The 133069-nt window shown below is 42.6% G+C and overlaps 1 protein-coding gene across 2 annotated transcripts; it reads left to right on the top strand.

Moving 5' to 3' along the window:
• The first annotated feature begins 52535 nt into the window (after positions 1-52535).
• Positions 52536-121998, top strand: LOC148100766 (protein NLRC3-like). 2 transcript variants are annotated; one of them, XM_087846971.1, is made up of 13 exons: positions 52536-52624; positions 78661-78780; positions 78865-78984; positions 79315-79431; positions 83162-83240; positions 83392-83596; positions 83693-85511; positions 96653-96826; positions 99768-99941; positions 100349-100522; positions 102491-102664; positions 120226-120275; positions 120451-121998. In XM_087846971.1, the coding sequence occupies exons 2-13, from the start codon at positions 78704-78706 to the stop codon at positions 120993-120995; spliced, it is 3708 nt and encodes a 1235-aa protein (XP_087703097.1). In that variant the 5' UTR covers positions 52536-52624; positions 78661-78703; the 3' UTR covers positions 120996-121998. The 2 variants fall into 2 exon arrangements, with proteins under 2 accessions (XP_087703097.1, XP_087703098.1); XM_087846972.1 differs by lacking the exons at positions 102491-102664; positions 120226-120275; positions 120451-121998 and having other exon boundaries at positions 100349-100535.
• Positions 121999-133069: the final 11071 nt, after the last annotated feature.

Genomic DNA, 133069 nt, shown 5'->3' with positions numbered 1-133069 from the left:
AGTCCATTTACCATAAGAAAGCCCTCCGCAAAGCCAGAACAGCTTACTACTCATCACTGATTGAAGAAAATAAGAACAACCCCAGGTTTCTCTTCAGCACTGTAGCCAGGCTGACAAAAAGTCAGAGCTCTTTTGAGCCAACCATCCCTTTAACGTTAACTAGTGATGACTTCATGAACTTCTTCACAAATAAAATTTTTATCATTAGAGAAAAAATTACCAATAATCATCCCACAGATGTAATATTATCTACAGCTACTCTTAGTTCCATTGATGTTAAGTTAGACTCTTTTCTCCAATCGATCTTTCTGAGTTAACTTCAATAATTACTTCCTCCAAACCATCAACGTGTCTTTTAGACCCCATTCCTACAAAACTGCTCAAAGAAGTCCTGCCATTGATTAATTCTTCGATCTTATATATGATCAACCTATCTCTAATAATCGGCTATGTACCACAGGCCTTCAAGGTGGCTGCAGTTAAACCTTTACTCAAAAAGCCATCTCTAGACCCAGCAGTCTTAGCTAATTATAGGCCAATCTCCAACCTTCCTTTCATATCAAAAATCCTTGAAAGAGTAGTTGTCAAACAGCTAACAGATCATCTGCAGAGGAATGGTTTATTTGAAGAGTTTCAGTCAGGTTTCAGAGTTCATCACAGCACAGAAACAGCTTTAGTGAAGGTTACAAATGATCTTCTTATGGCCTCTGACAGTGGACTCATCTCTGTGCTTGTCCTTCTTGACCTTAGTGCAGCATTCGATACTGTTGACCATAATATCCTGTTAGAGCGATTAGAACATGCTGTAGGTATTACAGGTATTGCACTGCAGTGGTTTGTATCATATCTATCTAATAGACTCCAATTTGTGCATGTAAATGGAGAGTCCTCTTCACACACTGAGGTTAATTATGGAGTTCCACAGGGTTCAGTGCTAGGACCAATTCTGTTTACATTATACATGCTTCCCCTAGGCAGCATCATTAGAAGACATAGCATACATTTTCACTGCTATGCAGATGACACCCAGCTCTATCTGTCCATGAAGCCAGATAACACACACCAATGAGTTAAACTGCAGGAATGTCTTAAAGACATAAAGACTTGGATGGCCACTAACTTTCTGCTTCTCAACTCAGATAAAACTGAGGTCATTGTACTCGGCGCTGAAAAGCTTAGAAATATGGTATCTAACCAGATTCTTACTCTGGATGGCATTACCTTGGCCTCCAGTAACACTGTGAGGAACCTTGGAGTCATTTTTGACCAGGATATGTCCTTCAACGCACATATTAAACAAATATGTAAGACTGCGTTCTTCCATTTGCGCAACATCTCTAAAATTAGAAATATCCTGTCTCAGAGTGACGCTGAAAAACTAGTTCATGCATTTATTACTTCCAGGTTGGACTACTGCAATTCATTATTATCAGGATGTCCAAAAAACTCCCTGAAAAGCCTTCAGTTAATCCAAAATGCTGCAGCAAGAGTACTGACAGGGACTAGAAAGAGAGAGCATATTTCTCCTGTTTTGGCTTCCCTTCATTGGCTTCCTGTTAAATCCAGAATTGAATTCAAAATCCTGCTCCTCACATACAAGGTCTTAAATAATCAGGCCCCATCTTATCTTAATGACCTTGTAGTACCATATTACCCTATTAGAGCACTTCGCTCCCACTCTGCAGGCCTACTTGTTGTTCCTAGAGTATTTAAAAGTAGAATGGGAGGGAGAGCCTTCAGTTTTCAGGCCCCTCTTCTGTGGAACCAGCTTCCAGTTTGGATTCGGGAGACAGACACTATCTCTACTTTTAAGATTAGGCTTAAAACTTTCCTTTTTGCTAAAGCATATAGTTAGGGCTGGACCAGGTGACCCTGAATCCTCCCTTAGTTATGCTGCAATAGATGTAGGCTGCCGGGGGATTCCCATGATGCATTGAGTTTTTCCTTTCCAGTCACCTTTCTCACTCACTATGTGTTAATAGACCTCTCTGTATTGAATCATATCTGTTATTAATCTTTGTCTCTCTTCCACAGCATGTCTTTTATCCTGTCTTCCTTCTCTCACCCCAACCGGTCGCAGCAGATGGCCGCCCCTCCCTGAGCCTGGTTCTGCCGGAGGTTTCTTCCTGTTAAAAGGGAGTTTTTCCTTCCCACTGTCGCCAAAGTGCTTGCTCATAGGGGGTCATATGATTGTTGGGCTTTTCTCTGTATCTATGAAGCGCCTTGAGGCGACATTTGTTGTGATTTGGCGCTATATAAATAAAATTGAATTGAATTGAATTGAATATATATATAAATATCGAATCTGATGAAACACCTGGCGACGTATAGCATTTTGTTAAAAGCCGAGAAATGCGCCGTATTTGATAGCTTGCTGCGAGACCTCACACCGAGCCCATTTACTGTGGGTGTGGTGCCTGTTATCGACCCGCAGTTAGCAACATCCCCCAAAAACCCGAAGAGAAGAGTCCTGGCCCCTAGCCCTGCCAGTGTAGCAGAAATGATGACGGATGATGATGGCAGCAGCAGCCGTTCAGTAGCTTGAGTAGCTTAATGTTGTTCGTGTGTAATTTACGTTGAGTAGGCTAACCACGTTATTACATTAATGCATGTAAGGTGAACTAGCAAACACCGTCGTAGTTACATGCAGCTGTCTTCTTGTTTGATGGCAGATACTCCCTTCACCCTGGCCAAAAAGGCTGAAATAACCAAAGAAAAAGTGGAAAACAGCTAAACATGAGAGGTTTTTGGACAAAGTTTGTGTTTTTTCCATTGATTAAGCACTGCTTCCATCCAAGACTGATGCCATAAATCCCCTATAGCTGAAGAAAAGGCTAACATTGTTATCTTTTTACAAAAAAACAGCTGAACATGAGAGGTTTTCGGACCAATTTTGTGTTTCTTAAAATTCTTTAAGCACCGGTTTGAGCACCATTTAAGCACCTGCACCGTTTCAAAAGTACCGGTTTGGTACTGGTATCGGATAAAACCTAAACGATACCCGTCCCTATCCAGGATCAGTCCAAATCATTAGCAGTTTGATCCACGTATGGATTGAAGGGTATCTGTGAAAATGTTGGACTGTTCCTTTATCAGTGTGTAACAGTCTGTGTATGAGAGCCATGTAATGTCCATGTGTGCATGCTGAAAGAGACTGTGCTGGTCTGACACCCCCCCCCCCCCCCCCTCCTCCTTTCAGGGTGGAGCCTGCTGGAGTCCGATGGTTGAGACCAGGTCTGAGGAAGTGTAAGTGTGTTTTTAATGGGATTCATGAAAACAAAGCAGCACACATTCAACCATCTTCAAACTGTCACAACACTCATTCACATCTCTTATGTCAGGAATCATCATCACAGTGTCAATCAATGAACAGATGATGGATCAATAACTGCAGATGGATTGTGTTTGTTCTCTCCATCAGATTCCTGTCAACTCACAATCGACACAAACACAGTACATACAAACCTCAAACTGTCTGACAACAACAGGAAGGTGACACATGTGGAGGAGATTCAGTCATATCATGATCATCCAGACAGATTTGATGTTTGTTCTCAGCTGCTGTGTACAAATGGTCTGACTGGTCGCTGTTACTGGGAGGTCGAGTGGAGACAAGACGTTTTTATATCAGTGAGTTACAGAAGAATCAGAAGGAAAGGAGGCAGTGATGACAGTGTGTTTGGATACAATGATCAGTCCTGGAGTCTGTGGTGCTCCAATTATAGTCCTTTTTGTGTCTGGCACAATAACAGAAAAACATCCATCTCCTTCTCTTCCTCCTCCTCCTCCTCCTCCTCCTCCTCCTCCTGCTCCTCTGTCCCTAGCAGAGTAGCAGTGTATGTGGACTGTCCTGCTGGCACTCTGTCCTTCTACAGAGTCTACTCTGACACTCTGATCCACCTCCACACCTTCAACACCACATTCACTCAAACTCTTTATCCTGGGTTTAGGTTGATGTCTCCTGCTTCCTCAGTGTCCCTGTGCTGAGTGAGGTGTAAAGAGTGTCTCCTGTTACAGAAACACTCTGACTGTTGAACAGATAGTTCAGTCTGTACATGTCTGTCTCTTTCACTCACAAACACGTTTTCAGATTCATGGATTCAATCAGTTGATGTTTGAAACTGTTCTAAATGATTCCTTGTAAACTTCTTCCTCTTCAGTCATTTAAAGATGGAAGCTCCCATTATTCCAGGACCCACACGTTGTTTTTCTGTCTTTTTCCACTCAAAGCTTCACATTGAATATCAGTATGTTGTGTTTCTCTGAAGCTCAGTTCACAACCAGCTCCTCTGCATTTTCAACAAGTCTGAGCTCATTAAAATGAATCCAAATGTTTGATTTCTCTTTCTTAATGGGATGTTTCCAAACTCTCCACATGCTCTTACTGTTTCAGTCATTGTTGGAAGCTCATCATTTGAAAGTTTTTCACCCATAGAAGCTGAAAATATTGGCTCAATAGTTTTGAATGCAGTTCTAACCAGAATCTGATTGTATTGAGGGATCATAATGCATGTGGCTGATCTAATAAACAGCAGACGCTGCATTAATTATTTGAAACTAGTCTTGTGTTTCTCACAGAGACATTTCCAACAGTAATATTTTGCAGTATGTTGGTAACAGCTTTGTTTGAATGTTCTTAGAAATGTGTAAACATTCCTATATAGGAATGTTCTATATGTTCTGTATCACATTGTTTGGTTAAAGAGTTTGTTCACTGTCCTGAATCGATGAGCTAAATAATGAACATCAGCTTTTATGAATCATTTATTTTCTTTGTGTTTGTCATCTTTGATGTTAAATAAAGTTGGTTGCTTTCTCACAGTGTTGTGTTCACATGTTACACAATTATTGCACACACTTGCTTTTTTTTGTATTTTTTATATGGCTGGGTTTCATGCTGTAATCTTGGCAGTGAACCTCTGACAGTCTGTCCTGATATGAGTGTTGGTGAAGTGACTAAAACAACTAATTGTGTTAGGAGTTGGGTTCTGGTTATGTGGTGTTTTTGTCTGTATGTGTTTTTTGGTGCCTCCCTTTTTGTATAGGTAGGCGGGGCAGTGAGTCACTGAACCTGGCACACCTGTTACTCATTAGATGCATTCTTCAGAAGTGTTCTTTAGGAGCTACCTGACAGAAGACTAGTGTCGGAGTATTCACATTTTTGGAGAGTCTGTAATTCTGCCCCTGCCTGCTGGAGCCGTTGGATTATTTCTGGTGACTGTAAGGAGTTTTGTTTCCTCCCCAGGATTTCGCCTCATCTGGTTTGTTTTCCGTCTGGAGGTTTTGGCAATAAACAGTACCAAATCGAGTGCATTACCTGTGTGTGTTTCCGTCACCTGCACGTCCTGGCTCCGCTTCCCCATTCATGCGCTGTTGTATATACTTTGTCCTTGTAAATACCTCCCCATCACTGTAAATAAACTGTCTTCACTGCAACTCTGCCTCTGTGCGTTCTGCTCCCTGGGTCCATATGCATTTGCCATAACAGAATACTCCGACCAACATATTTATGGACCCAGCAGAACATAAGGACGCCGCTTCCGGCGATTTGCTTTCAAAACACGAGAAGTCACTGTCCAAGTTAACTAGACAGTTTCAGCAATCTGAACAGTGGGCGGGTCGGGTTAACGACACATTGACCGCCATTCAGGCGACACTCGCTCGATTAGCTCCCCCGGCTGCTCGCAGTGAGCCATCCTCTCCTCCCACTCCACCCAGTCAGCCAGCTGTGGGTTCGGTTTGCGATCCTGCTCCCCCGGCTCTGACTCCGTTCTCAGGAGAGCTGGGTCGGTGTGGAGGGTTTTTGATCCAGGTCTCCTTTTTGTTTCGATGTTTCCCTCAGGCATATACTGATGATGCCTCTAAAATATCTTATGTTATAGGCTCTCTCCGGGATCGTGCTCTGAGTTGGGCCGAATCGTACCTCACTCTCCATCCACTCGAGACAATTTCCTATGCTCAATTTATACGTGATCTTAAGGCCGTTTTTCACCATCCCCTGTGCGCCGACGAAGCCGCGTGGCAGCTGTTAAAGCCGCTGAGACAGGTTGGGTTAATAATGCGCTGCGCAGGGCATTTGTGAACTGCTTAACTGAACGCATGAAGGATGAGCTTGCAACTCGCGATGAACCCAAAGATTTGGACCCAGCAGAACATAAGGACGCCGCTTCCAGCGATTTGCTTTCAAAACACGAGAAGTCACTGTCCAAGTTAACTAGACAGTTTCAGCAATCTGAACAGTGGGCGGGTCGGGTTAACGACACATTGACCGCCATTCAGGCGACACTCACTCGATTAGCTCCCCCGGCTGCTCGCAGTGAGCCATGCTCTCCTCCCACTCCACCCAGTCAGCCAGCTGTGGCAGCTGTTAAAGCCGTGGCAGCTGTTAAAGCCGCTGAGACAGGTTGGGTTAATAATGCGCTGCGCAGGGCATTTGTGAACTGCTTAACTGAACGCATGAAGGATGAGCTTGCAACTCGCGATGAACCCAAAGATTTTGAGGCTCTTGTGGACTTGGCTATTCGCATCGATAATCGGCTGCGCGAAAGAGAAAGGGAGAAAGACAGGGGAGGCCGAACCCGTGGTAACCAGGGAGGGAATGTGCCCGTGCGCACTGAGTTTCTAGCTTCTCATCCTCCTCACTGTCCGGCTCGTGCTGACAATCTAGAGGAGCCCATGCAGTCGGGTCGCGCTAAACTTACTCCGGTCGAGCGTCGTAGGAGGTTTGAGGGACGGATATGCCTGTATTGTGGCTGTTCGGGCCATTTTGTCACCTTTTGTCCGGCTTTGTCAAAAGGCAGTGCCCATCAGTAACTCTGGGGGTACTGATGGGTGACATTTCCTCTCCCTCCCAGGCCCCCCGCATGCTACTCTCTGCTGTTAATCACATGCCCACCAGATCTCATTCCACTCAGGCGCTTTTAGATTCCGGTACAGAACAAAATCTGATTGATCGTGACCTTGTGCGCCTTCTCGGCATTCGTATGCATCCGCTAGACATTCCCGTGTTCATCACTGCCCTTAATGGGCAATCGCTTCCTTCGGTCACTCACCAGACTGAAACCCTGTCACTAATCCTTTCTGGTAATTACCACGAGCGTCTCCATTTTTTTGTTTTCTCCTCCCCCGAGTCGCCTGTTGTTCTCGGTTTCCCTTGGTTCGAGCGCCATAACCCGCACATTAACTGGGCAGCCCGCCGCGTAGAGAGTTGGAGTAGCCACTGCTTGTTGCACTGTTTGCGCTCTGCCTTGCCGTCTCTGCCGGCTACTGCTACTGAGCCGGCGGCGGAGGTTATTGGTCTCTCTGCTGTTCCCAAGGAGTATTACGACCTGAAGCTCGTTTTTAGTAAACAGCGTGCTGGCTCTCTGCCTCCTCATTGCCCTTATGACTGTGCGATTGAACTGCTACCGGGGGTTCCGTTACCTCCCCGTCGGCTGTATAACATCAACCCTTCGGAAAGGGCGGCCTTGGAGAAGTACATCTCGGAGTTGCTGGAGGCAGGTTTAATTCGTCCTTCCTCTTCGCCTCTGGCGGCCGGATTTTTTTTTGTTGGGAAAAAAGACGGCATTGACTATCAGGGCCTCAATGACATTACTGTGAAAAACAAGTATCCCCTGCCTTTGATTTCCTCTGCTTTTGAAACCCTTCAGGAGGCCACCGTGTTTACAAAGCTGGACCTACGGAGTGCTTATCATTTGGTGCGCATTCGGCAGGGTGATGAATGGAAGACTGCTTTCAACACTCCGAGAGGACATTATGAGTACTTGGTAATGCCTTTTGGTCTGACTAATGCGCCTGCTGTGTTTCAGAGTCTTATCAATGACATGTTGTGGGACTTTTTGAATAGTTTTGTGTTTGTCTATCTTGATGACATTCTTATTTTTTCCCGATCGGTGGAGGAACATGTCAGTCATGTCCGCGCAGTGTTGCAGCAGCTGCTAGAAAATAGACTTTTTGTTAAAGCTGAGAAATGTGACTTTCATGCGGACTCAGTTTCTTTTCTGGGCTATGTGTTGGAGAAGGGGCAGATCAGGCCGGATCCCCGCAAGATTCAGGTTATTGCTGAGTTGCCGACCCCTGCGTCGCGCAAGGATTTGCAAAAGTTCCTTGGCTTTGCTAATTTTTATCGGCGGTTCGTCAAGAACTACAGTCGTGGGACCAATTCTGTTTACATTATACATGCTTCCCCTAGGCAGCATCATTAGAAGACATAGCATACATTTTCACTGCTATGCAGATGACACCCAGCTCTATCTGTCCATGAAGCCAGATAACACACACCAATTAGTTAAACTGCAGGAATGTCTTAAAGACATAAAGACTTGGATGGCCACTAACTTTCTGCTTCTCAACTCAGATAAAACTGAGGTCATTGTACTCGGCGCTGAAAAGCTTAGAAATTTGGTATCTAACCAGATTCTTACTCTGGATGGCATTACCTTGGCCTCCAGTAACACTGTGAGGAACCTTGGAGTCATTTTTGACCAGGATATGTCCTTCAACGCACATATTAAACAAATATGTAAGACTGCGTTCTTCCATTTGCGCAACATCTCTAAAATTAGAAATATCCTGTCTCAGAGTGACGCTGAAAAACTAGTTCATGCATTTATTACTTCCAGGCTGGACTACTGCAATTCATTATTATCAGGATGTCCAAAAAACTCACTGAAAAGCCTTCAGTTAATCCAAAATGCTGCAGCAAGAGTACTGACAGGGACTAGAAAGAGAGAGCATATTTCTCCTGTTTTGGCTTCCCTTCATTGGCTTCCTGTTAAATCCAGAATTGAATTCAAAATCCTGCTCCTCACATACAAGGTCTTAAATAATCAGGCCCCATCTTATCTTAATGACCTTGTAGTACCATATCACCCTATTAGAGCACTTCGCTCTCGCTCTGCAGGCCTACTTGTTGTTCCTAGAGTATTTAAAAGTAGAATGGGAGGGAGAGCCTTCAGTTTTCAGGCCCCTCTTCTGTGGAACCAGCTTCCAGTTTGGATTTGGGAGACAGACACTATCTCTACTTTTAAGATTAGGCTTAAAACTTTCCTTTTTGCTAAAGCATATAGTTAGGGCTGGACCAGGTGACCCTGAATCCTCCCTTAGTTATGCTGCAATAGATGTAGGCTGCCGGGGGATTCCCATGATGCATTGAGTTTTTCCTTTCCAGTCACCTTTCTCACTCACTATGTATTAACAGACCTCTCTGTATTGAATCGTATCTGTTATTAATCTCTGTCTCTCTTCCACAGCATGTCTTTATCCTGTCTTCCTTCTCTCACCCCAACCGGTCGCAGCAGATGGCCGCCCCTCCCTGAGCCTGGTTCTGCCGGAGGTTTCTTCCTGTTAAAAGGGAGTTTTTCCTTCCCACTGTCGCCAAAGTGCTTGCTCATAGGGGGTCATATGATTGTTGGGCTTTTCTCTGTATCTATGAAGCGCCTTGAGGCGACATTTGTTGTGATTTGGCGCTATATAAATAAAATTGAATTGAATTGAATTGAATTGAATTGAATCGTGTCGTGCTCCCTCTCACTAGCCTTACCTCCACGGCGCGGGCTTTTGTGTGGTTGCCCGAAGCTGAATGTTTGTTTTCTGCGTTGAAGGAACTGTTCTGCTCCGCGCCCGTCCTCGTTCACCCTGATGTCTCCCGACAGTTTGTCGTGGAGGTTGACGCGTCTGACTCGGGGGCGGTGTTGTCTCAGCGCTCGCCCGGAGATGGGCGACTTCATCCATGCGCGTTTTTTTCGCCTAAGTTTAGCCCTGCGGAGAGGAATTACGATGTTGGTAATCGTGAGTTGTTGGCGATTGAGTTTGGCTCTGGAGGAGCGGCGCCACTGGTTGGAGGGGGCTGAACATCGGTTTTTGGTTTTGACAGACCATAAGAACCTCTCCTATATTCGGCGCGCTAAGCGACTTAATCCCAGGCAGGCCAGGTGGCAGTTGTTTTTTGTCCGGTTCAATTTTACCATCTCTTTCCGACCCGGCTCTCGTAACACCAAGGCTGACGCTTTGTCTCGCTTGTTTTCATCTGGCTCCGTGGCCACTGACGCTCCCACAATTTTTCCTGGTTCCTGCGTGTTGAGGGCTGTCACGTGGGAGATTGAGTTCCAGATTCGTCGTGCCCAACGTCATGACCCTGACCCGGGTTTGGGCCCGCCCGGCAAGTTGTATGTTCCATCCTCTGTGTGTGCGCGCCTCTTGCACTGGCTCCACACGGCCCGTTTTGCCTGTCACCCTGGCGTTCAATGTATGGTTTCTCTATTGCGGCGCTCTTTTTGGTGGCCCTCTCTACAGACTGATGCCCGTGATTATGTGCTCGCTTGCGAGACCTGTGCGTGCAATAAGTGCCGCCACCAGGCCTGTTCCGGGCGGTTGCATCCCCTGCCCGTCCCCGGGCAACCCTGGTCGCACATTGCCGTGGATTTTGTTACCGGTCTGCCGCGCTCCGCCTCTCACTCGGTCGTTTTGACCATTGTAGATAGGTTCTCCAAGGCTGTGCATTTTGTGTCCTTGCCTAAGCTCCCCTCGACCCTGGAGACCACCCGTTGGCTTGTTGATCATGTTTTTCGGTTGCACGGAATCCCACTGGACATTGTAGGAGCGAGCCTTTCTTCGGGCTATCATCCTCAATCTAATGGTCAGACTGAAAGGACTAACCAACAACTGGAAGCTTCCCTTCGCTGTGCCATTTCTTCTGATCCTGCTTCTTGGAGTTCCCACCTCTCCTGGATTGAATACGCCTACAACTCGCTCACGTTGGCAGCCACTGGATTTTCGCCTTTTGAGATTTGCCTTGGATATCAACCGCCGCTGTTTCCCTCTCAAGAGGGGGAGATTGCCGATCCTGCGGTGCAGGATCACTTGTAGTGCAGTAGGAGGATTTGGCGTGAGGCCAGGGCAGCGCTTCTCCAAACCACAACACGGATCGGAAGAGGACACTGGCACCCCAATATGCCGTAGGACAGCGGGTGTAGTTATCCTCTGCAAACATTCCACTCAAGTCCATGTCCAGGAAATTGACCCCTCGCTTTTTGGGTCCCTTCGCCGTTCACCGCATCATCAATCCTGTGTCAGTGCGGCTGCAGCTGCCTGCGTCGATGAAGGTTCATCCCACGTTTCACATCTCCCAGCTTAAACCGGTGTCCAGTAGACCCCCTCCGCCTGCCAAGGTGGTGAATGATGCTCCTGCCTTTTTGGTTTGCCAACTGTTGGACGTGCGTCGTCGGGGTCGTGGCTACCAGTTCTTGGTTGACTGGGAGGGGTACGGCCCGGAGGAACGCGCCTAGATCCCTGGCTCTCTTGTTTTGGACCCTGGTTTTATAGCAGACTTTTATAGGAGGCATTCTGACAAGCCTGGAAGGCCGCCAGGAGGCGTCCCTTGAGGGGGGGGAGTACTGTTAGGAGTTGGTTCTGGTTATGTGGTGTTTTTGTTTGTATGTGTTTTTTGGTGCCTCCCTTTTTGTATAGGTAGGCGGGGCAGTGAGTCACTGAACCTGGCACACCTGTTACTCATCAGATGCATTCTTCAGAAGTGTTCTTTAGGAGCTACCTGACAGAAGACTAGTGTCGGAGTATTCACATTTTTGGAGAGTCTGTAATTCTGCCCCTGCCTGCTGGAGCCGTTGGATTATTTCTGGTGACTGTAAGGAGTTTTGTTTCCTCCCCAGGATTTCGCCTCGTCTGGTTTGTTTTCCGTCTGGAGGTTTTGGCAATGAACAGTACCAAATCTAGTGCACTACCTGTGTGTGTTTCCGTCACCTGCACGTCCTGGCTCCGCGTCCCCATTCATGCGCTGTTGTATATACTTTGTCCTTGTAAATACCTCCCCATCACTGTAAATAAACTGTCTTCACCGCAACTCTGCCTCTGTGCGTTCTGCTCCCTGGGTCCATCTGCATTTGTGATAACAAATTGTTCAGACATTAGTTCCTGATGCTTGGAGAAACTCCATCTTTATCACAGCTCTGATAGAGCTAGAGTTCACTTTCACACTAATCAAGCTCTCTGTTTCAATTCAATGATTCGTATTTAAAAACCTCTGCCTGCTAAACCTCCTGCTTCTTTTTCTATTACACCAACTCGACTGTGCAACAAGTGTTTTCATAGATTTGTTTTAACAGCTGAGTCGAGCTGGTAAATTGCTGTGAGTGTTCCCTTACATTTTCTCTGTTTGTGTCCAAACAATGAATGGACCATAAGTGGTGCTCCATAAGGGAGTACACTTCTCCAGTTTATTGAAGCTTGACGAATGACATGACATGAGCCCACACACTGAGACAAGTCTGCCCCTGTGAGGGCGGAGCTTGTGCAGCACAAACAAAATCCATCCTACAGTTTGATCCTACAGGATCATCTTTCCTGTGGCTTTTGGCTCCTATATAATGCATCATTACATTGCTAACATGCTTGTCTTTAACTACTGTAGCTTCTATTATTGTGTTTCTGTCAAACCTGTTCAATGTAGGGATGCACCGATACCGATACTGGTATCGGGTATCGGCCTCGATACCACATTTTCTAAAGTACTCGTACTCGTTAAAAGTCCCCCGATACCGGGGACCGATACCATGGTCTGAGACCTGTCTATGTTTGAGCGGCATGTAAGGGGTTAATCACAGGCGCCGAGTGCCCGCCCCCAGGCCCCGAGTGCCCGCCCCCAGGCCCCGGCTGCATCTCAGAGCTGGGAGAAGGCGAGACAAGTCAGCCGTGTGGAACTATTTCAAAGTGAACGAAGACGCAAAAACAAAGGCAGACTGCAAATTGTGCTCAGCGAAATTGTCCAGAGGAGGCTCAAAAGGTAGCGCATTTAACACAAGTAATTTAATCAAGCACCAAAATCCCAACACGACAACAAGTACAAAGAGTTTACCCACGCTTATTTGCCCACGCTTATTAGCACAGAGGAGCATAGCTGATGCTATAGCAGTGGGACGGAAAATAGTTGGGCATTTTAAATATTCCACCTTAGCCTACTCCCGCCTCGAGGACATTCAGCGACAGCTCAACCAGCCAATAAAGAGACTGCAGCAGGACGTACAGACGCGCTGGAACAGCACGTATTACATGCTCCAGTCCCTCATTGAGCAAAAGCGAGTGCTGGGCGTGTATGTGTCCGAGCACGAACTCCCTGACTGCCGCTCACCAATGGGCTCTTATGGAGATGACTGTTGCCCCTTTAAGGAACTAACTAAAAAAGTGAGCAGCTACGACGCACTAGCCTCTGATGTCATCCCAGCTGTGACTGTGCTAGTGAGACTTCTAAACAGAGAAACAGACGAACAAATTTAAAATTTAATTTTTTTTTTTTATAATTATTTATTCTGTAATATGTTGCATACAACATGCTTTTCATTTTAAATAAATGTTCTTAATTCCAAACTAGTCCCTTGTTGTTGTTGTTTTGGTTAAATTATAGGACTAAAGCTGTTACCTGTAAATTTAAATCATGTTTTTATTAAGTACTCGGTATTGGTATCGGCGAGTACTGAAATGCAAGTACTCGTACTCGTACTCGTTTCCAAAAAGGTGGTATCGGTGCATCCCTAGTTCAATGTTTTGTTTTTCAGCTGAGTTTAACAGAATGATGAAGCAGTTAGAATCATTCACAAGCCCAAGTTTTGAAGCATTTTCAAAAATGCTGATATCCTCAATGGCATGTCACAGACTTGATTTGTGTCTGTAATACTTGGTGTTAATGATTTAATTTAATGCGTGAGGTAAGCAGATACCTTCTTTTCAGTTTAAGGCTTTGGGCAAACTCCAAAACACATGCAAACTCTAAAACACATGCAAATTCCAAAACACAACGGAAGTGCTCCAGGACACTAGGGGCAGTGTTGAGCTCAATTTGCAAAATAAACGGCAACTTTGTTGCAAACACATGGAGTTGGATACTGGCGGAAAACACCTGCAATGATACAACAACCACACTCATATATATTCAAATAATTTAAAAAAGTTTTCATTTACCTGGGAGTTTGTACGTGCTTTCTCTCTAGGGGCCACCGAAGATAAGAGGTGTACTCACATGTGGCTGTCATACTCTACGTCCTTCTGACAGCGCTAAATAAATGCTGATTAGTGCATCCGATAGCAAAGCAACTATCTGGCATTTTGGTTCAGTTAAACTCAAAGACATTCAAAGGATGGCTGGAAGGCAAAGGACCACAGTTCTGTTTTCCCCTTCAAGTGGGCATGTCCCACTAGCTCTTTGTTTTTGAGGCTACACGCCAAAGGCCAGCGTCCCCACAGTGAGGCACAGTGGTGGCAGTAGTTCTGACATTACGTTAAAACCATGGATATCAGCAAGTCTGAGGTTGGGGGTGGGTTGCACACAATACTTGGGGAGTAGGCAGGAGTGATAGAGATGAAGAGTGAGAATGGGTAGTAATGGTGAGAAATTCAGCTGGAGTGGGATTTAACAACAGTGGAGACAGGGGGCGTAGGAACAGGAAAAGTGTAAACTTCATCCTACTGCTTTTCGAGTGAAAACATTCTGTAGACATAGAATCATGTATAATTTAACTTTATGTTTTTTAATAAATTTGCATGTTCGAAATGAAAATAAGTCTATCTATCTAACATGTCTGTGAAGGTTCTCAGTCATCCAGGTCATCGTAGTCAAAGGAGCTTGCAAAGGAAAGCGTCTGGACTTCTTTAAGTTACTTGAAGACGTTTCACCTCTCATCCGAGAAGCTTCTTCAGTTCTAAGGTCAAATGGTGGAGAGTCCCAGATATAAACCTAGTGGGAGTACCCCCCACAGAGGGACAAAAGGACCCCCTGATGATCCTCTAATCGCCTGAGCCAAGGTGTGAAACTGGGTGTGGGTCCCAATCAGCCAGAGTTTCGGGTGAGTTCATTGTGAAACCTGGCCCCACCTTATCAAGCAAATTCCTGAGGTCAGATGGCCCAGAATGTGAGTGGGCGTTAAGGCGTCTGGGAAGGGATCTCAAAACTGGATTATAGATGGCAGAGAGTTGGTGTCATAAACCACCGCCTCTGTTCAAAGATGGTCGCTCACAGTGGACATAGATGGCTTCTTTCACTCCTCTTTCAAACCATCTGTCCTCTCTGTCCAAAATGTGAACATTGGCATCCTCGAAAGAGTGACCTTTGACCTTTAGATGCAGATGAACTGCTGAGTCTTGTCCTGTGGAGGTGGCTCTTCTGTGTTGTGCCATGCGCTTGTGAAGTGGCTGTTTGGTCTCTCCAATGTAGAGGTCTGGGCATTCCTCGCTGCACTGTACAGCATACACTACATTGTTGAGTCTGTGTTTTGGAGTTTTGTCTTTCGGGTGAACCAGTTTTTGTCTGAGCGTGTTGCTGGGTCTGAAATGCACCGGGATGTCATGCTTGGAGAAAACCCTCCTGAGTTTTTCTGATACACCAGCTACATAGGGGATGACAATGTTGTTGCGTCTGTCCTTCTTATCCTCCCTCGCTGGTGTCTGATCTTCTTTTCTGTGCCTCTTTGCTGACTTTAAGAACGCCCATTTAGGATAGCCGCACGTTTTGAGTGCTTCCTTAACATGTGTGTGTTCCTTCTTTTTTCCTTCAGGCTTAGAGGGAACATGTTCTGCCCAGTGGTGTAGGGTCCTAATTACTCCAAGTTTGTGTTCCAGAGGGTGATGGGAGTCAAACAGGAGGTATTGGTCCGTGTGTGTGGGCTTCTGGTAAACTTCGATGTTGAGGTTGCCATTCTCTTCAATGTGCACAGCGCAGTCCAGGAAAGGCAAACAGTCGTCCTTTGTGTCTTCCCTGGTGAACTTGATGTTTTTATCCACAGCGTTGATGTGCGCAGTGAAGGATTCCACTCCTTGTGTCTTGGTTTTGACCCAGGTGTCGTCTACATATCTGTACCAGTGGCTGGGTACTCTTCCTTTGAAAGAGCCAAGAGCCTTCCTTTCCACTTCCTCCATGTAAAGGTTGGCTACAATAGGTGACACGGGGGAGCCCATGGCACAGCCATGTTTTTGTCTGTAAAAGCCTTCGTTGTATTTGAAATATGTAGTGATGAGGCAGAGGTCTAACAGTGTGCAAATCTGATCGGGGTGAAGTTGGTCTTCCAAGGAGCTGTCTTCTTGTAGTCGTTTTCTGACAGTCTCCACTGCCTCCATGGTGGGTATGCACGTGAAGAGAGAGACTACATCAAAGGACACCATGGTTTCATCTGGATCCAGGGTAAGTTTCTGAACCTTGTCAGTGAAGTCGGTGGAGTTCTTGATGTGGTGTGGGGTGTTCCCCACGAGAGGAGCAAGGATGGTAGCAAGGTGTTTTGCAATGTTATAAGTGGCTGAGTTTATGCTACTGACTATGGGTCTGAGTGGGACAGCTTCCTTGTGGATTTTAGGAAGTCCGTAAATGCAGGGTATGGCATCCCCTGGGTAAAGGCGGTGATATGTAAGGCGGTCAATGATTTTGTCCTTTTCAAAGTCTTGAAGGCAAGCTATAACTTTCTTTTTGTAGCTGCTTGTGGGGTCTCGCTTTAAGGCTTCGTAGGTATTGTTGTCACTGAGGAGAGTAGTGATCTTTGTATGGTAATCTGTAGTGTTTAGGACCACGGTGCATCTTCCCTTATCAGCTGGTAAAACAGTGATGTTGTGGTCTTTGCTCAGGGAAGCGACGGCCTTCTTTTCCTGTATTGTGAGGTTGGACGGAGGGACTTTGGCACTGGAGAGGGTGGCTGAGACTTTCATCCTGATTTGCTCTGCTTCTGTCTGTGATAATTTATTAATCCGTATGGCAGATTCTGTGGCTGTGATGAGGTCCACTATGGGCAACTGTTGTGGAGAAATGGCAAAATTGAGTCCTTTGGCTAATACTCTCTTTTCAGGTTCAGTGAGATTCCTGTCTGAAAAGTTCTTAACCCATTTCTCCTGACTGTCTTCAGGTGTGTTTTCTTCTCTGGGTTGTGTAGGTTCAGAATGAGGAGTGTGTGTTTTTGAAAGCAAGGTGTGAAATTTCCTGCGTTGTCTTTCTTTTCCTTTAGAGTGTTGGGCCCGCTGAGCCTTGTCCACAAACTTGTAAACCTCTTCTAAGATTGGAGAGGGTAGAAGGGTTTCCAGTTCCTGCAGAGTCTGGCTGATCTTGATCTGGAGGGCATCTATAGTGAAATGGACCTGTCTTATCCTTTCACTTAAAAGGTGATTTTGTGCTCTCTGTAGAATCAAGTCTGCTCTGTATCCCCTGACAGTGGATCCAAGGCGCAGGCTCTTAGGAACAACTCTGCTTTGTCTACATCTTAGGTTGAAACGGAGATTGTTCCTATAATCCGCTAGTTTCCTTGATTCCCTTTCATACTCCCGCACCAGTTGAAGGGTTTTCCTCCCAAAATGTACGGCAATATGTCTGTGAAGGTTCTCAGTCATCCAGGTCATCGTAGTCAAAGGAGCTTGCACCTTTGACTACGATGATAAGGTGGGGCCAGGTTTCACAAAGGGAAGCCCTGAAATCTGCATCCAACAAGGAAGGACAAGTGTTGGCTCACCAGTGATCCCAGCAGAGGCCACTGGTTTGGCTCCAGTTGTTATAGATTCAATGATGTTGTTCCTACAGATAAATGTTAGCATCTTTATTTTAGTAAAGTCTTGTAATGTGAAGATAGAAACAAGGCAGAAAACAGCTCCATGATCTGATCTTAATGATGTTGTTTTTATTTTTGTCTTTCAGAACTGGATTGGAAACTATCAAAGGTCTAAAAACAGCCTCAACCCTCCCAAAGAGCAAACTTTACACACGTCATCTTTCAGCTACAATCTTTGTTGAAGGGATCTTCTGCCAAACAAGGCTGAGAGAAGATTTCTTACAGCTGTCATGTTGATGCTGTTTCAATCTTTGGGCAAACACACTCATATATTAGGGCTGATATCAGGGCTGCACAAGTTCTTTGTGTTTGTGATCATGAATAATAGAAGTGTGCCTGTTGAAGATCATGTTTGCTACATTATTATATGTCCTGTTATTGTTCTGTATTATATTCAGCTTTTACCATCCTTTCCCAGCCCCCTGTTACACCGTCCATACAAAGCCAATCTGACTGTGAGCCAATGTTTTTGATAGTTTGTGTTGGATAAATAGATTTGACAGACTTGGTTCTCATCCAGAGGGAAACAGTCCAAATTCAGATCTAATGAAATGATGGAGGCTGTTTCCTACCACGGTGCTAATGTGTGACTAACAAGGCTCATGGTCTCCAGCAGACAAGCGCCTGGAATGAGGTGACCTGAGTGTTGCTTTGGTGGGTCTGCAATAGTTCATATCTCTGTTCTTTAGCCTTCATCACAAAGCTGTGAAGTAAAAACAATCCAAACATCTAACAGGATTTGATGGATACAAAGTCCACTGAGTCATTTAGAAACTTGTCCAACCAACAAGAGCACAGATGAAAAACACAGTGACAGTTAAAGGATTTTGCCATATATGAGCATAGATTACTTTAATATAGATTTTCAATGCAGGCTTTTGATGAGCCACTGGGTTCTGTCTAATAATCATCTCAGCATTTTACAATAGAACAGCTCTTTATTAGCTTTTCATTTATTGTTATTGGACATTAAATAAGGAAGCTGTGTTTCTCATTTGATGTTAGTTTCATGTTAATCATGATCATTTTCTAAAGAGCTGATATTTAGACCATTTACTGCACTGGATGCACATTCTGTCTACATTTCTCTGTATGTACTGTGTTTGTCTTTTCATATTTCTCCATATTTACACAAACAGTGAACAGCAGTAGATCTACTCTTCATCTGTTTGTAGGCCCAGTGAAAGATATGAAGCAGAAATGGTGTCATTAGGAGAAGAACAGAAGAACAAGTCCGGCGAGGAGGCAGCAGCTCTTAAAGATGAAACACAGCAACTTAGCCCTGAGCTCAGAGAACTTCACATGAAAAAGCTCCTCAAGCAGATCATGTCAGAGGTTTGTCATCAATAGGAGGAACTGTTAATATCATAGAATGAAGGATGCTTGTCAGCTGGATGAAGAAGGCTGGTTATTTAATGGCAAACGTTCACATTGAAGTCAAATTGTTGTCGTGTTGAACAGATTCAGGTACTGATTGTCTCCAGAATGTTAGAAGAGCTTCAATGAATCATTAGAAACAACTTACAGCTGCACAGTTGTGTCAAACCAATCTTTGTGTCATTGTGGGATTGTTGTGTTTCTACATGTGACACACGTCTAAAACATGCACACAATCTGAACACAAACAGGGACTCATTTGTTACCACAGCCAGATGCTGAGAGCCATTTACTTGTCGTCCTGTGTCTATATATATGTACCATTAGATGTTATTGGAATGATTGTCAGCGTTGATAGTTTCATGTATGTTTAGCTGGTCGGCTGTTTGATCCTCTACATGTTTAAAGGTGTCCAGTCCTGAGACACTGGGGGTGGAAACAGCTGTGATGTCATTGGACTGTCACAAAGACAGAAGTGCATGAAGTGAGCAGCCAAGGAGCCGCTGATGTTTTGGATTCAACAGTTTAGCATTTGAAAGGTTGACACAGACACATTTGCACATAGAAAGCTGAATTTGTCATATGCCACAGTGAACTCACTGTTCAGTGTTTTTCAGGAAGCTTCTTAACTGCCTCTGCTGCCAAACAAGCAGCTGATGTCCTTGAGAAGAAGCTGAAGAAATCTTCAACAACAAATACAGGAAGTGGACTTTCAAATACTAGATTCACTTTAGACTCACACAAGAAATGACTCAACTTGCTGTGTTTGATTGACTCCTTTGACTATATGAAAGCTCAGTGTGTGTCTGTACACAGACTGTTGTGTTGGACTATTATTCAGTTGTCTGCTGAATCTTTTCAAATGTCTGCATCTCAGTGTAGATGAGGCTGGGGGTCATGGGAGGCCACCATAGCAGTCTCTTCAAAATCATGACATCATCATAAATGCTACTGGACTGTCTGATGGGCTGACGGTGAAAAAGCCCTCGGCCTCTGGAAGGAAACAGAAGACATTTCAGTGGCTGCAGGCAGATTTCTTTGATTTGGGGCCTTTTTCAGCTTTATTGGACAGAGCAGTGAAGATAAGTGACAGCAAAGCAGAGGGAGAGAGAAAGGGGGCGTGGTCAGAATCAAAGCCAGGCCAGCTGCTCTCCACCTCGTGGCACATGGTCACCTGCTCATCCTAGTGAGCTCCACCAGCAGCCCTTTCACACAGTTTACACTGTCAAACACTGTGTGTGGACCTCAGCTAACAACAGGCTACATTTAAGTCTGGACTACATGCTTTTATATTGAGGGAGATTTTTCACTGTTTTTATTCCATCAGCACTGGATCCAACATTGTGGATGTGTTGATGTTGGAGCCATTAAGATTCTCTGGCCACACTGTAGGATTTCCCTTTGATTCACTGCGGGGGCATTTTGGAGTCTGTCAATAAAACTCTTCATATTTGTGTTTGACACCAGTTTATAGAAACAGAGAAATGTGTCATGCTTTTGTTCGGCCTCCACAAATATACACATTTGTTCATTGGTTGGACTTTTTGGAAGGAGACACATTGAAAACCATGTTAATAAGATCTTGTTGTTTCCTGTGGATCCGACACAGAGAGTGGACTTCAGACAGAAACCGTGAAAGAGATTTTAGAGGCCGTGTGTGGCAAAAGGAAGTTTCTGTATGTTTGCTGATCTTACATGTGGAAAACAACACGTGATGTTTGTGAAGTTCTACAATGATCATTGTTCTAACAGCATTTTGAGTGGGAACAGTTCAAAATGAGAGTAGTGGGAGTTATTTACTGATTGAAACAAGCTGAATGTTTCTGTGCACGATGAAGAAGAAGATCAGCAGCAGCAGCTCAGCTGATCAATGAATTGACATCTATCAGTCATTTCATGAGATGAAGTCATCAGCAGACATTTGTTCTAACTGTGAGATAAATGTCAGAACGTCAGGGCTCTGCTTTAGTCACTACTTGATGATCATTGGCTCATTGTTGAATCCAGTGGCCCAGTCTGACCTCTGACCCTTTGCTGCAGGTCTTCTGTGTTATCTCCACTTTCATGTCTGATTTTCTGCTGCATCGTCCAAAATAAACATCTGAATCATTTCCAACACTTCAGCAGATCTTTAGTTTGGGCAGTACAGTACAAAATAACACATATTGTACTGTACTGCCCACTTCCTGATCTTATTGGATCTGTGTGTGAGGTTGGTGAAGGAAACACATGTTTACTGAGTGAATCGCTGCCATTAGGAACTAGTTTTTCACATCACAACCTAGAAATCACACAGGACCATTTCTGCAAGTGAAAAGTCGTAATTGGAGGAAAATAATTGTATAGTTTGTGCAACTGTTGTTTGTAAATGAAGAATTGTCCCAACTACGTGTGCTGCTGACCTTTGACCTTTTCTTTAGGTGCACAGAGGAGTCTGTGGAAACATCCAGAACTGAGGCAGTGCTACAGGTGTCTTCAAATAAAGCGGTGTATTATCCATGTTTTCTATGGATCACATCCAATATCCTGATCTAACAAGCCCTCTTTTTGTGGATTTTAGAGGCCTCTTACTTTTGCTGCGTCTGCGTCTCATTTCAAGCACAAGAGCAAGAACTGGATGAAGAAATGGGGCGAGTGGGGTCAGTGTAGTGCATGTCAGCTGTGCTCACACATGCTTTCACAAAGAACATGTGAAAACAAACATGTCAAAAACCATTGCTATTCTCTATAAAACAAAGCATGTCCTGAATAAAAAAAATCATTATACACACTTTATTGTACTCTGTTGCTTCCATATATGACTACAAATACAAATACTCTTCCTATTTTCAAGTTACAAAAACAAGCTATAAGAATTATAAACCAATCAAACTATATAGAACCAACTAACATTCTGTTTATTAATCTGAATACCCTGAAATTTTATGATTTAGTTGAATATAAAATGGCACAGATAATGTATTAAGCACAAAATAACTTGCTTTGCCCCAGTACTCAGAAGCTGTTCAAAGTCAGAGAGAGTCAATATGACTTAAGGGGAACAGATTTCTTTAAAAAAAACAAGATAAGGACAAACATAAAGCAGATATGTGTTTCTGTTAGAGGAGTTAACCTGTGGAATAGTTATGACAGTGATTTAAAAAGGTGTAGTTCATTTTCCTTATTTAAAAACATGTTTAAAAATAGAGTATTAGAAAAATATATATATATCAAGAATGAAAAGAGCAAAAAAAAAAACCCAAAACAAACTCTTGATTCTTTTGCTTTGATGTAGTTACTTATCTAAGGTGGAAAGTTTATTTTGTTTGTTTGTTTATTTGTTTGTTTTGTTTTTGCTTTGTTTTATTATTTGCTTCGAGCCCTGTGTACAGGAGCTGCATGCAAAAAGATCTTTTGTTAAAAGGGTTGGCGTAATAAGCAAATGCTTCAGCCAATACCTTTTGATTAGCCTTGTCTCATGCTTTCTTGCTTTGTGGTAATCTTTATTCTGTCTTCACTGAGATATTTGAATGCTAATCAATAAAATCAAATCAAAATCAAAAATCAAATCAAAACGTGTATTCTTTGGCAGCATTAAGGTGCACTTTAGTATTCATAATAATAAAGTATTCTGACTTTATTCTTCTGAATCCTCACAGTCATGTTGCAGCTCTGCTTTGCTTTAAGAAAATGTTCTACCAGGATGTTACTTTCCTAAACGTGTTCTCCAAATGTTCCCAAAGACTTTGTTCTAAGTAGTTCTACATTATGAAACATTCACACTAAGTTTAAGAAGGACACACAAACACCATCTGTCCTTTCATCATGTGTACAAACATGTTCAGACCTGATGTCAAATGTACCGTGAATGGATGCAAATGTGGGTCGTTCCAATAAAATGAGACAGTTTTGTAAGTGGATCACAGTTTGAAGTTGATTTTAACCTATAAGAATTGTAGATAACCTGCTGTTAGTTTGGTATTTTGTCCTAATCCGTCCTAAACCTCCGTGTAGGTCTGTGTATGTTTTGAGTGGTATAGGCGGCATTCCATTATTGAATCCAAGCATGTAAGTTCTCTGCTGCTCTGCTGGTTAATAAAACCACATGACAGGGGATTTCTAAGAATCACCCCGTAGTTCTTCAGCTTGAGACACCTGAGTTAGAAAACACAAACACTGCAGTTGTCTTTCACTCGCGAGGGCAGTCATGGACGCACGACTTGCGTCTCATCACTGTCTGCGTGCTTTATTTATACTTGTCTCTGTGTGTGTGTGTGTGTGTGCGTGTGTGCAAAGGTAACAAAGTGATTCTAAGAACTCAGAGCTGAGGTTCCCCTTTTTCTAAATCTGTATGTGTCATGGTCCTGAGCCTGCCGACTCAGTGTTTTGTGTTTCCTTATGCTTTTGTTCATTCTGAGTATGTATTCTGTTGTGATTTGCCATTTGTTAGGTTTCTGTTCTTTGCCTGCCTGCTCCCACTTCTCTGTGTTCCCTCCGTCTGTCCATGGTGTCACACTGTCTGCTTGTGAATCTGTCTGTTTAGTTCTGTGTCTTGTCTGGTTCTGTGTCTGTGAGTTTCCTGTTTTATTGTGAAGGTCTCCGTCTGATGTGAGTGTGTTCAGTTTACGTTTCCCCTGTCCCGTCAGCTCTGATTTCTCCCAGCTGTGTTGCCCTCCTGTCTCTCATCCCCTGATTACTGGTGTGTGTATTAAAGCCCCGTGTGTTCTCCTGCCTGTTGCCGGTTTGTCTGCGTTACTCCGTGTCCCTCAGTGTCCCTCAGTGTCCCTCAGTGTCCCTCAGTGTCCCTCAGTGTCCCTCAGTGTCCCTCAGTGTCCCTCAGTGTCCTACTCTTCGTCTGCCTCTCATCCCTTTGTCGTATGCTCCCAGGTCTGTTATTTTAGTTCTCCCAGTTTATTTACATCTGCAAATGCTGTGAGTTAGAAACTTATCATTTGTGAAATATCAGCTCTTTAACAAGGAATAACACAAATAAAGAAAACAAAATAAAACCAGGAAAACTCCAACGCCGATCAACAGTCTCTTTAGAATCTGAAGCCATGTTTAAAGAATGTACATTATCTGGTATGTAGGTGCAGCATGTGGTGTTGAATAAGACACACAATCCTCCTTTCTCAGCCAGGATCATGTCCAGTGCTACACGATGTTGCATTACAGCAATTCTGAGAGCGTCTATTTCTTGGTTCTTGTCCCTCGTTGACCTTGCAGGATGCATTGAGGAACAAGCCGAATCTATAGTCCAGTGTCTCAACTCCGAGAGCATGTTTTCCAACTCCTGCCAACGGGAAGAGTGAGTTGAGTACCTTTTGTCCAGTTGTCCAGAGTTTGAATTCTTCAGGTACGTTGGTTCCCCAGATTGAGTCATGTGGTCTGACTGTTGAAGTTGAGCGTTTCTTCCTGGATGAAGATGTTGATGTTGATGTGCAGTTTACACAAGTCATTCTAAAGGTGTGATCAGAGATCAGAATTGGTGCACATGTTCCAGTGTGTTTCCCATATATGGTTGGGTGTGTTGATGTGCTCGGCATGTGCGAGCAGACTTAACAGTCTTTCTCTGTGGTTCTGTTAAACACGTATCTGTGTCAGGCATTTTTCATCCAAGGATGGATGTGGTCTTGTGTCATGTCCATTAGGTGGAAGTTGTCGTGCGTCCATCTTCTCAGTCTGCCTCGTGGCTCAGCTGCTGTTGGCATCAGCTGGGGTCCTGTAAGGGTGAGCTTTGCAGTTAAGGTAACCAGGAGGGCTCCCCTTCCCATGGTTGCACATAGGTCCATCACACCCGCACCTGGCTGCCCTTAAAGTTGATCGGATGGAGATTGGAGTGCGGGCTTATCCTACTTCCCCCCTCACCCCCGAAGCAACCAAGCGTGGGTGAGACTTCCCTAATGTGCTTCCTCTTTGGTGTCGGGGCTTCCCGGGACCTCAACCTTTTTGCAGTGGCTCTGATGTATCCAGGAGGGTCTCTCTGTAATTTTACAGGCTGTGGGTGTGGTCAATAACACTTGGTATGGGCCCTCCCAGCGAGGCAAGCTCCAATTTTTCCTCTGGAGCACCCGTATTAGGACCCAATCGCCTGGTTTCAACCTGCAAGAGACTGGAGAAGAGTCGTACGGCAGTTTATTGTTCAAAACAAGTAGAGTTTTGCCATCCATTCTGCCAGAGTTGTTTCTCTGACAGATTTGTCTAAAGGTTCACTTGTCACTGGTAGTGGAAAAGGCCTACCATGAACAACCTCAAATGGTGTAAGTTTTTGAGAGCCTTGTGTTGATCTCATCCACATTTTTACTAGGCCTATGCATTCAGGCTATGGTCTTCCTGTTTCTTCCATGCATTTTCTGAGTCTCTGTTTTATGGTGCCGTTAGTTCTCTCCACTAACCCTGCACTTTGTGGGTGATAAGCACAATGGTTTCTTATGCTGAATCCTAGTGCTTCAGAGACTTTACTGATCACATCATTGACAAAATGTGTCCCATTATCTGATCTTATCAGAGTAGGGATGCCATATGTTGGAATGAAATGATTACATAGACATTTTGCAACTGAGATTGCATCTGCTCTTTTCACTGGATAAATCTCTGGCCATTTTGAGAATACGTCTATAATCACTAGAGCGTATTTTGAGCCTTGACTTTCACTTAATTCAATAAAGTCCATGTGAATGGTGTGAAATGGATGAGGTGGTGTGGGGAAATGTCCTCTTTCTGGCCTTAGATTTCCCTGTGAGTTGTGTTTCTGGCAAATCATGCATGTTCTCACAAATTCTTTTGCTGAAGTTTCGAAATTTAGAGTGTAAAAGTGTGTATTAATGACCTGGATCATTCCCCCTGATGACACATGGGTCACCCCATGGGTCACTAATGCCGCTGTTCTTTGTAGAGACTTAGGGAGTACTGGTTTTCCCTCACAAGTCATTAGATCATCATTTAGCTGTGCTCCACACTTTAACCATTTCTTCTGTTCTGTGGTTGGTGCCCCTTTCTGTTCATCCTTAAGTACGTCAAGTGGTATTTGCATAGTGGATGCAGACATTAATGTGTCTACAGTTTGTTGTGCGGCTAACTGAGCTGCTTGGTCTGCAAAGTTATTGCCTTTAGTTATTTCTGATTTATCTTTCTGATGTGCAGCACATTTGCATAATGCTAAATGTTTTGGCAATATTATTACATCTAATAGTGTTTTCAGAAGATTTCCATGTTGTACTGGGTGTCCAGTAGATGTAATCATTCCTCTGTTCTGCCAAATTTTTGCAAAGTGATGTACTGCTGAAAAAACATACTGACTGTCTGTGTATATATTTATATCTTGGCCTGCGTGCAATTCACATGCACGTATTACTGCTTTGAGTTCTGCACTTTGAGCCGAGTATGAGGATGTGAGCGGTTTCGCTTCTATGACTCTGTCTGCTGTAGTTACTGCATAACCTACACAGTTTTGTCCTAGGCAAAAATGTCAGCAAAACCGGGTTGTGGTGTGCTGTGAATGTCAGCACGTGGCTTTGTTTCCTCGTCTAATTTTTTCATACAGCAGTGTGGATGACCTTCTTCGGGTGAGGCCAAAAGTGTGCTTGGGTCCGGCTGACCACACTTCTCAATTTTAATGTGTGATTGCGACAGTAAGATTCCAACATATGAGAGTTGTCTCGCATGTATCAGGTAAGACAAATTGGCTTAGATTAAAATTGAAGTCACTGCATGGGGTACTCTGATGATCAAAGTGTGCCCTAAAACAATGTCAGCTGACTTTTTTACTGCTTCTGCTGCGGTTGCACAGGTTTGCACACATCTAGGCAGCCCTGATGCAACAGAGTCTAATTTGCACGAGTAAAATGCAAGCGGGCGTTGTTTTTCTCCAAATGCCTGTGTTAAAACTGCTTTCATGTAACCTGCTCCTCCATCTACATGTAAGTAGAAAAGCTAGTTTCAAGTTACTGAATGCTTCTTCTGTGTTATTTCTTTGTAGATGCAACACTACATTTTTACGTAAGGCATTTTAGATAATTTCTATTTTTTCAAAGAATTCACACGTCTCACACATCTTACATATTTCAAACTTTTAAGTTAGGATTTTTAAAAAAAACTTTGCATTGCTCACACCTCATAGCTCATAGCTCTAAAACTAGGCATCAGTAAATCATATGCCTAATCATTATGTGTCACTGCGATCCACAAGTATGATCACAAATTTGTTTACAAACCAACAAAATAATCAAACAAAAACAAAAAACAAATTGCTGATGGTATGAACGCTTTACACACATGAGTCAGGACACAAAAAGAAAAAAGCTGCTGTCAAAAACAAAGCAGAAGTGTGAGGAAAAAAACTGAGCTCACAGACAGCTGCATGTGTGAGCTTAGCATGCAGCTTCTGCTCTAAAAAACAAATTTAAAAAAATGTGTAACATGCTCATCAGCTTAGTAGTGTCCACATATTTAATTCAGCTTCTCAATCTTGTAACTTTAGCTGTTGTATACAGGGTTTAGCTTATTAGTTGTTATTATAGGTGTGCTCTATATCTCAGCAAAGTCTCATCTAGGATGATAGGTTTTCAAGCAGGTCAAATGCCTCTATGCACTTAATTAGTTTAGATATTTTCTTCTTCATCTCATATATATATATATATCATTGTACTGCGTTTGAGCAAACCTTAAGCTTGATGCAGACTACTTCTATCAATTGTCCACCTCACATCATAACTGACTAAGGTGCCTCTTCATATTAATATTATGTCATTACTAATGTTATCATCTTTTTTTTAATATAACAGCACTAGTATATTACAATATTTATTAGTGTATACCACTATACTACTAATATACAACAACTTGTTATAATATTTCATTTATATTTTATTATGTATCCACCAAGGGCTGCGGGTGATCTGCAGTTTCACCCTTTCCCAAGCTGGAGACATTTTCCTTCTCACACACTTTCCTTGGCTGAACAATGACACAGCCTTAACATACCTTATGCATCTCTCTATTTTATTTAATATGTTTTCGTGTGAATTATCTGCTTTCATTCATTCCATACATTCTGGGCATGGTCGTCATCCCAACTATGTTTCATTATTAAAACCAGCTTACAGGTTGTTATCCCTCTTATTATTAGTTTGAATACATTACAGATTTCTAGAGTTCTAGAGTTCTAATGTAATTTAGCCTTTTGTTTATTTTATTTTGTTCTTCTTGTATTTATATCTATTCAGTCGGGTCTGCTTCCAACCCTTTTTAAACTACTACTTTCACTTGATGAGGGATTATTATGTTCTTCCTGATATGGGAGAGTGTATAATGGGTGGTGCTGCAGCTGCGGCTGCAGGAACGGGTGGTGGATTAATAAAAGGATTGCGAGGACTGCACAGTGTCTCGTCTTCTGGTTTTACTAAACTGGCAGTTAAGTTCTGTTTTTCTGACTGTTTATCTTTTTTCTCTTGTTTTTTCTTTTTGTTTTCGTCTCGCCTAACTGCTTCTTTTAAAGAGCCTCCTTTAGATGTGTTAACGCTGAAGGACTACTTTTTATTTTCTTAGGATTTCTCCATCTACAAGCACTGATTTGTCCGGTGCCTGGACATTTCTTTTCTAGCCACTGCTCGTCAGCAGTGAGTTTGGTGGGCTGATTCCCCATTTACACAGAACTGCAGAGCCTTTTCTGGTACTAGACTCAGGGGTGGTGGCTGACACGCCCTTCTACTCCGCGCTATTCACGGAGCGGTGTCAGTTTTATGAGGCGAAACTCAAACTTTCCCCTTTGTCACCAGTACTTGGGCTTTTGCAGGAACACAAAGATGGAAGTAGTTCAGCAGCGTGTTGTGCTGTAAAATCAACTTAACTCCCAAACATACATATACATACACACAGATAGACATTTGCGCGCTAATTTGTCACGAAGTATTTCATGGTTACCTCTAAAACCAGTCTAAACACAGTTCCTTGTGGCGAACTTAAACCTTATTTCACGCGTTTATTTCGGACCCTTGCGGCGGGTTAGACCTACTGCGCAAAACGTAGACCCTTGCGGTGGGTTAGACCTAAACAGTGTTTTCTCACCCTCAGTCGTCTTTTGCTGGTTGTTCAGGTCGTCTGGCTGGATCCCAGCATCGTGGACCAGAAAAGTTCACCGGCCTGGACCCGAATTAACGTCCCAGGTCTTTCACCTCTACCTGGAGAGGGCTGTCAACAGACTTCAGTGCTGGCTTCCCACGACGTCAGGATACAGCAGTCAGACCTTGGATTTGGAGTCACAGAAACGTGTCTGTTGTTTCCATCACTGAGCTCGAAGGACCAATTTAAATGACAGGGGATTTCTAAGACTCACCCCGCAGTTCTTCAGCTTGAGACACCTGAGTTAGAAAACACAAACACTGCAGTTGTCTTTCACTCGCGAGGGCAGTCATGGACGCACGACCTGCGTTTCATCACTGTCTGCGTGCTTTATTTATACTTGTCTGTGTGTGTGTGTGTGTGTGTGCAAAGGTAACAAAGTGATTCTAAGAACTCAGAGCTGAGGTTCCCCTTTTTCTAAATCTGTATGTTCTTACAGAAAGAGGAAGCTGTTAGTTGTTTATCACAAAAGAGTTCATGTCAAAAGTCACGTAGACATTTGCTTGCTTAGTGATCCTAAAAAAGCACATTTCATGAAGCTGATCACATTATATAAAAACAATTTTCCTTTGACACCACGTTAACTGAGTTTACTGCTTCATCATTATCATACTGGTGAACATACAACATGGTGTCAGAAGTGACGGAACACGTACTTCGTAGTTGACGGTATTTTTTTTTTTTTTTCGTCTCAAGTCTATTTTGTGGGTGCATTTTTTGTATCCGGACTGCAGACGACATGGCGGAAGGATTCAGGAGGCCTGACCCGCTTGTTTTCGATGGTAATGTTGCTGAAAATTGGTGCATTTGTGAGCAAGAGTATGACATTTTTATAGCGGCGGAACACTCTGACAAGCCAGCGCACACACAAGCCTACATATTGCTCAACTTAGCAGGTCCTGAAGCTATAGAACGGGAGTGGTCTTTTGTTTATGCGCCAGAAGTGAGAGAGCCGATGAAGGATGAGTCCTCATTCCTGCAGAATCAAAGGAGGATCCTGAGTGCCTCAAAAGGAAATTCAGAGAAATGTGCAGCCCACAAACCAACGTCACGATGGAAAGACACAAGTTCAACACGCGGAATCAGAGGACTGGCGAGACTGTTGAATCCTATGTAAGTGATTTACGGATTAAAGCAAAAAGCTGCAGATTTGGTGATCTGAGTGAAGAACTAATAAGAGACAGACTAGTTTGTGGCATCAACAATGACAATTTAAGGAAAGTGCTACTGCGTGACAGTGATTTAACGCTAGCAAAAGCCATATCTGTCTGCCAGATTCATGAAATGACTGAAGAGCATAATAAAACACTTGCTTTTCCTCAACAATCTGCATCAAATGTTGATGTGCTCCAGCCCAAATTTACAAGAAAGCACAGAGGAGATAAAATGAAAATACAAGGAGACAGGTCTGAAACTCAGCATATCACTAACTGTACTAACTGTACAGTTAGTGAGACTAACTGGGGGCGCTCTTGCTGCAAAAAAGAATAAATGTCAGGCTTTTGGGCAGCAGTGTCATGCATGTAAAAAGTGGAATCATTTTAAGAAATGGTGCAGAGCCGTTCAGCCTACCCAAAACGTAGCAAGACACACAAAGTCAGTTCATCATGTGGAACCAGACCAAGCTGATGACAGCAGAGATAACACATTCTACGTTGATGGAATAAACCTGCAATATGCAATCCATGCGACTGATGTGCATGTGGGACACAAAGAGGAAGTTTTTGTCACTGTGCAGATTAATGGGATTCCTGTTGAGATGAAAGTGGACACAGGTGCTAAATGTAATGTGCTTCCCAAGAAAACGGTTAACATTATAAGAGCAGATAAACAAATGAAAGCACACCCCAAGTCCGTTAACCTAGTAGCATTTGGAGGCAGCAAGATTCAAACCTCAGGTGTAATTAAGCTGCAGTGTTTTCTGCATGGACAGTGTGCTATCATTCTTTGTTATTAATGAAGATGTTCAGCCAATATTTGGACTATGTGCGTACAGAGAAAAAGTATCATTCAGTCTTGTATGTCAGTCTTGCTAATATTTTTATTAGCAAGACTGCTAAGGCCGGATGTGCGAGGCTTGTGAAATGGGATGGTCTAGCCTCCGTTGCGCTGCCCAGGTTGCCTAGCAACCATGATACTAACAGCTGGAAACGTTTCATACAGCTTTGTTTGACAGAAATGAAGGAGAAAATCTTTTGTTCATTTGTTTGTTTGTTTCTACATGAGCTTTGATCATTCTCTGTAAGATTAAGGTCAGCTATTGACCGGCGTATATTTTAAAGTAAAGGCTTTAAAACCAAGTTAGTACAAACGTCACTAATGTCACATAAGTTTGCCGACATGTGGCCAACAGGAATGTTTTAATGTTCTGTGTTATTAAACATTTGCACATAAATAAGTGAATAATATTCAGTACTTACTTAAAGTTTACTCTTCGGGCGCCCCTCATCCGGCATTTTTTTTTCGGCAAAATTATCCACACCCACCGCCGCGCTATGCATTCTGGGATATGTTGGGCCACGAAGTCTACACCGCCATGTCCTTAAAATTCAGGGAAATGAAGGATGCATTTGAGGGCCGCATTTCGAGCAGCCTTCGAATTGGGACAGCCTTCATCGTGTCGCTGTGACGTAATCGGCCTTAAAATGCGTCCTTTAAGGCTGCAGGCCCTGAATTGGGATACAGCCATAGCGTAAGGCGAATCACTCACTCACTTGCTGTGTCCCAATTCGGGGTATGCACGCTTGAAGTACGCACACTACGCGTACTACGTACGGTGCGTACTATAAGTACGAGAAGTGCGGAAGTGAGAGGCTTGTGAAATGGGATGGTATATGCTTCGTCGCGCTGTTCAGGTTGCCTAGCAACCATGATACTAACCGCGAGACACGCTACATACAGCTTTGTTTGACAGAAATGAAGGAGAAAATTGTTTTGTTGGTCAATCATTTTTGTCATGACATCACTTTGATTAGACCACAGGACTGTAAAACATGATTCAAGGGCTTCATTTCTGTACTGAACAGTCATTTAAGATTAGCTAGTAAATAATAATTAGTTAATGTTGTTCATGAGACTAAAGTCATCTCACTATGGTAATGTAAATATAATATGGCCAATATTATAATATTGTCAGATTATTATGATATATATATATATATATATATATCACTGACTGTCAGCTTGTTGTGTTTGTGGATATATGACTGACTTTAATTATCCATAAAATCATCAGATTCTCTGTAAGATTAAGGTCGACTATATGTATATTTAGAAGTAGAGGCTTTAAAACCAAGTTAATGCTGAAAGTACAAACATCACTAGTGTCACATAACTTTGCCGACATGTGGCCAACAGCAATGTTTTAATGTTCTTCGTTATTAAACATTCGCACATGAATAAGTGACGTCATATTCAGTACTTACTTTTGACAGTTCACTTTTCGGCCGCTCCCTTCTGCCGTATTTTGCGGCAAAATTATCCACACCCACCGCCGCGCTATGAATTGTGGGATATATGGGACCACGAAGCGTGCACCGGACCACGCTTGATATTTGGGGAAATCGACGGCGCATTTGGAGTATGCATTTCAAGTACACTTCGAATTGGGACAGCCGTCGTCGCGTGGCGGTGACGTAACCGCACTTAAAATGCGTACTTCAAGCGTGCATACCCCGAATTGGGACACAGCAACTCACTCACCCCCTCCCTCCTGGCTCACAGCTTCTTCTTCTTCTTCTTCTTGGTTGGCAACCAATGTTAAGGCTCTTTACCGCCCCCTGGCTCACAGCTCAGTGGACATTTAGATGAGAAAATATATATTTGACACATTTAAGGAAAATACCAATAAAATAAAATAAAAATAAATAAATGTTCCATTTAGAATTTGTTTGCTCTTTTTTGCTCTAAAGAAAATAGTTGTTTTCTTTTACAATCATTCATCTTAGCAGTAGGATTTACATTAAAAGAGAAACAAATTTAGTTTGAGTGAAAATATACATTTTTGCACTCTCTGGTCAACTGACTCAGTGACTCAAATGACTCAAGAAATCCGATTCACTTTGGTGAGTGACTCATTAAGATGGTTAAACGTTTTTTTTAAAGTAATGCAATAGTTACTTTTTGAGTAATTAATTACTTTCTTGCTTATATCTCCCTAAAGCTTCCTAAACTTCCAGACTTCTAACTTAATTCATAGGGAGGAGATCACTCCACTGCACTGCAGACAGATTTCAGACTTTCATGAATTCCTTCTAAGGCCTGATGTGGCTTTGCTTCCTGCTACATGACAAATTTATTCACACCTTATGAACCAATCAGAAGCCTCCTACTTGTTCCCACAGCCGCCTCATTAATAAAAGGAAGTCAGTGTTTCTGTGAGCTGACGAGCTGAACTCAGACTTTTCACTTATACCACGTCTTATTTCTTTCTTTATTGTATTTATGTATTTGACCTGCACAGTGATTTTATTTCTATATGTAGATATTTGATATTCTGTAACTGAAGCTGTGTCCACGTTTGATTTTTACCTCAAAGTGACACATGGACTCTGTCTGTGTCCTCAGTTTCCCAGCATGCCTCAGCTGTGGAGTTGTATGAGGGAGAGCTGTTTGTCTTGCTGTCCTGTGACTTTCCCACTTTTGAACTGGACCACCCCACAGTGGTGTGGAGTTGCTCCGACCTCAGTCCTCCAACCGTCCACCAGCGTCAGCTTCAAGGAGACGAACTGAAAGATCCAAACCAGCGCTCTGGAAACTGGAGACCTCAGCCTGAACCTGACCAACCTCCACCTGTCTGACAGCGCCACCTACACCTGCTCCGTCAGATCATTTAGACTGAGAGATGTCCCACTGCAGGTCAAAGGTCAACATCAAACCAAAACCCTGCTGTAGACGATCACAATCACTCAAACTGAACTTTTAATATTGTCACAATAAGCATGCTTGCTTAACCATTTTAAATCTAAGCATATTCTTTAATTCATAACATTCAGTCAAAGGTCACCTGCCAATTTGTGTTTTTCTACAGAACCATTTCCATCCTGGGCCACAGCTCTGCTGGTTCTCCTGGTTCTCCTGGTCCTCCTGGTTCTCTTCTTGTTCTCATCGTCTCTGGAGGTCTTTAATTTCTAGCACTATTTTAAGTCAGGTGAATGTCTCCTACTGCATTACCCATAATGCCGATGGTTAGCAGGTAGGGGTGGGTTTTGATTAGTAATTGAAATCCATTCTAGCTTGGATAACGTCATATTGATTCATTAAAATCCTGAATCAATTTTTAAATATAAATGTATTTTACCCAAAACGCCTGAATCTCAGGTTAAAGCTCACACAGTTTCAACAACCATCAAACAGCTAAAACAGTAAATGAGAGCAGGAACATGGATTCTGCACAAAGACGCATCAGAATCTGTTTCCCATCTAAAAATCTCTGTTTTCTGCATTATTGGCTTGTTATTACCCACCAGTCTACCGTTGTTGACAGCGCTGTCGGCAGCTGGGTTTGTTGTTGTTTTTACTTAGTCTCATTTCTGCTGTTCAAAACTGAACAAATGTAAACTTTGTAAAACGATGCAAAATTGCAAAACTCTCAGCTGTGTCTGTAATCAAACCTGTGTAACTTTGCTCTGCTTCACTTCAGCAGCATCAGGTCATGTTCACATGTTTTTGTTCTACTGCAGAATATTTTTAAGGTCATCTGCTATAAAAAGCCAGGCCAGGAAAATCTGCTTCATGTTTTTCTGTGTTTTATCCTCAGTTACTTTGACACAAAGGCCTCTGCTGTGATGCTCACACCTCTGATGAAGTCTCACAGTGTCAGCTTTCTTTTTATAGATATAAAAATATGGAAATGTACTGATAATATTTCTGACTGTCTGAGGCAAACTTCACCAATTAAAAGTGAATGGGATGGATTGTAGAAATCAGTGACGATACCCAGCCCTGTTAGCAGGTGTCCTCTGGTGGCTCCTTGACTGTCACACAATCATGTGCTGACAGGAAATGTTGCAGCAGCTTCAGTAAATGTTCCTCCCTGAGTTGTGCTCAGTCATGTGGTGGACAGCACAATTTGCAATCCACAGCAGGGCAGGGGTGTCCCTCTGCCTGCATCTGGCGGTGCTACGACGGAGGCCGTGTTCAGGTGTGGAGTGGGGCGGGATTGTGCGGTGACGCGCTGTCAGGAGGAGACAGGTCTGCAACAGGAGCCCTGCCCCCTTGTTCTTCTGGCCGGCGTGGTTTCCATCCCGGAAGAGAAATTCCTCTCCTGTTTCAGATAAGGAACATTTGCCCGCGTGTGGCTGGACTGTGGGATTATGGGAATTTTAGCATATGGAAACATTTGTTTAGCCTTTGTGTTGACAGTGTAGAATTATTTCTGCAGCAGGGTTTATAGAGTGTTGAGACTCTTTCTATTGTATAGGGGGATTTTAAACTGTAATTCTGGTTGTGTCTGTTTCCATGGAAATAAATGGTGTGTTTAAGGCCTTAAGGCTTAGTGTCTGTGCCCTGAGCGCTGACCCACTCACTCCCCTTGTACTTGTATGCGAACGGACTTTGAGGTGCAGATTTAAATCCACCACTTTTAGCGGCTACACTAACACTGAAGCCTCACACAGAAAGTCATTTCCATGTGCCGTTTATTTGCTTTCCGGCTCTTTGAAACTTCACTACCAAATGTGGAGGAAAAGTTTTATCTGGAGCTATCTGCAGCATGTATAAACTGATATTAATCTTTAATAGGGCTGTCAAAATTGAGAGCAAACTAAAGAACTGCTGTATAATGCCGTCCACCCACTTAGTTTAATTGGTCACATGACTGCATCATATGACTAAAATGCGTCATTGTTTTCAAAGGGCTCAGTTTTTGCAGTCCAGATTGCAACATCAAAACTGCCTTTTCAAAAAGCTCAGTTTTCCTTGACCAAACACGCCGTCTCAGTGTGGAGGCCAAAACGGAGAAAAAAAGAAGCTTTTAGAAGGAAAACGTATTAGTGTGCACATGGCCTCCGTCCTCTGCTCTGATCGGCTTCAGCTTTCTCTACACCTCTGAAACCTGCTGCTGTCTGTACACCTCATGCTGTGTTTGCTGTTCTCTCAGAGTGTCAGGTGGAGGTGGAGGAGGGGGCGGAGTCTGTCCGGCTGCCCTTCAAAACCACAGCTCAGCTGCCTGAGGACACTCAGGTGGAGTGGTGGCACCGTCCTGAGAAGCCTGACAAACAGGAGCAGCATCACAGAGACCGAGTGAAAGAAAGACGAGCGTGTGAAAAGCGGACAGTTCAGCCTGACCCTTAAACGCCCCACAGAGAGAGACAGATACAGCTGTGTGGCCTGGAGCCAGGGAAACATCATCGGATGGAGAGTCGTGCTGCTCACAGTTACAGGTGTTTGTTCACTTTCACTTGGTTCTCTCTGCTTTCACTTATTATTTTATTATATTTCTGTGTGAAGCTGTCATGTCTCTGTAACCAATACATCTACTCACCAAAGAATGAGTGAAGCAATATGGATAACAGCAGAGGACAATTTATTTAGGGTCTGATGGCAATTTACCATCGGTGTCCAGCACTTTAAAGGATTGATGGACTGGAGCACATCTGTCCTTAACATACCCTCTTAAACATCAGCTTGACACTGATACATCAAAGGAAACTTAACCGACTCTAAGTGCAAATGTTTCAGCCTGAACAACTTAAAACTTCCCTGGAATACAATGTAAACAAAGACAAGAAGAAGAAAAAAAGAAAAAAAATATTTTCATCAATAGCCACTTCTCCTAACCAGGAGACAAGTGAATATATTGTGTAAAGAGTCTTTTTCCTCAGTCCTGGGGTTGTAACACCACAACCTCCTCAGTCTGTAATCAGAGAGTGTCTATTTGACAATAACCAAAATGTCCTTGGATAGTCTTTGTGAATGCAAAAAAAACCAAACAATGGTGTTAGCTGGCCAACAAAATAAAGAGAGTGTATGGCACTGAGTGCGGGCGTGTGTGTGAGTACTTCGGTCCAAATAATCGAGGTCCGGGTGGATGATCCGATGATCGGATGCCGCCGATCCTTTAATGGCACCAGCGAGACAGCACAGCAACGAGACAGCACAGCAGTAAGGCAGCACAGCAGCGAGGCGTGAAACAGATTTTCACCTGGCAGGAGAACGGACAATAGTCTTGTTTTAAGGCTACTGCAGAAGGAGATATTCCCCGCTAGCTCACCCAAGCTTGCTCTCTGGCACAGCTACAAGCCATGTGAGCTCATAGCCCCTCCCACTAGGATGTACTACCACAGTTGACTGTCATAAAGCAGCCGCAAACCAATAGCGATAAAAAAAACCTCAAAATCATTGAAGAACATTTTATAACTGAACACCCAATATAGATATATACATATATACTGAATATCACACAATATCAGATAACCAAATTAACACTGGGTTACATCTCCTCTGCGGGGACGGTTCAGGTCCAGGATCAAACATCAGGAACAGAAGCAGCTCCACTGATCCGACTCCTCTGATGGCTGATCAATCAGTTTGATCTGTGTGTTCTTTGATTATTGATCAGTGATGTCAGAGTGGAGCCAGTGTGATGTTGTTGTTGTGTGTTTGAGACTTTTAGTGTCCATGAAGGTCTCTGCTGCCGTAGATCATCTGAACTGTGACAGAGGTCTCACTCTGGAGGAAACTCTCAGCACTTTCCAGCAGCTCCTCCATCATGGAGGACGTTCCCTCACTGTAACAGGTGGAGGAGAGGAAGCACAGGTGGATCCTCTGAGGAAGAGGAGCGTTCCTACAAACCACATGATCACATGACCAGAGGGGCGTGGCCTTCAGTGGTAGTAATAAAGGAACAGTCCACATGGGACACTTTGAAGGCTCCAACAAAGCAGACCTGTGATCACTTTAACTCAGTATGATGGATTGTTTGGATTTGTCTTTGTTTCTCTGGCTTTTCTTGTGTGTCTGTGTGTCTTTGTATGTTGGATAGAGTCATGTGACCTGCCCAGGTACAACACATGAGCAGTTCAGCTCAAATCTGGCAGGTTTACATCTTCTGTTTTTATCCAGATGTCCATGAACATTAACTCTGTCCCTGTCAAATAAATCCAGATAAAAACAGCCGGTTACATTAAATCTGATCCAGTGTTGTTCTTCTTCTGTGGTGTTTGTGATGGAGCAGTTGCTCCTGATGTGTGTGAAGATGAAACCTGGGCTTCTGCAGCTTTCTTTGCTACAGAAAGTTACATTTAAGATGTTTAATGTCACATACAATGAAGTTTAGGACTCATTTAAACCAGCATGAACTAACAGTTGTATAAGGAAAGGGAAATAAATGAGATGTGAACACCAAGAAATAAGTCAAATGATGATGAAGAATGCAGAACTATAATTTAACCAAAACTAGATCCCCCAGAAACATCCTCAGAAATCCAAACCTTGTCTCTAAGACCCAGAAGTAACACAGTCTACAGTAGACTGTGGAAGCCACCACAGCCCTGCAGGACTGTTTGGACAATATGGTCTGGAGTGTATTCGCAGAAGGAACAGACTTGGAGGGCCACACATCTGCTGTACTCTCATACATCAACTTCTGCACTGAGAGTGTAACAACAACAAAGACTGTTAAAGTGTTCCCAAAGCAGAAGCCATGACTCAACAGTGAGGTGCAAGCTCTACTGAGAGCAGCGCCTTCAGATCAGGAGACCAACAAACCTACAAAGAGGCGTCTAATCTAAAGGCATAAAGGAATCCAAACGCAGATTCAAACAGCGCATCGAGGAACACTTTAACACAAACCACTCCAGAAACATGTGGCAGGGGATCAAGACACTCACTGGCTACAAGGACACTCGCACACAAACAAACTCCCCGCACATCACCTTACCTGAAACCATGAACCAGTTCTTCGTCCGCTTTGACCAACAAAACAGTGACACCAACACCTATCCTGCGTTACAGAGAGGGACGACGCCCCCATCCAGCTGGAGCAGCATCAGGTCAGAGCCACACTGCACAGAGTCTATGCGAGGAAAGCAGCTGGTCCTGACGGTGCAGCCGGTGGAGTGCTTAAAGCATGTGCAGACCAACTAGCAGAGGTTTTCACCACCATCTTCAACCTCTCACTGCTACAGTCTGTAGAGGGCAAACAGGTGGACAGACGACGCCATAATTACAGCTCTTCACACAACCCTCACACATCTGGACAGTAGTAAACACGTACGTGAGAATGCTGTTTGTGGACTTTACCTCTGCCTTCAGTACAGTTCAAGCCCACAAACTGGTTAATAAACTCAGCAACTTAGGACCCAGCAGCTCACTGTGCAGATGGAAACTGGACTTCCTGAGCAACAAACCCCAGAATGTCAGGATGGGAGCGCACACCTCCTCCATCCTCACTCTGAACGTGTGTCCTCAGTCCCCTCTTATACTCACTTTTCACCCATGACTGTTCTCCAATCCACACCAGTAACAATTCAATTCAATTTTATTTATATAGTGCCAAATCACAACAAAAGTTGCCTCAAGGCGCTTCATAGATACAGAGAAAAACCCAACAATCATATGACCCCCTATGAGCAAGCACTTTGGCGACAGTGGGAAGGAAAAACTCCCTTTTAACAGGAAGAAACTTCCGGCAGAACCAGGCTCAGGGAGGGGCGGCCATTTGCTGCGACCGGTTGGGGTGACCATCACCATTATAAATGTGCAGATGACACCACCATCATAGGACTGATGGACAACAACGATGATTCAGCCTACAGAGAGGAGGTTCAGCATCTGAAGCAATGGTGTGACGACAACAACCTGCATCTGAACACAGCCAAGACCAAGGACATGATAATCGACCTCAGCAGAACAAAGCCATCTGAGCACTCCACCCTCTACATTGATGGAGGAGGTAGAAAGGGTGGAGAGCTTCAAGTTCCTTGGAGTCCACATCTCGGCCAACCTTACCTGGTCCACAAACCTCTCCCACCAGGTAGGGAAAGCACAACAAAGGCTGCACTTCCTCAGGAAGCAATGTCAAGTCCCAAAGCCTGCTAAATAATTTCTACTGCTCCACCATCGAGAGCCTTCTGACCTACTGCCGACTCTGCTTCAACTGCTGGACTGTGGAGGACAAGAGGAAACTGCAGCACATGGTGAGGGCAGCAGAGTGGGCAATCGGCACTTCACTAACCTCCCTCAGAGACATCTATACTGGCAGACTTCAGCAAGAAGCCAGCATCATCATCACACCCTGGACACTCACTTTCCCACCTTCCCTCTGGTAAACTCTACAGGTCCAACAGGTCAAAGACAAACAGACTCAGTAGAAGTTTCTACCTCCACCCTGATTGAAGGTTAACTGTGCTGTTAACACTCATGGACACTTGCACTATATTTATTTATAACCAGTATTCATTACAGTATAATTCCTACCTCTATTTATAGAACTGTATTCTTTTACAGCAGCAACCAGCATTCCTACCGCTTACTCAATGTGCAATACTACCAATCACTGACATCCCTCTGCAGCAGTGTGTGTGTGTGTGCGCGTGTGCATGTGTGTGTAGGTGTGTGTAGGTGTGTGTGTGTGTGTGTAGGTGTGTGTGTGTGTGTGTTATGGGCTTTCAATAATGACTTTTACTGCTACCTTTCATTACATAATTACCAACAAGAATAAACTGTTAATTACCACCAAAGAACAGCTCACTTCCAGATGTTAGCTGCCAAAAGATTTTGTCAAATATTTATTATCAACTTATTTTTTATTTTTCAACCTAAATATCACCTGCTTTAAAGTAGCCTGGTTGTCTAGCAGTACTAGTTTCTGTCACTAGATGGCAGTGTAGGCTTTGGTATGTGTTTGATCACTTTGTGTTTTTCTGTTTCTGGTGTGATCACAGCTGAGACGTGTTTGGTTCTGTGGGCCTTTCAGTTTCATCTAAAACCTCCTGAAAGTCTGAATAATTGTCACCTTCGTTGAGATCAGACAAAAGCACTAACTAACAATAACGACTAGTAAGTGCCTCAGTTACCAGAAATTACAGTCAGAGATAAGTATTTATGAAACCTCAGAGAAATCAAAATTCATAACATTTATAGAACTAGAATTATCCTGTAAGTTAATCATCTGAAACATTATTATTATCTAAATACTTCATTAATCATTTTCTAAGAAATAAACCTATAATTTACAACCATAACAGCTCCTAAATAACTGGTTTGTCTGTGATGTAATACTTTAGACATATAAAATTGCTGTCACTGATGATGTTCTGAAGTTATTGATCCAGATCTTTTAAATCTGTTTCTTTGACCTTTCATTGTCAGACACAACGTAGGAACACACCGGTTACATTAAGACAAAGACTTCCAAGTCATTAACTTGCTCGCTCCAGCTCCTACAACCAAATGCAAACAGCAGGGAAAAGGGTTAGCTCCACCCACCACAACTTCCAAGCTAGCAAGAATAATCTATTCATGCTAGCATAGACTGTGCCTGTAACACATTTGTGGCACACACGTACTACACATTTACAGCATCTAGCAAAGACAGGCACAATGATAATAATAACTGACCTAAAAACACAATCAGAAACATCAGGGTGGCTAAATATACATTATATGTGTGTTGTACAGTGTTGGGAAAGAAATGACACCGACCTCTCCCACAGGGGAATTGTAGAAAAGGGGAGGGGCCAAAGGGGTACTCCAAAATTTACAGGGTCACACCGAAGAAGAAGAATGAGGAGGGGCTCCAACTGATAATAAACATAAGTGCAGACTTGGAGGTCCTGAAATTCAGGTATAAAAGGAACAGTTTGGTAAATGGTAAATGGCCTGTATTTGTATAACGCTTTTACTAGTCCCGCCTAGGGACCCCAAAGCGCTTTTACACGTCCAGTCATCCACCCATTCACTCTCACATTCACACACTGGTGGAGGCAAGCTACAGTTGTAGCCACAGCTGCCCTGGGGCAGACTGACAGAAGCGAGGCTGCCATATCGCGCCATCGGCCCTTCTGGCCAAGACCAGTAGGCGGTAGGTGAAGTGTCTTGCCCAAGGACACAACAACCGAGACTGTCCGAGCTGGGGCTCGAACCGGCAACCTTCCGATTACAAGGCGAACTCCCAACTCATGAGCCACGATCGCCACGATCATGAGTTTGGGGTCTGGTTACATTAATAAACGTCTGAGCAACAACAGGAAGGTGCTGTGGACTTTTGGAAAAAACAGAAAGTTAATGTTGATGTCACAGCTCATTGCTCGCCCAGATCTTTGCACATCTGTAGAACTTTGCTGCAGAATGCAAAGCACACGTGGCTACAGGAAGAGTTTTAGCTCAAACTCTGTTGGTTCGGAGACTGAACATGAGAAATCCTCAACACAAACACAAACACACAAAGCCCCGGGTCCACTCCACAAACTGTACGTGTCTCATTAAAACACAACGTGACCAAACAACTATGTTAATAAGGTGAAAGCTGGTCTGAAGTCATTAGTGACCATCACCTCCTCTGTCTCCACCCCGGCCTGCAGGCCTTCACCTCCTCATTTATCCACAGTCTGCCTCCCTCTGCTCCATCAGCTGACGTCCTCTGTACAACTACCTGCTGTGTGCACATTTTGATTTCTTCTTCTTTTTATCCTGCAAAGCTCAAAATTCACTATAATACAAAGACATTTCAGAAACGCTGCACTGAGTGAAAGATAACAGCAGTGACCTAAATGAGTCTCCAGCGTATTAAAATAGATTTTCTGTGAAGCATTAAAATAAAATATTTCCTTTTGTTTCTCATCCTTTCAGTTTTGTGCTCGTGCTGTTAGTCTGAGAAGCTCCTTGTCTGAAGTCAGCTCAGGATCATAAAGACTTCAAATCTATTTGATGCCTGAGTAACTTACATACGGAGAAACATCTGGATCAAATCCACACTGAATGTTTATGTGACACATTTAAAATAAGTCTGTGTTGTTCACAGTCGTGCTTGTACAGAGTGCTGACAGCTGACAGGACCTAACAGAAATAATGTGTCTGTGCTAGGGATGGGTATCGTTTAAGTTTTATCCGATACCAGTACCAAACCGGTGCTTAAAGAATGGAGAACACAAAATTGGTCCAAAATCCTCTCATGTTCAGCTGTTTCTTTGTAAAAAGATAACAATGTTAGCCTTTTCTGCAGCTAGAGGGCATATATGGTATCACTCTTGGCTGGAAGCAGTGCTTAAACAATGGAAAAAAACACAAACTTTGTCCAGAAACCTCTCATGTAGGGCTGGGTATCGTCACTGATTTCTAGAATCGATTCAATTCCGATTCACAAGGTCCCGAATTGATTCAATTCGATTTAATTTGATTCAATTTGATTAAATTCAATTCAATTCTATTTAATTCGATTCGATTTGATTCAATTCGATTTGAATCTGGGAAATTTTGACAGTCAGAAATATTATAATTCAGATCAGTACATTTACATATTTTTGTATCTATAAAAAGGAAGCTGACACACGCAAGACTTTATCAAAGGTGTAAGCATCACAGCAGATGCCTTTGTGTCAAAGCAGCTGAAGATAAAACACAGAAAAACATGAAGGTGGTTTTCCTGGCCTGGGATTTTATAAAAATATCCTGCAGTACATCAAAAACAAAAGAAAACCATTAATCAACATATGAACACTACCTCTGAAGTTACAGCGGTTTTATTAGAGACACGGCTAAGCGTTTTGCATTTTGCATAATTTTAAAAAGTTTAAATTTGTTCAGTATTGAATGGCAGAAATTAGGTTTTCTTTTCGGAAGTATATATATAAAAAAAAAAAAAAAAAACGTCGGCCGACAGCCTGTAAACAACGGTAGACTTGTGCGTAACAAGCAAGCGAATAATGAAGAAAACAGATTTTTAGACTGGAAACTGTTCTTGAAGTACAGAGAGAGAGAGAGAGAGAGAGAGAGAGAGAAAGAGAGAGAGAGAGCTGTGCATCGTGGTCGAAGCAAAACAGCAAAAGTCAGAGTGAATACATGACGATGTTTATGTGAAGCGTAGTTTGGATCTTCTTTTGCTGCTGGTTCGGTCAATATTGTTTGGAGAGACATCAAACTAACAGCTTTAGAATCAGCGCATAAAGGGCGTGAACACAAAGCGCAGACCCGCCGACAGATCAGAATCAACGAGCTGTCGGCTTTCAGCCCCAACTGTGAGAAAGGCGACATCTAACTGTTTCTGATCCGCGGGTTTTGTCTTTGTGCAGAATCCGTGTTCCTGCTCTCATTTACTGTCTTAGCTGTTTGGTGGTTGTTGAAATTTTGTGAGATTTCACCAGAGATTCTGGCATTTCGGGCAAAATAAATTTATATTAAAAAATCGATTCAGGATTTTAATGAATCGATTTTACGTTATCCAAGCCAGAATTGATTTTAATCGATAAATCGATTATAAAAACTCACCCCTACCTGTGATGTCCAGACGGCGTTCCTCTGGTGTTCTGCTGTGAAAACTTCGGGATTTAGGGATTAACATAGTTGCCATGGTTTCCTTTCTTCTCTTATTTGTTGTGTGTGATCAGGACAATTCTGGAGAAGACGGGACTTCAGGGGAAAGTCACCCGCTTGCAGGCCAGAAGACATGAGATAACTTTAAAGAATACAAAGTACGTATGTGTGTTATCAAGAAGATAATTCTTAGGAACACAGGTTAATAAATGTGCAATTACTAAGAGTTGTTGTGGTGTTTTTATTTGCCTGCTGTCATTTTTATTTCCTCTGCCTTTAGGAGTGCAAGTATCCAGGCTCAAGAGAGGGGGTCAGTGGGAAGCCCACTGCTGCTACTTGGCCCTGGTTTGCCCTCATGGATGAGGTGATAGGACAGAGACCTTCCATTAAGCCTCTGTCCTGATGTCCTCTCTCCCTGAGGGCACTCCAGGGCCAAGCACAGCAGTGGGTGACCAAAACGACAGCGATGACGAAGCAGCTCAGCCACCTACGACAGGGAGAAAGAGGAAAAGATGATGAGCTGCTAGACCTCATCAGAGAGGACATGAGGCAGCAAAGAGAGGCTGAGGAGAGGAGAGCAGGGAGAGGATGGACAGACTGTTTTCACTTCTAGAAAGATTAGTTCCCAAATGAGTTATGTATTGAGAAATGTATTTATTTGAATATATTTGTTACATTGTTATATGTGTTGCATTAGTTTAAAGGTTTTATGTTATTAATAAATTGATTCAAACAAACAGTAATTGTCACTGAACTCAGTTTGATTTACAGGCATTTTTAACATGTATGAACATAACGCTAACGTTGAACAATATTACATGGATATTTATTTGATAGCAATAAATAAATAACAATAACAATTAAACAAGAATATTTCAAATACACAGTATGTAAAGATGGAAAAACAATATTTTCAGTTGTTCACACAGGATTAACCTGAGTGAGCTGTTACTGGACCGTTTCTTGAACAACTGTAATAGATTACAGTAAGTCTACAGTCAGTCTCTGGCAGTGTTGCTGAATCTGCCGGAGCAAGATCAGACGTGGATGGGGTGCTGCAACTGAGACCTGCGGTTTGTCTTTTCTGGTCAGCGAGTGGAGAATCACACAGGGTGGTCTGCAAAAGGCTTTAGGATGCTTCCTCCCACTGTCCACTGCATTGTCCATCCACGGGGTTTGCAGGGCTCACTTGTGGCTGCCACACCACTAAGATGTTTTCAGAAATATGCAAGCAGAAGATGGTGGATGCTATATTATACTTGTAACTCTGTAGCAGACAACAGTTTGATAAAGTGCTATGTAAAAACAAACAAACAAAAGATTAGATTCTATACGTTTCAAAGATATTTAGTTTATATATTTTATATGATACAGTACATGTGTGAGAATGACCGATGTTGTGCCAAAAACTGATTTCTGGTTTTTGCCCAAAACTGATTGCTTGTATTTAACCTGCTGTAATTAACTTGTTGGTCTATAATACGTGAAACATGTCAAATGTTTCCCTCATTAATGATATCAAGTCACTTTGAGCCACCAGCAACATTCCTGTAACAGGTAGAAGCTGCAATCAGTTTTTGGCAGTGACTTTTATCCTTTATTTATCCAGTTCAAAAACAATCTTGTTGACATTAAAAATTTATTTTTTAAGAGTAATCTGGTCAAGAGGACAGCAGACAGCGCAACAAATATATACCTACATTATAACCAGTTATAAAGATACTTGAAGAACAGGTAATTATTGTATATATAAAACACCTTTGTAAACCATGTTCACCGAAGTTTATTTACCAACATACATAAAGATATTACACATATTACACACGGAAACATTTGAAATCAGTTTTGGCACTTTTTTGGCACAACGCTGGCAATAATTCAATTATCCGTGTAATTAGCTAAGTAATTCCTAAATGCGTGTAGATTAAAGGAAATTATTTTACCTGGATATGATTGTCTCTGATGAGCCCAATGTACAAAACGTGCGGGCGACGACGATAAGGTTTTTCTAGCTCCTCGAGAATTAAAATTAAAACGGAGCGACATTTCTGGGTCCATTTTGAAGTTTTCGCGCTGTGGCGCTAGCGACTGGAAAAAAAAACGCAAGTAAGGGTGGAGTTGAAGGCTAGGTGGCTGTCAACAACCCATCTGTTATGTTGGATACTCATTGTTTGTTCAATAAAGTTTCTATGGAGAAAAAAAAGGGGGCTGTCCACAGCCGCTCGCTTCCTGACTACCCGTCCATCTAAGGACACTACCTTGTGACGTAGGTAGGTAGTGTCCTTATGAGCATCCTTCCCCTGAATTCGGACACAGCCGTTGTTATGGTTTGCAGTGTAGGGCTATTTGTTCACACCTTTGGTTTGTTAGGTCTCATGTGCAGCTGGAATATTAGCAAAAGTTGTTCCAAGTCCTATCTGGGAATCAATGGGAAAATGTATGTTTCATTGATGGGATGAATAAATTATTAATCTATTTCTTTCAAATGTTATTCTACACCCTAATGCTCAGTTACATGTACTTAGAGAATTAAAAGCACACTGCTTGCTTGATCAGCAGCTCATTCTCTAAACTCCATTTATAACTCAAACATATTTCAGATAAAAACTGAACTAGGTTGGTGGACTGAATCAATGCTTTTTCCACAAATCCTACAGATGCTAATATGAAAACATGTTCAGCAGCTCTGTTTTCTCTGATATAGAGAACACACTTCAAGATCCAACATGTGTTAAATCTGATTTAAGCTTTCAGATAAAAACTAACAGATGTGATCTGTTTATGGATCTCGGAGCTGAGCCTCACATGTTTCTGGGATTTAAGCACAACAAAGCAAAACTGTGTTGGAAGATGAGGAATCACATGCAGACATTAGATACAGAAGGACTGAGACCATAAAGATAGCTGCTTATTGAGGGGAACCCAAGAAAGTAGGACACAAAGACGAACACAAGCAGCTCATATTTCTGAGAAACAAAGCTGCCTTAAATGATGTTTGGTGTTTTCAGCAAAGGAAAGATTCTTTAAGGAAGTTCAAACTAGAAAAACTAGTAACTGCATGCAGCATAGCTTTAGTTTGCAGCACACCTGATCTTTGTGAAGCATCAACAGTAACAACTTGTTATTTAATACAGCTGTAAAACAATATCACATATCATTACACTCCAATTCAAATCATACACCTGATTTGTTTAATGCTACGTAAATAAAAATGTCTCACTTCACATTCTGGCCCTAAAGTTCCTAAAGACAAACTGTTAAAGAAGGAAACAAAGCAAACTTACAGTTTCTTCACACACGCCAACAACAAGCTCCACTCCACACCTGGACACTAAACACGGACACAGAGGTGAGCTGCTTCCTGGAAGGAGGCGGGACTCCACCTGAAACTCAGCACAGGTGGGAGGGGGGAGGAAGCAGATTTTCACATTAAGAGCACTTTGTTTTTGAATGAATGTGATTTCACTCTGTCTTTTCTGTGTAATTTTGTCAGAAACCATCAGAAACTTATCATTTCACCATTTCTCTTTCTGAGCAGATTCAGGTATCATTAAAATAATAAAGTGATTTTTTTTTATCAGCGATAATTATCAACAAAATTATTAAGGTGTTTATCATTTGTACAGGACTGTGATGGGGTAGAAATAAAGTTTTTACAGCTGAAAGAAACATTTAGAGGATTTTAAAAGAATCAAATTCAGTTCAGTTCATATATTTTTAGACAGTGAAGCATTTTTTGCTGTTTTCTTCTCCCACCTATCACAGCTGTTTCACTGATAGATGTAGGACACTCTTCTTTATATAAATGAAGCTCATAAAGAGGCGTGGAGATGATTTAAAGCAGCGGTCCCCAACCTTTTTTGCGCCACAGACCGGTTTATGTTCGATAATGTGAACCCCGGGCACGTAGATTCTACATCCTGCCAAAAATTCAGGATCCACAAAAATGGACAATGCATTTTGAAATTCCTCCGGGTAGACCCGTCGTCTCAGATTGTGGAAGCAAGACGTATCACACAGCTAAATATATTGAATACTTCCTGTATCCATTATCAATGAAGCATTCGGCATGCGTTAAGGATACCTACTGTTGCTGTTCCTTGCTGTCAGGGCTGGGTGAGCCAGTTGCATGAACAGCAGTCTAATCAGACTTCTGCAGAGTCTCAAAGTTTTTTGGAGTATGCTTCTTGTGTCCAACGGAAGAATTCTGTCCATAAACAAAGGATTTTAAAATCTACCATTTCTTTTTTTTTTCTTTTTACTTTTGTAAAGTTACCTAAAATTATTATTGCCTCAATGGGATTTATACTCTGAGCTATGGGTTTTTTGTTTTTAAATGTTGTTCTAAGCAGCCAACAAATTGTTAATGCATGATTCAAATGAATAGTTCATTTATCGTTTCTGGTTTTACTATAAACAGACTGGGCACGCTTGTGTTTTCTTTCTTCCTCAAATGATCACATAAGACTTGATTAAAAGAAATAATGTTAAGGATACGTATTATTTTATTAGCATAATTATTGGGTTAAAATCTCCAGTGGAGTCCTTTTTCTTTACTATAGACATAGACAGTCTATATACGAATATGGACATAAGGGCAGGATTGTCTACTGTCGAAAACATTTTTCTAGTATCCCGATTCAAACAGACTGGATACAGAATTGTTACAGCTTCTGGAAATTAACGTGACCAAAAACGATTTTGAGTTTAATTGAGCGTATTTCCTACAAATCAAGGGCACGGCCATGGGCAAAACGTTTGCCCCAGCCTACGCTAACATCTTTATGGGGTATCTTTAAAAGTGTATTTTAAAGATACAGATACACATGCATTGTTCTTTAAAGCCAGTTTCCATCCTAAACACATCTATAGAGGCTTGGTGAAATCACAATTGGTAAGATTTAAATATTTGCTGTTACAGCTTCTCGAAAGTGACTTTCGAGAAGCTGTAACAATCCTTTTACGGGCTCTGTCTCAAAAAGAAAAAAAATGAATGCCCAGATCTTTAATTAAGGGAAAGGTTGGCATTTAGAAATATTAATATCACACTCAACTGACTGTGTTTTATCTTCCCATTGCACTGATAAGTGGACAATTCTCAGGTGACTGTGCAGGTTGTTTGTGGAACTGGCTCTTTATGATATCCTTTTCTTGCAGACTCTACACTCTGCCTTTGCATTGTCAATAAAATTGAAATGGTTCCAGATTTTGCTTCTTTTCTTGGTGTCACTCATTTTCTTTACCATACCTTACTATTCTGACGATGTTGTCTCTTGTTGTTGCTTCCAGCACTCTTTCTCTCTCTCCCTCATGCTCTTTTCGTGTGCTACTGCTGTTGCGAGTGTAACTACCTTCTCTGCTCAACACACACACAAGGCTGATGTGCAGCGTAAAGCAGAAAAAAGTGACAGAGAGAGGGCAAGAGAAAAAAAAAACCCCCACGGCTCCCAATAAGGAGCCGGCTCGCATCGTTCACTTCAAAGAGCCGGCTCTAAGAGCCATTTCGTTCGCAACCGACCCATCACTACCTCAGTCCATTTCAAAGCAGATCAGTGCTAACAGTAAGCCACTTTTTTCTTTGTTGTGTGCCTAGGCCTGAAGAAGACCTTCACAGGTCGAAACGTTGCCACACTGGCACACATATTTTTTGATAAATAATTAATTTGGCCTTTATTTTATTTTATTTTAATTTAAAACCAAAACTTTTTATTTTAAAAAACCCTGGCTCTGAAGCCTGTTCTAACTCTAACCTTTGTTTGACCCCATACAGAGACTGATTCCAGCCCTAAACCTAAGCTTTTGACCCCCTTCGGCGGCCAGGCTCCCAACTTTGTCTCCCTCTAACCATAGTGATGTCTACTTTTCATCCCCTAAACCCCCACCCAGATGGGGAACCCTTATGTTTGATAAGTTGCAACAATTACTAAAACACCTTAAAAAACCCAAGAAAAAAAGTATGACATATTTTTAAAAACAACAAAAATATTTTAAAAAATTCCAGTTTATGCTTGTTAAAATTAATTAAAAGTAGTTCTAAATTGTTAAAAAGAGTAGTTACAAACACTGTTTATGCTTCTTGTTGTTTAAAACATTGTTTATGTTTAAAACATGTAAGGTTCATACTTAAAAACATGATTAAAAACAACTGAAACATCAATAAAAACACAATTTTTTTAAACATTTCATAAAACACAAAAAGCTATTTAAAAATAAGTTTTATTATGGTTAAAAACTGTTAAAAACCCAAGAAACAATTTATTTAGACTTAATAGTATTCACATTTCATGGGTTTGCATTTTTTTTTATTGTGATAGGTTTTGCTGTATTTAAAACCTAAAAAAAATAAGTACAATGCAAGCTGCATTTTTCAGTTCATTTAACATAGACTCTATAAGGGGAGGAGTCCTTAGCAACCTCATTCTTGCCCTGACAGCCGAATGAGCAGCATCTCTGCATTGTCCACAGCAGCCTCTTTTTTTCTTTTTCCTTTGAGCCACGTGGCCTGAAGAAGACCCTAATGGTTGAAACGCTGTCCTGGGCACACTACTAATTGGCCTTTTCGAATTAATTAAAAATGAATCAATTTTTTTTTAAATTAAAAACAAGTATTCTTCATTTTCCAATTTTCCTCCCTTTTGTTTTGCACATCAATTACATTACATTCATTCATTCATACTAAAATGAATAAATAGTACACAAACACATTATAAATAACTAAGGCCTCATCAGACAAAAGACAGGGCTGGACTACTATACGGTACCGGGGAGGGTGCCTAGTCCCTGGTGGCCATAACAGGCAATGGAGTAGCGGGAGGGCCAAAGGGAAGGACCGTGCACCTCCGCATTCCTTCAGGGACCGGAACACCTTCTTACTCCCTAAGCCCCCCAACCCTAACTTACCAAACAAAAGAAGGAAGACATTGAACAAGACTCCAATTATGTTGGTCTAGGGGTGTGGTTCTTGCTTTGGTTGTGAGAAACAATTCCCCAGTTGAGTCCCCAGTTGTCTTATGGCCTGTCTAGGGATGGCCAGACCACAACATAAGGGTGATTCATCCTCGCCAGACCTCAAGCAGCCACATCTCACAATAGTTACAGTTTGACAATGGTTTGTTTACACTATGCTAAATCATTAAGTTTTTTTAAACTAAAAAGGATCTGGTTACAACTTCGGGGTGGACTTAGTGCCAAAACAACAGACAAAAGGAGCCTATCTCGAGGATTGACCAAACCTACCTGATCAAAAGAATCAAACCAAATGACAGCAACTCATCTCCTTAATGAAGAAAAACTGGTGAAAACTATAATCAAACAAAAAGCCCGTCTACCCCTACAAACTCCTGTATATAACTAACAGCAGTGGGCAGGTTTGCAAAGGTCTGCTGGTTGTGATAAGCCGAGGATGAATGAATGGCAGCCCATCATATAAGTCATCTCCAGCCAGCTAGCCAATCTGTGTGGTCCATTCTCTGGATCCACCAATTACGGAGAGGTACCTGCACACTGAGATTTGAATATTAAACAATCCTACGACAGTAGTCGTAACATTTTATTATACTAAAAAGAATATGAGGTCTGTGACAATTGTTTAAAATAAATGCTGTTTAATGAAGTCTTTTGCAATTCTTTCATAATTGAAAAAAGCTTTTTTGAAGAGCAGGACAGGTGTCATCCAGCCACGTTCAGTTTAAGAACAGGTGTGCATGTGTTTACATGTGTTTTCAAACAGTTCTGAGAGCACAGGGATCCAGCTGCACGATGGAAAATGTTCAGATTTTCTGCAGTACTGACGGACTTCGCCATGACCTCTGTGACCCTCCAAGCTTTTGTCCCTCTGTCTTTCAGTGTTTTAAACCAGTTATCTGTGTGAGTTTCCCACTTCAGGAAAACAGATCAAGGAGATCAAACCAGTTTGTTCCAAGAAGTCAACATTCAGGTTTTAGAAGATGAGGTGGAGCCTGCTGTGCTTGACAGGACATCCTGACACTCAGTGTGTCAGTGCTTGCAGGTGAGGTGATCCAGCTCAGGTGAACTTTTCAGCTCTGATCTGTGGACTCTTGGATCTGTGAGGAGAACCAGGACTCAGTGTCACTGCTGTAAGTCTCTCTGACCATTAAGCTTTCATATGTGTTGAAAAATGTTTCTGTTCAACAGGCAGCAAACATTTTCTCCTCTTTTCTCCTTTTTATGTAACCCTCTGACATCAGCTCCAATCTTTGGTTATGGTGTTGTGTCTTATAATATATATATATATATATATGCACATGATGATCCAAATGTTTGTAATCATAAAGCAGTGATTCTGTATTGTAACTGTAACTGAATAATAATGTGTTATAAGATTAGCTATATGAACTGTAAGGGTTGTTTGGTATATAGTCTGTGTACAGAGTAGACTGTACAATGTGTGTGTTTGAATTTTAGAAGCAGATACAGTTGGAAAGAATTATTTTGTATAAGAGAATTATTATGAAATGGAAATATTTTTAAACTTTGTAGTTGCTTCGTCTCCTGAAGAACTGTGGACTATAAATCCTAGCACTAGAAGCACTGGACTTGAATTTCTGGTTTAAATTTGCAGATATTTCATCATGCACTGCTGTGAAGAGTATTTCCTCCTTCCTGGTTTCTTATTTTAATTTCATATTTGTCACACCTACATGTTTCAGATCATTTTTTACATCATAAACATACATTTATTTATTTTATTTGCTAGGTTATAATCAGAAAGCTACGCAATTTGTACTCCGGGCACAAAACCTTTTACTTGTGGCCATTTTAAAATACATGCTGTCAGTGTGAGATGTGCGCTTATATTTCATTATATAAAATTAAATTAAAGGCAATGACCCAACAACAATCATATTACTCCCTATGAGCAAGCATGTAAGTAGGAAGAAAACACTCCCACAACAGTAAAAAAAACCTCCAGCAAAATCGGGATTTTAAATTCAGCTCTGGATTTAACAGGGAGCCAAGAGTCAGTACTCTTGCTGCAGCATTTTGGATTAGCTGAAGACTTTTCAGGGAGTTTTTAGGACATCCTGATAATAATGAATTACAGTCGTCCAGCCTGGAAGTAATAAATGCATGAACTAGTTTTTCAGCGTCACTCTGAGACAGGATATTTCTAATTTTAGAGATGATGCACAAATGGAAGAACGCAGTCTTACATATTTGTTTAATATGTGCGTTGAAGGACATGTCCCGGTAAAAAATGACTCCAAGGTTCCTCACAGTGTTACTGGAGGCCAAGGTAATGCCATCCAGAGTAAGAATCTGGTTAGATACCATATTTCTAAGATTTTCAGAATACAATAATCTCAGTTTTATCTGAATTAAGAAGCAGAAAGTTAGCGGCCATCCAGGTCTTTATGTCTTTAAGACATTGCCTCGACCAAAGATGGCGCTAGTGTTTGCGGCAAGCCGTCTCCTCGAGTTTTGTCTACTGTCTGCTATCCTATTTTCTCTGTGTTATCCTGACGCCTTTGCGCTTCTTACCTATGATCGTCAAACTCTTCTGAATCTCCAGCCATTGACTCACCAAACGCCTGGTTTCAAGTGGCAATCAGGGAACTTTTTCTCAACTTCGACGGATATCTCTGATCATTTACGCCGCTTTCCAGCTACCCTTCCACCTAGGAAACGTCATAGGCGACGGGGTAAACGGAGCGGTATTCGTGTTCGCCTCAAGGCTTACTTAAACTCACTTGATGCGACCAGCTACCACGTATTTGTAAACACTCTATCTTCTTCTCATGCTCTCTGGGGCCGCTTCTGCTATAGATTGCCCTGCCATCGCTGGATAAGTCCTGTTGAACACTACGCTCACCTATACTCCCTGACCGAGTGCCCACCGGTTCGGAGCTGGGTGCGGCTTTCCAGAGGTGGTGTGAACTACAGCAATCTTCGCCTGCTGAGATCTGTTCCAACTAACAACAACCCGACTACACTTCGGATGGCTTTGCTAAATGTTAGATCACTGGCAAACAAGACTTTTATTTTAAACGACCTTTTCGTCTCAACTGGGCTGGATTTTCTTTATCTGACGGAAACCTGGCTTCGTCCTGAGGAATCTTCTGCTTTTTCAGAACTTCTTCCCCCAGATTGTGCCTTTGCTAGCTCTCCTAGGATCTCTGGCAGAGGTGGAGGATTGGCTTCGATTTTTAAACACAAATTTCGATGCCGGGAACTACCACCCGTCTCTTTCACCAGCTTCGAGGTGCAGCTACTGGAACTGAACAGTGCTCCCCCAATTCTTTGTGCTGTGGTGTATCGACCCCCGAAATCTGTTAAGGACTTTATTTTTCAGTTTTCTGAACTACTAGGGAGCCTGTTTTTACGCTACGATCGTGTTTTAATTGTTGGCGATTTTAATATACATGTCTGTTGTGAGGCAAGCACACTAACAAAGGATTTCCTTGCCCTTCTTGACACTTTTAATCTTACGCAATGGGTAAGTGAACCAACGCATTTAAAAGGTCATTCGCTTGACCTAGTTTTGTCCTACGGTCTGGATATTTGTATAACGGATATCAAGGACTCTGGGATCTCTGATCATTCCGTGGTTATGTTTAATGTTGTGCTACGACATATGGAGCTTAACAGCCAGGGTCCATTCCGTCAGATGCGCTCGATTAATTCTGAAACCATTACCAACTTCTCTACTCTTTTCGCCAACTCTGCGCTCCCCGACTCCGTCTGTCTTGTGGATTTATCGACTGACGAGCTTACCAACCTTTTTAATTCCACATGTTCTTCTATTCTGGACACTGTGGCTCCACATAAGACTAAGCGTACTAAGTTGTCATGCCAACCCTGGCTGAATGATACTACCCGTGCTCTCAGGCGCGAATGTCGTCGTGCTGAGAGGAAGTATAAAAAGGATAAGCTCGTAGTGTCAGCGGAAATCTTCCATAATTGTCTGTCAAAATATCAGAAGACCGTCAAAGCTGCTAAATCTGCCTATTTATCAGGTCTTATTTCGACCAATTGTCACAAGCCCCACGCTCTTTTTAAGATTTTTAACTCCGTGATTAATCCTCGTGCTACAGCACACAAGGAAGTTTCTCCGGCTCTTTGTGAAAGTTTTTTAAGGTATTTTATTGAAAAAATCACTATTTTAAGAACCCCGTTTTTATCGGTAGTTCCACATCAAGTTTCAGTTTCTAAATGCTCTGCTGTCTTTCAGCAGTTTGAGCCTGTGACTCTTTCTGATGTAAAGGAAATAATTGACCACTTAACAATCTCTAATTCCCCGCATGATATTCTCCCTGCCCGTATTTTTAAGGAAGCGTTGAATACTATTGGGTCTTGTATTTTATTAATTTTGAATGCATCATTGTCTTCGGGCTGTGTACCGTCTGCCTTCAAGCATGCTGTTGTTCAACCCGTTATTAAGAAGACTAATCTCGACCCCAGTGTTCTTTCAAATTATAGACCAATTTCTAAGCTTCCCTTTATGTCAAAGATCCTGGAAAAAGTGGTCTGTAAACAACTTCAGACCTTCCTAGATTCCAATGGTATCTCTGAAAAATTCCAGTCGGGCTTCAAGCCTCGACATAGTACTGAGACAGCTTTGCTAAGAGGTTTTAATGATCTCCTTTTAACCACTGACTCAGGTTGCTCTGTGGTTCTAGTCTTACTGGATCTGACTTCTGCGTTTGACACAGTAGATCATAACATTTTATTATCAAGGTTAGAGCAAGTAGTTGGCCTTAAGGGCACAGCCTTATCATGGTTTAAATCTTATCTTTCAGAGAGGTCGCTCTCTATCACTATGGGGCAATATTCCTCCTCCTCGGCTCCTTTTCTCTGTGGTGTGCCCCAGGGGTCTGTTTTGGGCCCTATGCTATTCTCTCTGTACATGTTGCCCTTGGGATCTATTTTCCAAAGATATAATATTTCTTTCCATTGTTATGCCGATGACATTCAAATTTATTTCCCTTTGAGTTTGAATGTCACAGATCCATTGCATACATTGTTTAATTGTCTTCATGATGTGAGAACCTGGCTATCTCAAAACTCTCTAATATTGAATGACAGTAAAACTGAGGTTATTGTCTTTGACAGCCATATTCCATTGAACCGACTAACTGTTACCCTTGGCCCACTTGCTAGCTACCTCTCCAACGTTGTAAGAGACCTTGGGGTACTCCTGGATAGCTCTTTCAAATTAGAGAAACAAGTATCTACTGTGGTTAAATCCGGTTTCTATCAGTTACGTCAAATTTCTAAAGTTAAGCCTTTCCTCTCCCCCAAGGACCTTGAAAAGCTTATTCATGCATTCATTACCTCTAGACTGGACTATTGTAACTCCCTCTATTTAGGCCTCCCCCACTCCTCTCTTCACCGGTTGCAATTAGTACAGAACGCTGCTGCACGTCTTTTATCGGGTGCCAGAATGCATGACCATATGACTCCAGTTTTAGCCAAGTTACACTGGCTCCCTGTGAAATTTCGCATTGATTTTAAAATTCTTTTATTCACTTATAAAATCTTAAATAACACTGCCCCTAGCTATCTAATAGATCTTCTTCATCTGTATAACCCTGTAAAAGCACTAAGATCTTCTAATCAGATGCTCTTAATGCAACCTAAGTCTAGGTTGAAAACCAGAGGCGACCGTGCCTTTGCTATTGCAGCTCCTAGATTGTGGAACAGCCTCCCTATTGTCATTCGCTCTTCTGAAACTGTTCAGTCTTTTAAATCTCGTTTAAAGACCCATCTTTTTACTCTGGCTTTGACGTAAGATAGTTTGATTATCATTTGGTTGGTTTCTGTTTGTCTCGTCTTGCGTTGTATTTGTCTTATTTTATTTTATTTTTATTTATTTATTCTTTTTTTTTTTTTTTTTTTTTTTTTTTTTTTAGTTGTGAAGCACTTTGATCAAAACTGTTGTTTTTAAATGTGCTATATAAATAAATTTTGATTTGATTTGATTTGATTCCTGCAGTTTAACTAATTGGTGTGTGTTATCTGGCTTCATGGACAGATAGAGCTGGGTGTCATCAGCATAGCAGTGAGAATGTATGCTATGTCTTCTAATGATGCTGCCTAAGGGAAGCATGTATAATTTATACAGAATTGATACAAGAACTGAAACCTGTGGAACACCATAATTTACCTTAGTGTGTAAAGAGGGCTCTCTATTTACATGAACAAATTGGATAGTGGCTATTACATATTGAATAAAGCCAGTTGAGTCTAATAATAGATTCAATGCTGTATTGAGGCTGTCATTTTTCTTATCAACTGTGGATGTTAAAATCACTCACAATAATTATTTTATTGGAGCTGAAGATTTAATTTAATTTAATTTAATTTAATTTAATTTAATTTAATTTAATTTAATTTAATTTAATTTAATCAACAGCCTGAAAAAGCAGATAGAAGCTCAGAATAAGGCCCTGGTGTATGAAAGATAACAACAATTATACTTTTTGAGTTTTCCCGGGTGGAAAAGGCAAAGCATCAGGGTTTCAAACTCTCTGAGTCTATGGTTGATTAATAAACTGTAGTGGAAAAATGCTGCCACTCCGCCTTCTTGGCCTGAATGGTGCTGATACTGCTCATTGATTGGGTGGTTGTTTAAGCTCTATTCTCGGTGTTTATGTATAGTGAATGTAGAAAGTGTGACTGGATCTAGTAGATTGTAAACAGAGAAATAGATTCTTGAACATTTGAAGCTTTGCATTAGAAATGTTCATATTCTAAATAAAGCAAACAGACATAGCTGAGCTGTGATCAGTTTATTCCCAATGGCAGCTACAACTAGGTTTCATGTCTTTACACATCAGCATGTAAACTTTACTTTGACTTAGACTCAGCCTGAGCCGTTAGACAGCATATTTTCAAATCAGAACATGAAGGTGTGGCCTTCTCACACTCTTCAGGTGGAGCCCTGGCTCCTTCCTAGAAGCAGCTCACCTGTGTGTCCATGTTTAATGTCCAGATGTGGAGTAGAACTTCATCTTCATCTGCTCTGTTTGAAGAAACTAAGCTTGCTTTGTTTCCTCCTTTAACCATTTTACAGTTTGTTTCTGCTCTGTACTGTTGGACCAGATGTTCAGCTCTTATTTAGGCCAAACTTTACATCACTCTTGTGTTTGAAGACAAATAATCCACATGATTATAGATTATTAATTGACTGGAATCAAGTCTCAGCAGTTTCAGCTTCTGCTCACTAATCTGATAACAGGGAGAAGTTAGTTCCACGCTGACGGGCACAGACGGGAAGATGCTCGTCTTTGCACATCGGCCTCATCTGTCATGTGACTGTGTTTCTTTTTGGACTCAAACTGATGCGAGGGTTCTAGCTGCAGGGCAGGTGTAATGCAGCCTCATTGTTCAGTTTTGAGTCAGGCTATGTGAGAGAGAAACTGACGTGTTTGTTTATCTCACATGAACATGAACACGGTGAAGCTGGACACAGACAGCCTGATGCTGTAGATCCTTCCAGGATTTCAGCGTTTCTCCAAAAACTCGTTAGTCTGACTGTGAAAGCACAAAGTTGGTGTCCATGTGCAGAATTACAGAAGCGCACTGGCGTGATGCTGTGCAGCTTTCTGAAGTGAGATAATAAAATATTTAAAATTTATATCTGGTTCCTTCATCTTTGTAGGCTTCAGAAGCTTCAGTCAGGATCCACTGAGCCTTTGAGTCACACGGGGAATCATTTGTTCTCCAGTCTGTAATTGGCTATTCAGACAGGTGGAGGTGATGCTGGAGATGCAGTCTGACCTCTGATTGGTCAGTTATGGTGAACTTAAGGATGTCAGCTTGTCACCATAATAACAATGTTTAAATAAGTGTAGAAGGGTTGTTGTGCTCTGATGTTAAATCATCCAATCAGTGCTTTAAAGAGACCATGCCAAGCCTCCATCACTGTGGAGCACATATGTATTCAGATGGAGGGAAAGTTGTTAGTAGATTTCTTGTGAATTGTCTTCATTAGAGGGAGGGTTAATCCTAACCCTAACCTTCTTTAAGTTGCTTGAAGATGTTTCACCTCTCATCCGAGAAGCTTCTTTAGTTCTGAAGAACAGAACTGAAGTTTCTTCTGTTCTGTTCTTCAGAACTCCAGAAACTGAATAAGCTTCTCGGATGAGAGGTGAAACGTCTTCAAGCAACTTAAAGAAGTCCAGACACTTTTCTTTCCAAGCTCCTTAGACTACGATGTCCTGGATGACTGAGAACCTTCACAGACACCAAACCCTAACCCTTTATTTCTGCTTCAGCTGAAGACACTTTGGTTCTTTGTGCATTTGATGGACTCCTCTCTTCTGATTGGTTCTTTTTAAACTCAGTCTGTTTTTATTCATGATGAGTTAGGAGTGAAGTGTCTTGATCCATGCTCAATAATAAGTATATCCCAAAAGGCAACAAACTTTGATCAATGGTATTGATCAATGGGCTTTGATCAGTGGTTGTTGATCAATGGTCATGACAATTTGCATATTAATGATCAAGGAACTCACCTCACAGCCCATTGTTCATTCAGTGGGCTGGTTTCAGGCATTTGCAAAGGTACTGTTCATACAGTTGGGGAAACCTGCTGTCAGCTAAGAGTGAAGAAGTCACATGGACCCTAACCCTAACCCATGACGAAACATTTCTCCTGAACAGAATCAACCTTTTGGTAGTTAGGAGTGTGAAGCAGTGCTGGCCAGCACTCCCAGCTCTCTGCTCAGTTTGTCTTTACTCTGTCCTTTGCAGCTGGTTAATCCAAACCTTAGTACAATTTTCCAGTAAACATAAAATATGTCAGACACGCAGTGAAGTCAGTCTGTTTTCAGTCTGTTGGAAATGTTCAGGTGTGAAGATCTGAACAACATTAACAAGAAGATCAAGGACTCTGATTTACTCATGAAACGCAGAAGAATGTGTTAAAAATAGAAGGAACAGAGTAGAATAAAGATTTAATAACCTGGTTAATGTTCTTACACAAACACACACATAGCGTGATAAACAGCAGCTGGGGAAAGAGGGCGGCTGGGTGACGGTGAAGAGGAAGCATAGTCTTAAACGGAAGCCCCAGGTACACCACCAATCTGTTCATGTGTCTAACCGTTTTTCCCCACTCGGCGACACACCCGCCGGGGATCAAACTCTGGTAATTGGTGATTCTGTTCTCAGACATTTGAAGCTAGAGACACCGGCAACCATAGTCAATTGTCTTCCAGGGGCCAGAGCAGGCGACATTGAAGAACATTTAAAACTCCTGGCTAAGGGTAAATGTAAATTCAGTAAAATCATAATTCACGTCGGCAGTAATGACACCCGGTTACAATATTGAATCGGTGTGCAACTTTGCCAAAACAATGTCGGACTCTGTAGTTTTCTCTGGTAACCCCTCCCCAATCAGACCAGGAGTGACATGTTTAGCCGCATGTTCTCCTTAAATTGCTGGCTGTCTGAGTGGTGTCCCAGAAACGATGTGGGCTTCATAGATAATTGGCAAACCTTCTGGAGGAAACCTGGTCTTGTTAGGAGACACGGCATCCATCCCACTTTGGATGGAGCAGCTCTCATTTCTAGAAATAGGGACAAATTTATCAAACCCCCCAAAATATGACTATCCAGAGTTTGGACCAGGAAGCAGAGTTGCAGTCTTACACGCCTCTCTGCAGCTTCTCTCCTCCTGCTACCCCCCCCCCCCCCCCCCCCCCCCAAGAACCCATCTCCATAGAGACTGTGTCAGCTTCCAAAAAGACAAAAAACAAACTAAAAACCAGCAACAAACAACTTAAACATAAACAATCACAAAGAAAGAACAATACAGTATCCACATCTGAACCAAAGAGTAAAACAGTGTAATGTGGATTATTAAATATTAGGTCTCTCTCCTCCAAGTCTCTGTTAGTGCATGACTTAATAATTGATCAAAAAATTGATTTACTCTGCCTTACAGAAACCTGGTTGCAGCAGGATGATTATGTTAGTTTAAATGAATCAACACCCCCGAGTCATTCTAACTACCGGAAATCTCGAAGCACAGGCCGAGGGGGAGGTGTGGCAGCAATTTTTCACACCAGTCTATTAATTAATGAAAGACCAAGACAGACTTTTAATTCATTTGAAAGCCTGATGCTTAACATTGTCAGTCTTACTTGTTATCATCTATCGTCCACCTGGGCCTTACACAGAGTTTCTGTCTGATTTCTCAGACTTTATATCTAATTTAGTTCTGAGCTCAGATAAAATAATTATTGTGGGTGATTTTAACATCCATGTAGATGCTAAAAATGACAGCCTCAACATGGCATTTAATCTGTTATTAGACTCAATTGGTTTCTCTCAAAATGTAAAAGAACCCACCCACCACTTTAATCACACTCTAGATCTTGTTTTAACATATGGCATAGAAACTGAACATTTAACAGTGTTTCCTGAAAACCCACTCCTGTCTGATCATTTCCTGATAACATTTACATTTACAAAAATTGATTACACAGCAGTGGAGAGTAGACTTTATAAAAGTAGATGTCTTTATGAAAGTGCTGTAACTAAGTTTAAGAATATAATCCACCCACTGTCATCATCGTCAATGCCCTGCACCAACACAGAGCAGAGCAGCTATCTGAACGCTACCCCAACAGAGGTCGATTATCTTGTTAATAATTTCACCTCCTCACTACGTACGACTCTGGATACTGTAGCTCCAGTGAAAACTAAGGTCTCTAATCAGAAGTACCTGACTCCGTGGTATAATTCTCAAACACGTACCCTAAAGCAGATGACTCGTAATCTGGAGAGGAAATGCCGTGTCACAAATTTAGAGGATCATCATTTAGCCTGGAGAAATAGTTTGTTGCTTTATAAGAAAGCCCTCCACAAAGCCAGAACATCTTACTATTCGTCACTGATTGAAGAAAATAAGAACAAACCCAGGTTTCTCTTCAGCACTGTAGCCAGGCTGACAAAAATCAGAGCTCTTTTGAGCCAACCATCCCTTTAACGTTAACTAGTAATGACTTCATGAACTTCTTCACAAATAAAATTTTTATCATTAGAGAAAAAATTACCAATAATCATCCCACAGATGTAATATTATCTACAACTACTCGTAGTACCACTGATGTTAAGTAAGACTCTTTTTCTCCAATTGATCTTTTTGAGTTAACTTCAAAAATTACTTCCTCCAACGTGTCTTTTAGACCACATTCCTACAAAACTGCTTAAAGAAGTCCTGCCATTAATTAATTCTTCAATCTTAAATATGATCAACCTAACTCCAGTGTTGGGGAGTAATGGAATACATGTACCGCCGTTACATATTTAAAATACAAAATATGAGTGACTGTATTCCGTTACAGTTACCGTTTAAAAAGGTGGTATTTAGAATACAGTTACTTTGTTGAAATAAATGGATTACACGGCGGTACTTCCCTGTTTCATATTGTGGCGGGTCAGGACTGTTTGGGTTTTGTTTGACAGCTACGTGCTGTTGTTCCAGGCGCCAGCGTTACGGTTGCCATGGTTACAGGGTGCCGCTCTCTCTCTGCGTGTTTCCTGGGTGAGAGAGGCCTTTTTGTTGTTGTTGTGCTAAGCTAATAGGCAGAATGCTACAGGTATAGCTCTAAAGAATGTAGCATCATAGGCAGTGTAGTCCGTGCTGCAGGGAGAATGGACTGCCGTACCCGTTATGTGTCTGTGAGCGAGGGAAAGTACGAGCTGTCATCGAGCAGAAACGGGAGCTGGAAGCATGTAAATATAATAATAACCACTGCAGCCAAGAAGAGTGCCTGACGAGCCCAGTTGTAAGTAAGCTATTAAGACTCGACTGTACACTGTGTTCGTGTTTTCCTCCAAAAACAATAAGTTCAGTTGGAGCAGCCTTTCAATGCCTCTCTCTGTCTCTCGCTAGCAAAGTTGACCCAGACAACAAAGTAAAGCTAGTTTTCGGCTACGAGCCCGACACAGAACCCACCGTATTAGCCAGAGGTCCCTTTACTACGGTTTGGAGCCGCGGACCTTCATTAACAGTAATAAATCACAGCAATAGTACATTCATGTAGTTGTAAACAGCATGATAATATATTAAGTAATCCAAAGTATTCAGAATACGTTACTCTCATTGAGTAACGTAACGGAATACGTTACAGAATACATTTCGGGGCATGTATTCTGTATTCTGTAATGGAATACATTTTAAAAGTAACCTTCCCAACACTGCCTAACTCTAATAATCGGCTATGTACCACAAGCCTTCAAGCTGGCTGTAGTTAAACCTTTACTCAAAAAGCATCTCTAGACCCAGCAGTCTTAGCTAATTATAGGCCAATCTCCAACCTTCCTTTCATATCAAAAATCCTTGAAAGAATAGTTGTCAAACAGCTAACAGATCATCTGCAGAGGCTTATTTTAAGAGTTTCAGTCAGGTTTCAGAGTTAATCACAGCACAGAAACAGCTTTAGTGAAGGTTACAAATGATCTTCTTCTGGCCTCTGACAGTGGACTCATCTCTGTGCTTGTCCTGCTAGACCTTAGTGCAGCATTCGATACTGTTGACCATAATATCCTATTAGAGCGATTAGAACATGCTGTAGGTATTACAGGTACTGCACTGCAGTGGTTTGTATCATATCTATCTAATAGACTCCAATTTGTGCATGTAAATGGAGAGTCCTCTTCACACACTGAGGTTAATTATGGAGCTCCACAGGGTTCAGTGCTAGGACCAATTCTGTTTACATTATACATGCTTCCCTTAGGCAGCATCATTAGAAGACATAGCATACATTTTCACTGCTATGCAGATGACACCCAGCTCTATCTGTCCATGAAGCCAGATAACACACACCAATTAGTTAAACTGCAGGAATGTCTTAAAGACATAAAGACCTGCATGGCCGCTAACTTTCTGCTTCTTAATTCAGATAAAACTGAGGCTATTGTACTCGGCCCTGAAAAGCTTAGAAATATGGTATCTAACCAGATTCTTACTCTGGATGGCATTACCTTGGCCTCCAGTAACACTGTGAGGAACCTTGGAGTCATTTTTGACCAAGATATGTCCTTCAACGCACATATTAAACAAATATGTAAGACTGCGTTCTTCCATTTGCGCAATATCTCTAAAGTTAGAAATATCCTGTCTCAGAGTGACGCTGAAAAACTAGTTCATGCATTTATTACTTCCAGGCTGGACGACTGTAATTCATTATTATCAGGATGTCCAAAAAACTCACTGAAAAGCCTTCAGCTAATCCAAAATGCTGCAGCAAGAGTACTGACAGGCACTAGAAAGAGAGAGCAGATTTCTCCTGTTTTGGCTTCCCTTCATTGGCTTCCTGTTAAATCCAGAATTCAAAATACTGCTCCTCACGTACAAGGTCTTAAATAATCAGGCCCCATCTTATCTTAATGACCTTGTAGTACCATATCACCCTATTAGAGCACTTCGCTCTCGCTCTGCAGGCCTACTTGTTGTTCCTAGAGTATTTAAAAGTAGAATGGGAGGCAGAGCCTTCAGTTTTCAGGCCCCTCTTCTGTGTAACCAGCTTCCAGTTTGGATTCGGGTGACAGACAGTATCTCTACTTTTAAGATTAGACTTAAAACTTTCCTTTTTGCTAAAGCATATAGTTAGGGCTGGACCAGGTGACCCTGAATCCTCCCTTAGTTATGCTGCAATAGACGTAGGCTGCCGGGGGATTCCCATGATGCATTGAGTTTTTCCTTTCCAGTCACCTTTCTCGCTCACTTTGTATTAATAGACCTCTCTGCATTGAATCATATCTGTTATTAACCTCTGTCTCTCTTCCACAGCATGTCTTTTATCCTGTCTTCCTTCTCTCACCCCAACCGGTCGCAGCAGATGGCCGCCCCTCCCTGAGCCTGGTTCTGCCGGAGGTTTCTTCCTGTTAAAAGGGAGTTTTTCCTTCCCACTGTCACCAAAGTGCTTGCTCATAGGGGGTCATATGATTGTTGGGTTTTTCTCTGTATCTATGAAGCGCCTTGAGGCGACTTTTGTTGTGATTTGGCGCTATATAAATAAAATTGAATTGAATTGAATTGAATAAACTGAACATTCCTCTACTGACAGCTGATGATTGAGGCGTAGCAGAAACTGATGAACTCACAGAGCAGAACAGAAAGTGAGACATTTATTCACTGCATTGGCTGGGCCTTGGCGGCTTGGGTCCTGGTTGGTGTGTTGCCATGGTTGTGGGTGGGTGCATGCATGGGGGCCCAGCCCTGGCGTGGGGGGCCTGTGGTGCATCAATGGAACTGGGGCTTCTTCAGCTGGTGGGGAGGTTGTTACCATCCTTTGCAGGGGGCCTCTCTTTTCCAGGAGTTGACCCCACACATGCAGGGCCTTGGGGTATAGGTGTGTCAGTGAGGTGCAGTGGAGGCATTCCTCCTCTGTCACCTTCTGGCCACCTGTGCCTCAATTTTATTCCACAACCTAGACATCCACATTGTATGTGTTGTCGGCATTTTGTGCTGCTCAGTAACTTTTCTACTGGGTTCTTCTCTTTTTGCTTGTTTTCTTGTTTTTCCCAAGTGAGTAAACTAGCAGATTTTTTAGTGTCTTTTCTCACTGTCCCTTTCCCCTTTTTTCCCCTTTCAGACAGCAATTCAGATTGCTACAGTAAAGTGTTTTTTTGAAAAAAAAAACAACAACCAAAAAAACAAAAATATAAAATATGTCAGACACGCAGTGAAGTCGGCCTGTTTTCAGTCTGTTGGAGATGTTCAGGTGTGAAGATCTGAACAACTTTAACAAGAAAAAAGGACTCGATTTATTCATGAAACAGAAGAATGGTTTTAAAGTAGAAGGAAGAGAGTAGAATAAGGTTTTAACAACTTGACTGGTGTTCAAACACAGACACAAACATTGCATAACACACTCAAACATAAGGAAGTGTCAGTTAAACTGAACATTCCTCTGCTGCAGCTGATGACTGAGGGGGCACAGAAACTGATGAACTGATAGAGCAGAACAGGAAGTAAGACATTTGGCAATTACTTTACATAAAATAAATCTGATCTGGATTAAAGTGTAAATCAAATAAACTGATGTCTCTTAGTCTTTACACAGCTCTGTTATATAAGGTAAATATGGTGTTGTTATCCTTGATACTTGATAAAGATCAGGTGTGCTGTAAACTGAAACTATGCTGCATGCAATTACTAGTTTTTCTAGTTTGCTGATGGAAACTTCCATGGAAGACTGAAAACACCCAACGTCATAAAAATACTTCTTTTTTCTCTATTACTATATGACACAAGACAGAGCCGAGTGCCAGTGCTGACTTTAGGCCAGGACTGATTTCTTCTGACCTCACTGTGTTCATGGATCTCTATAATATTTTGTACCTTTGAGGTTTATGACATATTTATTTATGTCTATGACTCTGTATTAATTTAATTCAGAATCAGAATACTTTATTGACCCCTAGAGAAAATTATTTGTGGTTACAGTTGTCCCGATTCTACATATTGAGGATAAGAACAAACCAACACTGGCCCAGAAGAGTTCAGTCAAACGATGATTTTATTGAGCACACACATGGGAAGATGTACACTGCAAGACATCAGCATAGATCTCCGCCAAACAACTCAATTCAAAATGGTTTTAATATGTCAGGGTTCAGCCCCTTCAGCGTCAGAAATGAACATAATATGCATCAGTTACAGTAAATGATCAATTAAAAAGCTAAAAACAGAAAGACACGTTCCTCTTTCTATCACATTCTTCCATAAATGGTAACTTATTTCACTCTTCAAATAGTCCCTGGGGACTTTACAGTTTCTTGACTCTTCTTCTGTCACTTGTTACTAGGCAAACAAAATGCGGTTAGAAGCTAAATGAATTCCAGGCCTTCGGCCTGGCCTATCTTTAAATCATATGTGTTTGTAAGCGTGTATGCTGTTTAACCTTCTGCTGCTCCAAGTCACTTACACAATATATCATCTGGACATCCCGCCAAATAAAGCTTAAGACCTTAAATAGACTGAGCATCAACTCTTTTAATGAGCACGACATGCAATGTGTGTATACAATGATTATAGCTGCACCTGTAATAAAAATGTTAATCTGATACCAGTAGCTTTAATGAACATTTTAATGCAATATTAATCATGAAGGATATATTGTAGCAGTAAAATAATTTCTTTATTCCCACACAGTGCTCCAGTAAACAGTAACAAAGACAGACAATACACTAAGTAAGAAATAGCACAATATATACATGCATATATATATATATATATATATATATATATATACATAAAAGTCAGTTATTAATAAATAGCGGAATAAAAGAAGAACATGTGCAAAAAGGGTGTAGCTATTGCAGAAAACAGTGTATTAAGTGGATGCGTTGTACAGAGAGATGGCAACAGGCAGGAATGATTTCCTGTGTCATTCAGTGGTGCATTATGGGTAATCTCAGTCTCTCACTGAACGTGCTCCTGTGACTGACCAGCAAGTCATGGAGTGGGTGGGAGGTGTTATCCAACATTGTTTTTATTTTGGACAACTTCCGCATGTTAACTCTGTTTTTTTTTTAATTTTGGTTCTTAGCTTGAGTCTGAACGCTGAGACACAGTGTTCTCAATCATCCAACTTTTGCAGTGACCAGGAAGGCCGAGCTGACTCCTTTCAGCTCAGATGGTTCATGCTACCAGGCTGACAGCACATAGATCCACCACATAGTGAATGTTACACATGATTGACTTGTGTGGGTTCAGACTCTGTACTGATGTACCTACAACTGAGACATCCACGTGACGCCTGAAAGACTGCAGGCTTTTCTCTCTGTGTGTAACTGTTAAAAACAGATTATAGTGTGAGTCTAAGCCTTCAGTAAATATGTTTTTTATTTCCTTGTACTAGAACAAACACATAAAACCAGTTTGTTTAAAGTAGTCGACATTCAGGTTTAACTGAAGAAATGGGGGAAAACCCATCTCTGTTACACTTAGATCACAGCGCCCTCTGGTGTTCAGGTGAACTTGTGACTCAGAAAGGAGGAGGGCTGATCAGAATCAGAATTGCGTTTTTTTGCCATGTAGATGCGCATGTATATATACACACACACACACACGTGTGTGTGTATATATACATGTACACATGCATACACATACATACACAAACATACACAAAGCTGTGTAAACAAACCATAAATAATCAATCTAAATCTTATATACATAAAATACAGGATGACAGAAATGAAATGACGTGAAATGAATACCACAAAATGTACATAAGGTGCAGTTGCAGTCTGGCAGTTGGAGCAGTGACAGTGTGGGTGGTTTGGAGCTGTAGGAGAAACACAAATGAACTCAGAGACACAGACTGATGCAACAAAACCAGCCCAGGATCCTCCAGCAGCCACTAGGCCCAGTCTCTCCCAGCAGCCACTAGGTTCAGGATCCTCCAGCAGCCACTAGTGGTTGTTGGAGGATCCTGGGTCTGGTGGCTGCTGGAGGGTGATTCTGTTAGAGGAGTTAACTTGTGGAATAGTTATGACAGTGATTTAAAAAGGTGTAGTTCATTTTCCTTGTTCAAAAATATGTTTAAAAATAGAGTAATAGAAAAATATATAGATTAAGAATGAAAAGAGCAAAAATAATAACATGGTTGTTTTGTTTGTTGTTTGTTTGTTTGTTTGCTTTGTTTTGTTGTATTCTTTGCTTCGAGCCCTATGTAAATGAGCTGCATGCTAAAAGATCTTTTGTTAAAAGGGTTGGCGTAATAAGCATGTGCCTTAGCCAATAACTTTTGATTAGCCTTGTATTGTGCTTTCTTGCTTTGTGGTAATCTTTATTCTGCATTCACTGAGATATTTGAATGCTAATCAATAAATCAAAGTTCAACTGTTTAGGAGGGAGATGGCGAGGGGAAAGAAACTGTTCCTATGTCGGGTGGTCCTGGTCTGCAGCCTTCTGTACCGTCTGCCAGAGGGCAGCAGATCAAAAAGTCTGTGTCCAGGGTGTGAGGGGTCTGTGATGATTTTCCCTGCCCGTTTCCTGGTTCTTGAGAGGTACAGGTCCTGGATGGAGGGCAGGGGGGCACCGATGATCTTTTCTGCTGCCCATACAATCCGCTGCAGTCTGCGGATACGTCCACATGTACCTGGGTATTTTTGAAAATGCAGATTTTTCTTTGCGTTTGCAAAGAAACGTAAACGGCGTTTTCAGTCACTGAAAACTGAGATTTCTAAAAACGCCTGCCAGGGTGGATATTTTCGAAAACTCAGTTTTTGCATTTACGTGTGGACGAGAAAAACGGAGAAAACGTAGCGTCAAAGGTGTGTGCCTTTTTTGACGTCTCGGTATTGTTTCGGTGAAATTAATTTTTACAATACTGTTACTGTTTATTGTACTCTCTGCAGTGTTTAAATGCTTACATATACACACACAGTTCCTGTCTCTCCACACATACGACTCGGTTCTGCTTCTATGCCCCATCTTTGTTTACTAATTCCCACCGAGGAGTCTAGACTTCTGATTGGCCAACATTTCTACACGGTTAGGAATATATTGCCACCTGTTGCTTTGGCATGTTCCTAGCAGCGTTTTCCTTCATTTCTGCGTTTACGTGTGGACGGGATTATTTTTGAAAACGGAAAATCTCCGTTTTCAAAAATACCCGTGTACGTGTGGACGTAGCCTTTGCCTGTCCTGTTTAGTGGCTGCTCCATACCAGAATGTGATGGAGGAGCACAGGACAGACTGAATGACCGCAGTGTAGAACTGGATTAGCAGCTCAGGTTGCCCTGGCAACAGACCTTAGAAAGGGGAAGTTATTGCAAGCTGCACAGGAAGTTTTAGTGCACAGGCATATCAATAACTAAGACACAGAAAAGAGGAAGTTTGCCATATAAGGAATGTTGGTATCAAAACTGTGACGTGTGAAGTACCAAAATAATACCTATATGAGACACAGTTTATGATTCTAATGTTAGAGATCCTGCAACTGACGTTTGGGCTGTGCAGGGGTCTCTCTCTTCCAGAAGATGATTGAATAAAAAGAAATATAAAATGTTTTGACCAATATGAGTCGGGTTTTCTCTGTTCTATCATGGGGACAAAAGAATCGGAGTTAATACTAGTAATGATTTCATGAACTTCTTTACAAATAAAATTTTAATCATTAGAGAAAAAATTACCAATAATCATCCCACAGATGTAATACAGCTACTTTTAGTACCATTGATATTCATTTAGACTCTTTTTCTCCAATTGATCTTTCTGAGTTAACCTCAATAATTACCTCCTCCAAACCATCAACATGTCTTTTAGACCCCATTCCTACAAAACTGCTCAAAGTGGTGGAAATGAAATGAACTGTGTGCCAACATGAGACTGAAAAACTGTATAGGTGGTCACAGTCATACACATTCAGCCAAACACTGCTGCATCGCTGGACTTTTCCATGTCATCGTGTTGTGTTGATTATGGTCACGCATGCTGTTATAGTGTTTTAGTTTCTGTGCAGTTTTCAGGATCACTGCACAGGGTGGGCCATTTATATGGATACACTGTAATAAAATGGGAATTGTTGGTGATATTAAAGTCCTGTTTGTGGCACATTAGTATATGTGAGGGGGCAAACTCCTCAAGATGGGTGGTGACCATGGTGGCCATTTAGAAGTCGGCCATCTTGGATACAACTTTTGTTTTTTCAATAGGAAGAGGGCCATGTGACACATCAAACTTATTGGTAATGTCACAAGAAAAACAATGGTGTGCTTGGTTTCAACGTAACTTTATTCTTTCATGAGTTATTTACAAGTTTCTCTTTGTTCACAGCCTTTGACATGTCAAAGAGGTTAACATGTGAGGAGCAGATCGAAATTGTGTTGATATCTGGTGAACGCAGTAACCGGGTCATTGCAGCAGATTTCAATGCCAGACACCCTACGAGACCACCCATCTCCTACAGTAGCTACAGTTAGCAAACTGCTTGCTAAATTTCGTGAAACTGGTTCAGTGTTGGATTTGCCAAAACGTGGACGCAAGAAAACTTTCAGCTAGCTTCATTCAGCTTCATTCAGCAAGAGCCCACAGCGTAGCACTATTCTTTCTTGAGTTATTTACAAGTTTCTGACCACTTATAAAATGTGTTCGATGTGCTGCCCATTGTGTTGGATTGTCAATGCAACCCTCTTCTCTCACTCTTCACACACTGATAGCAACACTGCAGGAGAAATGCCAGCACAGGCATCCAGTATCCATAGTTTCAGGTGCTGCACATCTCGTATCTTCACACCATAAACAATTGCCTTCAGATGACCCCAAAGATAAAGTCTAAGGGGGTCAGATCGGGAGACCTTGGGGACCATTCAACTGGCCCACAAAACAATCCAGTTTTCCAGGAAACGGTTCATCTAGGAATGCTCGGACCTGGCACCCATAATGTGGTGGTGCACCATCTTGCTGGAAAAACTCAGGGAACGTGCCAGCTTCAGTGCATAAAGAGGGAAACACATCATCATGTAGCAATTTCAAATATCCAGTGGCCTTGAGATTTCCATTGATGAATAATGGACCCACTATCGTTGTGCCCCATATACCACACCAAACCATCACTTTTGTTACCCAACAGTCTTGGAGGGATCCATCCAATGTGGGTTAGTGTCAGACCAATAGCGGTGGATTTGTTTGTTAACTTCACCAATCACATAAAAGTTTGCCTCATCACTGAACAAAATCTTCTGCGTGAACTGAGGGTCCTGTTCCAATTTTTGTTTTGCCCATTCTGCAAATTCTGTGCGCCGATCTGGGTCATCCTCGCTGAGATGCTGCAGTAGCTGGAGTTTGTAAGTGCCATTTGTGAGTAGCTAATATCCACCGAAGGGATGTTTGACTAATGCCACTCTTCAGCGACATGCGGCGAGTGCTACGCTGTGGGCTCTTGCTGAATGAAGCTGAATGAAGCTAGCTGAAAATTTTCTTGTGTCCACATTTTGGCAAATCCAACACTGAACCAGTTTCACGAAACTTAGCAAGCAGTTTGCTAACTGTAGCATGGGAGATGGGTGGTCTCGTAGGATGTCTTGCATTGAAATCTGCTGCAATGACCCGGTTACTGCGTTCACCAGATATCAACACAATTTCGATCCGCTCCTCACATGTTAACCTCTTTGACATGTCAAAGGCTGTGAACAAAGAGAAACTTGTAAATAACTCATGAAAGAATAAAGTTACGTTGAAACCAAGCACACCATTGTTTTTCTTGTGACATTACCAATAAGTTTGATGTGTCACATGGCCCTCTTCCTATTGAAAAAACAAAAGTTGTATCCAAGATGGCCGATTTCTAAATGGCCACCATGGGTGACCACCCATCTTGAGGAGTTTGCCCCCTCACGTATACTAATGTGCCACAAACAGGACTTTAATATCACTGTTATGGCCCGGCTAGGCGCGGCCAGGCCAAAACATAAAGGGTGATCCATCCCCGTCCAACCCCAAGCAGCACGTCCACACACTTGATATTTTAGTGACAGTGATTTATTTACAAAGTGTGTTAAACCAAGGAAGGGAGCACATCTTAACATCAGGGTGAACCCAAAGCCAAAACAACAAACAAAAGGGTAACCTATCTCAAAAATAAACAACTTACCTACCCAAAAGAACTAAACCAAATGACACTCACTTCCCTCCCTGCCTAACAAAAACAGGAGAAAACTGGTCAAAAGAAAAGGCGGTCCACCCCTACGTGCTCTTACATCAAGTAACATAACACAGTGACGCAGTGACTGGTCTGCCAGTCGGGTTGGGCCGAGGATGAATCACACAGAAGTCGCCGGCGGTCTCCTCTTATCTGCTGCCTCCCGGTCCGCAGCCAATCGGTGCCAGCCATCCACCCGGACGCACCAATCCCGGAGGAGCACCTGGACACTTAGATTTGCATGCGATTAAGATCAGGCCGTAACACCCCCTTTCCCAAGAATTAACATTACCCCCAGAATGTTTAATTCAAGGAGAAAGTGCTCTAGACAGAGCATCAGCCAACACATTCTCTTTCCCTTTCTTGTAATGAATCTCCAAGTTAAAGTCTTGCAATAACAAGGACCAGCGCATAAGTCTTTGATTGGAGTTGCGCATTTGGGAAAGAAACACTAGTGGGTTGTGATCAGTAAACACCTGCACAGGCAGCACACTTGACCCGACATAGACCTCAAAATGCTGTAACGCAAGGAGTAGGGCAAGAGCCTCTTTTTCGATGGTGCTATAATGGGTCTGGTGTCTGTTAAACTTTTTTGAAAAGTAGCAGATGGGATGATCTACACCGTGACCATCTTCCTGTAACAGAACAGCGCCCGCGCCACACGAGCTGGCATCAACTTCTAATTTAAAAGGGCGCTCAAAATTCGGCGCCGCTAGCACTGGTGCACTGCACAACAATGCTTTGGCGGACTCGAATGCCACCTGACACGCTGGAGACCAAATAAAAGGCTTTAAAGGGCTAACAAGATCAGTCAGGGGACTAACCACATCAGAAAAATTTCTGCAAAACCCTCGATAAAAACCGGCCATTCCTAAAAAACGACGCAGAGCTCTTTTTGTCTGCGGGACAGGAAAATCTACAATGGCCTGTACCTTCGCAGCCACAGGGCGCACTTGCCCCTGTCCGACCTGTTTCCCCAAATAAGTAATGGTGGCTTTACCAAACTCACACTTAGAGAGGTTTAATGTGAGAGAAGATTCACAAAAACGTCTGAACACCTCGGAAAGCGTTTCCAGATGTTCTGACCACGTTGGAGAATAAATGACAATGTCATCCAAGTATGCCTCACAGTTTTTCACTCCAAACAATACCTTCTGTATCAGACGTTGAAACGTTGCAGGTGCGTTTCGCAACCCGAAGGGCATTACAGTATATTGGAGGAAATGATCTGGAGTTACAAAAGCAGAGACTTCAGAAGCTCTGGGGGTTAACGGGACTTGCCAATACCCTTTTAACAGGTCTAATTTAGTGACGAATGTAGCTGAGCCGACACGATCAATGCAGTCCTCCATTCTGGGGAGAGGAAAAGAATCAGGTTTTGTGACTGCATTAACCTTTCTGAAATCGGTACAGAAACGTGGGGTGTTATCTGGTTTAGGCACCAAAATACAGGGTGAACTCCATGCACTGTTACTGGGCTCAGCTAACCCATGTTTAACCAGGTATTCAACTTCCTGTTGCATTAAAATCCGCTTGGTTGGATTTAGTCTATAAGCATGTTGTTTTATTGGCTTATCAACTTCCACAACGATATCATGAAACAGCACAGACGTCTGCCGCGGATGGTCAGAGAAGAGTAGCAAATTAGCTTCAATCAGATCAAGGACATCTTTGCGGGCGGAATCTGACAAATGCGACAGAAAGGAATCCACGTCCTCTAACGCTTCTGAGTTTCGCAAACGGGCCACAGGCATACAACTGCTCTTGTCAATCAAGTCATCATCTTGCAAAACATACAATGGTGGTGCCGAACACACAGAGACAGGCGCTATGGGAGAGGTTTTTTCAGCTGCCGCGTCCTCTCTGGAAACATAGCGTTTAAGCATGTTAACGTGGCAAACCCTCAGTTTTCTCTTTCGATCGGGAGTTTTTACTATATAGCTAGTGTCACTTATCTTTCTGTCCACCTCATAGGGTCCGGAAAACCGAGCATGGAGGCTAGACCCAACTAAAGGAAGCAACACTAGAACTTTTTCACCAGGAGCAAAATGTCGGACCACCGTCTTTTTGTCATACCGGGCTTTCATGTTGCCTTGGGTATGTTCCAAGTTTTCACGGGCCAGCTGACATGCCCGGAAAAGACGCTCTCTAAACCTGCAAACATAATCTAACACATTGTGATCGGCTTGATGTGACTCAGATAACCACTTTTCTTTAAGTAGTCGCAGGGGGCCGCGCACAGTGTGTCCAAAAACTAAGTCAGCCGGACTAAATCCAAGGGATTCCTGAGTGGTTTCTCTAACAGCAAAAAGCAAAAGGGGAAGCCCCTCATCCCAGTCTTTACCTGACTCAAGGCAGTATTTGCGCAACATGGTTTTTAGGGTTTGATGAAATCGTTCCAGTGCACCTTGACTCTCTGGGTGATAAGGGCTGGACGTTTGATGTTTAACTTTTAACTCCTTCAAAACCTGGGCAAACACCTTTGACATAAAGTTTGTTCCCTGATCAGTTTGAACAACTCTGGGTAACCCAAAAGTTGAAAAGAACTTTGTGAGGGCTTTCACAACGGTCTTTGCCTTTAATGTACGTAACGGAATTGCCTCTGGAAAACGAGTGGCGGCACACATTACTGTTAACATGTACTGGTGGCCTGATTTTGTTTTTGGCAACGGGCCCACACAGTCCAACAGAACTCTCTCAAACGGCTCACCCAGCGCTGGAATCGGGTGAAGAGGCGCTGGCGGAATCGGTTTATTTGGCTTTCCCACTACCTGGCATGTATGACATGAGCGACAATATTTCACCACATCTGATTTTAGTCCAGGCCAAAAGAAGTTACGGAGTACACGGTGATACGTCTTTTTGACCCCAAGATGTCCAGCTAAGCTGGCATCATGCGCCAGACTGAGAATCTGGCGTCTATATTCCTTTGGCACCAGAACCTGATTTACTCTATGTAAATCAGTTGAGTCAGGAGACCAAGATCGCAACAGCACACCGTTCTCAAGGAAATATTTTACTGGAGCTTTAGATCCCTCTCTGTCCACAACAGAGGTAAAACAAGGCACCAGTGAAGGATCACCCTGCTGTGCTTTGATCAACATTTCTCTGGTCATATTCAAGCTCTGATTAATGTCCTCAGGAATCATTTCAGGAACATCACATGTGGAGATTCTTACAGAATCAATGGGTGACACGAAAGAGTCGTTTTCATCAAGCGTAGCCATAAACGACCCCGACAAATCCACAATCTCACCCATTTTACGAGCCTGCGCGCGAGTAATTGCGCACGCAGGAAACACCTCTGAAGCAGGGGAGCCTGAGTCAGCAGCAAGGGCAGGAACATCAACAACTTCTGGCGGGGGAAAAACACGCCCACCAGCTAGATCATTACCAAGAATGAAGGAAACTCCTTCGATTGGTAATCGCTGGCGCACAGCGACTTTAACGTAGCCCGACACTAACGGCGAATGCAGGTGTACCATATGCAGAGGGGCTTTGGTGACACTCATTTTTATTCCCCACACTAGTATGTCAGAACCACAGGCTGTTTTTTCAGACAAAGGCAGCACAGACTCTAGTAAGAATGAGTGGTACGCACCCGTATCTCTAAGAATCGCAACTGGCACTTTATCGTTTTCTTCACCCGTCAACGAAACAAAGCCGCGTGACACAAATGGTAAAAACTGCGGATCAATGTCAGTTTTCGGGTTTTGATCAGCGGTTTTAATCAAACCCACGCCTGCGGGGAATTTAGTGCCCCTCGCTTCTTTTCTTCTTAATACTGGACACGCAGCAATCAAATGTCCTGAGTCGTGACAATAAAAACATTCTCGACCGTTTGCTGATACGTTTTTACGCACTGCTTTTGGTGACTTTTTTCGTTCAGAGAAATTTTCCTGAAACGAATTCTGTGCACAGAACACACTTTTGTGCGTTAAAACAAACTCGTCAGCCAGGAGTGCCGCGTTAGTGAGAGACGACACCTTTTGTTCGTTTAAATAAGTCACGATGCGTTCCGGCAAACACTTTTTAAACTCCTCCAGCAAAATAAGAGTTTTCAACTCTTCCACAGTTTTAACTTTACATGAACAACACCACTTCTCAAACAACACATTCTTTTCTCGCGCAAACTCAACAAAAGTCTGGTTAGCAGTTTTATTAAGATTCCTAAATTTCTGCCGATATGCTTCAGGGACAAGTTCATACGCCTGCAGCACAGTTTTCTTCAGAGTTTCATAATCTAGACTCTGCTCAATAGACAGGCTTGAACACACTTCTTGGGCTTTTCCCACAAGCTTACACTGGAGTAAGAGGGACCAAAACTCTTTCGGCCACTTCAAAGCAGCGGCTATGCGCTCGAATGCACTAAAATAAGAGTCTACCTCAGACTCGCGAAACGGGGGAACCAACTTGATGTGCTTACTTATATCAAAACCAGCAGAAGAAGAAGCATTTGTGCTTGATGACGTTGGGGAAACATTAGCTGAGCCCTTTTCAAGCTCAAGAGCCCTGATACGGAGATGCATAGCTTGCACTTCCAGCTCCCTGTTGCGGGTCTCCACCTCTTTTATGCGGAGCGTGAGGCGCAGATCCTCAGTGGACGTACCTTCACTGGATTCAGAAATCCGATCAGCCTCGGTGCCAGCAGCAGACGCATCAACTGCGTTAGCATCCGCTTCAGATGCAGTGCCATCTGCCCCCTTCACTGGCTTGCTTTCCGCATCCCCTCGTGGTAGTAGCACACCTTTTCCCACTAGCTTTTCAGCCAGGGTTTCCTTCAACTCCGCCTTACGAGCACTGTAAGACACTTCCACATCATAAGAGTTAGCCACAATGAGCAGGTCCGCTTTCTTACATTTGTCAATTTTTTCCCATGAAGGTGCCGCCACAAAATCTTCAAGTGAAAAATCCATTCTCACACACACCCCCACACAAAAAAACAAAACCGCCAACCAGAACAAGACACGCCACCCCAACACACCAACAAGCGAGAAAAGAGACGGAACGAGCCCCCAATTATGTTATGGCCCGGCCAACCATTCCCATTTTATTACAGTGTATCCATATAAATGGCCCACCCTGTAGATGTCCTTACTGTTACACTGGTAGTTTGGACTTCCTGCTTTGTGTTTATCTTCAGTTTCTGTTGCAGTTTGTCATTTCTTGTATATTTATTTGCTTGATGTCTTCTTTCCTCCATCTTTCCCTCTGTTCATTACGGTGTCCGCCGGTGTTTGCTTGTCTCTGGTTCTCCTTTAATGGGAGTTTTGTTCTGTCTTTGTGGTTTATGTGTTACTTCCCGTTTTGACTCCATGTAGTGGACTGATAGTAGAAGTAGAGCAGCTGATGCCAGCTTCCTCTTCCTCACACTGCTGTCTAACTGCATTCAGCTGACACTAAGATGAAGCAGGAAAGAAGCAGCTGATTTGGACAGCACACATGATGGAAAGGAGGATTTCAGTTGATGTGCACATGAATGATTTGTGTTTCCTCTGCAGGTGAAGGTAGAAAGTGTGTGTGAGCTGATGTGAATTCAGCAGCATGGATCAGTGTGAGGACAGAGAGGAGGGAGTCCCTCCGTGTAAAAGAGCCAGAGAGAGCCAGACCAAAGCTCAGAGGTGAGATGACCATCTCTAACTGTCCATGACTCTTCTCCATGTCACAGCTCAGCACTCACATCACTGCTCCATCATTATTCACAGGACAAAACAAGGAACTAAACGTAAGCATGAACCTGAACCCAGCTGTGTGTCCTTAAAAACTGACCCATCTAAAACTGGATCTTCTGATTGTGAAGGACAACAAGACTCTCCTGCAGAGAGGTGAGCTGTTAATAACATGATTTAAATGAACTGCTTGATGATGTTTCCTGGTCTCTAAACTGCATCTCAATGAAGTCACAGTGTGAGCAATTCCTTTATTCTATAAAACATGTCCAAGATTTAAACTCCTGCTGCTCACAGTAGGACCATCAGTGTAAATAACTGTGTTTACCTCTGGGTGGCACTCTGTTCTTATACTGCCAACAATAGTCTGGAGATTCCTTCTGCTCATGCTCAGCCTGCAAAAGAGTTTCTTTTTGGATAATAAAGACTAAATCTTAATCAGTTTCTGTGGCTGCAGATGAAAGACAATTTTTTCTTCTCTAACAGGAGCGATGAGAGACCTGCTGGACCTGAACCTGGACCCAGCTCTGTGTTCTTAAGAAGTGACTGTTCTAAAGAATCTCCCATTCAATTTGAAAAACGCTATCCAAGTGCTGCAGAGAGGTGAGCTGTTAGTAACATGAACTCTTTGATGTCAGTTTGGTTTCTGATTTAAATTAACTGCTTGAAGTTGTTTCCTGGTCTCTTAACTGCATCTCTGTACCAGAGCAAGCAGTCAGAGGACATTCAGACTCAGGTGTAAAGTTCAGAAAGTATTTCTTATGTGTGTATAAAACACAATTTATTTACAGTTGTTGTACAATGAGAGATGCATTTTTCTGTCCCAGCTGTTGAGGCAAGGTACTCCCTGGACAGGCCACCAGTTTAATTTAATTTAATTTTTTATTTTGTAGTTCTTTTTTTCATTGCATAATATGAGTTTTTCAGTTTTCACCATATGAGTTTTTCAAAAATACAACAGTGAAACACGCTAATATAAAAGAGCATAAATTCTGTTTAAATGACTAATTAAAAAAAGTACAGTAGTTTCCTCTGTTTTGCGTAACTGTCACATTTCAAAATTTCAGATATTAAAAAATGAAAAGTGAACACAACCACGTTCACACAGTTTCAGTTGATCCATAACCTGAAAATCCACAATTATAGAGTAAAGATATTTTGATAAACTGTAAGGTGTAAATTATGAAGCCTTTTGCTGCTGCCATTTTTCAGCCATCTGGCACCAAGCCCACCTCACAAGTTTACATGCCAATGACAACGTCCTCCTGTTTCTATGGAAAAAAAAAGAAGCAACAAGAGTTGAGCTAGCATAGTCCCACCCCCTCACTGTGTCAGTACTTCATACATGAAGTAGAGCAGAGCATCATACACGCTGCTAACACATACGCTCACTGTTGTGCTGGGTAAGGTCAGCATAACTCTACCTGCAGAGACATAGTATGTTGTTGTCTGTATCGTTGCTTTGTGTTACTGCTGGTTAATTAGAATGTGTTATATACAAGCAGCTCGAAGTAAACTTATTGTTTGATGTTCAGTGCTGTGTGGTGGGTTTAACCGAAACTTAATGGCTCTGGTAAAATATCAGAACAGGCTGTGTGCAGTGTTGGGAAGGTTACTTTTAAAATGTATTCCAACAGAATACAGAATACATGCCCCAAAATGTATTCTCTAACGTATTCCGTCAGGTTACTCAATGAGAGTAACGTATTCTGAATACTTTGGATTACTTAATATATTATCATGCTGTTTACAACTACATGAATGTACTATTGCTATGATTTATTACTGTTAATGAAGGTCCGCGGCTCCAAACCGTAGTAAAGGGACCTCTGGCTAATACGGTGGGTTCTGTGTCGGGCTCGTAGCCGAAAACTAGCTTTACTTTGTTGTCTGGGTCAACTTTGCTAGCGAGAGACAGAGAGAGGCGTTGAAAGGCTGCTCCAACTGAACTTATTGTTTTTGGAGGAAAACACGAACACAGTGTACAGTCGAGTCTTAATAGCTTACTTACAACTGGGCTCGTCAGGCACTCTTCTTGGCTGCAGTGGTTATTATTATATTTACATGCTTCCAGCTCCCGTTTCTGCTCGATGACAGCTCGTACTTTCCCTCGCTCACAGACACATAACGGGTACGGCAGTCCATTCTCCCTGCAGCACGGACTACACTGCCTATGATGCTACATTCTTTAGAGCTATACCGGTAGCATTCTGCCTATTAGCTTAGCACAACAACAACAAAAAGGCGCTCTCTCACCCAGGAAACACGCAGAGAGAGAGCGTCACCCTGAAACCATGGCAACTGTAACGCTGCCACCTAGAACAACAGCACGTAGCTGTCAAACAAAACCGAAACAGTCCTGACCCGCCACAATATGAAACAGGGAAGTAACGCCGTGTAATCCATTTATTTAAACAAAGTAACTGTATTCTAAATACCACCTTTTTAAACGGTAACTGTAAAGGAATACAGTTACTCATATTTTGTATTTTAAATACGCAATGGTGGTACATGTATTCCGTTACTCCCCAACACTGGCTGTGTGACAGCAGCTAAAGCAATGAAAATACTGTTGGTGTTACTAAAAATAATCAAACTAACACGTCCATGGTCCCCTGTCAACAGAAGAAGTGGAAACCCTGTCACATACTAAAACATTTGATCATATGTACGAAGGTCAGAGTTCTGTGAAAATTAAACATTAAGAGTTAAAACCATGAAGTTTGAGAGGTCTGATTCATAACAGAACTACTGTTTGTGTTATTGTATTTATGTCACTTTGTGATCTTCAGGTCTTTTCTGCTAGCTGTTTGAACAAATACTGTTTGCTGTGTTTAATCAAATTATCCTTGTCTCATATTAAACTTGTCTCAAGATCTGAAATAATGAATTCTGACAAAACAAAAGTCGAGGAAACTGGAAAGGCAAAAAAATATTATTTAAAACTTTTTAATAAATTTGGAAATGCCAGGGATTTATTTGTAAATTCCAAACTCTAAAATTACATTTATATACATAAATGAATAAATCAAATTGATATTTAAACACAAGGACAGGGTCAGCTGTTTGTTTGGTGTCCCAGGTCCTTCATGCTATATAGACGGATAAGATATGGACTTGAACACTAACACTGATCAGATTTCATTTTTATATAAAGAATTCTGCTGTGTTTGAATTCAGGGCAGGTCCCCCCCCACCCAAACAAACGGTCTGATAAATGCAGATTGCACCTGGTATTCTGACTCATAGCAACATCTGGATCAGTAACAGTACACAGTGTTTATTCCTGACCTTTGTTTCAATAAATCTTCTATAATTGGACCTTTTTAAATTGTACTTGAATTCCCTGATCTATAACTAACTATGCAAATCAAGGAACGTAGATACGCCCCAAGAGAAGGAGGGGGAACTAACTAACAGTCTGACAGGCTGACCTCTGGCTTAAAGCGACAGTTTTGAGTGGCTGTGTCTGTCTGTTCTTCAGTTTACTCGACCCTCGCTGTTTTAGCATAAACCCTGAGGAAGATTCTCTCCATGGCATTCTTAACCACGAATAAACCACTGCTGTGTGTGTAAAAGGATAAAATCATGTATCTCTTCATCTTAAACATCTGAACAGTTACTAAATAAAACCACTGGAATAGTGACTGGATTCTGATGGTTTGCCAGCCTCATTATTTTAACTTTCAGACCTTAGAGTTTTCTGTCTGTCAGCCTTGATCAATAATTTATTGGTGAAGCTTTTAACTAAAATGTATTTGCAAAGAACACAATATATACATATAAATCAGAGCATGTGTAAGGTGGAGCATCACCTTCAAACTGCAACAGATTTGTGAGTGCATTTTCTGCATTTCTTGTATTATTGTGTGAGCAAAACCAAAAATAATTCTCAGTCTCAGGAATTTGAAGAAATCTCCTTAAAAGACATCATACCTGATGATTAAGCTGACATTTTCTCATATATAAGACAGAAAGAAAAAATAAAACATTAAATCATCTGAAGTAATTATTATATTAAACAAAGTCATTGAGCATATCACTCACAAATTTTGTATCATATTGATAAAAAAACTTAAGAATTTTTCATAATGATCCTCAGTCAGCTTCAAATATTATAACAAAAATAATTTCTTTTTTCATTTCATTCAAACTCTAAACTGCATCTCTCACTTTTACAGCTAAGTTTACATCATCAGTGTACATGCTTTTGTAACTGCTGCAGAAACCATGATTTAATTCCTCCGAACTCCTCCTGATTCATCATAGAGGTCCTCTATGATGTATCACATGATATGGATGTAAAAAAAAACTCTTCATGGTTCCTCCACAGAGTGGACCAGCAGAGCTCAGAGGTCCCCAGTGGTCAGTCTGCCCAGCAGCATCAAACACACCTGGACTCCATATTTATGGTCTGTACACACACAACAACTACTTTTACATCTATTCTGTTCACAGTCCTCTCCATGCTGTTATTTGTAGACCAGTGGATTGACAGTGTGTCCAACGTTTGGCTCCATGATTTAAGTCTGATTGACTCATTCATAAAGTATTCTGTTCCAGCTTCTGGAGGACAACATCATCACTTTTGTGAAGAACGAGTTGAAGAAGATCCAGAAGGTTCTGAGTCCAGATTACCCAGAATGCTTAGAGAGTCAGATTGAGGATGATGAGCAGAGAAGGAGCAGCAGAGAGGCGTTTGTGAAGATCACAGTGGACTTCCTTAAGAAAATTAAGCAGGAAGAGCTGGCTGACCGTCTGCAGAGCAGTAAGAATATTTCTATATATATTTAAACTGCTTGATGAATTGAACATTCAGTAATATCTTTTATTATTTTCTTTGATTTGTTTAAAACATATTTAGAACTTTCTGCTGCTGTTTTTCAACGTGCACTTAAATCTGACCTAAAGAAGAAGTTCCAGTGTGTGTTTGAGGGGATTGCTAAAGCAGGAAACCCAACCCTTCTGAATCAGATCTACACAGAGCTCTACATCACAGAGGGAGGGACTGCAGAGGTCAATGATGAACATGAGGTCAGACAGATTGAAACAGCATCCAGGAAACCACACAGACCAGAAACAATAATCAGACAAGAAGACATCTTTAAAGCCTCACCTGGAAGAGATGAACCAATCAGAACAGTGCTTACAAAGGGAGTGGCTGGCATTGGGAAAACAGTCTTAACACAGAAAGTTACTATGGACTGGGCTGAAGACAAAGCCAACCAGGACATCCAGTTCATATTTCCATTCACTTTCAGAGAGCTGAATGTGCTGAAAGAGGAAAAGTTCAGTTTGTTGGAACTTGTTCATCACTTCTTTACTGAAACCAAAGAAGCAGGAATCTGCAGCTTTGAAGACTTTCAGGTTGTGTTCATCTTTGATGGTCTGGATGAGTGTCGACTTCCTCTGGACTTCCACAAAACTACAATCCTAACTGACCCTAGAAAGTCCACCTCAGTGGATGTGCTGCTGATAAACCTCATCAGGGGGAAATTGCTTCCCTCTGCTCGCCTCTGGATAACCACACGACCTGCAGCAGCTAATCAGATCCCTCCTGACTGTGTTGGCATGGTGACAGAGGTCAGAGGGTTCACTGACCCACAGAAAGAGGAGTACTTCAAGAAGAGAGTCAGTGGTAAGGAGCAGGCCAGCAGGATCATCTCCCACATCAAGACATCACGAAGCCTTCACATCATGTGCCACATCCCAGTCTTCTGCTGGATCACTGCTACAGTACTGGAGAATGTGCTGGAAACCAGAGAGGGAGGACAGCTGCCCAAGACCCTGACTGAGATGTACATCCACTTCCTGGTGGTTCAGGCCAAAGTGACGAAGGTCAAGTATGATGGTGGAGCTGAGACAGATCCACACTGGAGTCCAGAGAGCAGGAAGATTATTGATTCTCTGGGAAAACTGGCTTTTGACCAGCTGCAGAAAGGAAACCTGATCTTCTATGAATCAGACCTAACAGAGTGTGGCATCGATATCAGAGCAGCCTCAGTGTACTCAGGAGTGTTCACACAGATCTTTAAAGAGGAGAGAGGACTGTACCAGGACAAGGTGTTCTGTTTCATCCATCTGAGTGTTCAGGAGTTTCTGGCTGCTCTTCATGTCCATCTCACCTTCATCAACTCTGGACTCAATCGGCTAAAAGAGAAACAAACAACTTTCAAGCTAAAATTATTTAAAAGACAAGAATCAAGACAAGTCGAATCTACAAAGAAACACTTCTACCAGACTGCTGTGGACAAGGCCTTACAGAGTCCAAATGGACACCTGGACTTGTTCCTCCGCTTCCTCCTGGGTCTTTCACTGCAGACCAACCAGACTCTCCTGCGAGGTCTGCTGACACAGACAGGAAGTAGCTCACAGACAACTCAGGAAACAGTCCAGTACATCAAGGAGAAGCTCAGTGTGAATCTGTCTGCAGAGAAAAGCATCAATCTGTTCCACTGTCTAAATGAACTGAATGATCATTCTCTAGTGAGGGAGCTCCAACAGTCTCTGAGATCAGGAAGTCTCTCCACAGATAAACTGTCTCCTGCTCAGTGGTCAGCTCTGGTCTTCATTTTACTGTCATCAGAAAAAGATCTGGATGTGTTTGACCTGAAGAAATACTCTGCTTCCGAGGAAGCACTTCTGAGGCTACTGCCAGTGGTCAGCGCCTCCAAGAAAGTTCTGTAAGTAAATATGTCCATCTATCAATCAATCAATGAATCAATCCATTTTCTTCCACTTATCTGGGTTAGGGTCATGGAATCCCCTCCCAGATGAATGAGCTTCTCCCTGGAAGATAAGAACCACCACCCTGGTTGGCCAATACAAACCTGACATAGGAAGGTTTTTCATTCTTCTATACACCTTTTCTTCCTCCTAGTAACACAACATGAGGAATTCCTTCCCAATATAAGTAGTTGTTTAAACATAGTGAAATTAATTGGGGTGAATCGATGGTTCAGTTTAATCACACTCTTGAGCTTGTTTTAAAATATGGCATAGAAACTGAATATTTAACAATGTTTCCTGAAAACCCCCTCTTGTCTCATTATTTTCTGATAAGATTTAAATTTACAATAATTGATTACACAGCAGTGGAGAGTAGACTTCATCACAGTAGATGTCTTTCCAAAAGTGCTGTAACTCAGTTTAAGAATAGAATTCACACACTGTTATTTTCTTCAATGCCCTGTACCAACACAGAGTAGACCAGCTACCTGAACGCTACTGCAACAGAGGTCGATTATCTTGTTAATAATTTTGCTTCCTCACTACGTACGACTCTGAAAACTCTAGCTCCAGTGAAAAATAAGGCGTCAAATCAGACGTACTTGACTCCCTGGTATAACTACCAAACACGTAGCCTAAAGCAGATAACTTGTAATTGTAAGCTGGAGAGGAAATGGCGTGTCACAAATCTAGAAGATCATCAATTAGCCTGAAGAAATTGTTTGTTGCTTTATAAGAAAGCCCTCCGTAAAGCTAGAACATCTTACTACTCATCACCGATTGAAGAAAATAAGAACAACCCTAGGTTTCTCTTCAGCACTGTAGCCAGGCTGACTAAAAGTCAGAGCACTGTTGAGCCAACCATCCCTTTAATGTTAACTGTTAATGACTTCATGAACTTCTTTACAAATAACATTTTAACCATTAGAGAAAGAATTACTCATAATCATGTCAAAGATGTAACATTATCTACAGCTATTTTCAATACCATTGATAATCATTTAGAGGCTTTTTCTCCAATTGAGCTTTCTGAGTTAACTTTAGTAGTTTACGTCCTCCAAACCATCACAACATCTTTTATACCCCATTCCTACAAGACTGCTCAAAGAAGTCCTCCCATTAATTAATGTTTTAATCTTAAATATGATCAACCTATCTCTAACAATCAGCTATGCACCACAGGCCTTCAAGCTGGCAGTAGTTAAACCGTTACTTAAAACCATCTCTAGACCCAGCAGTCTTAGCTAATTATAGGCCAATCTCCCACCTTCCTTTTATATCAAAAATTCTTGAAAGAGTAGTTGTCAAACAGCTAACAGATCATCTGCAGAGGAATGGCTTATTTGAAGAGTTTCAGTCAGGTTTCAGAGCTCATCACAGCACAAAAACAGCTTTAGTGAAGATTACAACCTCCAAACCTTCAACGTGTCTTTTAGACTTTTAGACCCATTCCTAAAACACTGCTCAAAGTCCTGCCATTAATTAATACTTAATTCTTAAATATTATCAAACTATCTCTAATAATTGGCTATGTACCACAGTCCTTCAAGCTGGCAGTAGTTAAACCTTTACTTAAAGAGTCATCTCTAGACCCAGTGGTCTATCTAATAGACTCCAATTTGTTCATGTAGAGTGCTCTTTACACACTAAGGTTAATTATAGAGTTCCACAGGGTTATCTGAGGTTATTGTACTCAGTCCTGAAAATGTTAGAAATATGGTATCTAACCAGATTCTTACTCTGGATGGCATTACCTTGCCCTCAAGTAACACTGTGAGGAACCTTGGAGTCATTTTTGACCAGTATATGACTTTCAGTGCAGATCCATCCATCCATTCGCTTCCGCTTCTCCTTTTCAGGGTCGCGGGGGGCGCTGGAGCCTATCCCAGCTGTCATAGGGCGAGAGGCGGAGTACACCCTGGACAGGTCGCCAGTCTGTCGCAGGGCCAACACACAGGGACAGACAACCATTCGCGCTCACATTCACCGCACATTCACACCTAATGGCAATTTGGATTTTCCAATTAAACTACCCCCCCCCCCCCCCCTTCAATGCAGATATTAAACAAAAATGTAGGACTGATTTTCTTCCGCAATAGCTGTAAAATTAGAAATATCCTGTCTCAAAGTGACACTGAAAATCTAGTTCATACATTTATTATTTCTAGGCTAGATTATTATGAGTTCTTCAGTCACCTTTCTCACTCACTATGTGTTGATACACCTCTCTGCACTGAATAATACTTGTTATTAATCTCTGGCTCTCTTCCACAGCATGTCTTTATATTACTGATGGGATTTCCGGCTCTTTTTAGAGATCCGGCTCTTTCGGCTCGGCTCACTAAAAAGAGCTGGCTCTTTCGGCTCCGAACCGGCTCTTCAGGTTGTTTTGTTGCTTTAATTAATTTATTATTAACAATAATATAAAATTATGCACAAAAAGAATTACTAATTTAAAAAAAGTGGTTTTATTTATATATGTTTAAATATGGCCTCTAGAGACAAAGCACGTACAAACTCCAAAACACATTTCTAGCGTTAACTGAACTTCCAAAACAGAGCTACCCAGATCACTTAAATTACACAATTGAAAGCATATGTGTATTGTTTGTGTATTTATAGACAAGCACTCATATATATTCAAATAATTTAAAAAAAAGTTCATTTACCTGTTACTACCACACACCAAATCCGGTCGTTGATACTTCCTGGCTTGTGTAGCCACTAGGTAACAAAAGTTCAACACTGCGCCTAGCATTCTGGAACACTTCTGTTGTCTTTTGTACATGCTTCTGAGTTTTTACGAGCTTCTGAGTTTATACATGTTTTGGAGTTTGTACATGCTTCTGAGTTTTTACGTGTTTTGGAGTTTGTACGTGCTTCGGGGTTTGTACGTGTTTTGGAATTTTTATGTGTTTTGGAGTTTGTACATGCTTCTGAGTTTTTACGTGTTTTGGAGTTTTTACGTGTTTTGGAGTTTGTACATGCTTCAGGGTTTGTACGTGCTTAGGAGTTTGTATGTGTTTTGGAGTTCGTACCTGTTTTGGAGTTTGTACGTGCTTCGTCTCTAAGGGCCACCATAAATATACTTTATTTATTCACTCCACATAAAATGTAATAAATAAATCATATAATACAAAAACCAACTATTAACATTTTAAACTTTTAACTATTTAAATTTTCAGATTTTTCCTTTTAAACAAATTTAAAGTGAAACAACATAAAACACCGCAAACCACAACACAATTAAATACAAATTAAAATATGAAAACAAAAAGAAGATGCACATTCTCTGTCATATAGGTCTGCATGAATAAACTTTCTGAATCCTTTATCATCCGCAACTGAAAATAGTTCTGGACGATTACTATACCTTTCTAATGTGACGTTATTGTCCCTGGCTCTCTTTCTCTGTCTCTCCCTCTGGCTCTGTTCCTGTGCTACTTGGAGTGTAACTACCGCCCCTCCCCCTCTTCCCAGTGCAAAGCACAAGCCTCGCGTGTGGAGTGAAGCGGAAAAAAGGGCGAGAGAGAGGGTACGAGAAAGAAAAAAACCCACGGCTCCCAATAAGGAGCTGGCACGGGTCGTTCACTTCAAAGATTCGGCTCTAAGAGCCGTTTCGTTTGCGAACGACACATCACTACTTTATATGTCTTCCTTCTCTCACCCCAACCGGTCGCAGCAAGTGGCTGGCCCTCCTTGAGCCTGGTTCTGCTGGAGATTTCTTCCTGTTAAAAGGGAGATTTTCCTTCCCACTATCACCAAAGTGCTTGCATGTAGTTGATTTTTTTCTCTGTATGTATTGTTGTAGGGTCTACTTTACAACATAAAGCACTTTGAAGCAACTGTTTTTGTGATTTTGCGCTGTATAAATAAAATGTAATTGAAAATTAAGTCCAGATCTCACAACAAAAAACAAAAATAAACATTTTGAAAGGAATCAAAATTTCTTTAATAATCGTAAAAATTAAACAATGCTAGCTCTGGGTGATATATGTTACTTAAGCTACATAGAACAATATAGACCACCCAAGACAACACATCCAATGGCACTGGCCCTTTGAGCCTGACACTTCAACACAAAACAATAAAGCCAACTTCCCCAAGAGCTTTCTACATCTAATCATCTACATCAGTGTGTGAATGTGTGTGTAAATGGGTGAATGACTGAATGTAGTTGTACTGTTATCGCTACGTGTTGAATACACTGTGTATGTTAATGCAGGTCAACAGCAAGCCAAACTCAATTTTCATGAGCCAGGAAACTGAGCGTCTTGCTCCTTTATTACAGTCTTCTCGAGGCTTACAATCTTTTACAACTGTGGCTTGAATAGCTTGATGAAAATGTTGAGTGAAACTAAAAAATAAACCAGAAAATAAAATATCCTTTAGCGGTTTGACATTGTGAAATAAATGCACAAAAGAAATAGTTAGTGACAGAAAACATGTATCAAAGTTAGTCTTAGCTGCTAAGTAATGATAAACAGTAGTTTTAGCAATCCTCTGATATGCAAATTAGATCGCTAGCATCATTGCTATGTTAATAGACCATGCTCTAAGCAAAATCCGCTTCTGGGATAAGGCTAATTCCTGGCACAAACACATTCACAAAACGATCTCTAAATCAGCTGTTATAAACATATAAAACAAACCAGAACATGTAATAAACTTCCAGCCATTGCTTTCGATGGTGTATATAAAGATTCAGGCCACAGGAGATGAAGTTTAAACACAGATAGGCAGGTTTTCTGTACAATGCTTTTTCCCAACTGACTGCAGCGTCTGCTTCCCACAATGCATTGCGAACACAGATTACTCCTTCAAAATAAGATACAGAAAAACTAATACTGACTGTATAGAACATATTTTTTAACTAAATGACTCTCTTTTTTAACATAAATTACCACAGATGAAATATGACATTTTATCACTAAATTAGACGATTACTGAAGACCCTTATGAAAAGAACACCGAGGGAACAGTTTATCCTGCCCGGGATAGGGTTACCGGGGCCCCGCCCTGGAGCCAGGCCCGGGGAGGGTGCCCGAGGGCGAGCGTCTGGTGGCCGGGCCTTAGTCCATGGGGCCCGGCCGGGCACAGCCCGAAGAGGAGACATGGGCCCATCCTCCCGCAGGCCCACCACCCGCAGGAGGCGACATAGGGGTCGGGTGCATTGTGTGCTGGGTGGCGGCCAGGAGCGGAGGCCCTGGCGGACTGACCCCCGGCTGCCAAGACTGGCAATAGGGACATGGAATGTCACCTCTCTGGTGGGGAAGGAGCCTGAGTTAGTGCGTGAGGCTGAGAGGTACCGGCTAGATATAGTCGGGCTCACCTCTACGCATGGCTTGGGCTCTGGAACCAGTCTCCTGGAGAGGGGCTGGACTCTGTCTCAGTCTGGAGTTGCCCTTGGTGAGAGGCGGCGGGCTGGGGTGGGTATTCTAATATCCCCTCGGCTTGCTGCCGGTATGTTGGGGTTTTTCCCGGTGGACGAGAGGGTTTGTTCCCTGCGCCTTAGGGTCGGGGAACGGGTCCTGACTGTCATCTGCGCTTATGCGCCGAGTGGCAGTTCGGAATACACAGCCTTCTTAGAGTCCCTGGGGGGGTGCTGGAAGGTGCTCCACCTGGAGACTCTGTTGTCCTGCTGGGAGACTTCAATGCTCACGTGGGTAACGACAGCGAGACCTGGAGGGGCATGATTGGGAGGAACGGCCTACCTGATCTGAACCCGAGCGGTGCTTTGTTATTGGACTTCTGTGCTAATCACAGTTTGGCCATAACGAACACCTTGTTCGAACATAAGAGTGTCCATAAGTGCATGTGGCACCAGGACGCTCTAGGCCGTAGGTCGATGATCGATTTTGTAATCGTATCACCAGACCTGCGACCATATGTTCTGGACACTCGGGTAAAGAGAGGGGCTGAGCTGTCAACTGATCACCACCTAGTGGTGAGTTGGATCAGGTGGCGGGGGAGGACGCTGGACAGACCTGGTGCACCTAAACGCGTAGTGAGGGTGTTCTGGGAACGACTAGCAGAGGCCCCAGTCCGCGAGATCTTCAACGCACACCTCCGGCAGAGCTTCAACAGCATTCCAAGGGAGGCGGGGGACATTGAGTCCGAATGGACCATGTTCAGCGTCTCCATTGCCGAAGCTGCTGCATTGAGCTGCGGCCGCAAGGTGGTTGGTGCCTGCCGTGGTGGTAATCCCCGAACCAAATGGTGGACACCAGAGGTGAAGGGAGCCACCAGGCTGAAGAAGGAGTCCTATCAGGCTTGGTTAGCCTGAGGTACTCCGGAGGCAGCCGACAGGTATCGACAGGCCAAGCGGAATGCGGCTCGGGCAGTGGCTGAAGCAAAAACTGTGTGGGAGGAGTTTGGAGAGGCCATGGAAAAATACTTTCGGACTGCCTCGAAGAGATTCTGGCAAACCGTCAGGCGTCTCAGGAGGGGAAAGCGGTGCTCTACCTGCACTGTGTATAGTGCTGGCGGAGCGCTGCTGACGTCGACTGAGAAAATTGTCAGGCGGTGGAAGGAATACTTCGAGGACCTCCTTAATCCCACTGACGCGTCTTCCGAGGAGGAAGCAGAGTCTGGGGATGAGGGGAATGACCCGCCAATTTCCGGGGGCGAGGTCACTGAGGCAGTTAAACAACTCCTTGGTGGCAGAGCCCCTGGTGTTGATGAGGTCCACCCCGAGTTCCTGAAGGCTCTGGACGTTGTAGGGCTGTCCTGGTTGACACGCCTCTGCAATGTTGCGTGGAGATCAGGGGCAGTACCCATGGACTGGCAGACCGCGGTGGTGGTCCCCATCTTTAAGAAGGGGGACCGGAGGGTGTGTTCCAACTACAGGGGGATCACACTCCTCAGCCTCCCCGGGAAAGTCTATGCCAGGGTGCTGGAAAGGAGAGTTCATCCGCTAGTCGAACCTCGGATACAGGAGGAACAATGCGGTTTTCGTCCTGGTCGCGGAACACTGGACCAGCTCTTCATCCTCTCTAGGATACTTGAGGGTGCATGGGAGTTTGCCCAACCAGTCTACATGTGTTTTGTGGACTTGGAGAAGGCATTCGACCGTGTCCCTCGGGGTGTCCTGTGGGAGGTGTTGCAGGAGTATGGGGTGTCTGGCCCATTGCTACGGGCCATTCGATCCCTATACAACCGTTGCAAGAGCTTGGTTCGCATTGCCGGCAATAAGTCGGACTCGTTCCCGGTGGGTGATGGGCTCCGCCACGGCTGCCCTTTGTCATCGGTTCTGTTCATAATTTTTATGGACAGGATTTCTAGGCGCAGCCAAGTGGCGGAGGGCTTTCGCTTTGGTGGCCTCAGAATCTCATCTCTGATTTTTGCGGATGATGTGGTTCTGTTGGCTTCATCGGGTGAGGGCCTCCAGCTCGCACTGGAGCGGTTCGCAGCCGAGTGTGAAGCAGCGGGAATGAGGATCAGCACCTCCAAATCTGAGGCCATGGTTCTCAGCCGGAAAAGGGTGGAGTGCCCACTCCGGGTCGGGGATGAGTTCCTGCCCCAAGTGGAGGAGTGCAAGTATCTAGGGGTCTTGTTCGCGAGTGATGGGAGAAGGGAGCTGGAGATCGACAGACAGATTGGGGCTGCAGCTGCAGTAATGCAGACGCTGCACTGGTCCGTCGTGGTGAAGAGGGAGCTGAGTGTAAAAGCGAAGCTCTCAATTTACCGGTCGATCTACGTCCCTACCCTCACCTAAAGAACGAGATCGCGGATACAAGCGGCGGAAATGAGCTTCCTCCAAAGGGTGGCTGGCCTCTCCCTTAGAGATAGGGTGAGAAGTTCGGCCATCCGGGAGGGGCTCAGAGTAGAGCCGCTGCTGCTCCACATCGAAAGGAGCCAGCTGAGGTGGTTTGGGCATCTGACAAGGATGCCCCCTGGGCGCCTCCTGGGTGAGGTGTTCCAGGCATGTCCCACCGGGAGGAGGCCCCGGGGCAGACCCAGGACACGCTGGAGAGATTATATCTCTCGGCTGGCTTGGGAAGCTGGAGGAGGTGGCTGGGGAGAGGGAGGTCTGGGCCTCTTTGCTTAGGCTGCTGCCCCCGCGACCCGGCCCCGGATAAAGCGGATAAAGATGGATGGATGGATCACTAAATTATTATGAACCATTTTTTAATCTTTTACTTGGGACAGAGCAAAGTCTTAAAGAACAAACAAACAAACAAACAAAACCAATAAAATTGGAAAGAAATAGCAGCTACTTCCAGCTGATTCTTTAGGGATCAGCACAGTGTATTATCTTGCTCGATCGCACCCAATCTCAGCATCTTCCTGTGTCACACCAACCTGCTGCATGTTGTTGATCTGTGGAACCAGCACCCCTATGCAGCAAGTCTAGATCAGCTCTCTGTTTAGAAAATTCTAATCTTTGACCTTACCCAGGAGGCAACTGGCTTTAATTGTGGATTTGAAAAGTAAGCATCAAGGGTCTGTTACCTTTAAAGGGCAGGAGTAGCTTGTAAGAGCTATTTACACTAAACTGGATTAATACTCAGATTTTTAACTTTACTGTTTCACAAAGGGTTAAAAGGGAATGTGCATAATTTCAACTTTTCTAATGTAGGATATTTTAATAAAACGATTCAGCAGGAGCTAAGCAAAAGCAGAATCAAGTAATAATAATCACAGTATAATAATCACATAACCTGAATTATATTTATTTAATTAACCTGCTCTGATTTAATGGTAAAATTTTCTAACCTTAGGGTGGAAAGAGACTACAGAGGAGAAGCATAACCAGAAGAGGCACTTATCTTCTGTTATGTGTTGTTGATAATACTCTACATGGGAAGCAGCATGTCTTGTAAATTCAGTCCTTCAGGAAAATGTTTTCTTTTGAACATTTGGATTTTTACCAGTGGTGGTGTTGTAATCCACCACAGCAAATCTAAGTAGAGAAAAAGGCGAAAACTACAAAAACCAAAGTTTGCCAAAGTTTTGAGTATCTGAGTATTTGTATTTGTATATATGAGGGTGGGAATGCCTGTTTGTGTCTGTGTGTACTTGTTTTTCTATGTTAATGTGTCAGGTCAGGTCTTAGACTTCACCTCTCTGGGAACATCTTAGACGCCCTCAGGTGTGGGAGCCTATTTCCCCTGACCACACTCTTTGCCGGTGGTGTTGCCCCCACCCATCAGTGCGTTGGTTGTTCTCGGTGTACGCGACTGGGTCCTCAGGTGTGTACTGACTCACTCCCGGTGACTGGTTTGCAGGGCCTGGCCCCCATGGCTTGGTGATAGCTCTGAGCACAAGATTGATAGAGGCTGGGGTCTATCACACATACTATGCAAGGCACTTGGTTATGGCGTTCCATGTATGCATTGCCTGCTAGCATCTTGCACCCTGCTGTTATGTGCTGGATTGTCTCAGGGGTATCTTTACACAGCCTGCACATGGGGTCTTGCCTTGCCTCTATGGATCTTATGCTCAGAGCTTGTTCCTGCGCTGCTGTGATTAGTGCCTCTGTGCTGTCTTTCAGTCCAGCGTTGTCCAGCCACTGGTACGATTTCTGGATATCAGCCACCTCCACTATCTGCCGGTGGTACATACCGTGCAGGGGCCTGTCCTTTCATGATGGTTCCTCGTCTTCCTCGTCTTTCTTAGGTTTCTGCTGCCTGAGGTATTCACTGAGCATGCTGTCAGTTGGGGCTATCTTCGTGATGTATTCGTGGATGTCTCTTGTGTCATCCTGGACTGTGGTGCTGACACTCACCAGTCCCCGAACTCCTTCCTTCCACTTAGCGTACAGCCTCGGGGTGCTGGACTTGCATGGTCACGGGCTTCTTGTCTTGATGTCAGTGGCTTCTATCTCCTCCTTTGGCCAGCTTATTATCTCAGCAGGGTACCTGATCACGGGCAGGGCGTAGGTGTTGATAGCCCAGATCTTGTTCTTACCGTTCAGCTGACTCGTCAGGACTTGCCTGACCCTCTGCAGGTACTTGGTGGTTGCAGCTTTTCTAGCGGCCTCTTCGTGGTTCCCATTCCCCCGCGGGATCCCCAGGTACTTGTAACTGTCCTCTATGTCTGCAATGTTGCCTTCTGGTAGTTCAATCCCCTCAGTTCTGACTACCTTCCCTCTCTTTGTTACCATCCGACTACACTTCTCCAGTCCGAACGACATTCCAATGTCATTGCTGTATAGCCTGGTAGTGTGGATCAGTGAATCGATGTCTCGTTCACTCTTGGCATACAGCTTGATGTCATCCATGTACAGGAGGTGGCTGACAACTGCTCCGTTCCGTAGTCGGTATCCGTAGCCAGTCTTGTTAATGATCTCACTGAGGGAGTTCAGGCCTATGCAGAACAGCAGTGGAGACAGAGCATCTCCTTGGTAGATCCCGCACTTGATGGTGACTTGTGCTATGGGCTTGGAATAGGTCTCCAGTGTTTTACGCCACATCCCCATTGGGTTCCTGATGAAGGCTCTTAGGGTCCCGTTGATCTTGTACAATTCTAGGCATTCCAGTATCCAGCTGTGGGGCATTGAGTCATAGGCCTTCTTGTAATAAATCCAGGCAGTGCACAGGTTGGTCAGTCTAGTCTTGCAGTCTTGGCTGACTGTTCTGTCTACCAGTAGCTGGTGTTTTGCACCTCTGGTATTCTTGCCAATTCCTTTCTGTGTCCAGCTCATGTATTGACACATGTGCCTGTTCATCTTAGCCAATATGATGCCCGACAGGAGCTTCAGATCTGGCGTCTGGAACTAATTTGGTTTTCATGTGAAGTATGACCCTACTTAAGCGCATCAAGAACAAAAGTACAACAGTATGTCGGATGTGCCACGCAATGCTCAATTACAAATAAACTCTATTTTCCACAGATGAGTGATTTCTCCATCAGATATATATATATATATATATATACATATATATATATATATATATGTGTGTGTGTGTGTGTGTGTGTGTGTGTGTGTGTGTGTGTAAAGTGAAACACCCTCATAGTCTTCACCAAGCAAAACTGAAGTTGTTTTTTTTGTCAGAGTTAACTTTAATGTCATTTATTCAAACATGATTTTTGTTGTCTTTATTCAATAATAAAGGTGATTAATATAATCTAATTACAATTATCTCTTCAGATTGAACGGCTGTAACCTGTCAAAGAGAAGCTGTGAAGCTCTGTCCTCATTTCTCACTCCTCAGTCCTCTAGTCTGAGAAACCTCGACCTGAGTAACAATAACCTACAGGATTCAGGAGTAAAGCTTCTGTCTGACTGGTTGAAGAGTCCACACTGTAAACTGGAAACATTCAGGTAACCATGTGTTGCTATGTTTTTACTTTTTCAGTTTCAGATTTACTATTTCAGTCTAAGTCAGAGGAAAGTGCTCCCTTTTTGTCATGTTTAATATATTGGTAAATGAACTGGTTATTATATAGTACTTTTCTACTCTTCTGAGCACTCAAAGCGCTTTATACAACTTGTGCATTCACCTATTCACACTCATTCGCACAAGCACATTTGTCTAAGTGCTACATCAGAGAGCAATTTGAGGTTAGTATCTTGCCCAAGGATATTTGGCATGCAGACTAGGAGAAGCCAGGAATCAAACCACCAACCAGTCCTGAATTAACAAGAAATATTGGGCATTCCATCTCAAAGAACCATGTTTCTTCTGCTCTGTCATCGTGGATTTGCAGACAAGTGTTTATGGTACAACTCTGAACATATATGATGACTGATCCTAAATTTGGGCTTCATCTATTAACTTTTTTTCAAGATATGTAATCTTACAATTGGCCTGTGAACCCATTTTCAGGCTTTTTTCACACACTAAAAGCTCCAGATACTTACACTTGATACCATTACCTTGGCCTCCAGTAACACTGTGAGGAACCTTGAAGTCATTTTTGACCAGAATATGTCCTTCAATGCACATATTAAACAAATATGTAAGATTGCTTTCTTCCATTTGTGCAACATCTCTAAAATTAGAACTATCCTGTTTCAGAGTGACACTGAAAAACTAGTTCATGCATATATTTCCTCTAGGCTGGACTTCTTTAACTCATTATTATCAGAATGTCCTAAAAACTCCCTGAAAAGCTTTCAGTTAATCCAAAGTGCTGCAGCAAGAGTACTGACAGGGACTAGAAAGAGAGAGCAGATTTCTCCTGTATTGGCTTCCCTTCATTGGCTCCCTGTTAAATCCAGAATTGAATTCAAAATCCTGCTCCTCACATACAATTTCTTAAATAATCAGGCCCCATCTTATCTTAATTACCTTATAGTACCATATCACCCCATTAGAGGACTTTGGTCTCGCACTGCAGGCTTACTTGTTGTTCCTAGAGTATTTAAAAGTAGAATGGAAGGGAGAGCCTTCAGCTTTCAGGCCTCTCTTCTGCCTAACCAGCTTACAGTTTGGATTCAGGAGACAGACACTATCTCTACTTTTAAGATTAGGCTTCAAACTTTCTTTTTTGTGAAATCACATAGTTTGGGCTTGATCAGGTGACCCTGAATGTTCCCTTAGTTATGCTGCAATATATGTAGGCTGCTAGGGGATTTCCCATGATGCATTGAGTATTTCTTCTTCAGTCACCTTCTTATAGGTTTGTAGCATAAACGTGTTTGCTGTAACGCCAAGACAATTCTACTACACTAGCCAAAAGCAAGACACAAGTCACCAGAGCTCTTCGTGTTGCTCGTGCACGAGGGAGAGAACTGTGAAGAGCCTGTTCCCGTCGCTCACCCCAGTCGCTCTCAGTTAGCTCCCCCGTAGCACTGCTCTTTATTGTTGTTACATGAGTCCAGCAGTTCACTTAAACAAAGGGCTCTTATGCTTAAACAGATATAGAGTATGTGTCCTCCTGTAGTATAAATCAGAAAGAGAAGGTACAACCTCTCTCATGACCTTAGGCTGTGTGTGTTCATGCCAGAACACTCTGGAAGGCACAGAGGGTCTTTACAGACTGCTAAGGATCAAACATCTATCAATCTACAAACAATTATATACTTCCAAGCATAAATGATTATAAATTTCTATTCATAAATGACAATCCAACAATATAAACCTGACACCTTCCTCCTTCACTATGTGTTAATAGACCTCTCTGCACTGGGTCATGCTTGTCTCTATATCTCCTCCACAGCATGTCTTTTATCCTGTATTCCTTCCCTCACCCGGACATGGCAAGTGGCCGGCCCTCCCTAGGCCTGGTTCTGCCAGAGGTTTCTTCCTGATAAAAGGGAGTTCTTCTTTCCCACTGTCGCCAAATTGTTTGCTGACATACGATTGTTGTGTTTTTCTCTGTATGTATTATTGTAAGGTCTACCTTACAATATAAAGCACCTTGAGGTGACTGTTGTTATAATTTGGCGCTATATAAATAAAATTTAATTGAATTGCAGCAATGTTTGAACAAGATAAAACTTTGAAATTTGCAACGTTTTCTTTTCTTAACCAACAAAACGAATCAGGATCTTAAATTTAGGACAGATCCACAGGGTTCCATGCTGGGATCAATTCGGTTTATATTATATATTCCCCAAATAGGCACCATTCTTAGAAGCCATAGCATAAATGTTTTACTAATTTTAATTTTCTACTAATGATATTCATATTTATTTCTCCTTACAAACCTGAATGACCTCTTATTTCCTCCTTCTAAATTCAGATAAAAGCATGGGTACGGTACTAAAAATAGCCCTAAAAATCTCAGAAAATATGGTGTCTAAACAGATACTTTGGATAACATTACATTGTCCTTCAGTAAGACTGTGAGTAATCTTGTAGTTGTTTTGACGAGGATTAGAATGTGAGTGAATGTTAGATGCAAAGAAGCATAGAAAAATAAGTCTGTGTGAGTGTGTCACTCAAATATTGGACTGGTGGAGTGCTGGACTGGTTTTTCTTTTTCATATTTTATTCATCCCACACTCAGAATAATTTATCTGTTCCATAAATCCTCGGGTGTTAAGAAAGACCAGTGAAAATTTCAGCCTTCCATCTGTAATTGTTTGTCTTTTTTTAGGGTCATAATTGTATGGGCAATAAAAAAAGTCCTGAAAGTAGGCTATTTTTTGAAGAGACTTGTTAAATCTTTTATGTTTATGGACATGGTTGAGCAGAAGGCCTGTGTTGACCTGAAATGGAATGACCCTACTGTCAAATCTAGTAACTTGTCATTGCAGCATGAATACACGTTAACACCAGTGTTGTGGGTTGTTATTTTTTTCAATACTCTTTCAGACTGAGTCTCTGTAACCTCTCAGAAAGAAGCTGTGAAGATCTGTCCTCAGTTCTTAGCGCCGAATCCTGTAGTCTGAGAGAGTTGGACCTGAGTAACAACAAGCTGCAGGATACAGGAGTGATGCTTCTGTCTGACTGGTTGAAGAGTCCACACTGTAAACTGGAAACTTTCAGGTAACCCTGTGTTGCTATGTTTTTACTATTTCAGTTTCAGATGTACTATTTCAGTCTATTTCTGTCATGTTTAATATACTATATTAAGGATGTAGCCAGTCCTGAAATAACAATAAATATTTGGTCATTAGAGTAGAGAGTCCTTTCTATAAACTTGAAACTCTCAAGTATCTTTTTTCAAAAGTTCACATAATTAACTAACACAGATTACAGCCAATTAAGATTTTTTATCTTTGTATTTCTCGTATTTCAGTGACTTTAATTTGATACATTTCTTACTTATATAGCATAAGTCAATAAGGATTCCAGCTAGTCTTGAAATAAGATTTAATATTATCAAATCTAGCACTGTACTATTCATGCACTTTTTAATGCTAGTTTGTCTTTTTCTTACAATACTATTTCAGACTGAGTCTCTGTAACCTCTCAGAGAGAAGCTGTGAATCTCTGTCCTCAGTTCTCAGTTCCCAGTCCTGTACTCTGAAAGAGCTGGACATGAGTGACAATGACCTGCAGGATTATGGTTTGAAGCTTCTGTCTGTTGGATTGAAGAGTGTTTTCTGTAAACTGGAAACTCTCAGGTCAGGATTTTGAGTTTTCATCTAATTCAATGTTAAAAACCCGAATTACTTCAGTAAAGACAGAGCTTATTAATATAGAATTTGTCAATTACCATTTAACTAATTCTAATGGCTCTGTAAACTACCGCATGAACACACATGTTACATGTAGTAGAATGTCTTTGAATGATGAATTCACTTCAATTCAGTTTTATTTATATAGTACCAAATCAAGACAGCTGTTCCATCAAGGCACTTTATATTCTTAGGTAGACCCTACAATATTACATACAGAGAAATACCCAACAATCATATGACCCCTTATTAGAAACTACTTTTGCAACGGTGGAAAAGGAAAACTCAAGGAAAAGGCTCAGGGAGGAGCGGCCAATTCTTGTGACCGGTTAGGGTGATGGCAGGAAAACAAGACAAAACAGATTCGATTCTGAGACCACCCAAATGGAAACCTTCTACCACTTGTCAGTACCTGGAAATTTTGTCCATAAAAACCATGACTAGATTTGGTGACAAAGAACATACTAAACCAAGTTTACACAGATAACAAACAGGTTTTCTGTCACGGTTTATTATAACTGTTGACAATTCTTCCTGAATTTTATTTGTGAGTTCAACCACTAGCATCCAGGAATTGCTACCTTCTCGTTTTGGAGGGGTTTGTGTATACCAGGGATCCCAGCGGCAGGAATGAGTTCAACTTATTGCTGGCACCGAAGGGCCAAATGGCTCATAACAATGGGAAAAACATCCCACACTCCTCCCAAGCACCTCCCACAGAATAGAAAGAATGCCTTCTCCAAGTCTATAAAAAACAGATGTAGAGTGGTTGAGCAAACTTCCATGCACCCTCAAATATTGTCAGGCGGGTAAACAGCAGGTCCAGTGTTCCATGACTGGGACAAAAACTGCATTATTCCTCTTATATCCGAGGTTCATCTAACAGATGAACTTTATATCTGGATTGGCAGACAATCCTGGTCTGACAATCTTTAGGTACTGTACCAGATTGGCAAGTACCAACCAAGACAGGTTGATAACATCTAGAATCTTCAGGGACTTAGAGCAGGCCTCATCAACCCCGGGGGTTCTACCACCATGGAGTTATACCCCTTAAGAGTCCTCCAAACCGTGCAATGAGTTGAGCCTGACTATGTCTAGCCAGTACCTCTCACCCTCACCGAATAGCTCAGGGTCCTTCACAACCATGAAGGACCTCGTTGTCAGCCTAAGTAGCCGTGGATCAGTCTGCCAGGGTCTCCACGTTAGGCTGGCAACACGCACACACTGGACCGGATGCCTCTGTGTCAGTACGGTGCTTCCTGCTGGTGGTGGGTATATCTAAGTGTGAGCCCATATGTCTGTCACCCGGGGGCACACTCTCCATGCCTGGTTCCAGGGTAAGCTTTCTTCAAACCCATCCAGGGTGAGCTATTCCCCTGATCTTATGCTAATAGGGGTCTGCTAAAACACTCTTCATCTGGTCCCTCACGCAGGACCACTTTGTGTTGGTAGAGCTTACCAAGGTACCAAATGTATCCCGACAACATAGTACCTGGGATTTCTGGAAGACGTCAGAAAAACCTGTTTGTTATATATGCAAACCTTATTTAGTGTGTTCCTTTATTTGGTCTCGTAGCTTATGTTTTGTTTGTTGTTTGAGATATCTCTATGATCCTTTTTTCTTGTCTCTTTTCCCCTTATCCTTAACCAGTCACATAAAGTGGCTATGCCTTCCTGATCCTGGAAATGTTGAATTCTCTTCCTGTTAAAAGGGAGTTCTTCCCTCCCACACTCACTGAGTGCTGCACATAAAGGAAAATGTGATTTAGATTTAGATTAGAAAACTAGTGTCATATATAGGGAATCGTTACTATATGATTAAAACAACTGAATGATGTCACTATCTGAAAAAGAAAATCAAACAAAAAAAAAGTGTATTCACAGACAGATTGCTGTTTTACGTGTCTGCAGTCTTTCAGGCTGTATGATCACAGAGGAAGGCTGTACTTCTCTGGTCTCAGCTTTGAGGTCAAACCCCTCCCATCTGAGAGAGCTGGACCTGAGCTACAATCATCCAGGAGACTCAGGAAAGAAGCTGTTGTTGGCTGGACTGACAGATTCACGGTGGAGACTGGACACTCTCAGGTATGGAGAGAATGTCTGATAGAGGAAGAACTGGATACATTTTTTTTCAGAAAAAAATTCTGTTCATCTGGAGATAAAATTTTCAGTGGGAGAAATATTTCAGCACTCATCCGGGTAACTTCTTCAGTCTCAGATAAATGCAGTTTTCCCCAACTTTATAAATAGTTCATTTGTATAATGACAAAAACTAGCACGCCTGACAAACAATGGGCTATGAAAAAGACTTTTTTTTTAAAGACAGAATCAAAATTAGGAGATTTGCCATGGTCCTTGGTCTTTGACTTAATGTTTCAAGACATTATGCTGTTTATTTTTAAATATTCTACGTGATTGTTGGTTTAACGGTTTTTTCACAATGTTTAAAGTGTGTCTTGGTTAGGTATAGTTTCTTAGTGATCTTAGTTTTTCCTCCCTTAGTGTATAGTCTTCTTCTATGTTCAGTCAGTCATGCCCTCATATCATTTTTGCCCCAGTCCCTGTGTCAAGTATGTGTGGCTTACCCTTCATCTCTGTGTTTATCATTCTTCCTGTTTTGTTTTGAAAGTCTATCAACCTGTGTTCAGTGTTGCTCTCCTGCAAATTCGATTAAGTTCCAGCTGTCTTCCCTTCTGTTTACGTTTCTCTCTTTAGCCTATGTGTATTTACCTACTCTGCTCGTTGCCACATTGTTCACGTTTCTGAGTTAATTTGAGTAATTACTTTCTCTGAACCATCAATGTGTCTTTTAGATGCTATTCCTATAATACTGTTTAAAGAAGTCCTGCCATTAACCCTTTAAAGCCGGTCGGAGTGGGCACGCTCCGTTTTGTATAACTATTTTTAAATCCCGGTAGCACTGCAACCACATAAGCTAGCGCAATAATTTTTTTTTCATATGAAACCGGAGGAGTTGTACTTACATCTTATGCCATCAGCTTGTTCTGGGTCACAGTTTCCTTCCACATATAGCTTTGCAAAAACTGCATAAAAAGCACTTGCAGCAACCAAAACATAATATTCCAGAAACACGCTTTGCCAATCCGATCAGCTGTTTTTAACACTTTCTACGTCCATCATCTATGCATGTCTGCCATGTCCTGCCCGAAACCGGAAATGACGTCATTTTGTGGAAATGTAGATTTTTACCATCAGGGCCTCATGAGCCTATACTGGTGTTTTTAAAAGTTATGGAAATAGTTTATTTTGATGCATATGCTGTTTCTTTTTTTTTTTTTTGCAAATTTCCATTCTAATATTTATTTTCGTTTTTCCTGCAGTATATAAAAATTTGTGTATTTCAAAAATAAAACTATGACGACACTCAAAATAAATTTCCTGTGGTGGGAAACTATTTTGTGCAACTTTTTTGTATTTACAGTTTTGAGGGATAAGCCTCTTAAATTTCTCTAACTAGAAATATATGTTAAAAAAATAAAAACCATTTTAAATTTTTTTGTAGTTTTTCGCACTTTTTTGCAATTTATGTAATTACTATGCACTTAATGCGGACATATTATTAAAATTTGGGCTATAACGGTTGTATTGAGGTATATCAACTTGAAATGCTCCCAAAAATGGCACTGCAACATGTAAAAATATAATATAAGCTCTGGCGGACTTGGTTCTATGATAGGTCTTAAAGGGTTAATTAATGCTTCAATCTCATATGATCAATCTATCTCTATTAATCGATGATGCACTACAGACCTTCAGGCTGGCAGCAGTTAAAACTTTACTCAAAAAAGCATCACTTGACCCATCTTCAATGCTATGCAGTTACACCCAACTTTACCTATTCATGAAGAGAGATTACTTAAATGTTGGGTGGCAAATTTTGAAGCCAATATGATAACCTTCTTAAATTTAATTCAGTTCAGTTTTATTTGTACAGCGCCGAACCACAACAATAGTCACCTCAAGGTGCTTTATATTGTAAGGTAGACCTTACAATAAAACACAGAAAAAAACTCGTATGACCCCTTATGAGCAAGCACTTTGGCCACAGTGGGAAGGAAAAACTCCCTTTTAACAGGAAAAAACCTCCGACAGAACCAGGCTCGAGGAGGGGTGGCCATCTTCAGCAACCGGTTGGGGTGAGAGAAGGAAGACAGGATAAAAGACATGCTGAAAGGTGACTGAAGAAGAAATACTCAATGCATCATGGGAATCCCCCAGCAGCCTACGTCTATTGCAGCATAACAAAGGGAGGATTCAGGGTCACCTGATCCAGCCCTAACTATATGCTTTGGTAAAAAGGAAAGTTTGAAGCCTAATCTTAAAAGTAGAGATAGTGTTTTTCTCCTGAATCCAAACTGGAAGCTGGTTAGGCAGAAGAGGGGCCTGAAAACTGAAAGGTCTGCCTCCCATTCTACTTTTAAATAGAATGGGAGGCAGGATTACACAGTGTGAGAGTGAAATGCTCTAATGGGGTGCTATGGCAATATAAGGTCATTAAGATAATATGGGGCCTGATTATTTAAGACTTTCTATGTGAGACGCCAAAACAGGAGAAATATGATCTCTCTTTGTAGTCCCTGTTAGTATTCTTGCTGCAGAATTTTGGATTAACTGAATACTTTTCAGAGTGTTTTTAGGAAATCCTGATAATAATGAATTACAACAGTCCAGCCTAGAAGAAATAAATGCATGAACTAGTTTTTCAGCTTCACTCTAAGACGGGATATTTCTCATTTGAGAGATCTTGCGCAATTGGAAGAAAACAGTCCTACGTATTTGTTTAACATGTGCATTGAAGGACATATCCTGGTCAAAAATGACTCCAAGGTTCCTGACAGTGTTACTGGAGGTTAGATACCATATTTCTAAGATTTTCAGAATACAATAATGTCAGTTTTATCTGAATAAAGAAGCAGAAAGTTAGTGGCCATCCAGGTCTTTATGTATTTAAGACATTCATGCAGTTTAACTAAATGGTGTGTGTTATCTGGCTTCATGGACAGATAGAGCTGGATGTCATCTGCATAGCAGTGAAAATGTATGCTATGTCTTCTAATGATGCTGCCTAGGGGAAGCATGTATAATGTCAACAGAATTGGTCCTAGCACTGAACCCTGTGGAACTCCATAATTAACCTTGGTGTGTTAAGAGGACTCTCTATTTACATGAACAAATTGGAGTATATTACTAGATATGATACAAACCACTGCGGTGCAGTACCTGTAATACCTACAGCGTGCTCTAATCACTTTAATATAATAGTATGGTTGAAAGTATCGAACACTGCACTCAGGTGTAACAGGACAAGCACAGAGATGAGTCCACTGTCAGAGGCCATAAGAAGATCATTTGTAACCTTCACTAAAACTGTTTTTGTGCTGTGATAAGCTCTGAAACCTGACTGAAACTCTTCAAATAAGCCAGTCCTCTGCAGATGATCTGTTAGCTGTTTGACAACTACTCTTTCAAGAATTTTTGATATGAAAGGAGGTTGGAGATTGGCCTATAATTAGCTAAGACTGCTTGGACTGCCACTTCCGGTTGCGCCGTAAGATGGCTGCACCGACGAGAGCTCCCAGTCATCTCAGCAAAAATGTTATTATTTATTTTGTACTGCTTTCTTTTTCTGTGCGCACAGTGCGATCATACAGGGTTAGGAACGATCATACAGACAAACGCTTCTGGAGCTACGTTCGCCAGCCAGTTCGGACTTTACAGCGGGTTTTGACTCCGTGGACGCTCTGCTGCCTGGGATCCTTTGTTTACTTGCGCGACGTCGAGGGAAAACAAAGAGGGGGAAACGCGCCGGAGTTTTGTGCTGAACACGACAGAGAAACAGCAAGCCACCTCTCCCCAGCATCCTGCTCGCGAATCTCCAGTCTCTGGACAACAAACTTGACGAGCTGCGTGCACGGATTAAACACCAACAAGACATCAGGAACTGCTGCGTTCTGGCTTTCACAGAGACATGGCTGGAGCCCAGCGTCCCCGACTGTGCCATCACGCCAGATGGATTCACTGTTTACCGGGGAGACCGAACGAAGGACTCAGGCAAGAAAAGGGGAGGAGGGGTGTGCTTTATGGTTGACTCTTTGTGGGCTAGAGATGTGTGTATCTTAAAAACTTACTGCTCTCAGAGCCTCGAGCTACTGACCATTAAAGTCAGGCCTTTTCACCTCCCGAGGGAGTTCAGCTCAGTTCTCCTCTCAGCTGTTTACATTCCTCCACACGCTGATAAAGCTACGGCCATGGACGCACTGTATGACATCATTACTGGACTTGAGAACAAAAATCCAGAAGCTGCCTTTATTGTGCTTGGAGACTTCAACAGAGCCAACATGAAGAAGGTTCTCCCCAAATACTATCAGCACATCTCCTTCCCCACAAGAGGTGATCAAACACTGGACCACTGTTACACTCCATTCAAAGAGTGCTACAAACCCCTCCCCCGCCCAGCTTTTGGTAAGGCAGACCATTGTTCCATACTGCTGCTGCCTGCATACAGACAAAGACTGAAACAGGAAAAACCAGCTTCCAGGGTTATTTACAAATGGGACAGTAAGGCTGGGGACGTCCTGCAGGACTGTTTGGAGACAACTGACTGGCAGATATTTGTGGATGCAGCTGATGGCAACATCAACGAACTCACAGACTCTGTCATTGGATATATTGGAAAGTGCATGGATGATATCATCACAAAAACCACTGTCTGCATATATCCAAATCAGAAACCCTGGGTAAATAAAGACATTCGTGCCAAGCTAAAAGTGCGGACCTCTGCCTTTAACTCCGGGGACGCTGATGCATATAAAGCAGCCAGGTACGACCTCCGAAAGTCCATAAAAAAGGCCAGAAAGGACTACAGGAACATAATGGAGTCCAGCTACCACAGCTTTGACACCAGGCGACTGTGGAATGGACTGCGCTGCATCACTGACTACAAGAAGGTCAACACAGTCAGTGTTCAGCCCACTGCATCTCTCGCAGACGAGCTTAACAACTTCTATGTTCTTTTGACGCAGACAACAGAGAGCAGATCCTCTACCCTCAGGAGGACAGTGAGGCTGCAACTTTAACTCTGAAAACAGAAGCTGTGAGATGGACCTTTGAAAAGGTCAATCCTCACAAAGCTCCAGGACCGGACGGCATCCCAGGCCGGCTACTCAGAGTGTGTGCAGAGGAGCTGGCAGAGGTGTTCACCAACATCTTCAACCTCTCCCTGAGGCAGTCAGTGGTCCCCACGTCCCTCAAAGCATCCACCATCATTCCCGTTCCCAAAAAATCAGTGGTCTCCTGTCTAAATGACTACCGTCCTGTTGCACTGACATCCGTCATAATGAAGTGCCGGGAGCAGCTGGTCAAAGGTCACATCTGCTCCTCCCTCCCTGACACACTGGACCCTCTTCGGTTTGCCTATTGGACAAACAGAGCCACAGAGGATGCCATCACCCTGGCAATGCACACCACCCTTACTCACCTGGAAAAAGGGAATACATATGCAAGGATGCTCTTCAACGACTACAGCTCGGCATTTAACACCATCATCCCTTTAAAACTTGCCACGAAGCTCGTCGACCTTGGGCTGGGAACACCAATCTGCAGATGGATTCTAAACTTCCTCACTAACAGGCCCCAGGTGGTGAAAGTTGGTGAGCACACCTCCTCATCACTCATCCTAAACACAGGTACGCCACAGGGTTGTGTGCTTAGCCCCCTCCTATATTCCCTGTTCACACACGACCGTGTTGCTAAATACGAGTCCAACATCATCATCAAGTTTGTGGATGACACAACCATCATAGGCCTCATCACAGACAACGACGAGACAGCCTATAGAGAGGAGGTGATGGCACTGTACGAGTGGTGTCTGGAAAATAACCTGACTCTCAACATCAGCAAAACTAAAGAAATGATAGTGGACTACCGGAAACGACCAGTCAGGGGACACCAGCCCATCCACATCAACGATGTCAAGGTCGAAAGGGTCAGCAGCTTCAAATTCCTTGGAGTCAACATCACCAAGGACTTCTCCTGGACCCTTCACACAGGCACTGCTATCAGGAAAGCTCGCCAGTGGCTTTACTTCCTGAGGAGGCTGAGGAAGTTTGGCATGAACGCCAACATCACCTCAAATTTCTACAGAATCAGAATCAGAAAGGGTTTTATTGCCAAATGTTGAGCAGGTTTACAGCATTAGAAAATTGCTGCGGTACTTAGTGCAAACATACTGCCATATAACACTTAAATAGACATAAAAATAAGAGTTAAAAGTGCTAAGTAGATAGATATATACATGAGTGCAATGATGCAGTGAACACAGTGTAGGGTCATGTGTTAGTGGTGGGAACAGTCATATGGTTATTGTTCATGAGACCAACAGCAGAGGGGGAGAAACTGTTCTTATGGCGAGAGGTTCTGGTGCGAATGGACCGGAGCCTCCTGCCTGAGGGGACCAGGTCAAACAGACTGTGTCCAGGGTGAGAAGGGTCAGCTGTGATCCAAGCTGCACGCCCCAGTGTCCTGGAGGTGTACAGGTCCTGCAGAGATGGGAGTCTGCAGCTTTCACCTTCTCAGCAGAGCACACAACATGCTGCTGTCTCTGTTTGTCCCTGATAGTGGCTCCAGCGTACCACACGGTGATGGAGGAGGTGAGGATGGACTCGATGATTGCGGTGTAGAATTGCATCATCGTTCGTGTTGGCAGGTTGAATTTCTTCAGCTGCCTCAGGAAGTACATCCTCTGCTGGGCTTTCTTTATGACGGAGGTGATGGTGGGCTCCCACTTCAGGTCCTGGGTGATGGTGGTACCCAGGAAGCGGAATGAGTCCACAGAGGTGATGAGGGTGTCAGTCAGGATGATGGGGGGAGTGGGGCTGTGTGCTTCCTGAAGTCCACAATAATCTCCACTGTCTTCTGGGCATTCAGCACCAGGTTGTTGTGGCTGCACCAGGACACCAGACGTTCAACCTCCCTCCTGTAGGCAGACTCATCCCCGTCCGAGATGAGTCCAATAACATTGGTGTCATCTGCAAACTTGATTAGCTTGACAGACTGGTGGGTGGAGGTGCAGCAGTTGGTGTACAGGGAGAAGAGCAGAGGATAAAGAACACAGCCCTGAGGGGAGCCGGTGCTGATGGTCTGGGAGTCCGAGACATTCTTTCCCAGCCTCACATGCTGCTTCCTGTCCGTCAGGAAGTCAGTGATGCCGGCAGATGTGATCAGGCACATTCATCTGGGAAAGCTTGCCTTGAAGATGGTCTGGAAGGATGGTGTTGAAGGCAGAGCTGAAGTCCACAAACAGGATCCTGGCGTAGGTTCCTGGGGAGTCCAGATGCTGCAGGATGAAGTGTAGAGTCATGTTGATAGCGTCGTCTACAGACCTGTTGGATCTGTATGCAAACTGCAGGGGGTCCAGGAGGGGGGCCGTGAGGGTCTTGAGGTAGGAGAGAACCGGGCGCTCAAATGACTTCATGGCCACAGAAGTCAGAGCCACAGGTCTGTAGTCATTTAGTCCAGTGATCCTTGGTTTCTTGGGGACAGGGATTATGGTGGAGGACTTGAAGCAGGCATATGACATGCCTGCAGTGAGGAGTTGAAAATGCCAGAAAACACTGGGGCCAGCTCGTTTGCACAGTGTCTGAGGGTGGCAGGAGACACACCGTCTGGGCCAGGAGCTTTTCGAGCATTCAGACTCTTAAACTGCTTCCTCACATCTGCTTCATGAATATGAAGAGTTGTAGTGGGAGATGGTGGTGTGAAATCCTCCTTGGTGTGGGGTGTGGAGGGGGGTGTTGTAGATGAAGTGTTTGATGGTGGTGATGGCTCTATGGAGGGGGGAGAGGTGGGGGAATGAGTGTCCAAAGTGTCTCTATTGTTGGGGTCGTTGGAGGTGTGGAGGCTGCTTGACAGCTTGTCAAAATGGCAGTAAAAGTCGTTAAGGGTGTTGGCCAAGAGCAAGTCATCAGTGGAGTGGGGGGTTTTAGGCTTGTAGTTGGTGATATTCCTAAAACTTTTCCACACAGAGTCATTCTCTGAGATCTGCTGCTGCATCTTCTCAGAGTGCTGATGTTTAGCAATGTCCACTTCTTTAGTTAACCTGTACTTGGCCTCTCTGTAGCAGTCCTTGTCTCCGCTTCTGAACGCCTTTCCCTTTTCCAGCCACAGCTTTTTGAGTTTAGGAGTAAACCAGGGTTTGTCATTGTTGTAACTCACCCTGGTGCGTGATGGCACAATGCTGTCCTCACAGAAGTGGATATAGGCGGTGACAGTGTCTGTAAACTCGTCCAAGCTGTTAGAAGCAGCCTTCATTGTGTCCCAGTCTGTAGACTCCAAACACGTGCGAAGCTCCTCCACAGCCTCGTTGCTCCACAGTTTTTTAGTCCTCACGACAGGTTTGGAGAGCTTCAGCCTCTGTCTGTACGCGGGGATAAGGTGGATCATGACGTGGTCAGAAAGTCCGAGTGAAGCGCGGGGCACCGCACGATAGGCCCCGCTGATCGTGCTGTAACAGTGGTCCAATGTCCTCTCCTCTCTGGTCGGGCATTTAATATACTGCTTGTATTTTGGAAGCTCTTGGCTCAGATTGGCTTTGTTAAAGTCCCCAAGAGCAATGATGAGAGAGTCCGGGAATGTCCGCTCCATGTGCAGTATCTGCTCCACGAGAGCGCACTGAGCTGCCTGCACATCCGCATCTGGTGGGATGTAAACAGCGGCCAAGATGAATGAAGCAAACTCCCGCGGAGAATAAAACAGTTTGCAGTGAATAAAAAGGTAATCCAGAGAGGAAGAGCAGTGCTGAGCAATCACTGTTACATCTGTGCACCAGCCACTATTAATGTAGAAGCAGATACCTCCACCTGTGGTCTTACCAGAGAGAGAGGCCTGCCGGTCCGCGCGCAGCAGATGAAAACCCTCCAGCTTGAGCGCGCAGTCCAGGATGTCCTCACAGAGCCACGACTCCGTAAAACATAAGACACAGGAGGAGGCAAAGTCTCTGTTCATGCTTCTCATCAGGGCCAGCTTGTCCATCTTATTCCTGAGTGAGCGTACGGATTATTGGGTTAGGGTGCAATTGACAGGTGTGCAATTGAGAGCTTGCTGACGAACTGCATTACAGTTTGGTACGGAAGCTGCTCTGCCAGCAGCCGTAAATCACTACAGAGGGTGGTGAAGGCAGCAGAGCACATAACTGGCATGAGGCTTCCTGCCATTCAGGACATTTATCTCCAACAATGCCTCCATAAAGCACACAGCATCATCAAGGACCACAGCCACCCAGCACATCAGCTGTTCTCCTTGTTACCATCTGGCAGACGTTACAGGAGTCTGTCTGCTTGGACTACAAGACTTAAAAACAGTTTTTACCACCAAGTCATATGACACCTCAACCACAACACGTAAACACACACAACACACTCCAGAGGACGCACTCAGAGGCTATCTTGCAGCTTCACAAGTACTCTGTTTAATCTGCACTGGTCACTCCACTTTATTGATGTTTATATTTAAAAAGTGCAATACTGTAATTTTCTGCTGCTCATTCTTGTGCAATATCCCATCTGCCCCCCCCCGTCATATTTCTTTTTAAGATTTTCTTATTTAATCACCAGTGTACATATATTTATATTTATAGATACATATATATTTAGTCATCTTTTCTCTTTTACCACGTCTCTCTAATATGTTGTTCTTTACTGTTTTTCTATTTATTTTATTTTATTTATTTATTTTTCTTCCACTGTAGCATGCTGCTGAGTGACTGCTGCTCGTCAAACACATTTCATTGCAATGTTGAGCCTGTGCTAACTTGCATATGACAAATAAAACTGAAACTGAACTGAACTGAAACTGGTCTAGGGATGGCTTTTTAAGTAAAGGTTTAACTACAGCCAGCTTGAAGGTACATAGCTGATTGTTAGAGATAGTTTTATCATATTTAAGATTAAAACATTAATAAATGGCAGGACTTCTTTGCGCAGTCTTGTAGGAAAAGACGTTATGATGGTTTGGAGGACGTAATTACTGAAGTTAACTCAGAAAGCTCAATTGGAGAAAAAGTTTCTAAATGATTATCAATGGTACTGAAAGTAGCTGTAGATAATCAGAATCAGAATCAGAATACTTTATTAATCCCAAAGGAAATTAGGGTTACAGCAGGCAGCACGCTAATGGCGCATGCGCACTTACAAAGGAACCTTCTGACCAACTTTATTGGGGAGACATGTCAGAAAGGTAGGCTGATAGGGAAAAAAACAACAAAAATACATAACATGAGGTAAGAGGAGGAGAAAAAAAACTCCACTCAGACTGAGCTCCTAGTGGGAGAACAGTTTGATAACAGAAAAAACACCTCAGCACAAAAAGCACATGACTATCAATACACCATAGAAACACAAGACAAGCAACAGGGGCGGGTAAAGGGTAAGAGAGAGCCAGTGTAGACAGCACATCCGGTCCTGCAGCATGTCTGCGCTGGTCCAGTCGACTGCCATCTTCCCCGGTAGGGCACAAGCATCGAAGGCGTTTGGAAAGGGAGGGGGGATCAGTGTGTGCATATCAGTGTATGTGTGTGTGTGTGTGTCCAGAGTTCAGCTGAGACAGTGTCCTTCGCCCTGCCAGGCTAAGTAAACAGTATTCCAGCCAACCAAGGTGACCTTGTAGGATAGGAAGGAACAGTCTAAACACAGTCGCTATCAGGGTGTTTTGTTCAGCTCCAGCCTTGAAGCCGCAGCTGGCGCCGAAGGGGTCTCCGCATGCATTCAGAGACCAGTTGATCAAATCCATACACTGGTCTCTCAATCTCCCGTTGGAGAGCCGTGAGCTTTCTATGATGTTATCCAAACGTTCCATGATGTTGTCATTCTTTTTGCTCAAAGAGCAGGTTCTGAGAACTCATGACCGCAGTGCACTTCCCCAAGATGTGATCGAATTTGCGCTCTAAGGTGTTATTCGAGCTAGCCCCTCCAGATGTAATCCAGTTTTTCACTCAGAGGTCTTGTTCTGAGTATTCACGGCAGCCGTGCTTTCTCCAAGATCTTCTCCATGCTGCACTCAATGAGCCCATTTTGAGAATCTCACGCCTCGTCCCATCATTTCAATCCCAGCGGGCAGCCTTGTGGGGGTTTGAACAGCCGGTTCCGCTTCCTTATCTTCAGCAGTCAGGCTCGCCCGAGCCCAGACTTCTCGTTGAGAAGGGGTGTCAATTGCATCCAGAGACCAGTTGATCAAATCCATAATTCCTCTTTTAGGTTTTAGAGAACAGACTGTGAGAGAGTGTTCCAGGGAAAAGTAAGTAAAAACACAAGACAAGACAAGGACATAAGAAGCTAAGCAGGGAAGATAAGGGCAGGAGAGGAGAAAAGTGTGAACGCCTTCGCAAAGAGCCAAAAAATATGTTACATCTTTGACATGATTATGAGTAATTCTTTTTGTAATGGTTAAAATTTTATTTGTGAAGAAGTTCATGAAGTGATTACTAGTTAACATTAAAGGAATGGCTGGATCAACAGTGCTCTGATTTTTGTAAGCCTGGCGACAGTGCTGAAGAGAAACCTGGGGTTATTCTTATTTTCTTCAATCAGTGACGAATAGTAAGATGTTCTGGCTTCACGGAGGGCTTTCTTATAAAGCAACAAACTATTTCTCCAGGCTAAGTGATGATCTTCTAAATTTGTGACACGCCATTTACACATGCAGGTTACGGGTTATCTGCTTTAGGCTACGTGTTTGAGAATTATACCACAGAGTGAAGTACTTCTTATTTGAGGCTTTATCTTTCACAGGAGCTACAGTATCCAGACTCAGAGGTAGTGAGGAGGTAAAATTATTAACAAGATAATCGACATCTCTTGGAGTAGTGTTCAGATAGCTGGTCTGCTCTGTGTTGGTACAGGGCATTGAAGATGATAACAGTGGGTGGATTATATTCTTAAACCTGACATTTAGACTTATTCTATTTTTCCTTCCTTATACATACCTTTTTATGGCTTGTGCTTTTCTCTTATGTTAAGCACTTTGGTATACCGCTGGTTTTTAAATGTGCTCTATAAATAAATTTTTTGTTGTTGTTGTTGTTGTTGTTGTTGTTAGTTACAGCGCTTTCAGATAGACATCTACTGTGGTGAAATCTCCACCCCACTGCTGTTTAATCGGACGTTTCTTTTACATTTTGAGAGAAGCCAATTGAGTCTAATAACAGATTAAATGCCATGTTGAGGCTGTCATTTTTAGCATCTACATGGATGTTAAAATCACCCACAATAATTATTTTATCTGAGCAGAGCACTAAATCAGATAAAAAGTCTGAGAAATCAGACAGAAACTCTGTCTAAGACCCAGGTGGCCAATAGATGATCTCAAATAAGACTGGTCTCTGAGTTTTGCAGCAAGGGTGGACAAATGGTATGATTCTTATATAGCACTTTTTCACTCTCCCGGAGTACTCAAAGCGCTGTATACAACATGCCTCATTCACACCCACTCATACAAGCACTTCTAAACTCAAGTGCAAACGAATCTAGATTCATACACATTCACACTCCGATGAACACATTGGAGGGCAACTCGGGGTTAGTGTCTTGCCCAAGGATATTTGGCATGCAGACTGGGGAAGCCAAGGATCAAACCACCAACCTTCCAATCAGTAGCTGATCTGCTCTACCACCTGAGCCACAGCACCCAGGTTACAATTACATTGTGGGGGATGAAGACAGCAGGCCAATGTTAGATCAAATGAATTATTAAATACCCATTCAACCCACCCCCAAAGCAAAAACTAAAATGCCAATTATACAAGCAACAAACATCTGTACAACCTTCATTCAAAGACTTTTTCTTTTTTAAAAACAAACAAACAATCTCCACGAATTTCCACGGCTGAGCTGCACTGCTGACTGTGTAAAAAGCACAGAAATGGATTACAGCTGTGCAGGCAGGTATTACACCATACCTGCTGCAGGCTGCTGTGGTGCGTTTAAAGTCCGCCACCGTCCACGGAGAGAGAACACAGCATTTCTCTTGGGTTATGCAGTAACAAACAAGGATCCAAATTTAGTCTATGGACTGATAAAAGAGGATGTATCCCGACTCAGAGTCAAAGGAGCATGTAAAGAAAAGCGTCTGGATTTCTTTGAGTTGCTTGAAGACGTTTCACCTCTCATCCGAGAAGCTTCTTCAGTTCTAAGGTCAAATGGTAGGGAGTCCGAGATTTAAACCTAGTGGGAGTATCCCCCCAAAGAAGGACAAAAGGACCCCCTGATGATCTTCTAATCGCATGAGCCAAGGTGTGAAAATGGGTGTGGGTCCCAATCAGCCAGGGTTTCAGGTGAGCTCATTGTGAAACCTGGCCCCACATTACTATGCGAATTCCTGAGGTCAGATGGCCCAGGATGTGAGTGGGCGTTAAGGCGTCTGGGGAGGGAACTCAAAACTGGATTATAGATGGCAGACAATTGGTGTCGTAAACCACCGCCTCTGTTCAAAGATGGTCGCTCACAGTGGACATAGATGGCTTCTTTCACTCCTCTTTCAAACCATCTGTCCTCCCTGTCCAGAATGTGAACATTGGCATCCTCGAAAGAGTGTCCTTTATGCTTAAGATGCAGATGGACTGCTGAGTCTTGTCCTGTGGAGGTGGCTCTTCTATATTGTGACATACGCTTGTGAAGTGGCTGTTTGGTCTCCAATGTAGAGGTCTGGGCATTCCTTGCTACACTGTACAGCATACACCACATTGTTAAGTTTGTGTTTTGGAGTTTTGTGGAGTTGTGTTTTTATAAAGTCAGCAAAGAGGCACAGAAAAGAAGATCAGACACCAGCAAGGGAAGATAAGAAAGACAGATGCAACAACATTGTCATCCCCTATGTAGCCAGTGTATCAGAAAAACTCAGGAGAGTTTTCTCCAAGCATGAAATCCCGGTGCATTTCACATCCAGCAACACGCTTAGACAAAAACTGGTTCACCCGAAAGACAAAACTCCAAAACACAAACTTAACAATGTGGTGTATGCTGTATAGTGCAGTGAGGAATGCCCAGACCTCTACATTGGAGAGACCAAACAGCCACTTCACAAGCGTATGGCACAACATAGAAGAGCCACCTCCACAGGACAAGACTCAGCAGTCCATCTGCATCTTAAGCATAAAGGACACTCTTTCGAGGATGCCAATGTTCACATTCTGGACAGAGAGGACAGATGGTTTGAAAGAGGAGTGAAAGAAGCCATTTACGTCCACTGTGAGCGACCATCTTTGAACAGAGGCGGTGGTTTATGACACCAACACCGATTCAGGATTGATTTTGGTGACCCCTGACTGAAGTTACCAGGTCTCATTACTGACAATGTGAATTATAATTTTACTGGATTTATGTTTACCTTTAGCCAGCAGTTTGAAATTTCCCTCAGTGTTGTCTGCTCTGGCCTCTGGAAGACAAAGATGTGGAGAGCCAACTTTTAAATCCAATAAAACCAAGTCACTTAACAAGACCCTTTGGAAATAAGGAGAATTCTTCAAACAGATTTTTACAGTGTCATATGAACAGCAAAACAGAACATTACAGTAAAACAACACATAGCAAAGCAGGCAGAGTAAACCCAGAGCTGTAGAGCCTTTAAGCACAAACAGCAGATACATAAAAATTGACAGACATGAAAAAAGTTGTTCGGGGCATTTCTGACCCTACTTTTATAGGAGTCCACAACTCCTTCTCCAGCTGCTCGGTAATGTTCCACTCTTTGTCCTTTACTTGGTCCGTTTTACATTTAAACGACAAACATTTTTAATTTTTAATTAAGTCCCTTGGACAGTTTTCTGGTCAAATTGAGTTCAACAGTCTGCAAAACAACAGATGCAAGGCCAGTTGAGCAGTAAAAACAATTAATCCACCTGAAAATTTCGGTTTTGCTACCATAGGTAGGATACAATATTTGTTAGAGAAGGGTTTCCCACAACTTTGGGCAGTGAAGATGGGCAGAGAGAGTTCCAGGTGCATCTTCAGCAGTGCCAAGTTTAATTAACCCTATGTTTGGACACCATGGGCCATAACATGATCAAAGGTTATTTATTGATCGTAATTACTAAATTTCAAACAATATGGATTAACAGGTGCTCATTCAACAAGTGGCATAGACTCATAATATAATTGTGGAAAATATTTGACCTAACTATATGGGTCTTACAATTTGAATCTAGGAAGGTTAAATGCTAGACACAGCAATTCTAATGCATAAGAGCACTCCAATGTAGGTATATGTAGTGTATACAAATATATACACTGCCTGGCCCCATAAAAAAGTGGCCACCAAAAAAAGGTCACACACTCTAATATTTCGTTTGACCACCTTTAACTTTGATTACGGCATGCATTCGCTGTGGCATTGTTTTGATAATCTTCTGCAATGTCACAAGATTTATTTCCATCCAGCGTTGCATTAATTTGTCACCAAGAACCTGCATTGATGATGGTAGAGTCTGACTGCTGTGCAAAGCCTTCTCCAGCGCATTCCAAAGATTCTCAATAGGGTTAAGGTCTGGACTGTGGTGGCCAATCCATGCGTGAAAATGATGTCTCATGCTCCCAGAACCACTCTTTCACAACTTGAGCCCGATGAATCCTGGCATGGAATATGCCTGTGCCATCAGGGAAGAAAAAAAACATTGATGGAATAACCTGGTCATAGTCAGGTAGTCAGCTCACCCCATCCTTGGTACACATACTGTTGCTGAACCTAGAACTGACCAACTGCAGAAACCCCAGATTATAGCACTGCCCCCACAGCCTTGTACAGTAGGGACTAGGCATGGTGGGTGCTTCATTTCATCTGCCTTTCATCTTACCCTGATGCGCCCATCACTCTGGAACAGGGTAAATCTGGACTCATCAGACCACATGACCTTCTTCCATTGCTCCAGAGTCCAATCTTTATGCTCCCTAGCAAAGTGAAGCCTTTTTTCCAGTTTTCCTCACTGATTAGTTGTTTTCTTACAGCTACACAGCTGTTCACTCCCAATCTCTTGAGTTCCCTTCACATTGTGCGTGTGGAAATGCTCTTACTTTCACTATTAAACACATCCCTGAGTTCTACTGTTGTTTTGCTTCAATTTGATTTCACCAAACGTTTGAGTGATTGTCGGTCACGATCGTTCAGGATTTTTTTCTGGCCCCATTTATTCCTTGAAGACAATGGGTCCCCACTATCCTTCCACCTTTTTAATAATGCGTTGGACAGTTCTTAATCCATTTTTAGTGGTTTCTGCAATCTCATTAGATGTTTTCTTTGCTTGATGCATGACCACAAGATCTGTCTTTTGACATGGTTGGTTATGTAATGAGAAAAAAGTCATTGCACCAGTTGGGGTTAAATAACTTGTTGCCAGTTGAAAGAGAATCGCCAATGAAGTAATTGTCAAATAGGAGGCTCATACCTATTTGTTTACTTAAATCTAGGTGGTGACTTTTTTTGGCCAGGCAGTGTATGTTTTTCATTGCTGATTTGTAGGCTGTCCATAACTACTAGCACATCCATCCATCCATCCATCCATCTTCATCCGCTTTATCTGGGGCCGGGTCGCGGGGGCAGCAGCCTAAGCAGAGAAGCCCAGACCTCCCTCTCCCCAGCCACCTCCTCCAGCTTATCCGGGGGAACACCAAGGCATTCTCAGGCCAGCCAATCCGTCTGTCGATCTCCATCTCCCTTCTCCCATCACTCGCGAACAAGACCCCTAGATACTTGAACTCCTCCACTTGGGGCAGGAACTCATCCCCGACCCGGAGTGGGCACTCCACCTTTTTCCGGCTGAGAACCATGGCCTCAGATTTGGAGGTGCTGATCCTCATTCCCACTGCTTCACACTCGGCTGCGAACCGTTCCAGTGCGAGCTGGAGGCCTTCACCCGATGAAGCCAACAGAACCACATCATCTGCGAAAAGCAGAGATGAGGTTCTGATGCCACCAAAGTGAAAGCCCTCCACCACTTGGCTGCGCCTAGAAATCCTGTCCATAAAAATTATGAACAGAATCTGTGACAAAGAGCAGCCCTGGCGAAGGCCATCACCCACCGGGAACAAGTGCAACTTATTGCTGGCAATGCAAACCAAGCTCTTGCAATGGTTGAATAGGGATCGAATGGCCTGTAGCAATGGGCCAGACACCCCATACTCCCGCAGCACCTCCCACAGGACACCCCGAGGGACACGGTCGAATGCCTTCTCCAAGTCCACAAAACACGTGTAGACTGGTTGAGCAAATTCTGGAAAAAAAAAACTGAATACTTTTAAATAAAAAAGAAAATTAAGATTAAAATATGAAAACTAATATCTCCAAGCTTAAAAACTTTTAAACAATCAAAATTAAAAATTCCTCTGAAATCATTCTAAAAAAAATACTTTGTTTGTTAAGAAAAGCATTTGAATCAGTCATATTTCATATCATACAGTGGTGTACATACAGATCCAGGATCAGTCCAAATCATCAGCAGTTTGATCTACCTATGGATTGAGTGTATTTGTAAAAATGTTGGACTGTTCCTTTATCAGTGTCTAACAGTATGTGTATGGGAGCCATGTAATGTCCATGTGTGCATGCTCAAAAGAGACTGTGCTGGTCTGACCCCCTTCTCCTTTCAGGGTGGAGCCTGCTGGATCCCGATGGTGCAAAGCAGAAGGTCTGAGGAAGTGTAAGTGTGTTTTTAATGTGATTCATGAAAACAAATCAGCACACATTCAACCATCTTCAAACTGTCACACCATTCATTCACATCTCTGATGTCAGGAGTCATCATTAAAGTGTCAATCAATGAACAGATGATGGATCAATAACTGCCGCTGGATTGTGTTTGTTCTCTCCATCAGATTCCTGTCAACTCACAATCGACACAAACACAGTAAACACAAACCTCAAACTGACTGAAAACAACAGGAAGGTGACACATGTGGAGGAGATTCAGTCATATCCTGATCATCCAGACAGATTTGATGTTCATCCTCAGCTGCTGTGTAAAGATGGTCTGACTGGTCGCTGTTACTGGGAGGTCGAGTGTAGAGGAGATGTTCTTATATCAGTGAGTTACAAAGGAATCAGAAGGAAAGGAGGAAGTGATGACTGTGTGTTTGGATGTAATGATCAGTCCTGGAGTCTGATCTGTACTGATGACGGTCCTCAGTCTGTCTGTCACAATGACAGAGAAACACCCATTTTCTCCTTCTCCTCGTCTTCCTCCTCCTCTGACTCTAGCAGAGTAGCAGTGTATGTGGACTGTCCTGCTGGCACTCTGTCCTTCTACAGAGTCTCTGACACTCTGATCCCCCTCCACACCTTCAACACCACATTCACTCAAACTCTTTATCCTGGGTTTTATGCAAATTCTGGTTCCTCAGTGTCCCTGTGCAGAGTTTAGTGTAAAGAGTGTCCTCCTGTTAGAGAAGCACGCAGATAGTTCAGTCTGTATGTCTTTCTCTTTCACTCAGAAACACGTTTTCAGATTCATGGATTCGATCAATTGATGTTTTTCTGTCGGTTTCTCTGAAGCTCAGTTCACAACCAGCTCCTCTGCATTTTCAACAAGTCTGAACTCATTAAAATGAATCCAAATGTTTGATTTCTCTTTCTTAATGTGATTTTTCCAAACTCTCCACATGCTCTTATTGTTTCACTCATTATTGGAAGCTCATCATCTGAAAATGTTTCAGCCATATAAGCTGAAAATATTGGCTCAACAGTTTTGAATGCAGTTCTAAGCAGAATGTAATTATATTGAGTTATCATAATAGATGTGACTTGGAGAGCCATTAGATCACCAGCCAAATTACTCTTGATACAGCCTAGATCTTGGTTTTAGACTAGGGGTGACCGTGCCTTTGCCCTGGTTGCACCTAACTTGTGGAACAATCTTCACATTGCTATTTGTGCGTCTGACTCAATTCGATCATTTAAATCATGATTAAAAACTTATTTAACCTCGCTTTTCTGGCTAGTTAATGCCTCTAGTTTATACTTAACTCCAATTTTATTTTCGTATATATCTCTTACTTATACCCATCTGTTTCTACTAAGTTTGATTTGATATTCAATTTATTCTTGTGTGATTTGTGCCTTTGAACTCCTAGAATGTTCAGTACTTTCTTAATGGTCTTATATTATTCATGTTTTAACCTGCTGTTTTATGTACCGTTGGTTTTTAAATGGGCTATATAAATAAGGTTGCATTGCATTGTATTATAGTAAATAGTAATGGCTGCATTAATCATATGAAAGTAGTCTTGTCTTTTCACAGACATGTTGATGGGTTTAGATTTTATTATTGTCATTTGTATTAGGAAATATTTAAGCATATATGCTTAGAGGTGTATAATCAATTGCGTAGTGATAGGATGTGTGATCTTTAGCAGGCTGCAAAGGCTCCCCCCCCCCCCCCACACACACACACACACACAGACACAGTATTCTTTGTTCACATGTATACCTATGTAAGATGTTATATGTTAATGACCCTATGCATATTCATGTTACCACAATAAAAGGAGTGCTATGGGGAACCTGGCTGAGAGTCTGACGGAGGTTAAGTGGGTGGAACGACACTTGGCTCCAGGCAGGTCTCCCTCATGCATGAGTAACACAAAGAACTTTGGTGACTTGTGTCTTGCTTTTTACGGTGTAGCAAATGGTCCTTAACGTTGCAGCGAATAGGTTTACATTACAAACCTATTACATGTTGAACAAGAACATGGTGCAGTTTGATTATTATATTCTTAGAAATCTGCAAGTATGTTTGTATAGCATTGCATATATTGTGTATCACTTTAGTTTGTATGAAACATGAAATCTCAAACTGAGGGATCTAAAACTCTACACAGATGATCTAAAAACACAAAACCTCTTACACTTCTAATATGCACATTTACACAACTAAATGGCAGTATTAATGAAAAGAAAAACATTCAAAAAATCCCTTTAAACCTTAACACAAACAAAAGGAAGCATCTCTATGGAAAAAGAAACCCCTCCACTTAGTTTGACCTGCTGATGTCATGTGTGACATCATCAGGATTTTAAAATGAGGAAATGTTAGGCGGGCGTTTCCCCACACCTGACCCTCATGAAGACTGAAAAGACAAACAAAGTAAGTATGACCAAATGACTTAATCTGTAACATAATAAAATATAAAGAAACGTAACTGAGCATTTGCCTTAATTTGCAGAATGTTTGATTTGCCAGCAATAAAAGGCTTACACAAACAAACCCGGGACAGTGAGTGAAGCAATGTTACTTGACAAATAGCAAATCATAGCAAATACACAGAAACAGAATAATGTGTACAATGTGCAAAAAAAAGGTAAACACATATGGGACAAATGGAGAGCATTGCAACTGCTCCTCCGCTTTGTCACCCCCCCCTTAAGGCACTCACTCCTCCATGGAATGCGACAGAAAATCGGCCACCACATTCTTGTGCCTTGGTCTATACTGGATCCTGAAGCGAAATGGCTGTAGGGATAGATACCATCTAGTGATTCTGGCATTAGAGTCTTTCATTCTGTTGTTATGATTCAGTGTTATTGATATTTTTTGTACTGTGTTTATTGTGTGCCACACCAGAGGGTGGCATAGTTTGTGTCCTGTGTTATTACTGCTATGTGAGTTCCAGGTGGAGGGTGACCATTGGTGGAGGACTGGGAGAGGCCGGCTATAAATGAGGACCCTTCTCAACCGGCACGCCCCCTGCCTACCTTCTGTTCCCAACGAACTGTGCATGTGGCTGCGTGTGGATTTTTATTTTGGAAGCTTTTGTCGTGTTGTAAATAGTTTTTTGGAAATAGATGTAAATAGTTGTCAATATTTTTTTTACTCGGTAGCTGTAGGGGTGAGAAGCCATTTTCTTTGGGAACCTTTTCTCCTGTTTTTGGTGAGGGAGGCAGGTAAGACACCTGTAATTTTCTTTTGGGGTTTTCTGTGAAGGTAAGCCAGCTGCATTTCATTTCTAGAGTTTTTGTTTGTTGTTTTGGCCATGCTCACCCTGACGCCCGCTACCTGTTGGGACTTAATAAACTGACTGTGATCTTTTTGGTCCGTCTTCCTTGAGAGCAGGGAGTGTGGGGGCATTTCTCCTTATTTTTATTTTCCTTATGTTGCACGCCGGTTTTCCTGGGGCTGGGGTGTAACACTTTTCATTCATTGTAATGCACGATGGTCAGTTTCCAAAACAAACTCATCACGCATTAGATAGTACTTTAATGTATCCAGAGCCCATTTTATTGCCAGTGCCTCTTTTTCAATAGTGGAATATTTCATTTCCCTAGGAAAGAGCTTACGGCTTATATACACCACTGGTCGTTTATTCTCACCCTCACCCTGCAGCAACACTGCTCCAAGTCCTTCTCCAGAAGCATCCGTCTGCAAAGTGAATGGCTGAGTAAAATCTGGGCACTGCAAAAGAGGTTCACTACACAAAAAGTTTTTAAGATCAACAAAAGCAGCATCACACTTGGCAGTCCATTTAACCTATGTTGGGCTGGATTTACGAGTAAGGTCACTAAGGACCGCAGCGCTGGCAGAGAAGTTGGGAATGAAGCGGCGATACCACCCCGCCAGAGCCAAAAACGATTTCACTTTCCGTTTGGTTGTAGGAGGTGGGTAGGCACTCAGGGCTTCAATCTTTGACACCTGAGGGCGGATGACCCCACCCCCGATGACATAACCCAAGTACTCCATCTCAGACTTAGCAATGTGACATTTGTGTGCATTTATGACAAGTCCAGCTCTCTTAATCAGTTGAAAGACATCAGAAAGGTGCCGAACATGATCCTCCCAGGTCTCGCTAAACACCACAATGTCATCAATGTATGCTGCGGCATACCCATCTGCACCTCTCAAAACTTTGTCCACCAACCCCTGAAATGTGGCTGGTGCACCGTGCAGACCAAAAGGCATTGTTCTAAAACGGTAAAGTCCACTGGGAACTCTAAAAGTTGTCAAATCTTTAGAAGACTCAGTCAAAGGTACTTGCCAGTAGCCCTTGCAAAGGTCTAATGATGTAAGATACTTAGCGTTCCCTAAGCGCTCAATCAGTTCCTCTACTCTTGGCATCGGATAAGCATCAAAAGCAGAAACAGCATTGAGTTTAGATAAATCCACACAAAATCTCTGTTTAGAGACATTTTTCTTTGGCACTAGCACCACTGGACTACACCACTCACCTCTAGATGGCTCAATGACTCCCATGTCAAGCATGTCTTCCACCTCTTGTTTTAATGCTGGCATCAGCTTTGCAGGAACCCGTGAGGTGGTGTCCCTAATAGGTTTTTGAGTGGGACAGTGGAGTCGTATCTCATGTTGGATGAGATTGGTGCAACCTGGTTTGGTGCTAAAAAGATCAGCACGCATAATTGCTTTCAACTCTTTCTGTTTCTTTGAAGTGAGATGACTCACACCAGGAACTGGCTGTTGACCTGCTGGAGAAGGAAAGAATAGCTCCCGTGGTTCCTCCTCTTCGACTACAGCATGAGCCCAACACTCTAGCGGAGATGCTGGCTGATCAAACCATTCTTTCAACAAATTTACATGAAATATTTGATGCTTCTTGCGACGCTCAGGCATGTACAGTTCATAGGTAACTGGACCCACTTTCCTACTGATCACATACGGTCCCTGCCACTTGGCAAGGAGACTGTTTTCAGATGATGGAAGAAGCAGCTAAACCTTTTGTCCCTCTTGAAAAATCCTCCTATGAGCTGCCTTGTCATAACTCTGCTTCTGACGTTGTTAGACACCAACCACATTAGTATTGGCCAGCTCTTGGAGCTCCTCAAGCTTATCTCTCATTTTCAGTACGTATGAAAGAACATTGGGTTGTTTTCTGGGATTTGGAGCCTCCCAAGCCTCTTTCAACACATCAAGGGGACCCCGGACAGCATGGCCATACAAGAGCTGGAAAGGAAAAAACCCTGTGGAAGCTTGAGGTACCTCTCTATAGGCAAAGAGCAAGAAAGGAAGCCACTGGTCCCAATCCGCTCCTGTATCTTTCACAAACTTCCTCAACATAGCTTTAAGGGTTTTGTTGAAACGTTCAACAAGGCCATCTGTTTGTGGGTGGTAGGGAGTTGTCTTGATACCTTTGATCCCCAGCAATCTATAAACTTCACTCATGAAGTTAGATGTAAAGTTGGACCCTTGGTCAGTAATGATTTCTTTTGGAATGCCTACCCTCGAGAACATTTGTATTAAGCAGTTGGCAATCTGACGAGCTTTAACCTTTTTTAAGGGGAAAGCCTCGGGATATCTTGTAGCATAGTCACACACTACCAAAATATACCTGTGCCCTGCACTGCTCCTATCTAATGGGCCTATGATGTCCATCGCAACACGGGAGAATGGGGTGTCTATGACTGGCATAGGGATCAGGCGAGCCCTTTCACCTTTCCTTCCTGGTGCTGTTAACTGACACTCTGGACAAGACTTGCAAAACTGCACAGTGTCTGTAAACTGCTGTGGCCAGTAAAATCTAGTTGACATACGAGAGAAGGTTTTGGCTTGACCCAGGTGTCCTGCCCAAGGGACTGAGTGGGCTAACTGCAGTACTGTGGATCTTAAGCTCTTAGGCACAACCAACTGGTCTCCCACCCTACTGCGGCGATATAATAGCCCTCCCTTTAGGAAAAATAGCTCTCTGCCTCTCTCAGTGACCTCTATTGCATTTGTGACACCTTTTGAAAACAAGGGAGCTAAAGATGGATCCTCTCTTTGAAGCTGAGCTATTTCACCAGGTACGACTGGTAATTCATCACATTGTGGCACTGGAACGGGTTCAGTGAACTTTGTCCCCCTCACCTTATAGCCTGTCGCCTCTGGGCTCTGCTCCTTCTTATGCGGCCCTGACTTAAACCTTCAAAATCAGGAACATCACTGTTAGCGAAAGGAAAGTCACCCCAACCTAAACCTTCTTCTGCGTGATGCTTATGTTTTGACCTGGTGACTGCTACCATGGACTCAGCTGTAACACTTGGGTTGATTTCCTCTCCCCTGGCTATCAGATCTCGCAAAATGGGAAGATCACAACCTGATATGGCAGTTTGCTCATAACTCCCACTGAAAGTAAATACAGCTTGCCGTCAATCTGAATATCAATGTTGGCAATTGGGTAATCCACATCATTAACGTGAACACACCAAACTCTGTCCCCTTTTGAAGACAAAAGGGGACAGAGCCTTTCAGTCTGTTGCACCAAGGCTGTGGAACAGTTTGCCACTACAATTACGTTTGCTTGACTCTGTGGATTCTTTTAAAAAACAGTTAAAAACTCTTCTGTTCAAACAAGCCTTTTGTTGATCTACATATTTTATATTTTTACATTATTTACATTTTATCTTTTACATTGTATATAATGTTTATTGATTTTACTGTTTATTTTAATATTTGTGTACAGCGCTTTGTGATTGTCTGTCTGTGAAAAGCGCTTAATAAATAAAGTTTACTTACTTTACTTACAAACTTTTACCTTGCCACAAAACGTAGCATCCCTGGGAAGACATTCCTGCCTAACCAAGGTACTTCCTGAATCCAGAAGAGCCACACATGGCTTTTCCTCAATAAAAATGCATGTGGTGCGCTCATGTTGAGACGAGGGTGCTAAAGACTCAACTTCATCTTCCTGACCTTCGACACCCCTTGAGGAAAAGCACATATATGTGTTACTGACAGTCTGACTTGGACAATCTGCCCTAAAGTGACCTGTTTGACCACAAGCGTGACACATTAAGGCCCACGTTGCTTGATTTCCCTAGCCCGACTACTAGTGGAATTATGGGGGCCCTGCCTAAAATTCCTAACCCTAACCCCTACCTGCTATTACTGGGTTAGGGTAGGTAAGGGGAATGAAACTCCTCCCTGCACGAGGAGGGCAGGAGTGATGCACGGGCCATACCGTGACCCTTCCCGCGGCCCACCACGTTATCGCCATCCCGTCTTCCGTGTCCGTCACTCTCCAGGTCCAAATTCAGGTAAGTACCGTCCTTAATTAGGCTTCTCAGGTAAGTACCATATTTTAATTGTTTTTTAACCAAATTGTTCTAATTTTAATTTTTGTTTCAGGTTTTCAATTGTTTTTAACTGTTTTTAATTGTTTATTTCAACTGTGTTTGTAATAAGTTTTCTATTTTCCCAATGATTTTTGTCTCCGTGTTGTTTTTATGAATTCCCAATCTTAGGTTTTAAATTAGTTTTTAGGCCATAAATAAACATGAAAATGAATAAAATTTTAATAAACCTCCCCCAAAAATAACAAACTAAAATAACAAACTAAAGCAACAAACAAAACATTTTTATTGGTGATGCATGGCTGTCGCTAGCTTTCGGCGGTGTTGTGCCTTCCTCAGGCTGTGCACATCCATCAGTGGCCAAATTCAAATAAAGGAGACTCCTCTCTGCCCCCTCCTTTTATAGCTTTTGGCTCCTCCCCACTGCATAGCATCCAAAGTACCGAATATACGTGACTTTCTTTTTCCTTTTCTCTCACTGCTTTCTTTTGCTTACCACTATCCTTTTCCTTTCCTTTTCTCCTCTCCTACCCTTCCTTTGCCTTGTGTTTCCTTTTTTCTCCTAATTCCTGCTTCCTTTCCCTTGGCTTATGCACCCTCCTTTCCTAATTACATACATGGCCTTCATTTTTGTTTTTCCTTTTTGTTTATATATATTTCCCTTGTGTGGCCTTTAGTTTGAATTCCCTTAGATTTTTTTATTGAGGTTAAGGTTAGGGGTTTACCATGGATGGGGCTAGGTTTGTGTAAATGAGCAGGCCACCAGCAAGCTGGCAGCCTGAAGTGCACGGGCCATCAATGGGGCTGGGTTGTGATGTCCCTGCCCTGTTTCAAAAAATTACCCATCTTGGGTGTATGCGCATTTTACATCATTGGGCCCTCGCGACGTTTCGGCATATCTTTGCCTTCTTCAGGCTGGCCCAATGTGTGTTGTCTTGTGTCTGTTTGACTTCTGTCTTGTCTGTGCCTCTCTTGGCTTTTATACTCTTTCTTGGCTCCTCCCACTCTTGGGTTTCCAACTTGTGTTTCTTAAAAATTCTTACTTGCTTTTCTTTCTGTTTTTCTCCTTTTGTGACTTCCTTGTCTTACTATACTTATGTTTTCTCTTGCTTTAGGGGTTAGGGTTAGGATGAGGAAAATAAACCTGTCCCTCCCAAAGGAGGAACAGAGCGTGCACTGTCCATCAACCCCGATGGTCCGCAGCCTCACATCCCTCTACCTCCATAATTGTTTTTTTAATTTAAAGGTAAGTATTTCTTTTTCAGTTTTTTTTTCCTTTTTTACCATGTCCGTTACTTTTCACAGGTAAGTACCTCTTTTTTTCAGGTTGTCATTTTTCGTGTCCGTTACCTTGGCTTATTTTTAATAAAGAATTTTCAATCCCAATTTGTTTTCTGTGTGGTCTTTTAATTTAGTTTTGATTTATCTCCAATTTGAGCTTTTAAGGAAAAGCAATAAAATATGAATTAAAAGATGAAATAAAATCCCCCAAAATAACAAACTAAAATAACAAACTAACATAAAGTAGAAAAAATTAAATGAGTATGCCCTTGTCGCGACGTTTCGAAGGTGTTGCTTCTTCCTCAGGCGAGGGCATACTGAAGAGCTCTGTGTTTGAGCCTCCTATTTATACTCTCCCCTCTGATCCCGCCTCCTTGGCTTTCTTTGGCTTTCTTGTAATTTCTTTTTCAGCTTTTTGCTTTTTTCCAATTCTGCCAGACTTTTTGGCTCTAATCTTTCCCTTTTTCTTTCTTTCTTCTTTTCCAGTCTTCTCCTCTTTCCCCTTTGTCTTTTCCCTTTTCATCATCCTTTTCTTCCCTTCTCTTGACCTCTGCCCTTTACCCTTCCTTTTGGCCTACATCTGTCCTCTTTCTCTTCCAATTTTAGGTTACTAGTAATGCCGACTTGGCTTTTTCTACAAAACTCTCGACCCTGCTTGGGGAGGACTCAACCCGACTTGGGGAGTAAATTTAGAAAGGAGATGTGACTTTGGGTTAGGCTTTAGGTTTCAGCTGGGATTAGGATTACTTGGGCTTCAGTTCCAGTACTGGGCTGAGGTTTAAGATTTAATTTCCAAAAATGAAGTAGAAATGGGATTTTCAAAATTGTAAGAATTTTAGGGCCAGATTAGATCAGGGGGTTAGGGTTAGGGTTAGGGGTTAGGGTTAGGGGGTTAGGGTTAGGGTTAGGGTTAGGGGTTAGGGTTAGGGTTAGGGGTTAGGGTTAGGGTTAGGGGTTAGGGGTTAGGGTTAGGGGTTAGGGTTAGGGGTTAGGGTTAGGGTTAGGGGTTAGGGTTAGGGTTAGGGGGTTAGGGTTAGGGTTAGGGTTAGGGGGTTAGGGGGTTAGGGTTAGGGTTAGGGTTAGGGGTTAGGGTTAGGGGTTAGGGGTTAGGGTTAGGGTTAGGGGTTAGGGTTAGGGTTAGGGTTAGGGGTTAGGGTTAGGGTTAGGGTTAGGGGGGGTTAGGGTTAGGGTTAGGGTTAGGGGTTAGGGTTAGGGGTTAGGGTTAGGGTTAGGGTTAGGGGTTAGGGTTAGGGTTAGGGGTTAGGGTTAGGGTTAGGGGTTAGGGGTTAGGGTTAGGGTTAGGGGTTAGGGTTAGGGGAAGGGGACTGAGCCTGCCACCTCTGTGAGGCAGGAAATGCACGGGCCATCCCTCCCGAAGGAAACCCACCCTGCTGGTTGTCACGATTACGGGAAAGCCTCCGCCTTTTCCCGTATCGGACGACGGTCCAATCTGCTGAGGCCATCCGATCCTCAGTCTTTGGCTAATTTTTGCCTTTGTGTTTTTTTGTGTTGTATGTTTTGTATATTTTTGTAGTTCTTGTGGGTTCGCCTTTGTTATCTAAATAATTATAACTCTTAATTGAGCTTTTATGAGGCGAGATAAAAATGAAAAAAATGAAAGAAAAAAGAATAAAGAAAAATTAAAATAAAAGCTTTATTTAATTAATCAAAAACGTTCAAAAAATAGTGTGCCGTACGCGCAACGTTTCGACCCCTCAAGGGTCTTCCTCAGGCGCTTGGCACACAAAAAAACTGCTGTGAAAATGTGGCTGTAATGCACAGTGTTGCGGCTGGTAAGAGATGTTCACTCTTCAATGCTCCAAATCCGAATGAGCTCCTGGCTGACTCCACCTCCTTTTATACCCTTCTGTCTGTGAATGTTTTTGTTTTGTCAATGCCTTTCCAATTCTCCTTTTGTAAAATTTGTATTAACCTTCTGTATGTGAATCCTTTCTACCATTACCATTAAACATGAACTATAAACATTGTACAATAAACTTTTTTTAATGTTTTATATTTTTTATGTTTTTATTTTTTTTATATTTTTTTCATTTATTAACTGTATTTATTTTTTGAGAAATAATGTCATGAAATTAGGATGGGGGAGGGGGGATGGTTAGGGTTAGGGGTTTAGATGGGGTTAGGGTTAGGATGGGGATAGGAGTATGGTTAGGGTTAGGGTTAGGATGGGGATAGGAGTATGGTAGGGTTAGGGTTAGGGTTAGGGGTTAGGGTTAGGGTTAGGGGTTAGGGTTAGGGTTAGGGGGGGGTTTTAGGGGTTAGGGTTAGGGTTAGGATGGGGATAGGAGTATGGTTAGGGTTAGGGTTAGAATGGGGATAGGAGTATGGTTAGGGTTAGGGATTGGATGGGGATAGGGCTATAATAATCACTCCAATTGGTGTGGTTAGGGTTAGGATTACACCCCCGGTTTGGGTTCCAGCCTTAATGGGAATACAACTGTGGTCGGGGTCTGAAAGAGAAAAGAAGGTGGGGAGGTTCAATCCCTTCAGGACTTAGGGTCCAATTTCTGATTACACCCTTTCGTTTAACCCTGATGCCTCCCTTGTTCCAAGATTGAAAATCCATCTCCTTTCACATTTACGTCTCTCGTTATCTGTCCATACCACATTCCTTTGTAACCCCGCAACCCTGAGATTCCGCCAGCCATGCAAAACAAAATGTTTAACTAATAAAGTATGAATTTCTTTTTTATTGTAAATATTGTAACGATGTTGATACATTCTAACAGATATGGAATTCTTAGTCTCGCCAATGTACTGTGCTCCACATTTGACACAAAATATCATATAAATACAGTTATTTGAACGGGGATTAAATCGTTGCCTGATTGTAAAGAGGTTTTTGTTTATTCTATTTCTAACATATGTCAATGTGCAAAAATTGCTAATTAACTTGTTTTTATCTGTCCTTTGCTGTATTGGTTTTAGTCTGGCATGAACTAGCAGGTCCTTCAAATTTTTATTCCTTCTGTATGCAGATATGATTCTGTGATTATCTAATATTTTTTGTCCCCCAATCATATCCTGAAAATTTGTTTTTAGTCTATTGTTCATAATTGTACTCATTTTGGAAAATGTTGTTACCAATGGAATAATTTTAGTAGGATCCGGTTCCTTTTGGACCTGAAATGTTTTAAAACAGTCCCTCAAAAATGATCTTGTGTATCCCCTTCTCCGAAGTACCGTAAACAGTACCTGAACTGCCTCCAAAAAGTCTTCCTCCCGTGAGCATATCCTCCTGAATCTAATTAGTTGCGACTTAATTAGTCCTTTATATGTATGAGCCGGATGAAAACTTGATTTGAATAGAAGTGCGTGTGTATCTGTTTCCTTGAAAAAGACTTTTATATCCAATTTATGAGTTGTGTCAAATGTTGGTCCTTTGTAAACTGTAGTATCTAAAAAGTTGACATATTCCGAATGTAATGTGTACTGTAATTTAATTGAAGGGTCATGTGAATTCAGGATGTCAAACCATCTCTGAAAACCTTCCCTCGAACCTGTCCAGATTCCCCAAATGTCGTCCAGGTAACGCCAATAATGCAACGGCTTCTCGGGGCAGTGGGCAAAAGCCTCCTCCTCCCAGACAGCCATGAAAATATTAGCGTAAGCTGGCGAAAATTTCTTTCCCATCGCTGTCCCTTTAATTTGCAGGTAGAATTTCCCATTAAATTCAAAATCATTTCTCATCAAATTAATCGTCAGTAAATGCAAAATTTCTTTATCTGGCCTAGTAATATCGGGGTACTTATTAAATATCCTTTTCAGTGCCGCTATTCCAGCCCCTGTATCAATGTTTGTGTACAAACTTTCCACGTCAATAGAAAAAAACATTGAGTCCTTTGGAATCGATAATCCTTTCACTATGTCCACAAAATGATATGTATCCTTAATATACGAAGCGTGTCTTGAAGAGAGGGGATTCAAATAAAAGTCAATAAATTCCGCCGTTCTGTACGTTTCGCTCCCGCAATCCGATACGATTGGCCTGCCCGCTGGAATTTCAAATGGGACCGGCCACGTGTTGGGATCTTTATGAATTTTTGGCAATAAATAGAACCTTCTTGGTCTCGGTTCCTCCTGTCCCTTTAAATATTGTCTTTGTTTGCTATTTATGAATTTGTGTTCCCAGAGTTTGTC

Source organism: Neolamprologus brichardi, chromosome 10 (genome assembly GCF_056152115.1).
Source record: "Neolamprologus brichardi isolate AB-2024 chromosome 10, ASM5615211v1, whole genome shotgun sequence".
Lineage (NCBI taxonomy): Eukaryota > Metazoa > Chordata > Actinopteri > Cichliformes > Cichlidae > Neolamprologus > Neolamprologus brichardi.
Note: the sequence above shows the minus strand (reverse complement) of the source record. Positions and strands in the feature narration are given on the sequence as shown.

Bases quoted from the DNA above. Each gene is read 5' to 3' on its own strand.
- LOC148100766 (XM_087846971.1), top strand. From the start codon at position 78,704: ATGGATCAGTGTGAGGACAGAGAGGAGGGAGTCCCTCCGTGTAAAAGA. The intron at 100,523-102,490 runs GTCAGGATTTTG...ACGTGTCTGCAG, and splicing joins TGTAAACTGGAAACTCTCAG to TCTTTCAGGCTGTATGATCA. The intron at 102,665-120,225 runs GTATGGAGAGAA...TTCTCCTTTCAG, and splicing joins TGGAGACTGGACACTCTCAG to GGTGGAGCCTGCTGGATCCC.